At 31.3% G+C, this 113,334-nt stretch overlaps 8 protein-coding genes, 2 long non-coding RNA genes and 1 other non-coding gene across 14 annotated transcripts in view; 3 read left to right on the top strand and 8 right to left on the bottom strand.

Moving 5' to 3' along the window:
- Window positions 1-1,144: 1,144 nt before the first annotated feature.
- LOC105128354 (protein SENSITIVE TO PROTON RHIZOTOXICITY 1-like) lies at window positions 1,145-2,969 on the bottom strand. Its single transcript, XM_011029968.1, has 2 exons — window positions 1,670-2,969; window positions 1,145-1,379 (listed from the first exon to the last, which is right to left on the bottom strand). The coding sequence occupies exons 1-2, from the start codon at window positions 2,878-2,880 to the stop codon at window positions 1,373-1,375; spliced, it is 1,218 nt and encodes a 405-aa protein (XP_011028270.1). The 5' UTR covers window positions 2,881-2,969; the 3' UTR covers window positions 1,145-1,372.
- A 12,181-nt stretch (window positions 2,970-15,150) lies between these two features.
- Window positions 15,151-19,235, top strand: RPL9 (ribosomal protein L9). The gene is made up of 7 exons (XM_011029965.1): window positions 15,151-15,432; window positions 15,613-15,740; window positions 16,849-16,894; window positions 16,975-17,072; window positions 17,162-17,209; window positions 18,009-18,196; window positions 19,000-19,235. The coding sequence occupies exons 1-6, from the start codon at window positions 15,277-15,279 to the stop codon at window positions 18,127-18,129; spliced, it is 597 nt and encodes a 198-aa protein (XP_011028267.1). The 5' UTR covers window positions 15,151-15,276; the 3' UTR covers window positions 18,130-18,196; window positions 19,000-19,235.
- On the bottom strand, window positions 18,092-38,780 carry LOC105128351 (uncharacterized). The gene is made up of 3 exons (XR_842838.1): window positions 38,769-38,780; window positions 28,145-28,146; window positions 18,092-18,249 (listed from the first exon to the last, which is right to left on the bottom strand). It is a non-coding gene; the product is annotated as an uncharacterized LOC105128351 (long non-coding RNA).
- On the bottom strand, window positions 19,830-19,902 carry TRNAV-UAC (transfer RNA valine (anticodon UAC)). Its single transcript has one exon. It is a non-coding gene; the product is annotated as a tRNA-Val (tRNA).
- On the bottom strand, window positions 28,618-29,898 carry LOC105128350 (zinc finger protein ZAT5). Its single transcript, XM_011029966.1, has one exon. The coding sequence runs from the start codon at window positions 29,707-29,709 to the stop codon at window positions 28,774-28,776; it is 936 nt and encodes a 311-aa protein (XP_011028268.1). The 5' UTR covers window positions 29,710-29,898; the 3' UTR covers window positions 28,618-28,773.
- Window positions 38,781-39,833: 1,053 nt separating the features above from the next.
- Window positions 39,834-44,961, bottom strand: CSD2 (copper/zinc superoxide dismutase 2). Its single transcript, XM_011029967.1, has 8 exons — window positions 44,605-44,961; window positions 43,775-43,836; window positions 43,637-43,676; window positions 43,413-43,508; window positions 43,299-43,330; window positions 43,004-43,079; window positions 42,468-42,521; window positions 39,834-40,182 (listed from the first exon to the last, which is right to left on the bottom strand). The coding sequence occupies exons 1-8, from the start codon at window positions 44,864-44,866 to the stop codon at window positions 40,157-40,159; spliced, it is 648 nt and encodes a 215-aa protein (XP_011028269.1). The 5' UTR covers window positions 44,867-44,961; the 3' UTR covers window positions 39,834-40,156.
- On the top strand, window positions 41,265-42,448 carry LOC105128352 (uncharacterized). Its single transcript, XR_842839.1, has 2 exons — window positions 41,265-41,684; window positions 41,723-42,448. It is a non-coding gene; the product is annotated as an uncharacterized LOC105128352 (long non-coding RNA).
- Window positions 44,962-58,834: 13,873 nt separating the features above from the next.
- LOC105128348 (aquaporin TIP1-1-like) lies at window positions 58,835-60,153 on the top strand. The gene is made up of 2 exons (XM_011029964.1): window positions 58,835-59,396; window positions 59,524-60,153. Exons 1-2 carry the CDS (start codon window positions 59,001-59,003, stop codon window positions 59,896-59,898), a joined length of 771 nt encoding a protein of 256 aa, XP_011028266.1. The 5' UTR covers window positions 58,835-59,000; the 3' UTR covers window positions 59,899-60,153.
- Window positions 60,154-66,647: 6,494 nt separating this feature from the next.
- Window positions 66,648-70,665, bottom strand: LOC105128347 (protein UPSTREAM OF FLC-like). 4 transcript variants are annotated; one of them, XM_011029962.1, is made up of 7 exons: window positions 70,059-70,665; window positions 69,920-69,989; window positions 69,624-69,739; window positions 69,233-69,537; window positions 68,646-69,163; window positions 67,193-67,489; window positions 66,648-67,099 (listed from the first exon to the last, which is right to left on the bottom strand). In XM_011029962.1, exons 1-7 carry the CDS (start codon window positions 70,255-70,257, stop codon window positions 67,030-67,032), a joined length of 1,575 nt encoding a protein of 524 aa, XP_011028264.1. In that variant the 5' UTR covers window positions 70,258-70,665; the 3' UTR covers window positions 66,648-67,029. The 4 variants fall into 4 exon arrangements, with proteins under 4 accessions (XP_011028264.1, XP_011028262.1, XP_011028263.1 ...); XM_011029960.1 differs by having other exon boundaries at window positions 68,646-69,537; window positions 70,059-70,663; XM_011029961.1 differs by having other exon boundaries at window positions 68,646-69,528; window positions 70,059-70,662.
- Window positions 70,666-82,885: 12,220 nt separating this feature from the next.
- LOC105128346 (protein enabled homolog) lies at window positions 82,886-84,685 on the bottom strand. The gene is made up of 2 exons (XM_011029959.1): window positions 84,408-84,685; window positions 82,886-84,249 (listed from the first exon to the last, which is right to left on the bottom strand). The coding sequence occupies exons 1-2, from the start codon at window positions 84,459-84,461 to the stop codon at window positions 83,542-83,544; spliced, it is 762 nt and encodes a 253-aa protein (XP_011028261.1). The 5' UTR covers window positions 84,462-84,685; the 3' UTR covers window positions 82,886-83,541.
- Window positions 84,686-103,867: 19,182 nt separating this feature from the next.
- LOC105128344 (uncharacterized) overlaps window positions 103,868-113,334 on the bottom strand; it is a 9,989-nt gene continuing 522 nt past the window's right edge. The window contains exons 2-9 of the mRNA XM_011029958.1: window positions 113,071-113,117; window positions 112,750-112,858; window positions 112,631-112,654; window positions 112,465-112,533; window positions 104,982-105,020; window positions 104,784-104,880; window positions 104,621-104,681; window positions 103,868-104,251 (exon numbers count right to left, since the gene is read on the bottom strand). Of these exons, the coding sequence (XP_011028260.1) occupies window positions 104,065-104,251; window positions 104,621-104,681; window positions 104,784-104,880; window positions 104,982-105,020; window positions 112,465-112,533; window positions 112,631-112,654; window positions 112,750-112,858; window positions 113,071-113,117 (633 nt within the window). The 3' untranslated portion in view covers window positions 103,868-104,064. The remainder of the gene's footprint in view (window positions 104,252-104,620; window positions 104,682-104,783; window positions 104,881-104,981; window positions 105,021-112,464; window positions 112,534-112,630; window positions 112,655-112,749; window positions 112,859-113,070; window positions 113,118-113,334) is intronic.

Below are 113,334 nucleotides of genomic sequence, written 5' to 3'. Positions count from 1 at the left end.
TAGATCCACGCCTCTCCTAGCTTAGAACATTAATTGAAGTCAAAGAGGAAAAAAGATTCCTAAATTGATTTATGAATTTCATATATTATGATATTTCTAGGGGGTGAGAATATGGAAAATGGTGGGGATTTGTTAGTGGGTGTCAGAGGAATGAAGATGAGGACTTTCGCCAGCAAAGTAATTTAACATATGGGGATTTTACTAGGATTGATGGGTGAGAATGGGGTATTGAGTTTGAGAAATAATTATGAAGGGGAAGATGTGAAGGAGAATTATAACGGTAATGATCAAATAAGGGATGATGAAAAATGATGGTTTCATGTAAGAACCTAAATGTGTCTAATTTGAGAAAGAAGAGGAAGGCATCAATTGGATTCAAGAAAAAAGGTGTTTAGGTTTGTATCAAACCAGTTGAGACAATTAAGGGATATTGAGGCTCAGTTTGAGAGTTTTGCATGGAATAAAAGACTTTTTTTTTTATGGTTAAGATGAGGCCCATGCATGAGGGTGTGGAAGCAACAAACCCGTGCTAAGTTAGAGGGTCCTTTAAAATCCCCACATGCTTATTAGAGTTCGATGAAGTATCTTCTCGAGGCACTGCCATTTTTTATTTTATGGTGGAGGTGGTAGGAAAGTAAGGAAATAAACAAACTACAGAAGGCTCGATATAATTATCCTTTTTTTTTCCTCTCTTAGTTGGTTTTCTAGGGTTGGATAATGTTTTCCTAGTGTTGTCTATTGTTTGTTTGTTGTCCTCTAGGCTTTAATTTATATTGAGGGGCTGTTGAGGTGGAAAGAAAAATTAAATATTAAAAGATTCTTAAATTCTTTACTTCTTGAATGAGGATCTCAAAATTATGAAACTTTGTAATCAAAGATTAATTTAATTTCTTTCTCAAACTGTGTAGGATTTCTTCCTTTCCTTATCGACTTCAATGATATGTATCTAAATATCTTCATTAGATCTTTGCATGTAGTTCAAGTCAACTACATGCCAATATGCCACGCTATGGAGTGTATGTATATAAAGTCTTATCATGTCGAGCAAGCACATTGAGCTCACAATCGTTAATCTTTAGAGTTCATGTGTTTTCAAAGGGCATGCTGATATATGCTACATTTTTCATCACATCATGTAAACTCATTTACATGAACACGAACAAGCTAACATTGATTCTCCAACAAAAAAAAAAAATAATTCAAATCTAACACCGCACCGTCATATATGGATATACAATATGAGCTTGTCGACATCAATTGCAACTACTGATCTCCCACGCCGAGTCATGCATGTCCAAGAAATTACAAGGCCATTTTCTGAAAGACATGAATTCCCGCAAAGGAGCAGGGTTCCATGCATATAGTTGCTTCATCATCCCCTAAAATATAGCAAGTGTACATAAATAAAAGATGATTATCACCTTGGCAAGACAAAAACATGTGAAGTCTAGTAGTACTCTCCATAAATACATAGCACGAGAAATCTAATTAAAATATGAATACGAACACGTACAGCACTAAATACATGTTTTTTCTTGAATTAAATGTGCCTATATAGCTAGCCATGATACAAAAATGGTGTGTTTATTAATCTCTTTTTGTATATTACGTAGGTAATTAAGGTCATGTATAACCAGAAGAAATTAAGAAAAGCCTATATATTACTTACCTATCATGATCTAGATGCATTTGCATTGCCTGGTTCTCGAATTTTTTAGGCCTTGTCAAGCCACTTATAGCTGGAGTGTGCCCAAAGAACAAGGCAACATGACCCATAAGCTTATCTTTCCTTGAGAATGTTGTACCACATGAGCATAGCCACTTGAGATCCCCACAGTGCTTCTCATGAGTCCGTAGATCAGACAGCACCGAGAATTGCTTCCTATTGCAACGCTTGCAAACATACATCTTGGGGCAATGGCTCCTCTTGTAATGATTTTTTACACAAATCATGGATTTCAGTGGCTGGAACTTGGCGTGTTTCCTGTTCCACCGACACCCTTCATGTGGACACGAATATTTTCTAGGCAATTTCATTGAAGCTTCTTTATTTTCTGGCGTTGCAGTTGGATTGTTCTTCATCGGATTGCTCAAAGCTGCAGTAGTCTTGTATTCATCACCATGGGCTCTCATGTGCATCCTCAAATTAGCATCACGCTTGAACCCTTTGCCACAGACTTGGCAATAATGAGTATACTTGGCTAATAAATCGGCTGCATCCAATTCGATGATATCATAATTCTTTGGTGATTGCCCTTGTAAAATACCTTCACCCCCTTGAGACAATATTTCTCTCCTAATATCAACCCTATTATTGCTGCTAACATGAATTCCTCGAATATTCTCATTAGTATTACAGTTATCATTATAGTTATCACTGCACCAGTTAAAAGATTCGGGAGAGAAGAAGCTTTGCCCTCTTTCTTCTCCGATGTTACCAGCATGGTGGCCACCAAAATTTGGTTGTGATAACAAGGAACTTTCTTCAGCCTTGCAGCCACGCGGCTGGTGCAAGTCATCTGTGTTGATATTGTTGCCTGAAATATCGTTACCAATACCCATCTGTTGGCATGTGAACATCACTGAAGATGCAGCGACAATTATTTCTTGAATCATGGTGCTCATGTTGGCTAAAGCTACCGAAGTTGACTTATCTTCAGGTTGGCTATGATCAGGTGCGATAAGGATGCTGATCAACGACTCCACTTGATGGACCTTGTCTTTGAGAAGGGAGAGATTGCAGAGAAGAGAATTTGAATGAGTCTCTGAGCTGGAACTTGCTTCACGAGTTGAAGAAACAACATCTTCTGTCACAGCTTGATACATATGAAAGCCTTGTGAGGAGCCACCAGGGAAGCAAGAGGAGTCCCCTGAAATCATTTTCAAGAAAACTAATTGCTTTTCTTCACCAATCTACCTTTAGTATCTAACCTTTCTAGATTGGATCATGGATCCCTTTAGGATAATGTTTATTATTGAACAAGAGGGATTATATAAAGACAAAGGGCTAATTAAGCTTCAAGTCAATTCGAGCATTAGATTCATCCCCACGTAAGACCTCCCTCATATCTTACCAATCTCACATTGAGACAACATAAGAAAGAGGTTAAGAGAAGTTGGTTTGTAATTTGTATTAAAATATAGTAGTAATAAAGAAATCACTTACTTCGTATATGGACTTTCTATTATATATATCTCTTACATGTTGACATTGTATTTCCATTTTCTCTTACGAATTGTTTGCTGTAATAGTTATCATATTAGATTGCGTTTTCTCATCATCATTGTTTTTTTTTTTTTTTCCAAAGACTAAATTAGCTGATTAAAAAAGTCATTTTCTTGGCGTCAACCTCCACGCGTGAGTTGAAATGTTCAAATTAAAATTAATGGGTGCGCGCGCGCATGATTATCTTCACTAGGTAGGTAGGTAGATAGCTAGCTAGCTAGCTAGACCAACTCTCTTTCATAACATTGTGCCTTCTAACGTTATCCCATCCCACAGGCAAATGAAAATTTAGTAGTAATTAACAGCATATATTAGCCGGGCAAAACACCTCTTTAATTAGCTAGCAACGCAAGTGGCCGCATTCTGTCTCCCTTTAACCATGCACTCGAAAATAAGGTTTGCAATTTTTAATTTATTATTTAATGTTTAGGACAGAGTTTAATCAATATGTTCAAATATTTAATTTTTTTAATTTAAGAAACTCAAGGCTCAATTATAATATAATAAGTTTGAGTACTTGTAAAAATAATATTAAATAAAGAACTTAAAGAGCTTATGATAAACTATATTTATGAAAAATATATTAAATGACTTAAAAAAATAAATAACTTAAAAGAGTCTTAAATTCAAGAAACAATAATATTTGCTTTTGAGTTTTAAGTTAGTTAATGCTCTGAAATCTATATATTTTTATCTGAAGAGATTAAAATTTTTTGATTTTTTACTTGGATGATTCTGAAAGTATTTATACTCTCTAAACCTTCTCTTTTTTAGATAAAAGAAGGATTGAAAAACTCTTTACTTTCGATGATATTAATGGGAGGCAAATTTCTCTTACATATCATTAATGAGATAGTAAATATGACAAATCCCTTAAGAGACCTCATATAGACTTATGAGTATATACATGGTGGTTTAACATGTCTTTTATACTTTTATTGTAGAGGATTGTCTACAATTAGACCTTATAGTCTTAAGACTTAGACATTATCAAGTTTTTTGGGTCTGACATGTTCGTAAGACCGACATTATATAAGGCTTAACTAACTGCCTGTGTTACTTTGGGTATGGCTAACTACCAAGCTCAAGTTCTTTAGATTTCACATGTTTGTCTGGTCCATATTACTCTAGGCTTGACTAATTGCCAAGGCTAACTACTTTGAGTCTGACATATTTTGTAGACTGATTTTATTCAAGATGATTAAGAATTTTATAAAAATCTTAACCAAAAAGTTAACTTATCAATTTCCCCCAAACCTTTAATGTGTAATCTTACATTAGAGGCTTAAGAGGTTTTGAGGGAGACAATCAGGCAGTAGATGTCTTGTCATCCTTTGAGAAAAGACGATAAGGTATTATAGGTCTAAAAATATTTCTAGAGAAAAGAAAAGGAATAACACTTGACGGTGTGCAATAAATATTATAGACTTTTGACCTTTCTAGAGTTATAGATGAGGTGTTATATTCCTTGCATTCTGTATTCCTTTCTTTTTGTACTTTTATTAAACCTTGTTTCCAGTATTTTTTGAATTAAAAATTCTCAATATTTTATAAAAAGAGGGCAATTTGGCAGTAGAGAGGAATTCATTGTCTAGTTAAACTAGATTTTCTTTCCTTATGTTTCATAAAACCTTCTTTAATCTTTTCTTCCTTCTATTGTTATGACTTCTAAAAAAGAAAGAGGAAACATATCTCTTGAAGATGATTTCAGTTTTAGTCTTGAAACCAAAACCACTCGTCGCAAATCTTTAGCCATAAAAATTAGCCCTAGATCTGAGATGGATGGTGCCTAACCTTCTTTTGTTAGAAGAAAAGATGATGATATTCTACGAGGGGTTTCAAGCATAATGAGACAATTAAGATTGCCCAAGACTCTTGTGGATAAAATACAGAGTTTAATGACTTGAGACCATATATTTTTGGCTAATGCTAATCGGCCAGAAAATTATACAATAATTATCCATGAAGCTGGTGATTGTATCTCTCAGGTCACCAACAAATATGATGAGGGTGATATTATTATTACAACCCCATGTGTATATTTGAATACTCATTTTCTTTAAAAGGATTTGTAAGGGATTTTTTGAGGTATTACAACCTCAGTCCTGCTTAGATTCATCCCAATAGATGAACTATTTTATCTTTATTTAAAAAATTATTAAGGATTTTGAATGAGGAGCCTACGGTTAGGGAATTTAAGCATTATTATACCTTGATCAGTAGCACTAAATAAGGGCTTTTAATCCTTTAGTTTTTTTTAACTTCGTTAATAGATGAAATGGACCAATGAAAAGTACCATGAAAGGAAGGTCCTCTTTATTAAAAAAAAAATAGAGGGAGTAACATGTAATAGTGAGGTATACTATTGAAGGACAATAACCTGATCTCAAGATGGGTATAACCCAATTTGAGGTTGTACCCACTACTGGAGGACACCCTCAGCAGGTGTAAATGAAAAGCCTTTCTTGGTTTTAGAGGAGGAAAAGGTTTCTACCAGGTTGGATAACCTTTATACTGAATATGATATCAGTTGTATGGCTAAAAGCCTGTATGATGTTTCAAGTAATTTTGCTTTCATATGTTTTTTTTTAATTTCAACACTTTCCTTTTATTAACTATTTTTTTGTTGCAAGTTCTTTACATGAGACCATCATGATCCAAATTTAATGGGTCTGCCTCATTTATGCCTAGTTACGTGTCTCACCCTTTCCTAGTGGCGACTCGTTTTCTGAAAAAAAATCAACCATTAGAGCAAAGAGAAAGGATTAGTTTTGCTATTTAAATAAACATTGCGGAGATCTCCAAAGTCCAAGTTCAAGCTAAAGATGTTCTTGAAGACATTCCTGTAACTGACCTCCTTGCTAATGAGGAAGGATCCCAAGGAATCGATCTTTCTTTTAGTTGTTGAATCTCTCTTTGATTGATCAATGTGTGATATTCCAAATCCTTATTCCTAATAGAATCGAAATGATCTCTGGATTGATCAGAAGATCAAGAGGCAGATGAGGGGGTCTCACTCTCCCCTATCAGGAGGTTTTAGGATGCTATAAAGGCCATTTCCCATTGGAACAGAAGGAGAGTCTTTATCAGTTCAGATTTTGATGTGGAGATTATTCCTTTTCTATAAAGTGATTATACTCATACAAGTCTAGTTTACTTGTTTCTCAAGTCTTCCAGTTAAACTCCTCTAGCTTTTAAGGTGGAGGACATCTTCTCCAATGTTAAGTTGGACAATAACCCCATTTGTTTCTCCACTTTAAGTGAGAAAAAAAAAGGGATAATGAAGACTATTCTTTATGGGAGGTCCATACTAAGACTTGGTGGGTTGAACATGATGGAGAGATTAAAAAAACTCCCCACCTTTATTTTTAACATGAAATGATTGATAGACCCAAACTTCCAATATCATTCGGCTGTTACTAGACATATGGCTTTTTAAGTATGATAACTAATTATTATTATTATTATTATTATTATTTATGCTATTTTAAAAGATAATTTATATTATCTCTTTTGTTGTTTAGACCTTCATGATGTATGCCTTTTCCAAGATTAGGTGGAATGAGGAGAGAAAGGTTATGAAGGAGGCCATTATATATCTGAAGCACATAGATTTAGGTAAGAAATGGTTGCTCAAGATATTGAAATGAACTCCTTTAGGACTGAGTATTCCAGGCTACAAGGGCAGATGGGAGTTTAGACCTATTCCTTAGAGTTAATTAAACAATGATCGACAGAGGCTTACAGTCACATTGATCTTTTAGAGAGAGGGATGATTAAATTGAAGAAAGGTATCTGAGTTTAAAGAGACAATGAACACCTTAAAAAAAGTGCTAAAGATAGCAAAGATGAAGGTTTATAACTCTCGTGTGAGAATAGAAAACCTAAAGAACTCCTTCCAAGCTTTTTGGTTTGAATATGGGAAATTTGTGCCTCTAACGAAGATAATAAATGACGAGCTCTTCTTAACCATGTCAAACTTGTGTTTCTCCAACCTATCTAGAGGGATACAAGTTGATTTTAACGAGAGTTTCTCAGATGACCAAGTCCTGGACTTTGATGATGTTTTTCCAATTAGAATTGCCTTAGTCAGAAGTAGAGTTTATTTGGCCCAGGAAACTTGGCTTGAAGATGTAGGTTTCTTTAGGGTTATTTGTTTTTTTATTATAATATATTGAATATTATGACTTTTCAAGCCTTGAATTTAGTTATAAGGCTTATGTTTTATATTTTGGAATTTGAAATTTATGATACATCACTTGTATATGATATATTACTTACATCATTATTGCATTTAAGTATGATAACATGTTGTGTTAAATGTTTAAATAGGTCTAACACCTATTGTTAAAAAATAGATCTCTAATACTTAGAAAAATTCTTATGAAAATGTTACTAGCATGCTTACAAACTTACAAAAATATTAATTATTGAAATTCAGGTTAAAGTTTTTGATATTTTTATGTCTTTTCCTTTCTTTTTTTTGAACTTAATACCGACACACACATGCACTTCTCATTTTACACTATAAATATATATTATCCTTTTTTACATAAAAGAGCTTTATGTAGCTTAATTCTGTGCAACCTATTTAAATCAATACCATGAATTTGGTTAAGCTTTTAAGCTAGTGTGTGCGAAAGAACTATACAATGCTAAAGTATTTTTATTTAAGCAATAAATTACATTATAATGCCAAAAAAAAGGCAGAAAGGGCAATAAATTACATTACATAACTAAGGGTTTTTGTTTTATAAGCAAAACATTGCATTACAACATAAAACAGAAAGGTGAAAAAGAGCTACAAATTACGTTACATAGCTAATATCTTGTTTATTATCGTTGTCCCTTTTTGATTTCTAATATTATAAAGAATAAAAAATAAAGAATAATGGTCAAGATAGTAACACGTTAGAGACATAACAAAATGATAAAACTTAATATAGATATATAAAGTAGAGAATAAAAACAAGGACCAACAATTATAAAAGAAAACAAAAGGAAACAATATTGTATTATAGTTAGTTGGTAATTAAGCATTACCCACCATTTTCTAACTTAAACATAGGTAAGGTTCAAGATAACTCTGTTATAAATAACTCAATTGCAATTATTTAGATTTAATCTTCTTCATCAATTATTGAGAAAATTATAAATTATTACAATGTGTATAATATGATCTCTAAATAAAACCCATACAAGTATAAAACAGTCAATTTTTTTTAAGAAAAGCTACTAGCATGCTTATAAACTTAAAAAAAAATTAATTATATAAATTCTTAGTGCTTAAGCATATATGTAAAGGAATAAATATATTAAATATATTGTTTAGTGATACTTATTTGTTAAAGTACTTAGAATTTAATTCATATAAAATATTTGCCTTTAAAATTTTATTACTTGTTATTTGCTGCAAATAAAATGATTAGAATCAGCTTTTCAGGATTCTAATGCAACTACCTTATTTAATTGCACTCTTAAATAAGATTCACAAGCTAAAAAAAATATGACTCAAAATCTCTCAATAGAGATCAAGAACCTAAGCTCTATAATAAAGAAAATAAAGGACAAGAACTAAGCAAAACTAGAGGCAAAAGAAGATGAGAAAATAATAGAGAATAAGACAAATGAAACATTGCTAGGTGTGCAAAATATATAATTAATTTGAAGTTTGGAACCAAGCTGACATATAATTAATTTCCATCATTTTGCTTCAATTATTCATAATAAACAAAAAAAAATTGATAGTTTTTTATAAACCAAAATTTTTTACTTAACATGTTATGGAAGTGGAATGTTACTATTCATATTGTTTATTCATAGGTTGACTAAACAACATATGCTGACGAAAGATAATTATTTATGGCAAAAAAAAATATTTTACAACATATCTTAATCAAAGCCTGGAGCTCGAATGTATATGTAACTTAAGCTCAAAACCTACTTTTTATAGAACTTCTTCTCTTTAAGAACTTTGGTGTCTTACAAATCCAATTTTAACTTTTTAATTTTTCACTATTTAAGTTATAAGAAAAACTTGTATTGTTTTAATGTGAGATGGAAGGTTTTAAGTTTTTACGAAACATGCTAATTAAGGATTTTTTTAAGATTAGTTTCTCATTCACCTATAATTTCTATTAATCATGTTAATATTCCATATTAAAATACTTATGTTGAAAAATAATTATTAATAATTTTTTTATCTTAAAAGTGAGTAGACATTTAAGATAAATATATACATTAACCATATTCTTAAAACAAATTTGTAACAAACTCCTTTTCTCTCTCTTTATAAATCCAAGTTATAAAAATCTCACCTTTCTTTTCCTTTCCTTGTATTATTTTAAAAATCCCATCCAACTCTACCTTATTTTATGCTTCCTTCCATTCAAGCATAGTTTAAATCTTTAAACTCTTATTGTGTCGGGTGAGATATAAAAATATTGGAGAATGCTATAATTTTAATATCTACTAAAAAAATTATAAAAACTTTTGTAAGGAATTATATTTCAACTTACATTGATGTCTTTCTTTTTATGTATTAAAAAGATTTAATTTCTAGTTTTTCTCTTTATAACAAAAAAATTCACTAAACCTTCTAATAAAAGAAAAGAAAAACAATCATAGTTTTTTCCAATTCTGTACCCTTTTTTTTCTTTCTTTATTTGTTTTTATATGAACAACCAATTCAAGTTAGCTCCATTATTCTTAAATTTGACTTAACTGAGGAGGTCAACTTGATGAATCGTAGACTTGACTCTTATCATAGGCCGAGTTTCAAATTAAATCGAATGAGTGTTGATTCAATGTGCTCTAGTTTTACCCAAAAAGTCAACCAATTACGTAATAAAAATCAAGCTTGTCAATTTTTATTTAAATAATTTTTCAAAACAATGTCATTTTAACATTTTTTAGTAGTGGTCATTTACAATTTCATTAATCAAGGAAGCTTTAATATTTCTTACACCAATTTGCTATGAATTCAGGATGAGATAACTATAAGTGATTTTCTAAAATCAATTTAGTGCTACATGCGTGAAACTGAACCAAGGAAAGAAAAAGCTAAAAATGAAATAAGAACTTTGATAGATAAGATATGAAAAAAAATTGGTATATATCCATTTTGCCTCTTACTAGTGCAGAAAATACCTTTACATAAATCTTTTTACCGGCAAGTCTAAAATTAAAATTTTAAGCATAAAAAGAAATTAAGTCTTACAAACATAGACATATTAAATTTAAAAGTTAAGATTAATTAAAGCACAAATTCTTTAAGGAACAACATTTATTTCTTTTTCTTTAAGAGCATCATAGGCCATTTCATGGACATATTTATAGAGTGTGAAGAAAAATATCTTCATGTAATATGGCAAGATGGTCCATTACATTAATTCTCATATGAAATCCCATTTATTTTAAGATTTAACATTTACATTTATGTTGATCTTGTTAAAAAAGAATGCGAAATGTACAAAAAGTACTATTAACTATTGAACTCTAAACATCTACGAATAGCTTAAGTTCATTCAATGTACCATAAACATTATAAGCATAATTTATGGTTATTACTAACACCTCCTTTAGACTTTTTTATCACCACCTAACACAAACCATAAAAAGCAAAAATACTTTTAATATACTTAAATAGGCACTTGTAGAATTTTAAAAAGTTTAAACATAAAACCTCACTAATATATAAGTTATCAATAAAGATATTAAAAGAACGTGAACATTGAGAAATGGGTCTTGAAGTTGAAAATAAATTAAAGATCTTAGCTATATAGTAATATATTACCTCTGGCTTCTTGTCTTTAGGATTATGAACATCTTCTTTGTTAACCTAATCTTTAGGTTACCATTTAGTGAAGATGTTATATTGTTATCAAAACACATCAATATAGACCACTAAAACTTAAAAAAAAAAAAATCAAATGCATAGATAAAACAACAATAATTACTAACAAAAAAAATCCAGAAACAAAACACGGACCCAAAAATTAAATGAGGTGTGCAAATCTTATATCCCCATTCAACCTCAACCCTTTGAAAATAAGTTAAAGAACTTAGAGTTACAGATATGTAAAAAACAACTTAGAAGATAAAGCAACCACAAAACCAACTATCCCACAAAAACATGCATAACAAAGAACAAAGTAAGAAATGAGAAAAATATATGAGCCAACTATTTAGTAACAAAAACCATCTAAAAAATAAATGCTTATATGCCCTTTAGAAACCTATGATAATCTAATTCCAAAAGAAAAGAGAAAAGATTAAAAAAAAATAGTAAGCAAGAACCATAAACATTCGAATCAATATCATATAAAACTGACATGAGTAGGTTGGGAATGACAAACAAAAAAAGAAATTTGAAAGCTAACAAAACCAGAAAAGTAACAGCAACTTATCTGATAATAATCTTACCAAATCGAAAGAAAAAGAAGATATATGAGATAATAATCAACCTAGCCAATTGGTTATAAATCAATTGAGCACCCAAATCCAAAACAAATCTTTCACTCTCCTATTAAGTTGATTAGGGTAAAGGTCATGGCAAGTTGGTTGCGTGTTTAATGTACAATTATAACACACCCACTCACCAAACTAGAAAAAAACCAAAACTCAACCACAAACCATCATTCATGCTTAGCCACTTTGTAAATGCTTTTATACAACAATAATGAATCACTAATTCATGTCCATGGCTACCCAAGTTGTCAAAGCTAAGGCATAACACCATAAATTGATCAAAATCCAAAGAGTGCTAAACAAGTCATGAATGAAGCACTTATGATTATGAGAAGGCATGAAAAGAACTGCAAGAACTTGAAATAAATCACAAGAGTTACTACTTGAATGCACAGTGGAACGCCTCCCAAGCTGCAAGAATTTCATTATCTCTTTTAGTTTTTTTTTCTAGTTTTTTAGCTCATTTTACGCCACAAGTTGTCTTATTTTTTTTATGTCAAAAAGTTAAAAATTTAATTTCTATTGGTTGAAACACTTTTCAAATACTTAAATAGTGACATACTGCATGACATATTTTTTTTTTTAAGGTATTAAGACAATAACACAACATGGGTATGAGATAATAATAAAATCATGGAATCCACAACGAAAAAAAATAGGAAGCCTAATTACAATAAATCAAACATTGAAGGCACAAGGTGAATTTTTTTTTTTAAATGACTTGAGTAGACATATACTAGTGATCAGCACAACGCCTTAGGGTAGGACAAGTTTCTCAACCTTTTTTTTTTAAAAAAATTAAGGCAATGCTAGGATTTCCAAATAAGTAAAAGAAATTCGAGACCGGGGTCATTGAATTTTATATATATAAACCCCAATTTAATAATATAAAAAAAAACTAACTCGGCAAAATCTTCTAAATTATGGTTAATCTTTAAAAATTATAATCCGTGAAATCCCAAACTTAGGCTAAAGCAAGAAACACAATCCCTAATCAATTCAATTTTGAATGATAGAACTAAAAAACATAGCAATAAAGTTTTTGTTAATTAACTATCTAACCCTCACTCTCCAATGTGAGTTGTAAATTTGAATTAAAATTTAAAATATGAATTAAAAAGCCTATACAAGCATTTAATTAAGTAAATCGATAACCTTCTACGTGAATAAATGAAAAAAAGGTTAACAATAACAAAAAAAAATAAAAAAATTAATATAAATCAAGATATTCAATCATACAAAATAAAATATTTACTTGATTATATTTATTGAACTTATTTATTAAAATCAATAAAAGATAAACTCACACCTTAAAATACCTATGACCTTAAAGATAAACACATATAAAACTTACTAGATAAACTCACACCTTAAAAAAAAATCTTTCAAGGCCAAACACATCAAAAATATTATTTAAAAATGAGTATTTTTTATTTTAAAAAATAAAATTCATTTGTATAAAATAAAAAAATATAAATAAATTAGAATAATATCTTAAAATATCAAACACAAATAAAATAATTTTTTTAAAATCTTATATTAAAAAAAACATGCAAACCCTATGACCTAGATCATCAAACTAGGATAAACCTATATAAAAAAAAATTAAAGATAATCACAAAATCAATATTTAAAAAAACTAATGCAGAATATTAGGATTGTGTGAAGCCAAATCCCCAACAATTCAAATATCAAAAGATGAAATTAGAAAAAAAAATCAATTACCCAAAATGATCTAAAAAAATAAAGGTGAAAATAAATAAAAAATTAATTAGAGGGAAAATAAAAAATTTCAATTGGAGAGTTAAATGAAATTGAAAAATAGCTTTCATAAAAGGAAAAAAAATCAAAAGAATAAGGGTCAAATTAAAAAAATAAAACAATAAAAAATTTGATTGAATGATGAAATTAAAAGCTAAAAATACTTGAACAAAAAGATCAAGAAATAAAAAGAAATAAAAAAAATAAAAATTAAAATAAAAATTAAAACTTATGAGAAAGTATAATTGAATGACTAAATTGAAGAAAAACGTCTATAAAAGAAATAAAAACGAAATAACAAATTAAAAGAATAGAGTCTGCAACTTTACCTAGTAAAAGAAAGAAAAGAAAGAAAAAAGAAACGATCATTAACAATAATTTAACAACAACACATTACCACACGCCATACTATATAAAAAAAACAAGATAATATATAAATAAAGACGTAAAAAATAAAGTTTAGCTATTAAGTAACATCACATATACTGCTTGAATGACAAGCGTATCATTGCTTGTTTATATGATTTGTTTATTAAAAAAAAATTTAATATAAAAATATCAAAATATCCAATGACTTTGATAATTAAAAAAAAACTCATGTGAAATTATAAAAATATAAAATGCAAGGCTTATATGTACTTTAATTATATATGGATAATAGGAAGAGAAAAATCTAGTTCAACAACCTGATTCTCTTTAATAATCTTTTAATGATGAATAGACTAGTAGAAAAATCAAAACAAGCTTAAAGCTTTTTTTTTTTTTTTAATTCTCCAGTATAGAACAAAAGGATTATTTTACTACAGAAATCAACTGTTTCGATTGCCACGCCCTGGTAATAATAACTTTGACCAACTCATAAAAAAAAAAGTTTTCTTCTTGCATTTGACTGAATATCGTACGTGGGTGCTGCTGTCATGAAAGGTACTCTCGCATCATTTCTTATGTGAAAGTGGAACCTTGAATTTTAGCCTTATCATCGATCATGGGAAGAAGAAATCAGCGAACAAAAACCATTATTCTTTTGCTATCATGTTGCAGTGGCCTGTGAGACTGTGGCATCTCATTTAGAGGAGCATGCAGGTAGCCGCCACCAGCATCACCAGCATGCTGCCTTTTCTAATCTCAATAACTCTTGAGGCTTTGTATGAGCAGGTTCTATGTATTCGAATCTATCTAATTTTCTTCATGCAATAGGCTTAATTATTCCAGGATTTATAGGAACCATACAAGTTCTGCCTTGCCTTGACTCTTTCATTGCCTAATTAAAACATGTCATAATAATAATAATTATTATTATAATAAGAAGTCAACGAATAACTAGACTGCTCGTAGCAGTTGCTTTGCCGAAGTCATGCTTCACTACAATTAGAAGATTTTCTTTTATTCGACCACACGCAAAACTATATTATTAAAATATAATTTTAATTTATTTGGAATGTGTGTGTGCGCGTTTGAGAAGATTATTGATTCTTAAAATTAAAAAAATATATGTAGTTTACCCTTATAATGATTTGACTTCTCGCAAAATTATGAATAAGGACCAATTTGAATCAAAATTATGTATAGGGATCAATTTAACTAAATGTCAAGAGGAATGAACGGTACATAAACGAAACAAGGGCATCAACGCAATTCGGAGAAGGAATCTGTAGCATTGTAGTTTATATCCACACAAGAGGACTAAAACAGCGAAAAAAGGGCACAAACTTGGAGAGGAGGTTCTTTTTTGTCAAAACAGTACACGGGTTGAGCACAAGAGCCCAACGGATAAGACCAGGGAAACGAAGAGCACAGCAGGTTTTTTTGTGTGTCGGAAAATGGCATCACCATTTACAGGGGCAACAACTCTTTCATGCACTTCTTCTTCTTGGCTTCACGGTTTTGTCGGACCCGCAAATGAAATCTCCAAGTTCCCAGACAAAAGAATACCTATGTTGGTTTTAGCTCAGAAGAAAGCCAAAAAGACAAGAAAGGTAACAATCAAATTGCACAATCTGAATTGGGTTCTTGTAATGTGCTCTCACACTGTGTTTTCTTGAAAGAAAGATTCAATCTTGGTTTGTTTTTTATGGCTACCAAAGAGAGAGTCTCTTTGGTTTTAGTCTTTTTAATTAATGGGGTTTTGGGCATTGCTGTTATTGTTGTTGTGTTAGATAATATTGAAAGAGGATGTGACAGATTTGGGAAAGAAAGGGCAACTAGTTGATGTCAAGGCTGGCTTTTACAGGAATTTTCTGCTGCCTACAGGCAAGGCTCAGATTGTCACTCCTGGTTTACTCAAGTAAGGTTTAACTTGACCATTATACATTGATTTTCTTATGTCTTAATTTTTGTGGAGAAACTTATCATCCATTTTTTGGAGAAATTAACATCTTCTCAATTCGAATGAGATATTGGTGGCTTAAATATGCCGGTTAAAAGTATTCATCCCATGAACATGCTATGCAGTAGGTGGCCTGTGCAGATGTTTAAGCTGGAATATCCCTCTGAAAATGAGATGGTGCTACTCAAAATATGGAATTTATAATAATTCATTGTAACACTCCTCATTCATCTATACCTGACAGGGAGGCACTGTTTTTGGCTAACCTGACTCCCCATATCGATGATCTGATAGCTAAAAGCCTCCGGTGGCTTAACAAGCATCTCTTGAACTACTAAACATCCATTATCTTGCATGACAAACTTTGTCCAACTGATGCTTCTTCTCGTGACTACTGTGGATGGTAAAACACACACACAACTCAACTATGGAAACTATAACTTGAGTGAACTTTTGAGAAATCATTAGAATTTGTGATTTTCATAATTGAGTTGGTGGAGGAGGAAGACCAATGTAGCCGACTTCAATTGATGGAGATTGAAGTATAGTTAAGTTGAGCTTTGTGGTTCCTTTTATCTTCTTCCATGTTCATTTTGGGAGAGAAACAGGCAAAAAAAAAAAACCATGATCAGTCCCGCAATTGAACTGTACTTGGTTTCTTTTAACCCTTCTCATAGCACTTCTTAGAGGAATAGTGATTTATTTCCCTGTAAACATCAATGGGTATTCAGCAGGCATTGTGGATGAGCATCTTTGTCATGCTTGGATCTTTTTTCTTTTTTGATTGCATCCACTTGTAGATTACCTTGGAAGTTTAATTGGAGCCTTCTGGAAATGTTTGTAGTTGAGAGGTTCAAAAGTATTACCCATGGAGATGAATCTACAGATTGAGCCTATATGCAAGAGCTTTAGATTCAGGTTGCACATCATAAGAATTCAAGTTTTGTGTGAAGTTTATGTTTATTGAAATTTCCTGATGACAAGTATACATGTTAAATTTTGTTTGTTTTAAGACTATTTATTTCCTGATCCAATATTAATTTGACTGCACTCTCTTGATTTCCAGGGAAATGCGGATGGAAGAGGAAAGAATTGAGGCTGAGAAAAAACGGGTAATGAAATGCTGCACATATCTGTCACTATTAATTGTCTATCTTGTGTGCCTTTTCTTTTAATTGCTATCATTCTGCAGGTAAAAGAAGAGGCACAGCAGCTGGCACTCATATTTGAAACTGTTGGAGCATTCAAGGTCAAGCGCAAAGGGGGAAAGGGAAGACAGATATTTGGGACGTGAGTTGAATCCAGAGCAACCTTTTGTTTCTTATGTTACGCATGGTTCATTTTCTGCATATGGTATCTAAATGAATGTATTTTGGCAGTGTAACTGCTCAAGATCTTGTTGATATAATCAAGGCACAGATTCAGAGGTACTGTTTTCCACTCTATGCAGATTTACCACCATGCAGACACTTGCCACTATCATGAACATTGTAAATTGAGCCTGGAAACTTGTTAGTAACTCCGGAAACATATGCATTTCTTTTGTCAAATTCTTAAGATAGGTTCTGTAGTTATGCAAATTTTTCATGAACCTTAGAATAATGATTATAATTACATGTGCTATTTTGTAATTGAGGACACTACAGCCACTTCCCTTCTTTCAGCCAAAAAAAGCAACTTCTTACATGTTATTTCAGTGTTGAATTCTAAATTTTTGTCTTCCTTTTAGAAGATGCAAACATGTGAACAAGTCCACACTACGCTCAGTTTGATTCCATTATGAGAGAAGATATTATTAATAATTATGATGTCCTGAAACCAATGGTTAGAGTAAATAACACTTTGAAATGTAATCCAGAAAGACAGTCCTTGCATACCTTTATTAGTCACTTTCAATTTGCTGCCATTCAATTGGAACTTTCAAATATACACCATATGAGCTCAAAATAGTATTGAGGTGTAAGATATGGGATGTATTTTTTTCATGTTGTGCATGCAATCTGTATCTTTTTTAATCCTCTGGTAGTATTTTGCCAATATTTTAGCTATCAAGATACAAATAGAGTGTTCTTAACCCAATGACAGTTCAGCTCGCACCAGGCATGTGTGCACATGAAGGTGTCTTTATTGGTGGGATGGCATGCACAAACATACACGTATACACATACACATCTTTCCCTTCCATGCCCCTGTTTTTTGGTTATTGATTTCTTCATTGATCCATAGGGATGTGGACAAGCGGATTGTTTCTCTTCCTGATATCAGGGAAACAGGAGAATACATTGCTGAACTTAAGCTTCACCCAGAAGTTACTGCTCAGGTGAGGTTGAATGTCTATGCTAACTAAGGGCAAGCAACTTTTGGAGCCACTCTTTGAATGGGGACTGTACATGTGAACAACTAGCATCAGTAAGGTATGTGAGCACCATCTCCTTGTTAAAATCATTCGAAGAGAGGAAATAGCATCCTTGCTATGGATCCCTGCAATCTGAATACCTAACAACATTTGGTGTGTAAATTCCACAATTTCTTATTAAGTGTATAGTGAACTTGTTGATTCCTTTGCGATTCAATCTCCTGCCTCTTAGGACTCATCTCGAGCTCACATGTCAAATAGAAGATATTCAGGCTTTTAAATTTCTACCTTAGATGAGGAATTTGGTTGCTCTGTATTTCATTTTACTTTTTGTAGATGTAATTTTGAAAAACAAGTCATTAGATAAATAACAGTTCTATTGTTCAGCAGCCCAAGAAGAGAAAAGATAGGTATTACCAAAATGTAAGACAGAAGTAGTTGAAAAATAAAAAAATAGCAGCCTGGATCCTCACATATTGTAATGTGCCAGACTGTCTTTATATCACCTTTAGAGTTTTAAACTTATTTAGCCTGATCAAGACTACTCTACAATTCTAGGGGGGGGGGAAATTCTTTGCCATTCAGATTCAGTGACCAGGATGCAGAATTGCTTCGTAAAATACTCATAACAAATATTTGAGGATAACCTGACATATATCTTTCCCTAATTACTGACACGGAGCCTTATAAAATAGGATACCAAGATTCCACTCTCCTTAAGTTCAATTGGCTTATTCTATACTACTACAGGATGGTTAAAAAAGAAATCATTGGATATCATTTGTTGAGGCTTTCGACAATTTATATATATTTTCTGTCTGTCTATGAAATTAATGAATTTGCTAAACTTTTTTATCGCAGGAGCATTGGAAAGTGCAAATTAGTTATTTGTCTGGACAGTAGAGATGTATACTTCTCATTTTACGTTGCAGCCAGCTTTTGTTGTTTCATGTTCATTCTTTTTTCTTTTTCACATGTAGCTTTCTCTTGGGAAGTTCTCTAATGTTAAATCTTTTCACTTTAACAGTACATTCTGAGAATTGCAAGTTCATACTTTTGGAATGCTTTTCTTTTATTTCAAGGGATTAGTTTCTCCATCCATGTATGCCGATGCGTGGGGATCTTATGTATGCAGTTGTATGCAATGCGATTTGATACAAGTTTTGTTTCTGAGAAATGCACAATCATACATGTATGATAAGTGTGCATATATATATATATGGGCGGATGTTGCATAAGCCGTATGTGCTCCTTGCATGAAGGATTCTATTTGGACATGCATCTTAATCACTTGCTCTGTGTTGTTGATCAAGCCCTGCGTTTCCTAGGCTTGTATTCAGATGAGGTGCATGCAGATTTAATAGTGTTTGCTAATTTGGTTTTGGTATTTATGGCTTTGGTAAGCATAGCTTGCAATTTCTGTGTCGTTTTCTAGAATTATTCAAAGACAACGGAACAAAGACAACGGAATTGAATGGAAGGAACATAAGCAAAATGATGGAATTCTTTTTCTATGGGGGAAAAAAAAAGCTCTTTTTAATGAGATGAAATGGTATGTGCTTGGTGCTTACAATTAAAACCTGAAATATTGCAACTAAAGTTGCCCAATACCCTATGAATCCATGATCGAAAACAAGGGAGGGAGAAAAATTTAACTTAAAAAGGATTGATATACATAATTGTAGAATGACTGTTGCTGCCCAGGATCGAACTGGGGACCTTTAGTGTGTAAGACTAACGTGATAACCACTACACCACAGCAACCTGAACGATCGTGTTCGAGGTTTAATTAATGAAAAAGAAAGTCTAACTCATGAAAGCACTTCCTATGGTTGGTTAATGATTCATGATACAGAGACAAAGATAAAAACGATTGAAGTATATTTGGTTGGAAGAATAAGAACAAAGATATAAAATTTTTAAAATAATTTTAAAATAAATTTTTATTATTCTAAAATATAAAGAATAAGGGAATATGTTTTATTGTCGTATTTATCTTTGTTTTTATCCTTTGATTCAGTAATCAAACACTATCTCCATCACGTCAGCTTCAGTACCCCCTCCCCATCTTGTTTTATTGGAATTATATTGAATTCTATTGATGATAAATCTTATTCATAGGCCTCTTTAAGGAAGGTGTAAGATGTCATCCACATGAATGAGATAATGATTTATTAAATGGTTTAATAATTATTAATGCTAAAACGAGCCTTATTGGTGGTTAATAACTGCACACTTGATGAATATGTAATATAAAGAGTATTTATAAAACTTGTCCTCTCTTTAATTATGAGGTTCTAAGATTATTAGTATTACAATTTTTATTTGATTTTACAGGTTTATAGTTAGAGAATTGCTTGTACGTGGTATCAAAACATTATGTCTAGGAACTCATGGTTTTCTATTCAAAGATTATTGTTTATGAACCCTATATTTTAATGAGGGATTTTATTTTATTATTCTATTGCATATTATGATAGTTTTTGTTATGAATGATCGATAAAATATTATTAATATTATTATGTATATTTACATGGATTAAAAAAATAAATAAAGAAAAGAATTGGATTAAATCACCAAATACACGATTCAGATTATGAGAATAAGATAATTTCATAAAATACAAAATAAAAAATAATATTAAAAACTCAACCCCCAGTCAATTTAATGTTAAATAATAAAATTTAAAAAAAAAACCTTGACCTGTGTCATCCCATTAAACATATGACCCAAAATATATGACTGAGATAATTTTTTTAAAAATTTTATGAAATTTAATCCTCAACTACTGGATGTTGAGAAATGAAATTAAAAAAAAATTAATTTTAAAAAAAAGATATATAAAAAAAATCAAAATCAACAAGAGCTAACATTTTAAATTCATGACTGTGGTCATGAGATTATCATTACTAGATAGAAGTAAGATTATTAATTTTGTTTCATTCTGCTCAGAATAACTAATATATCTTGTATCATGTAAAAAAAAACAACCAGAAATAAATTTTATCTCATTTTGAATCTTGATTATTTCTAGATTTTTTATCCAAATTCTGGTTGAGATGCTCTAGTTTTATTTTACCTGTTCTGTTTTGTGAATATTTTTTTTAATTTTTTCCCCTAATTTTATCTTATTTTTTTGTTTTTTTTCAAGTTTTTTATTAATATTTTTTAACAATTTCATCCTCTAAAATTAAATTGATTACAATTAAGTTTTTAAATTGAAGTCTAGTTTATGATTCAATAGGTTGCAAGTTTTTAAAAGACTAAGGTTAGAAGATTCACATGAGTCATCTTATTTTTATTCTTTTTTTTAGATAATATTTTCTTTCCTTTTCCTTTTTTTAAGTTTTACTCTTTTATTTTTTTGTGGTTTTTTATTAGGTTATTTGATAATTTAGATAGACTTATATATGATTTTTATTTTATTTTTTAATTATTTAAATTTTCACTTGAACTAATAAATTAAAATTTTTATTTTTTTAACCTATTACCTTTTTTAAGTTCAAAAAATTTCGTAATTGAGAACCAAAATGGAAGTTTCTTTCTGTATCATTGTGAGAAGAAGTTATTTTTTCACGCATAGATTAAACGCAACCACATATCTAGCATCTTTGGTTATGCTGTGCTGGCAAAGACACGTGTATCCTGGCACCACTTGAGGAGTAGGGTGGGGCACGCAAAGCTACTTTTCTTTTCTTTTTGTTTCTTCTATTTCCGCCCTTTTCTTGCGCCGCTAGAATTTGCTTTCTGCCTCTTTCTCGTAGAAGCAGCAAGTAGCAAAATAGTTCAAGTAAACTGTTTTATTTTCAAGTAATTAGCCATACATTTCCTTGCACGTGTAACAAGAAGAGCCATGTATAATTTGTATAACAAGAGTAGCCATTTATATTTTGTGGTGTGCCGTGTGAAGACACGTGCTTGGCGTCGTCCAACCACCATGATCATTGCGTTATATTACACACACACACACACACACACACACACACACACAAAACCCACCATGATCATTCAAAATTTCTTTAAGGTGCATCTCGAGATTTTTTAACATTTTTTTATTTATTTTTATCAGAGTTTTTTTATTTTTTTTATTATAAAATGCTTAATTGAGGTATAATTTTGTATTTTAACAAATATTAAATATAATAAAAAATTAATATATAAAAACACCCATATCTTTTATATATTACATGTGACGACATAAGTTAGTAGTCAAACAATAACTTTTAGAAGGTTATTGGAAGCACCACAACACCTTTTTTTTAAGGGCATGGAGTGGTTTAGGTGATGATAAATTTGTTTTCCTTTCCCTTACTTGAAATTTACACTGATTATTTAAAATTTTAAAGTTATTTTTTTATTTAATATTATTTCAACTTTGATCATTGTTGTTTTAATTTTTAATTTTTATTCTTGATTCTTTTATTAAATTTTAATTTCATCATTTGATACACAATTGTAATTATAATTTTTTTAAATTTAATTTTTAATTTTTAATTTTTATTCTTTTGTGAATTTAATTTTTTCTTTTAATTTCCCCTTTAAATTCAAGTTTTAATTTTTCCTCCCATTTATTTCTTATTTTATATTTGGTTTTTATTTTTTTAATTGATATTTTTTTATCCTTTTATATAATTGACTTAAGTTATGAGTTTGAAAAGTTAATATGATTTTACATCAATTTTTTTTACTTATTTTTTTTATTTAATGTTGTTTATTTTGAAAAACAAACTTTATGATTTTATCTCATGACATGGACAACATGTTTGTTTGGTTAACTCAATTATTTTTAGGTTATTTTTCTATATATTTTCTTGATTTTGTCCTTCAAAGTTGAGTTAAGTTTTGTTATTTTTTCTATTTTGTTTTTTATTATGTTATCTCATTCACATGATTTGATTTATAAAGTTTGATGAACTTAATCAAGTTTACATGTTTATTTTTTATTTATTTTTCTTAATTTTTTATTTTTTTTAATTTCAATCTTCTATATTTGAATTGTTAGGGGTGAACCATCTTTTTTTTTTTTCACTTTGTTTCTTATATTGTTTGCTCAACTTTGAGAATTTGAATTGCGAGTTATGCTAACTCAAATTGATGTAAAATATTTTATTTTATCATTTAAATTTTATTTTTTAATTTTATATTATATTATAATTCAACTTCTTAATTTTTTATTATCCTTTTTTTTTAAATTTGGTTCATTTATTTTCGTTGCTTTATCTATTACATAAATGAATGAACATGGATTTGTTTCTTCTTTAAAACATGCTTGCAGCGCCCATCGGATTTTTACACTCTACCCAGTTAGTGGTAAATTGCGTACCACCTATCCAATTAAAGCTAACCCCAATCTCTTAACTATACTAATATTACATCTCCTATGTTTTTCACCAAGAAGGAAAGACCCCACCCACTATTGAAAAAGTACATATACGAGCAAGCTTAGTTAGCTACATCTGCTCAATAAATTATAGCAAGATCATGTGTGATCCAGCCTGATTTGCTTGCTCAATGAGTGGATTAAACGCCTATTTTATTACTCTTAAGCGCTAATCAATACTCCTACTATTGAAGGCGACTAACAAAACAATGCCAGTTTTAGTCATTGGAAATACCGACAGGACAAGTCAGAGGCAGCCTGCAGCTCCCACAAGGAATCTGCATTCTACTACAGGATTATTAGCAAAATGCTATGTGTTGTCAAGTGATATGAATATTAATAGATTAGTAGAGTTCTGCACTGGCAGTTAATTTAATTTAATTTAATTCCGTAATAAAATTTCGAAAGGCGTGAAGTTTAATGTCGTAGCCAGCGAATTTGATGTTTAATTTTAACTTTTTTTTTTCAACTTGATAAATAATATAATTGCATCACAATTCATGAAACTATATGTTAAATTAAGTCTTACTAATTTTTTTATAGGATTTGTTTTTCATTGTCTTGCGTCACTCTCAACTTCTTTGGACCAAATAGATTGTAAAATGTACATTATTTCTGAAAGAATTTTCTTATATTAAAAAAATTCAATGAAAAAGAATTTATAAACCAAATTATGATTTTATACATATTTTTTTGTTATGTCTAATGACCCAATTTACAACCATATAATAATTACAAAAATAATTATTATTTAAAAATTTATGTTTTATTAGTTATAGTCTTTCTCGTCAAGGTTAAAAATGTCTTGACTTCTACCATCAAAATACATGTATCTTGTTATATTATCTTTGATGAGTTTTTGTTTTCCTATACAAAGTTTATATCAAGAGTGTGTTTAGTATTATTGTAGCTTTTATAGTTGTGATTTGAAAAAAAATATTTTATAAAAAGTATTTTTAATTGAGATTGATTTTATATTTATATATGTTTTGTTAAAACTATGATTAAAATTAAAGTTAAATAAAAAGTAATTTAATATGTTTGGTGATATATATTAATATTAATAATTTTTAATTTAAATATTATAAATTTAACTACTGCTATTATATCATGAAATAAATAATACTTTATATAAAAAAAATTTATTATTTCATCAAACTATCATAATTTTATAATATATAAAATTCATCTAATAAAAACTATAATTTTCATTTTTTTTTAGCGTACAAAAAATCAGGTAAAATATTATTAGTAACAAAATTAGAATTACGATCAAATTCTGCAAAGACTATGTCATCATGTGATCTTTTTTAAATTTATATAGTGTCATTGAATAATATTAAGACTATGTCATCATGTGACTTTCTTTTAATTTATGTAGTGTCATTAAATAATATTAAATACTATTTTTTTAATAAAATATATTTTTAAAAAAATTAGATTTTTTATTATTCATGTGAAAAATATAAATAAATAAATTTATTATATTCATGTAAAACGTGTTAACAAATAAATTTACAGGGAGAATTAATTCACTTAACAAATAAAAGTGAACAATAATAGTAAAGCAGGTATAACTTGCTTTTCTCCTCAAGCTGTGTTTTTATACTATTTTTGGTGGGTCTCGTGAACTAAAAACATTGCTTTCCATTTTATCCAAACAGCATAAATTTATGGTTTCTTCAAAACGTAACCGCTGCCATCTATTCATTCTCCTCCATCTGACATTGTATCCCGGCCCTTCAACTTGCATCCTTCACCTACACATTCACTAACCTTATCTATAGGTAACGCCAACTATCAAAATCCTTCAACACCACTTATATGTGATCAGTTGCCACTTCACTCTATCATGGCACAACCCTTACATGATCATGCCAGTATTGTTGAGCAACATGCTACTCCTATTTAGTGACTAATGATCCCCTGACAGTCCCTCATCATTTGCCATAACATCCTTATCATGGCGCGCACGATCACTTGGGTATCAAATTAATAGCCTCAAACCTAAATTACCATATGTTGGGTGTGTTAATTATCCTCCTCTACAAGTTATTTTTGCTATCATTAACACTCCTTCTGATGAATCTAGCTACTTCACAGAAGCCTTCAAATCTCCACACAAGTGTGATGCCATGCACACTGAATTTAATGCCCTCATTTAGACTGGCACTTGGGCCTTAAGACCACCATCCTTAACTTACGACCTCATTGGCAGCAAATGGGTCTACAAAATTAAGAAACGTGCAGACAAGAGCATTGACAGATATAAGACACGTCTTATTGCCAAAGGTTTCCATCAACAATAAGGTGTAGACTATTCAAAGACCTTAAGTTCAGTGGTCAAACCAAGCACAACCTGTTTGGTTATTTCTCTTGTTGTGTCTAATAATTAGCCACTACATCAACTGGATATTCAAAATGTATTTCTTCATGGTTTCCTTGAAGATGATGTATATATGCACGAGCCATAAGGGTTTCTTCATACGGAATATCCATATCATGTCTGTAAACTGAAAAGGAGAATTATGACCTTTGGCAGGCCCTAAGGGCTCGGTTTTCCAGACTTACTTATCAGTTGCGTCAGCTTGGTTTTGAGAGCTTTAAAGTTGACACATATCTGTATACTCTTCTACAAGGCAATGTCCAAATCTTCATTCTCATTTATGTGGATGATATAATTGTTACTAACTCTGATAATAGTGTTATTGATAACTTGATCTACCAGTTATCTATGGTTTTTCCAGTCAAGGATTTAGGGTTTATCCTTTTTTCTTACTGTGGAAACTCTATGTGATGGTGATGAGTTATTTCTGACACAAAGAAAATATATTGCAGATTTGCTTCTTAAAGTCAATTTTGACAAAGTAAAACCATGTACAACTCTTATGTTCTCTACCTATCACCTTTCAAAATTTGAAGGTTCTGATTTCAGTAATCCTACACTCTATAGAAGCACTGTTAGAGCTCTATATTATCTTGGTTTCACTCATCCAGATATTATCTACAATGTTCATCATGCCAGCAAGTTCATGCATCAACCTAAGGAACCTTATTGATAGGCTGTCAAATGTATTCTTAGATATCTCAAGCATACTATATTTTGGTCTTTGTTTTACTAGACAAGCTAAGCCATCTCTTCGTGGATTTAGTGTACTGATTGGGCTAGAGATAGTGATGATCACTGAGTGTTCGTTCTAATGGCCATAATTTGATTTTTTCACATTTGTAAACAATAGTAAACAGCAACAGTAGTAGCACTGAATCTGAGTATAAATCTTTGTCAAATACAGCAACAGAAATTCAGTGACTTCAATTTGTTCTTCATTGTTTACACTTTACCTTATGTAGTTGTTTGAAGCTATGGTTTGATAATATTGGTGCCAGATACCTCTTTTTATCGTCCAAAGATCACTTGGTGGACGTACTCACTAAAGCTCTTAATGCTAATCATTTTACTCTACTGCGTTTTCAATCTTCAAGTGCATGAACCACCCTTTTGATTGCAGGGGGATATTGAAGCACCCACAACTAATGGATATGCGTTAGCTAACAATCTTGGAATAACCAAAACTCAAAATCATATTGTTAGCTGTCAAACTGGCCCAATAGATCATGATGAATTTGTTGCCATAGATCATGGGATTTGGTTTTTCAGTTTGTATTCAAATAAATATGAACAATGTACAACACACAAAAGACATCCATTGTATTGTATATAGGTGACGTTACACGTATATTAAATCAATAGAATACATCCTAGCTGTTTTATTCTTCATTCTTCTCTCCTCAGGTATTCTACAAAAAGTAATGGTGGTGGTGGTGTTATTGATGAGGATGGTGGAATGTGGAAATGTTTTGTGGCCATTATATTTTTATTTTTTTAACTCCTTCATATAACACATACGTATATAATTGCTAAACTTCTTATTAAATATTATTTTATAAAAAGAATGTTTTTTTTATTATATATATATATATATTAAATTAATTTATTTTATGAAATCTTCTATCAACTATTTATCCTTCTAAATTTTCACAAGTTTATAAAATCTTCTATACTAGCTTTTAAACGAATTTGCTTATAAGTTCAAGCCTTTAAGCCGACTCATGAACCCTAAGAAGCTTAATCGAGTCTGCTCATAAACTTTAATGAGCCAAGTATAGCTAAGCTCAAATTCGATTTATTTATAAAAGAGCTTTAAAAATAAGCTTGCATAAGCTCATCATTTGTTAACAAATAAGTTTGAATCAAGCTCTTAGCGAGTGAAGCTTCAAGCTACTTATGAGTGGCTCGGCTCCTTTGAGCCTTATCATTAGGCAACATGTTATGTAGTGTTGGTTGGATAGGGTAGTCTTTGTGTGGTGATGGCGGGATGGTTGGCACCGCGTAGCCGTTCTAGATTGCAATTATTCCATTATAGTCTCCTATAAGTTTAATTAATGACCTAGCTAGAGAATTAGAGTGTTTGTTGCTTTTGTGATTGATCACATGCATTAATTGTATTTTAACCTTATTCAGTTGGCTTGGGCTTTAAAATCTTCAATGAGTTGTGAGAGCTCTTTGAGGCTATAATATCATATTAAATTTGATAGTTGAGTCCTATGGTAAGTGATCCATTCAACATCTTTTATTTTAATCGATATTTTTGTATTTATTCAATATGAGATACATTCATTGACGTTGTAATTAAGGGCTTTTCATAATATATTTTGGCTTGTAAGAAAAGGGTTGGTGTTTTTTTTCTAACTCTTATAAAAATTTGAAGCATGAAACCAAACTACAACCAGCAATTCCTATTATTTCTTTTGCTTTATTGCATCATTTTTTTTATAAAAAAAAACGCTCGTATTCGGAGAACCTAATCCACGAGTTATGGTTGTGGTACAGGTGGGATGCCGAACCATAGCCATGCCCACCCATGTCTCTCTCTTTGGAGTGCTGCACATATATAGCTATCCCACTTAGAAACAACCCAAAAATTTTATTTTAAAGATTGTAAAAAAAAAAAAAGATGATAAAGATGCCTCCCATCACTCACTTTTCGTGAATGAAAGGCAACCATGAACACTAACCGCTTACTCACTCAAAGTATTCATTCTTCAAAATTAAACTTAGTTAATGCTAACACTTGAAGCTAAACAGGAAAGAATTGAAAGAATTTGGATAGTAATGAATTATAGTAAAGTATATAGGAATGGTAAAATTAAAATAATTGACATGATTAATCCCTGTGGATCTTTTTAGTATTTTTCTAGTAATGGCAATCCACCAAGGCTGTGGCGGAGAACACTAGTGCTTGCCGGGTTGACGTGAATTGGAAATTGGATTCACGAAGGTGATGATCATCCTCGGGAGCTGGTAGATTAAGATCCAAGGCCAAAATATTTTTTGGCTTGATCTGATGATGATCACCATGAATATTAGACTCAGCGGTAGCACTGGATGAATCAGTAGTGATCATGCCCGCCTGGTTGCCTGTGTTAGCCCTGTGCCTTCTCATGTGACCGCCAAGAGCTTGGCCAGACATGAACTCCGAGCCACAAATTGAGCACTCATGAGTCTTAGCCTTGTTACCCTGAAAACCCTTGTTGACGTTATTGTTGTTGTGGCCTATTTGGAGAGAAAGAGAAGGATCAAGGTTACTCCTTTTAATCAATTGACAAACGCCAAGATCCTCCATTGATGCCACCACAGGACCTTTTTTCTCTTCCGCTGTGGCTTTAGGCTTTTTGTGACTGGCTCTGTGCCCACCTAAGGCTTGGAATGATGGGAAACTCCGGTTACAAGTTTTGCATTCGTATACAAAGAAACCTGCCTTGTTAAGAGTTGGTGTGGACATGTCTGATGATTTCCGAGCTCTAAATTTCTCCACTTCACCGCTTTTGTGTTCATGAATTTGCTTTGGACGGTCACCTTGTGCTAGTAGAATCAAGCAATTAGCGATATCTTCTTCTTCTTCTGTCCTCTCAGAAACCTCACTAGAAGTTGTAGGGGAGGAAATTGAACCGTGCTCCTCTATAAGCACTCCTCTTTCTCCTCCGCCATCACCGCCACCACAACCACTTGATGAGCTAGAGGTCATCACCATATACGGGGACGATGACCTTTGGCGCTTGGTGCGTTTGCCTTTAATGATCTGAGTAAGATCATTAGACCCCACGAAATCATCTTGAGCTTCCATATCCATCCCCAAAGATCTTATGTGTGAAATACAGTTTGAGAGATGCGATATGCCCAAGTGACCTAACAAATTAAGAAGGGTTCGTAGAGAGTGAAAAAAGAAAAAACGAAAAAGAAAAGAGGACTGCAATAGAGAGTAATGAGGGAAGTTAAGGTGGGGTTTGTTATATATATACAATAGTGAAGGGGTAACAACAGAGAGAGAGAGAGAGAGAGAGAGAGAGAGAGAGACTGTAGTGAAAGAAAAGATGTTTACAAAGCTGTATAGAGTTGCCACAAAGTTTAGTCTACAGCAACCCACACACAAGGAACCAAGATCTTTTCTTGCGTTTCCAACCTTCGAAGTGTTACTAACAAGGAAAGTTTTCACTTTTCATGCGGTATAAATGTATTTCTTTAAATGCTTCAATTAAAATTATAAGCTCTTCGTTTTAATTCATCGAATAAAACTGCACAGATTTAGAAATTGATTGCACGATGCAAGTAAGGGGAAAAAAAAAAACAATGAAGCTTCCATAATCAAGAGGAAAAAAACAATGAAGCTTCCATAATCAAGTGTTTTTTCCTTATTAAAGTAATTTGTTGTTATCTTTTTGGAAACTAGTGAGATTTTAAGTTTTTTTTTTTAATTAGAAAGGCTTGAAATATGATTTTAATTAAACAAATTAACAATTATAGTTAAATTTTTATAAATTATTATCTCTGAGACAATAAAAATTAATTTATCAATTAATCAAAATATCATCAAAACTCCGAAACCAAACATAAATATTATTTAAAAAATTGAGGTCATACTACACACACATGCATCTTTAAGTAATTACAAGAACTGTTTTAAAAGGGAAAAGGGAATTTTAAGTAAGAGTTTGGTTAGATATTAGAGAGAAATTAGAAAGGGCAAAAACATGACAGAGTTAGCAGAGCTCAAGAAGGGCTGGATAGTGTTAACATTAAGAGGCCAGTCTTTCACAGTATGTGAACGAAGTCACGAATAAACTCGAACCCATCAAAAGCAAAGGGCAGTATTTCACGTCAAAAGCATGGGAGCTAGCTTATTAGACTCCATGTCTTGCTAAAGTAAGGTACCATCGCCACCACTGTTTGAGTATATTTGAGATATTCGGCGACCTTTTAAGCAAACCCATTACTCTCTCTCTTTTTTTTTTACCCTCCCTTCATCAACTTGAGTTATTCTGTCTCTCATGTGAAGCTTGTGGGAATAGGGCATGGAGTAAGGGGCACCAAGTGCCCAAGCCAGCAAGAAAAGAAAGATACATTATTACTAGTGACCATGTGTCTAGTTGGCTTTCTGGTATAGGAAGGGTATGTTTACCTTACAAGTATGTGACAGGTATATGTTTTGTTGGAGTCTTGATCAACTGCTCGACTTCATATCTGTCAGGGAATCAATGGTTTTTCTTTGTCTTATGAATATTTAATTTAAGTACTTAGTATGACAAATTCATTTGACGTAGTCCTGATGATGCTCGTTTAATCTACGGTAAAATCAAATGAAGAGGGATTGGTTTGGACAATTAAAAAAGGATTCGACAACCCAGTGGTTCATGTATCATTAACGTTGACCTCGTTAATTTGATCCTCCTCAAATCGATAGAACACAGTTTCGTGGTTAGATGCAGTGGATGCAACATGACGTCATATTTACTTACAGATGCAAGGAATTCTTGCTCGTGGGGTAGCATTTGTTAGAGATATTTGAATCTCTAACGTCATGGTTGTGAGGCAGCCATTGTAAGTATCTAGTAAAAGTACAATTATATATATCATTTTATTTATTTTCTATGATATTCATGATTTAATCTTTTCAGATTTGATTTGATAGTATTATTATATCCTTACATGAAAGCTTTGTATTTAGGTCTTTTGAGCAAGGATTTAATCTTGTTATTTGGAAATGATTGGCATCCATTTAAGTGTTGGATGGTTAAGATCTTCTAATTGAGTATGAAAATACTACGCCTTCCACAATGATCTGAGACACGTTCACATGCATGATTTAATTTGAAAGAAAAGTTTTTTTTTAGTTAATCTTATTAGAATTAATAATACTTCAGAAAACTATATTTCTCGTCCATTAAAAAACCAAATATTTGAAGTATATATTTTTCCCAATCTATTTTCTTATAACTACAAGTTTCAATCTGTTTTTATTTATTTATTTAAATAAGGTAAAGATAGTAACTTAATCTATATCAGTGAAATTACAGTATTTAAATTATATATATATATATATATATATAAAGAACAGCAATTATCAAACCATTAGCTGTAAAGTGAAGGTCAAATAAAAATCATACACCTTAACAATGATACGCTTTGGATTACACATAAAACTATATTGAGCTTGTTCACTCAATAATTAGAGGCGCCATTATAGGGAAGGGAAAATATGGAGAGGACCCAATTATCGGAGGTGGCCATGTACTCAAAACCATGCATGCAAGTCAACAAAATTATTGAACTTGCTCTTCATCATGTTGGCCCTGTGACTATGTGCTATAAGAATCTTTTCACTTATTAATTAAGGTGGCTGTTACATATTCCTGCTTGCAATAATGGATGACGGATTAAGTGGATCAACTAAGTGTTTGCTTACCCATGATCATAAAATCTGTCACGCATCAAATTAACCAAACTCTTAATTGCTTGATTATAAAACAACTGAAAGGGTCATATCGTTATAATATATAGTCGAGATACAATGTGAACCCGAGATTTAAAGTACAGCACATGAATTATTGATGAAGATATTACCTTAAAAACAACACCAAGAACAGTTTATACTAACTCAACAGAGTGTATGTATTATTTTAGGGGAGACAAGGGGGTACAGGAGAGAAGATGGGAGGGCAGCCATGAATGTTTAAATTCACAGGCAATTAGTTGTTATCAAATAATGTCAGATGGGTCAACATTAGAAGGGATAGGGAAGATTCTTAGCGTAGAAAATTGGTTTGGTTTAGTCAGTTGTGAGAGGCACGTAAGGAGATGGTGGGATGCCGCTATGCCCTTGCTGTTGTGCTGCTTTTGTTTCAAGCTAGGTACTAATTGATGGATTACAGAAGTAAAGTATTTACCTTCCTCGTTGATCTCGCTCCCTCGTGTCTTTCTATTGATCAATTGAAAATAATTGTTTCCAATAGTCTAATTAATAATTATTTCGTTTCAGATCTCTTGTGGCTCAAACAAAGAAGAGTCGGCATGTGGAACCGGCAGGGGAAAAAGGGGAGGGGGGGGGGTATACATTCGTTTAATCTATTCTAATCATAGTAATTAAATCCGAAAGTTGATCTGAGTTCAAGTTCAACTTACTGATCGAGTGAGTTGATTTAAATATTTTTTAATGATTAAAATAACATCATTTTGAAATTTAAATATTAAATTAAAATTAACTTAAAGGGATTTCTATTGATCAATTGAACATAATTGTTTCCATTAGTCTAGTTAATAATTATTATTCGTTTCATATCTCTCGTAGCTCAAATAAAGAAGAGTCGGCATGTGTAACCAAAGGGTAACAAGTGGGGGTAAAACAAAACACTTGCCATAAAAAATATATTATTTTAGTCCTATCTAATCATAGTTATGAAATTCAATATTGGAAGTTGATCCGAGTCAAGGAAACACCATTTTACCAAACATGGATGTAAATTTTGGAAAGCATGGGATCGCATGTATCCCAAGAGAAAGGGACGCAAAGCACTAGTGCTTTATAAAACCTTTAGGCTTTCGGTTATTTCTAGGTTTTTCTAACGAGGCTTAGTTAACCCATCAAATTCCATTACACATATGATTTTGGTGACCAACTTGAGATGGGAAGTTGGCTCGACAAGCAAGGAATCTAAGCCCTAGTCATCGCACTATAAGACGAGTAATATTGCTTGCTCTAACACTACACAACACTGAAGTAGTGAACTTAGTACTCACTCCACTTCTCACACAGTCGCTAAAAACAAAACGACTTCAGGGGCCACGAAAAGTCATGAGAGCATGTTAGTTGCAACAAAGCACCTCACGTAATAAAATAACGTCTAGCAAGCAAACCACTCGTTTTGTTTTTCTTATTTTTCTTGGTTGGAATTGATCTACCATAAACTAGCACTACTAGTCTCGTTTATTTTTCTTGGTTGTCAGTGAACTAGTTGTCTTTGAAAGCGAAATCTGAATATTATCCAATCTGTTCGTTTAGGAACCCCAGCTATGAAGGTTTGGTCACCACTCACTACCAAAAAAGAATTAAAAAAAATATGGAGTAAAATATATGAAATTTATCCCTGTAGATACTTTTTTCAACTATTCATTTTTACCGTTATATATACTTTTAATTTGATATGTTAACAGTTGTGTTCTTTGAATATCGTTTAATTGATCTTTCTATTTTTTTTTTAAGGGGATTGATCTTTGTGTTTTTAATGTATTTTCAATTAAAAAATTGTTTTTACAGAAAATCATGCACCGTAAGCATTACCAAACTAATTACACTTCAAGCTGGAAGTAACTTTTTTATTATTATTTTATGATTATTTAGCTTTTAATATGAATTAGTCACAACTAGCACATTTTATCTATTTTTAATATATTTTTTAAGATAATATATTTGGTGATATAGCTCCTATGTAAATGTCAAATATCCTCTCGTGAATGAATGAAAGGTATTTAATAATGTAGTATTTGCATGTATAGTTAACATTGAAACTCACTCGATTGAAATTAGTTATTGAATAATTTGAACAAAATTAGAGAACAAAGGTTAATTAAATAGATTGAAAACACACAAGATTTGATTGATCAAATTAAAAATATCAAGGTAGAAATAAATATTTTACACAAATAAAAGGATAAATTTGCAGGATTTGTCTGAAATGAAACTCTGGTAATATTAATTCGCTGTAGAATTAAAGGGAGGACATTTATAATTTTTTATCTACAACTATTTTCGTCCCTTTGTCTTCCACATATAATCTTCCATAACAAGCTATAATCTTCTTCTGTGAAAAATGAAAAAGAAAATTAAGATTAAAATCTTTTTCAGGTATGCAGTTCATGACACCTACAAGAGTTAATGAACTTTTGGTAGACAATGCCCCTTTCCTAGTGGAATTGTTATCAAAAGTCAGGCCTTTTTTTGCAAGGCTTCATGCTTTTTGACACTGTCCGTGACTATAAAATTGTGTCTGGTACAATCAGTATATACTTGCAAAAGAATCTTCACATTATATAAAGGGAAACTTTACTTTTTTCTGCTTTCGATGAAAAAACGAGTTGCATGTTATAGATACTTTCCTACACAAGTACATAAAAATGAATCCATCGTAGCAACTAGCAAGCAGGTAAAGACACGAAGAGCTTTCCATATTGTGTTTGATTGTGAACTACTAGTGCTGAAATATTTTGTGATTTTATCTATCAAATGATAATGGGTTAATATATTTTGTGCAGGAGAAATGATTGTTTGGGCCACGACAATTTTTATTTATGGATGAAATATCTACTAGACTTCATAGCTCCACAACATACCACATTGTGAAGTGTACAGGAAATTTTGTTCATCTAATGGAAGCAACTGTATTAATGGCTCTTCTTCAGCCTGCTCCTGAGACCTTTGACCTGGTTGATGATTTGGTGCTGTTATCAGAAGATTATATGTGGTGTATCAAGGCCCTCGAGCAGAACTGTTAGAGTTCTTTGAGTCATTAGGATTTCGATTGCCACCACTAAAAGGGGTTGCGGATTTCCTCCGAGAGGTATTATGCTGAAAATGCACAGTTTCTTGTTCACTTTGATTCTTGTCATATGCTACATTCTCACCTTTAAATTAGAAAATTAGCAAATAGTAATAAAAATATAACATATAATATTTCATTATTAATTTCAGATAGATTAAATTTCCAACAGAAATAACAATGAATTACATTTCGTTGGTTATTCTCAATGGAGGAAAAATTCAAAAAAAAAAAAAGTGTCGGTAATTCCATCATAAAGTTGACAAGTCATTATTTACCTGTAGAATTTCTGACATAATAATTTTGTCAGCAAATGTAAGTTATTACAGACAATTCCCTCCCCAATTCCTTTTCTTCTTTCTCCTTTCTCCTGCCAAAAAATAACAACAGGCCCCCTTCATTTTCTCACAAAACTGGTCACCCCAATCCGTTGGTGTCGATCTATGTCTATCTGTAGTGTTAGGAATCTTCATTGAGTTTTTTATGATGCTTCAATACATAAGGGAAGCAAAGACATTTATTTTTTTGTAACTCATTTATATTTAGATTAATTTATTGAGATATTTTGTAATATTTGTAGTTTATTTGTATATTTTTAAGTGTTTTATATTTATTTTTATAGAAAAATTTGTTATATTAATGTATGATTTGTTTTATGTTAAACTATATATATTATTTCCTGTCCAAGAAATTGTGAAAGCAAGAGTGGAAAGATACCTGTCGACTCCGAGCTTTCTGTTACATTTGACAAGTCCAAGAGTTCTTTCAGCTTAGTCAAAAACCAAATATGCCATATCAAGATGGGAGCTACCCAAAAGGAGAAGCTTTGCTGATTAGCAGGCATTGTTTTCTTTACTTTTTTAGGACATGGCAGGTATTGTTTATCTTGTGCTCACAATTATGGTATCTTTCAGCTTTTTTATTGTAGTTGGCAGATGATATATCACAATATGCTTAAAATATAACCCATCTAATTAAATACATGATAATTTTAAAAATTGATTAATAAGTTGAAGTAGTTATAATTATTTGAGATTTTAATATATGATGTTTTAAGAAAATAGAATTTTCAGATAAAAATAGCTTTATTGTGAATTATTAAGTGTATAAGATGGTTTCTAGTTAAAGCACGTATAAAAAATTAGTATTTTTTTATTATTTTAATTTGGTTAGTTTTTTAATTTTAATGAACTAATTGAAAAGCTATACAAAAGAGTGTTTGCGAATATTAAAAAAAGAATGCTATAATTTTATTTAAAAACAACATAAAAATTGAACGATATTTAATAAAATAATATCCAACATATTTTTTTAATTCATTCATTTTAATAAAATCCAACCAAGATTGAAGAAACAAATATATATACATATAAAAAAATGAAGGCAAAAAGGAGGTCAGACACTTGGGCTTAGGTGGGTTAGCATGCTTGACCTAGGAAAAGAAGGCTAGCTAGAAGGGTATATAAGGCTAGACCTATATGTCTGACCATCTTTTTTGTTATTAAAATGGGCAGAGGAGGCGTAGTCACTGATACGATCAAAAGATTTGTCAAAGCATTTTGTGCAGTGACACGACTAAAAGGTTGATGCGTCAAAGCATTTTGTGCAGCGATCACAGTTTGGTGCAAAGAATCAGATCAAAAGGACTCATTGTTCAATTACCATGTATACTGGCAAAACCATTCTATTTGTTTTGCATGCGAAACAAATGGTGTAAAAAAAAATTTATTACATATATATCCTTTTTATTTGTTGTTGAAAATACTTAGACTAACAATAATTTTCTTTTACAGGTTATGATTCTTAGACGCGAATCAAGATTGAGGGAGATTTTTGTAGAAACTCGTATGCGAAATGATGATCGTTAAAAAAGAGATGCAATAACCTGTGGATAGTCAAGTTCAGAAGTTTCTAGTAAGTTAGGTTTCAACAATTTTTTTCTCAAGTTATTTTTTTAAATTAACTAGCTGGTTTTTTTAGAGACAGATACCACCTAATTGTAGGAGAGATACGGGGATAATCATTCTAGTCATCTAGAATTTGATCAAGATTTGTGGTTGGAAACTGGATTGTTAGATGGACTCGATAGAAATCAGGTTTATGATATCTTAAACACTACAACTGGGAATATACAGACATGTCATAGTGTATTAACCGATGGTTCCTCGCATTCATATTTGAGCTCCCAATCTCTAGTTGTCCAGATGATTTTATATGAGAAAAGGTTAAAGCTCAGACGACTCAGCTTACTGTTGAGATAGATCGGCTTAATGCTAAGATGGCTAAAATTGAGCGAGTATACATGGAGTTATTGTCAAATCTTAGTGGTACATGTGGTCCATGTTGCTCACCCAGTCTCAGAGAAGGTCTGTCTTTGTTTCTACCTCATCCTCCTCCTTCTTCAACTTTTTTTTTCTAAATAATTTATATTTTAATTCATAATTTTTAAATTAATAACAAGTATTTAGTTTTTTATTTTAGTTATATTTTTTAATTATTTTCTATTTTGTTTATTTTATATTTTAAAAACAACAATATTAAAAAAATACTGATAAAATTACCAACAGACTAGACCCATCAAAATATTTTAGAGTTATAGAATAAAATTACATGATTTTGTTACTAACAATTATAAATAAAGTTATTGATGAATTAAGTCTTTCAAAAAAATTCAAAAAATTCAAAAAAAATGCAAGAAATGCATCTAACAATATGTCAATTATCAACAAATTAATTCATTTATAATATAAATTAAATTACTGATGAAATTATAAATTGTATTATATATCGATGATATATCATATTCATCAATAGAATCGCCAATATAATAATACAAGTGCATATTTATGTTATGCGTGTGTTTTTTTTTAATCATTAATGTATTTTGGAAAAGCCTACAAGATATTATGTAGAATGAAAAACTCAAAATGAGCAAGAGGGACAAAATTGTAGGGAAGTTAAAACTAAAATCTTCTTGCTAAATTGTCAACCAAAAATGGATAAAACTATTAGGTCAAGTGGTCGCCCTTTCCTGCAGGGTTGTATACTATTAGTGTTGGAGAGCCACTTTGGAAGTTGCAACTAACGACAGGGTAGAAAATTGAGGTGGCCATCCAACCCCACCTTCCCATGTTGACAGCGACTTTATGCCAAGTCCAGCCCTAACAATACCAGCCTTTGCACTCTCTCACGCTTGGCTTGTGAATGAACTGTTTACCCAACATGTAAAGAAAACTCCAATGGTAAATACTATTTTAATAACCCTTTTGTATTGTTGAAGAGGGAAAGCAAGAGACAAGAGATGAAAAAACCGATGGCCAACAACCATATCTATCTCCTCCATGCTTTTGGCTTTTTTCTAGAGATATGTAGAGAAGGCATTTCAATGAGAGAAAAGGGTGGCTTTTTTCACGTCGATGCCCTTATTGTTCATTCTACTTCTTTACTATTTTGATCCCTTTCGTTTTGCACACCTGGCGATGAGCAAGACGAAGACTTGTTGCTTTTCTTTAATGTAGTGAGGGGCATAAGTAACAGATCGTTCACCTGATTAGATTGCTCGCAGAAGCAACAGGTTGATTAGGCACCAATACTTACAAATTTGATTTGCACTTGGCATAAGCAGAGTACCTTGTTGCTTAGAATGATGGCATGAGCTTCCCTGATGTCCTGTGCTTAGGACCATGTCAATTTGATCGGGCACCAGATTTAGAAAAACATCGCTTTTCTTTAGCGAGGGCCAACATTTCGTTACTTTGGCAAGTCAATTTCGAGGCACATGGAGACTGAGTGGCCGACGAATGAATTTTCATTTTTAGATCTTAACAATAAATATGCCCTTGGATCCACCCTTATATATCGATATATAGAGGCTAAATCCTTTTCTGATGGCCTGTTAGTCATCCACATCTAGCCAATTTGTTGTTTTATCTTGGGGTTAACCTGATTAGGTTGCCAAACCTACTAGAAATACTTTCATGGTAATTCTTAATCTATTGACCATCCTTAGATTGCAGGCTTACCATTGTGTGGTTAATGAAGAGGCCAAGCATTGCCAAGCGTGACCAGTGAGGTTTTTATATATACAAGAACAAGGCACTGTAATACCTTTCCATGCAAATAAAATTTTTTGGAGTTTGTATAATTACATGATATCATACATAGAACCTAAATTTGTCAACCAAATTCTTTGCAGCAACATCGATGGATAAAAGAGTGATTAAACCCTCCAGAGTAACTAACAAAATACGACCTCAAATACCAGAGAAGCTCAAATGCAAACTCCACTAGACTAGAACTATGATGCAGATGATGACATGACATCTAGGTATCTAGGTTTAAACATGGAGTTCATAAAATACCTTGCATGCACTTCTTTACAACCATATGAATATCAATTCAAAAAGTTTTCCAGGAAAAGTCTACACACATCACAGAAATATCTTGTAGTTCTTGAGGAATATAAAGAAATTACCAATCCAAATTTGGTGAAATCAACAGCTGACATATCAAATTCTGGCATTGACAAGGCATGCATTGCACCAAGGTTTATTCAGTAGGAAACCTGTCTAAGATCATGACTTGATGCTTGCTGTCACAATTTTACGTTACACATGGCAAAATTAACATTAACATTAGGCTCTATATGAGAAAGTGGTGAAAGCAAGCAGCAAATGGTAACACCAGACTGAATTTGAACAGCAGCTGCCATTATATTGGAGTCAAACCAACAACTCCTGCACATATATGGCACAAAGGGAGGCACATAAGAATTCAAGTATTTAATGAAAATTTTACAGAGATGAACTGCATGCTTTAATATCAATAATTACATAAGAACTTGGAAGATAAAGCCCCAAATAATATGGAAGAAAAATTGAAAATGTTCAGTACCCTAAACGGAAGTGTGTTCTGCTCATTGCACAGAATTATCAGTCAAATAATTGGTGCTTGCTGCATATGAGACTCCCTAATGTATATCACTAGGAGTGTGTTCACAGGACTTCAGTGGCATAACAATACTCATAAAGCCAGGAATGCATGGTCTAATGATTTCTGCAAATTCATAGAGTGAACAACTGGTGCTATCCAAGCAAATTCATAAAAGTTATAATTGGTCCAATGACAAGACTTAGAGCTAAGAGATTCAAAAAGGCTTTCAGTGGACTTTTTCAAGACACATGGGCTAAGATGGACTTCAAAAACATATTAAATAATGATGTACAAGCCTTGATTAATTTAATTTATGCAATATGCCTTGATTAGTTTAATTCATGCTCAAGAAAGACGTGTAAGCGAACATTCATCCATTACAAAAAGATTGGAATAAGAAGATTTAAATATGCCTTGATTAATTTAATTCATGCTCAAGAAAGACGTGCAAGTGAACATTCATACATTACAAAAAGATTGGAATAAGAAGATTTAAATATGTCAATTTTGACCTTCTATTATTGTTTCGGTAATAATTGGAGCTATTAAAGAAATTTTAATGTGATTCCAATTACATTGAAAAGTAGACATCTATAGCTTTCTAATGATATATAGCATGTCTTCTAATTCATTAAGAGGTGAGAGAACTGTGTGTTTGAAATTAGGCTTCAATTATGTCAACAAATTATGAAAACAACTTTAGTCTCATTTAAATTAGTTGGGCTATTGTTTTATTTATTTTTTAGTTGTTATTAGGTATTTTAAAGATATTAGGATATTTATTTAAACATGGGCTCATAGGATTATTATTTTTTTAGATTTATTCATATTCATTTAGGATATTTTATTAGATTTAGGATTATTTCTGGTATAAATATTTTTTTGTAGAGACTTTTTGAGGGAAAACTATATTTAATTAAAATAAAAAAAAACCCAGCATTCTTGCTACCTTTTGTGTAGTTGAGTGATTATTGTATCAAGTTACTGATTGAACTTGCAAACTTTTTAAAGGATTGATTAACTTTGTTATGTTTTTATATACTCATTCGCGTCTCATATAGGCATAAGGCAAGGGTGATTATTGCGAATAATTTTGGTTCTCCAAGACAGGTTCTTGTTGGGTCAAGTTGCAAACCATTGAAATCTAATTTTAGTGTATTTTGGGAGGTGTATGCAGCAAAAACACTCATCCTAACACGAGTCCATGAAAATGTATTATAAAGCTGATGTTAAAAATTTTTGCCATTCATGCAACCATGAAAGGAAAATGCAAGAAATCAGGAACGTATTCCTCCCTGTGTCTTAGGTGATATCTTCCCTAGTTGTGGCATGAATATGTCTTAGGTGATATGCCTTCCCTAGTTGTGACATGAATATGCACGGCATAGTAATTGTGAGCTTGCAAGGAATCATGTTGGTGACATGAATATTCCCTCAATACAGGAATTCCATCAAGAAATTTAGTCAAAAATGAATTTTCTTCTATAGAGTCCATCAGAAGGAATCTAGCTCCTGCATGCAGTAAAATCCTGGTACCGAAATTAATATTAAATTGAACCCTCACAAAGACTGCAAAACTTAAAAGTTGTTGGATGGTGGGATAGATGCCTTGCTTAATGCTTTCAAGCTAGTTGTTTTTACATCTGGCACTCCAACATAATCACAAACACATAATGCTGTACTACTACTGTACCATGTGATTTCTACAGTCAAATCATTGCCAGAAGTACCGAGGTATCAAATGAACATTATCAATAATAACCTTATCACACAATCATATACAGCATGGGCAAACCTTATCACACAATCATATACAACACAAGCAAACAATAAGGAGGTTACACACTACACACGTGTGTGCAAGCATATACACAGCTTTGAAGATATGCACATCCATAGAGTTAAGAATTCCATTGGAAGTTTTTAGGTCTTCTTCAATAGAAATCAATAGCCATAATTTTCAAAATTTTAACTAGCAATTTATCAAAATTACTTTCAAATTTGATCAAGGAATGGATAAGCCAAGTCATGACCATCTAGTTACTAGATAAATGCAACAGCTGGAGAGAAGAAAAATCTTCATACATACCACATGCCAATCTACCGCCTGCATTCCCAGTGGTTGAGCTTAGTTCATGCCCACCTACAGATGCAAAAAACAACCAGGATGGAGAGGAAATGTAAAGAACATCAAAAAAGCAAAGTTCATCAAAGCAAGCGATTCACACTAAGTTGCAACCATAATTTCCTACTAAATGAGACTGGAACACCATTTTGTGCTTTCATTCCTAAAGAAGTTCCTACTTTATATTCATAGCCTCATAACACTAACAAAATAGCAAAACACAAGTTTCAAGCATTATAAAGTTAGTTTCATCCCCTGTCTCCTGTGTCCCTCCCTCCTCACACAAGAGACAGATTGTTTCTCATGGTTGCATTGAACATAAAGGTATTAAAAAAAAAAATTAAACAAGCACAAGTAATAATTTACAATTGGAAGATAAGTTTGACAGGTAACAAAGTTGATGTTGCAAGGGTTTGTAACCAGGATGCCTCCACAGTGCAATGAGTATCAACCACAGGTGTACCACAATGGATAGTAAAATAATCTGAATAAGAACCTACCCTTTCCAAGGTCATCCTCTAGCTCATGAACCACAAGTGCTCTTCCAATCACTGCATTAGGACCACTCAGTGGTATCTGCACAATTTATTTATATTATTATTATAATTATTACTATTATTATTTTGATCAAAACTCCAAAACTGAGTAAATGCAAATAAATAAAGGAGAACAGCCTGAGATAAGAACATAAAACACGTATCAACCCACAATTCCAGCCAAGCAAAGAAACAAATTACACTTTATGGCTATTGAAAAATAAAAAATAAAACATTACGTTTCAGTTAGAAACATTACCTGGCTATCCACTATTGTTGCCTCTGCCACTCCTGTAATATCAAAATTAGAGGAATAAGTTAATTGGTTCAGAGAAGCCCATAAAAACCAAATGAAAATCCAGAAAGACATTACCATCGGCATTAGCAACTATGTTTCCCAGGTCACCCGCCAGACGGATTTCATCCTCAGGAGCACCATGTGTCAAATTTTTAGGATTAAAATGCGCTCCTGTTATTTGAATTTGAAAAAAGAAATTATAAATACACCAGTCAAGCATCAAAATCATCTCTGCAATAATTGAAAAAAATATAAGAACCAAAGCTAAAACAGTTTGCTGACAAGCTTTCATGCCCTACCTGTTGACATGCATCCATTTGTTGTGTCACCAAATTCATGCTACAAAAAACCATGATTTGAAAAGGAAAAGAATTACAATTTCGAAAGTAAACTATATTAAGTCCAAAGATGATAAAAACTAAGCCAAGAATACTCACCAAGTGGAACCCATGAGGCCCTGGAGTAAGCCCAGTAATACGAACATTCACTGTTGTAGGACCTATCGAAAGCAAAATGAAAATAATATGTATATGACCATCAAAGCTCCAATGTTTAAGACTCTTAACATTAACCTCCACTGAACTGAAACCATTATGGTCATATGACTTGGGATGGTTGAATATTCAAGCTTCTCAGTGATGGAAGAACAAAAACCATATCAGCTAATTCAAGTCTCGGGAATGCTTGCATCTCCTAATTCCGGATTTGAGATTCAAAAATTTCCACAAGACAGTATTCCTTTTGGAAACTACCTTTCGAAAAAAACCAAAGAATCAAAAACTAAACCTCGATACACGTAAACAAAATCAAACCATCAATCAGAAAGTTTGTGAAAAACAAAAAGAAAAGTACTTGAAATCATTCCCATACAAATATCCTGATTTTTTTTTAATTTTATATTTTAAACACGAGAAATCAAATATCAACCTGTCTGAAACAAGTACAAGAACACTGATTATCTAGTTCCAACCTCATTTTCTCTACTTGCTAACTAATTTCAAAATCAAAAACTTCAGTTACAGTCTGAATTTTCCAAAAGACAGGCAAAATTAATATAAACTCAACAAGGATAAAAGCACCATGCGGTTAGCACACCCATCAAGAAACAACTTCAATTGATCCAAACAAGATTCTTTCTCACTCAAAAAGTAAACCCATCTCCCAAAAAAAAAAACAACATTACTCTTTTCTCTAATTCTTCATCATCCAACAAAGACCAACAAAAACATTCACAACAAAACCTTAAAGAGAGAGAAGAGTGACAGACCATCGTCTTCCTGGGACAAAGTGACGACGCCTTCAACACCGGAAGTTCCTTTAAGGACAGCAACGGCTTTCTTGGTAGCAGCAACAACAAAAGGAGTTTGCTGCTTCTTGGCAGTCAGAGAGAAGGAAAAAGATTGACGAGGGAGCTTTAGGGATACGCCATGGAATGAGGAATGATTTGGGGGGAGTGGGGAGAGAAGAGGGTGACGAGTTGGTGGAGCGGCTGTGAGGATCGCGTGGGCTGCCATTGCAGCTGCTTGCATTTCTCTTCTTTTTAGATAAAATGATAATGTTCGACGAGCTTCTTCTGGTGGGTGGAGTCTGAACCCTGTAGAACCATATAAGGCCAGCGTCGGTATTTTGTTGCTATATGGAGATGGGCTTTCGGCTTTTTCTTTTTCTTTTTTTTTAACTTGAGCAGACTGCCTCCTATAATTTATTTATTTAAAAAAAAAAACACTCAACTCTTGATAACATGAGAAACAAAATCACTTGACAGCTAGATGAAGATTTTTTTTTTTATGTGGGGTGTTCGGGCCAGCTTACGCGCATCACGACTAATCCCCACGGCCCACTCAACACCCTGCAAACCCAGCAGGCAGGTAAGGCAGCGCGGGGCTGACAGGCATGCAACTCCAAGGCTCGAACCCGTGACAGCAGAAGACACAAGATGCCATTCCACTGCTGGGTCGTTGCCTTGGGTGCAAATTAAAGAATTTTGATATTACGTGGACATTGTTGTGAAGATGGTAGAGTTTATTCTAATTCTTTTTTTTTTTCTAGGTTTGAAAATTAAAAATTTATGCCTCATCATAGCAAATATAGAATGAGAAATCATTGTTAAATTCCTCATGTTCACTTAAATTGAAACAGTAATTTGTTTATTTTTATTTTTAATTTTATTCTTTCATATTTGTTAACAACAACTAATTAATAAGGAAATGTTGATTTTTTTTAATTTCTAGTTTTATCCATTATTATTTAGTTTTCTTGGTATTTAATATCGTAATTTATTTTAATTTTTTTATTAAGTTATCAGTATCGTAATTTATTTTAATTTTTTATTAAGTTATCATAATATCATAAATCGAGTCACGAGTTTAGTTAATTAATCCAATTAACTCAAGTTTTTTTAATTTTATTATTTTATATTAAATTAATTAAAAATTATGATTTATAATTTGATTCAATTTATTTTCTACAAGATTATATTGGTTTTATAATTCGAATCATAAATTTAACAAGTTACATCAAGTTGACTTAAATCAATTTAATATATTGTTATCTCAAATTTTTTTAAATTTATTGCTTTAAATTTATTTTTTTATAAAACTATATTTTTATCAGTTATCCATATTATTTTTAAATTTACAAAAAAAGCCAGGTCACATCAACCTTACAAAAAATTAATGTGTTAAAAAAAAATTAATTTTACACTCTATATAGCTATATAAAGGTCAATAATCCAGTCATTAATAAATATTCTGATAAAATTATATTATTTTACTTTAGTTTTACACTATTATATTTTGTTAGTTGTTGGAATATTTTTTTTGTAAAATTTAGCAATGGTGACCGCATCAAATGAGCATGTAATATTTGATACTGATAAGGTTTTTAATTTAACATACATGTACTTTTAATGCTTAAGAAATTAAAAAGGTATAAAACTCGAAGGAAAAGAACAAAAACCAAAAATAATTATAAACATTTTTTATTTTTGCTTGGTTATAGAATTTAATTATAGAATGCCTTGATTAAAAACTAATAAGGGTGTTGATAACACCTAATTCAATCTAAAACTAATAAGGGTGTTGATAATACCTAATTCAATCTTTATATCATCATAAATTTTAAAAGAATTTAATATGAAGACCTTGATGTAAGTTGGTCTGGTGTTAGAGATATATACTTGCCTCTTTTTTCTTTTTCTTTTATCTAATAATATTCTCTTGCATTGCTAGCTAGCAAATTGACTTTTAATGTCTTTGTATAATTAGTACTAAAAATGTATTTAGTTTATATTAAATAGCACTTACTTTATAGTGAGAGCATATGACATTTTAAAAATAACATATCTTTATGTTTCAAAAACACTACTTTGACTTGAAAAAAATAAATAAAGAACAGAAGGATACGATATTTATTAAAAAAACGTATATGAATTAAATGCACGAAGGTTTGATCAAACACATTTTCAACTGGGGTTTATAAAACCCCAATTGAAAATAACTTGGGTTAAGGTGCGTAATTAAATTCCTTACATTCAAGGATCCAACTGCATTTATTTAATATTCAGGATTTTTTTAACTAATTAAGTTATTAAAACAATTACATGGTGTAAGGTATTTTATTTTTATTACAAATATCCTTAAATAAAAACTTTTATTAAAAAGCAAGGGAGTTCTTTCTGCAAAACGTGGGAGTATTGATGAAACAAAAGTTGGTAAAAGGAAACCTCGTCAACGAAACACTGGCTCAACTCAAGTTGAACGAGCTTCAAGAGTTATGGCTCCTCTAGACATTGCAGCATCTTTGATGGAAAATAGCAGAGGACTTAAAAGAGAAGTTTCGACTATGTGGTGCGAGAAAGCACTTCCAACTGCCAAGGATATGAGTATTTGAGGGGTTTGCCTGTTTGTTATCCCACTGCACAGCACGAGGCCAATTTAGAAAAAGCAATGCGTGTTTTCCTGTCAATGGTCAGGGGACCTGCAGTTCTGCAGTTTGCTAAAAGGTTGGAGGATGAATGCTCATCCATCTGGAAATCTGGGAGGCAACTATGTGATGCTGTTAGTTTGACAGGGAAACAATGCATGCACCAGCGACACAGTGTTGATAATGGCGTGGCACTTACAGGAGCTCCAGTCAAGCCTCATTCAAGTTGATATTTTTTCCTTCATGCCTGTGCCTGTGGTCTTTCACGTCAACTACTATGTAAATTTTGAATCAGCAAATACTTCCAATTGCTTCACAGATTGCGACAAACTCCTTCTTCTATCCAATTACCAGAGGGAAGCAATATAGGACCGATTCAGTCATCTTCATGGAGTTTGATTCGTGTCGCGGGTGCAAGGTACTATGAATCTTCTAAGGGCCTGTTGCAAAGTGGGTTCTCTTCTACACATTAATTTCTTTCAAAATGCACGATATTTCTTGAGAAACCAACAAACCTAAATTACGGCATACAATCCTCCTTTTTTCTGACAGCAGCTATATAAAATGCAGTCCCATTCCCTAAGCTCTTACCCTCTATATGGAACGAGGCACTCCTATTTTGAGAGAAGATGTTAGAAGCCCTGCAGCTTCATTGGGCCTTGACTCCTTTGTATTGGCCCAGATTGAAAGTCCAGTTTATGATCAAAATGTTCATTCTCACATGGACAGTGGATCTCGAAGCCCATCTGATGTTTTCCCTATTTTATCTGGATCAAACAACGATTTGGCCCTTCAATCAACATAGAATCCTCAAGCCTTAGTAATTCTGGAACCACAGCGCATGAATCATCGTGTTATTTTAGGCTCTGAAGCAAACACAAAAGACAGTGCAGTTGCTCTATCTGCAAAAAAAAGAACGAAGTTGTGACGTACAAAGATGATTACAGCTGATGGCAATTTAAATGAAACAGTTAACAAGAGTGAGATGGATACTGAGGACTCAACAATTCAGAGGTGTAACAGGAGGAACTTGCTAGCACATGGCGAAAACAATAAACCTTCTGAGGGTGATGAGGTTTGTTTAATGCTGGAAATAGGAGAGGCTTTGCAAATTGATAAACCTCACAATTTAGATGACTTCACATTCTATATAAATCAGCAGAGGCGTAAAGAGAAGGTTGATTGGGAAGCATCCCAGTGAGCAGTTATTCCTCTTTGTTCTGTAAGGATTTTAAATCTCTTTTCTTATGCAGATTCTTTCATGGAATTCTTGTGGTTTGGGGTTAGCTAGAAAGAAGAGGACAGTTTCAAAGTTAATCAGGGATTTTGATATAGAGGTTTGTTTTGTGTTTGAAACTAAGTTACAAAGTTACTCAGATAGATTGGGTTTTCAGTTATGGAACGTTAACAATGTTTCTTGGTTTGGTAATGAGGCTGAAGGTACTAAAGGGGGCATTCTAGCTATGTGGGATAACTCTAAGTTTGCGGTATCATCAGTGAAGTATGGTCATGGTTGGATCGAGTTATTTTGGCAGAATTTCTTTACTGGCTTCTCAGGGCGGTGGTGGGTGTTTGTCAGTGATCTTAATGTTTTCTGAGATTATTAAATTGTTATCCTTCAGCTACACCAGTGGGACTTTTGGTCTCAGATAACCAATACATATATAGTCAGAAAAGATTTTTTGTTACGAAAAATGTTTTAATTTTCTATAGCATTTTCGTTTCATTCTGTTGCAATAAAAGGAAAAATTTACTGCCGTTTGATTGAGAACATGATTTGGATGCCTCCTAGTTGTATAATTCAGTTTTTTCTATAGAGTGTTTGACCACACAAAACAAAGTGAATGCTGGCACATCTCAAGTGTGCTTGTTATTCGATGGGAAAGTGAAGTGGTAGTAAACAATCAATAACCTCAAAATTAGGCCACCCGTTTTCAGAGGACTGCTCTGTTGAAGGACAGAAATATATCATATCCACCAACATTTTTTTTTTTTGCAACAGTGAAAGATATAATATTGTCTTCACTTGTAAAAAACCTAATGTTTAGAATCTGCTTGCAGGTAACACCTCTATCTCCAGTTGTGTTGGCCACATGCCCAGTTATACAATTTGCGGTATACCAGCCTTTCTCTTTAGGGTATATACATCAACATGGTATTTATACATCTAATGAAGTGCATTCAGCATGCGCTGGGAGTTCTTTACCTTCATGAACTGGACTTCCCCAGTGTGGTCTTGGAATACTATCGTGGTTTTCATTGTTTTTTAGCTTGACAACTCCTTTTCTTTTATTGCAAATATTAAGTATTTATTGTTAGTACTGTTCATTTTGTCATGGGATGATGTTGGTGAGCTTGTATATAGGCATCGTGCCTCCCACCATTAGTTGCAGACCGTGAGCAAAAGTCGCAATGCAGCCTTGGATGTCAAGTGGTTCTACGGCCACCAGAGAGTTTCCTTACTCTTAGACTTCCATTTGTGTGTGGTGTGCAACTAGAGGATGGAAATCCAGTTCCTCTTAATGCTTTTGAAAGTCAACCAGAAATGACAGCCTGGATCATGAAGGGCACAACCTGCAAGTTGTTTCCAAGGCAAGTAAACTCGGTGAGGAACACCAACATAGTCAGAATTTCTGAACCTTGTAATTTGGACAGCACATTGACCTATGGCTTTAGTGAGTTAATGGAAGCAGATTGATCGATCTGCTTTACCTATACCAAGGTGCGCTTTTAGCAATTTAAATAATTCTCTGAATTTTTGTGTTTATGTTTTAATTTTTGCTAAATACATTCAGGAGTTGGTTGTTATCTGTTGTTTATTTATTTGGAATTTCTTTTCTTTTCTTTTCTGAAACTTCTTATATTAAATTTCTGGTCTTAGCCCCTAGTTAACAGGGAAAAATGCCCCGAGGGATTTACTAGGAAAATATATGAATTCATGCAGAGAGTTTGGAGTCACAGCTGATATGACCATTATTGGAGCTGAGAGACAGAAGAAGTTCTTGTAGCTGCACCCGTATGGCTAGGATTATGACTTTCCTCAATGAAGTTGAAGCTACTAGAAGCTTGACTTGGAGATGCATTTGCAGTGCAAGGATTTGAATAACTTTTGAAGCTGTATGGGGTGATTGGTGAGCTCCAACCTGAAAACCGAGGAGTTGGCAGCATTTAATCATTGCATTATATTTTGCTTTAGCCTCGCTCTAAAACATTCTCTCATTTTTTATTTTATCTTTGTTATTCACCGGGGTACTTTTTATTTATGCAGAATTCAGAACTGAAGCTGGCTGGTGCTGCCAAGAAGTCATTCTTGTAGCTATGGTATGCCTCTTTGCGCACGGGCGCGTGCCAGTGTTTCTTATACCAAATGTATGCCTCTTTGAGCACGGCGCGTGCCAGTGTTTCTTATACCAAATTTTCAAACGCAACTATATAAACAGCTTAGAATGATGTTCTTTAGTGAGACTTCGACTGGTTGGTTTAATTTTTCTGCATTTTCTTCCTTGTTTCATGACCCTCGTTACTCTCTACTGATAAGCACTTGAGAAATTAACAAATCCTGATAATTCAAGTTATTGTCAGTGCAATCAATAATTTTCTGTATGTGTCTCATAAAAGCCTCCCCCATGGGCCGAATTGGGTTCTCAACTGTCCTTGGAAAATATTTAGGATGCTTAAACCAGTCGAATAGAAAGCTGCCTTCTCTTTCAAGTTTATTTATTTAATAAATTTTATCTTTTTTCCTTGGCCTTTTCAGTTGTGTACTCTGTTAAGTATTATTGCATCACGGAGGCAAGGTTCCTGCTCATGTGGACACCCAAATATAGATCTGTGGTATGACCTCTAGCGGACTCTAGCACAAAAATGATTCCGTCTGTGGGAGTTGGATTTCATTTTGACATGCTAAGGCTAAGTTGGCAAAACTAAGAGGAGAAACAATTATGTGAAAGACATTGCAGACAGCAGCTGGTGGTTTGTTCTTCCAAAAATGGAAATACGAGGATGACTAGCCGAAAAATTGCTCCAGCTATCAGAGTAAAAGCAGTTATCCTGATCTTGTTTTTATTCTGCTGTTTCATGTCAGTGTACTCGTGCAGAAGGGAATGCAAATGGAAATACTGGAGTTTATATATATATATACAAGACGTCCTGTAACACTTATCTCTCTTTGCATCACCCATCTCTGTCTTTAGCTCTACTTGTAGTAACCTTTCTCTATCTCTCTCTACCAGTGGCAGGGTACTCAGATCAAAACAGATATCACCGGTAATCATCACCACTCACATTTCATTTTCTATTTCTAGAGGTATATTTAACACTTCTTTTCAATTAATTCAATGTAAATTATGTTTAATTAATGTCAATTTGATTTTATTGAATTAAAGGTTTTGAATTTGAAATTAAGTTAATTATATGTAATTTAATTTGTTAATTAGATATAATTATGTTATTCCGTTAAATAATTAATTATTTTAGGTGGTTGTGTACTGTGAATTAATAAATAATGGATGTTAGTGTTGAGTTAGTTGAGCTTGTTAACTAATACATTACAACTCCTGCTCCTCAATTTGAGATTATTAGCGTAGATGACTAATATCAATGCAATGATTGGGTTGATCGTGTAGGTATGCAAGCTTATAAATTGATGAGTTAGAGGTTGATAAAAGATTCAGAGATAAATTTAAATATATTAATGCAGTAAAGCGGTAACATATAAAGAATTTTTTTAATATAATATTCATCATTCGACAAAGTTTTATATTCACTTGCAATGTGATTAAAAACTAGTTTGTAAATGATTTTTGCTTGGAGATATCATCAAAGATCTAATTCATGAGAAATTATAAAATTGAAAGGGGTATACATATGTCAGAATTTTTTATTTTGCAGTGCCATTGTCAAACTTGGATCTAATTGTTAAGGTAATGTTGACAATTATATTAAAAACATGACTTGGATCTAATTGTTGAGGTAATGTTGACAATTATATTAAAAACAAAAGTTAAGTACAAGTGTTTTCATGATTCAGGGTCCCAAAGGGTGTAATATGATGACAAAGAGTTTAAGATCTGCACAACAAATCTCGAGTTCAAGTTAGGGTGTGTATCTCTTATAAGAGCCTGGAACATCTAGAATTTTACTCATTCATCTAAACCCATAAAATACACTTTCTAAGAGGTAGAGTTTCCTCAAATCTAAAAATAAAAAGTTGTCATGATTCAGGGTATTGTGTAAAGAGATTATGGGCATAAAGTCTTTTTTTGGAAAGTGTGGATGACAAAGAAAAAATATTGAAGAAATTATTTGGTACATACAAAAAGTCATTTCAAAACCTACCTAAAACTCTACTAACTATTAGATATTTATATCTAAAAATAATTGTCATTTAGTATTATAAAATGATTAGTGGGAATAAGGTAATATTTGAAAGAATATTTTGGGAATTTGATACTTCAATTGATGAGTTTTAATATTGTAATTCTCTAATTAATATTGATGATACTCATTTTTATGATAAGTATAAAGCTAAATTATTGGTTACAATTATTTATAATATAAATAATAAAATTTATTTGGTGTGTTTTATTATTTATTATTGTAGAACAACAAATGAACCTTAATTGAAGTTGATTTTTAAATATGTTTTGTTGATATGTAATTGGAGGACCAACTAAGTTAGATATTATATCAAATAGATATGTGCAATAAAAAGTTCTATAATATGTATTTTTCTTGAGTCTATTGAATATTATTAATATTTTTTATGATATTTTCTAAATAATTTCAACACCATTTAAAAGAGTTGCCTTGAAAACTATATTGTATAAGATGTATATAAATTTTTCTAATAAAGAGTTTGATATCTTAAAAATAAAATATTTTTAAAAAAACCAAGCTAAATGTTTTTGATTAAAAAATATTTTTATTGAATAAAAAATATTTTTTGTTGAACAATTTTTTTAATAGTAAATAAACATAAAAAAATTTAAAAAATAATCTTTTAAAAATTACTTTCTGAAAAATATAGATGAAGAGTTGATGAATATAGATGATGCGATCACAGCCTGCTGTTTAGCACAGGACAATGTACCAGTTTTAAACTAATTACTGTTGCATGGATTTCTTTTTAAAATGAGTGAAATCTCACATTTTTAACCTTTTTTATCTTTTAGGTGCAGTGGAAAAGAAAAGAAAGACTATGCTTCTACAGGAGAGGATCGCCCATTCCTGGAAGAGGTTGGTCCCAGAGCGTAAACTCCGATGTAGCCTGTAAACGCATTAGCTTCTCTGTAAGTACGATGGATTCGAACCTGTCCCATGCCCACCAGGAGACCTTGTCTTATCGCCAACAGCTCAGGAAGTAAGCTAGACTCTTTCCACATAGAATGTCTGGTGATGCACAGGACCGGTAGTTGAAAAGTAGGGATTCGAAACCAACTAGCCGACTAGATCAAGAGATTTGAACCTGACGCTAAAGATATGGGTTTGAATCCACCCTTCAACAATGATATTATTTAATTTAACCCATACTTCGTTTTTTTCTATTGTACTCTTTGTGCAGTCTGTGTTTTGTTTCATCTATATATTTTAAATTATTTCGCAATTTTGTATGAATTCATTAAAAAATATCTTGAAATCTTGGCTAAAAATATTACAATTTATAGTTTTTTTTAAAATAAATTATATTTATAAAAACTACATAATACTGAATATACATTCAGTGAAATTATGGTGAAATTAGGGTTTCATTTTCTTCATGAATTTTTTGGCCTGTAACCCGAACAAATTGAGCCCCATGACCGCAGCGCCGGCATAAGTTTGTCCCAATATATTTCTTATCATTAATGTAAAAGGCAAAGCAAGCAACTTTACAGCTATAATTAACCCGACCAGAGAGGCTCTCAATTATCTAGTTAAGTCTTTCAAAAAATAATAATGGGTTCACAACTAATTAATCAAGCAAATTAAAATTCTTAAAATGCTACACAGTATATATTAATCAGTACATGATCCGGGGGGCGGGCTAGGAGTATTTTCACTACTAATAAATTAACAAAGAACAATAGAAATACCAATAAAAAATATTTCATCATAATTTCTGATATAAATAATAACATGAAATTTATGTCAATAATTTCTGATAAAAATTATAACATATTTTTTTCCATCAATAAATTCTAATGGAATAAAAAAAATAAAAATTATGTTAGAAATTTCATTGGAAAGATGACACCAATATTTGTTTGAGAGAGTTTCTTACAGATATTTCATCAAAAAAAAAATAAATGAAATAAAACTCAATAGTTTTCTCTTCCCCCAACTTTGTTCTTCTTCTCCATGTTTAAAAACAAGCAACCCCCTCCTCTTTTTTTTCTCACAAATCCGATCACCATTCATAAATCCAGTCACCCCAAACTATCGGTGTCGACATAAATCTATCAATAGTTCAACATCTCTCTCTTGGTTCAATTTCTTATGAAACTTTGCTAACCAAGTAAGCAAACCTATCATTTTTGTTTTGTAACCCATTTGTTTTTTAAGCTAATTTATTGATTTTTTTATACTATTTGTTGTGTGTTTGTATATTTAAGTATTTTATAGCTTTTTCCTAGAAAATCTTCTTGTATTAATGTATAATTTATATGATAAGGTTTGTTTAGGACCTTACGGGAGTTGCTTTCATTTGTCATTTGATAAAATTGAATTTAATTTTGCAATTTAGGTGTGTTATAATTGAAGAAATAATTAATGGGTTATTCAATGGTTACCAAGTACATTTTATCAATTTTATTGTCAAGTTGAAAATTTAAAAAAATTATGAAAATTGATTTTTTATGGAATTGATAATAATTAAAAGGCATTAATTTAGTTGAATATGACTGAATTGAACTTTACAAACAATGAATAATTAGTAGGATACAATTATTTGTTGTTAATTTTATTGTTTAGTTCACATTTTGACATAAAATTATTTTTTTGTAGAAATAATAATTAGTTATTAGATTATGAATAAAAATTTGAATTTTTAATTGATAGTTATATTAATAATAAATGTTGTCATTAATATTATATATATATATATATATATATTTTAAGTAATAAATGATCGTTTTTGGATATATGCAAAATTCATGATGAAACCTCTTGGCTTAGGATACCAAAAAATTGATGTGTTCAAATTTTTTCTTGTTATACCACGATGAATATGAAAATTTTATCAGGTGCAAAACTTGTCAGCATGCTCGATATAAACCCAGTAGTGGTGGAGGAATGATACTTATCACATATAAAAATTAGTTATGATACTTCCCAATCACTTTTAGACTACAAAGATTATTTATATTTCTAAAGATTTTTGAACACGTGACATGATATCATTCATATAATGAGGTGGATGAAGCCATGTTGCATCATCCCATTAGTGATGCTTGGAAATAGTTTAGTAGTGTGTAATTCTCAATTTTCATTGAAATCATATAACATGTCTTGACTTGTGTTCAAATGAATTTAACCCATTTGAATCCTTTACTGCACCTTATTATTATTGGCCGGTCATGTTAATTGCTTACAACTTACCCTTATGGATGTGTATGAAGTTAGAATTCATGTTCTTATCTATAACTATACCTTATCTTTAAAATTTAGGTAAGAATATATATGTTTGTTGTCTATTCCATTGGTATAGTAATTGCCAACACAAGTTTTTCTTTAACGATGACAAAATATTCTGTTGGCTTTTTTCTATTTCCTAGTGGTAACCTTCGGATTCAATATTAAATAAAAATAATTTAACTTAAAAAATTAAATTATTAGATAAATTTTTAATAATAATCTTATATTATTCTTTAATGTTAAAACATTCTTGCAACGAGCATTGTGCAACAAGTTCCCTCTCTCTTTGTTAAAACATTCTTGCAACTAGCATTGTGCAACAAGTTCCCTCTCTCTTTCGTTGTAGTGCATGCCAATTTAAAGGGTGATTACTTACATTTTGAAAGTAATTCATATAATAATAGGTTTCTTACTTGCGCTATGTAGCAATTTGAATATTTTTTTCAACTTTAAAATAATATAAAGACATTAGGAAGTGAAAAATTCAATGCATAATGGTCGAAACACTAAAAATATTTAAATGATGATATGGTGGATGTTATTTTTTAAAAAAATTATTGAGATGATAACATAATAGATTGATCCAAGCCAACTATGATTTGCCTGCAAAACCCGCAATTTTGAGATATGAGATCGTGATAAAACCATGGAACCCATACCAAGAAAAATTAGAAAACTCAATTATAATGAACTAAATATTGAATGTTGAAAGCGAAAAAAAATATAAAATTAAAAAATAAAAAAAAAATGACTTGAATAAACCTATATTAACTGTGGGTGCAACGCCGCAAGCTGGGGAAAATTTCTCTAGAATAAGAAGAAAAATGCTAAGTCGATGCTAGGATTTTTAAGGAAGAAAAAGATAAATTATATTAATTTACTAATATAATATAAAATAAGAAACCATAATTTAACAACATGAAAAACAAAACAAACTCGGGTGAATATTATAAACCCTAGTTAGTAATTCAAAATCATAACTCTTAAAATATTAGACCCAAGCTTAATCTTAAAGCCAATTCACAATCAATTTAATATTGAAAGATAAAATAAAATTTAGAAAACTTGTCAATTTAGAAAAATAGCAACAAAAAAAATTAGGATCATACATGATAGAAAAAAATAAAGAAGGTTGAAATCGTAAAAGGACATCAATTTTATAAACACCTCAAATAAAAAAAAATAACAATCAAAATAATAGAGACTCAATATGAGAGATAAAAAGATTAAAGAATGATGAAATTGGAATTGATTTTCAAAATAAAATAATTTTTTCAAATAAAACAATTATAATTAAAAAAAATAAGAAATAAATTTGAAAGGGAAAGAAATTGAAGGGCCGGTGTGATTTTTCAAGGGGTAGCATGCAAATCAATGGGAAAGAAGAGAAAAGAATAAAAAAAATTGAACCAGCATGAAACCGGATGGAATCACCATGCTTGCACGGCCTAAGTATGAAAAGGATGCCGAGAAAAATCAAATGATATAGTCAAAACATGACCATCAGAGTTATCCACATGCGTGGCCTAAAAGCGATGGAAAGGTTAACACGTTACACTCGTCAACAACTTTGTTCTTTTTTTACAAAAATAAAAATACGCATAGGACTAAATAATAATTACAAAAAGATATTATGAAATTACAAGGAAAATGGAGTAATTACACCGTTTATCGTAAAATAAAATTCCTAACCTTGTGGCAAGACTTTTCTATTTAGCATAAAATAAAATTCCTATAAAACCTCTAGATCTAAGGTCAATTTTTTTAACTTGTAAAGGCAATACAATAATTTAATTGCTACAAAAAATTCTAAAAGAAAATGTTGCCCTCGAACAAATAAAATAACAAATTAACCTTGTGGCAAGACTTTTCTATTTAGATCAAATGATTTTTTTTATTAAGGGCAAAATTATAATTTTATTCTTATAATCCATAATAATTGATGGGCTCTATGTAGAGTGATTTTCCCATGTCTTTAGGCTTATGTAATCATTCATTATTAGGACTTCAACATGCAAAAAATAATGCATGCATAGCATAGCATAACATGGTATGCCCATAACATTATTTAATTAAATTAAGATAAATTGATGTAGGTGAAAACTAAAAATAACAACAAATAAATAAAATATACATGAATTTTAATGAGCAAAAGAGACTGTTAATATGAACTCCATGTTTGTAGGTTTTATTTTCTTTAAAATAACAATTCTTAAGTCAATTCTCTTTAGAAGGTTTACAAAGCCTTAAATAAGTCATAAATTTTACTTTAATTACAAAACAAAATAAAAATCTAAAATCACAAAGGAATAATGCATGAAATCCAAAAACAATAAAAAAAAAGTCATAAAAACCACCAAAACCAAGATCCTAAGATGAAATTTTTAAAATTTAAAAGTTCAATTATTTGAGTAACGATTCCATGACTAGTTAAAGGATAACAACTTCTAACCCAAAAACAATAAAAAAAAAAGTCATAAAAACCATCAAAACCAAGGTCCTGAGATGAAATTTTTAAAATCTAAAAATTCAATTATTTGAGTAACGATTTCATGACTAGTTAAAGGATAACAACTTCTAGAAACTCTTAAAAAACTTTTAAGCACGATCTAATAGTTTAATAAAAAAATTATAATCTTTTTAATTATTATTCTGATTAGTGTGACTAAATTTCTTCTTACACCATAACCTTTCTCAATAATTCAGAAATATATTTACTAAACCTTCCGTATAATCTAACATAAATTCTATCTAGTTACAAAAATCTATGTAACTATTCAAAATCATTTGTTACCATATACCCCACTACATCATATAACCACTTCAGTCCAATCACAAGACGTAGCTCTTATCTTGCATTCCTTGAAGATGAATGCTTCGCTGTGCATGCTTAGTGAGGTGGTCCCAGCATTGTTTATAGAGGTCATCGGATACCGGGTATAGCAGGGTTCCAATCGCTTTGAGAATTCAATATAAGGGGCTCACAAGCACCCTAATGGAACATAGATTTCACATCTAGCAAAATTAGGTACATCCTGGGAGTGTCACTTCTTCCTAGTGATACTACCAGCTCACAATAACATTTCTAATTTTCTCCATCCATTTTGATCCTTAGAATTGAGCACCATGCGTAATTTTATTATCATCGAACGGATAACGATCGGAAGGGTACAGGATGACTTTCATTCTAATGCATTCAAGGCTGCATTGGCTGAGTTCATCAGTACCTTAATTTTTGTGTTTGCTGGACAAGGGTCAACTATGGCCTATAACAAACTCACATCTAATGCACCAACATCCCCAGCTGGGCTGATTGCCGTGGCTTTGGCACACGCGTTTGGCCTATTTGTGGGAGTTGCTGTCAGTGCCAACATCTCGGGAGGCCATGTCAATCCGGCCGTCACCTTTGGTGCCTTCATTGGCGGCAACATCTCTCTCCTCCGTGGCATTCTGTACTGGATTGCTCAACTCCTTGGCTCCACCGTCGCTTGCTTGCTTCTTAAATATACCACTCATCACATGGTAAGTAGCTACTAGCTAGATATAAAACTAAGAAAAGTAACCTTACGATCCAAAAATGTCATAAATATAAACTAATTTAACAGCATATTTTTCTAATTAACAATATTGGAAACAAAATCTTGTGCAGACAGTCTCTGTATTCACTTTGTCCCCTGGGGTGACTGTATGGAACGCATTTGTCTTCGAGATTGTAATGACTTTTGCCCTAGTTTACACCGTATATGCAACAGCCATTGATCCAAAGAAAGGTGACGTGGGAGTCATTGCACCTCTAGCCATTGGCTTTGTACTTGGAGCTAACATTTTGGCTGGTGGAGCATTTGATGGAGCAGCTTTGAACCCCGCCGTGCCTTTTGGACCGGCTTTGGTGAGCTGGAACTGGTACCACCACTGGGTTTACTGGGCTGGACCTTTGATCGGAGGCGGGCTTGCCGGGATTGTTTACGAGCTTATCTTCATGAGCCACGGTACTCATGAGCCCCTGCCTGGTGGAGAGTTTTAGAGGGAAATTACAAATAAATCGTTGCATCTACTATTAATTTATAATCTATATTTAATTTCTTCTTCTTAATTTTTATTTCTGTTTTGTTTGGACTACGTTGGATTCGTTGTTACGAGCACTTCAATTTGCCTTTGTAAGTTGGTTTGCTGGTCAAGCGTATGAGGTAATGTTGTGTTGATTATCTCCTTAATCACTATTATTGTATGATTTATTTTATGGACATGAGTTCTTATGGTCCTATGCCAAAGATTTAACCACCTTGCTTTTATCGTTTTCTTAGCCTTTTGGTAGATAAAATATCCAAGTCAAACAAGGGTAGAAAGGTAGTTGATAGCAGATTGTGATGAGTAATGTGTCGTTGAATTGCAGGAAGCTAGCAATACTTGCAGACTAGCTAGGGCCATGCACCGGCCCCTAAACTACCCAGCTATTTCTTCCATTGTTTTTCCTTGTTCATGATCATGTTTCTCTGCTTCATGATGTCCCAAAACTTCAGCTACTAGCTATACGTAATTGCTAACAAATAAGCAATGCCATGGGAAACTCTTATTGACAAGGTTACTTCTGGCACTATATATATTAAACTCTGAGCAGCATTTGAGTTCTTGGCGTTAAATATATCAGCTTGTTTGAGCACACTCCATTATAATCACTAGTTCAGATATCAATGTGGTATTTTTTTTAATCAGCAAGAGGGTGGCTGGAAAGAAAAAAATCTCCGTTCTTAGCAAAAGAAAAAAAGGATATGGAAGATTAAAGCCAGGATAAGAATTCAGGATGCCTTCACAAACTGTCTTTCGCTGGCTGATCTGCAACTGAGTTTGTTTCTCCAGGAATATGAAGGACCCTAACCGATTGAAGAGCCTTAACAGAAGCTGAAGTGGAATTGAGAGGACTTGATACGATTTTCGTGTGTGTGTGTGTGTGTGTGGAGGCCTATTCTTAAAGTATAGAATGAATTCTACATTTTCATTATCAAATAGGTATCAATACCACACTGGATTTTTAATTTGGTGCTATGTCCTAAAATCTAGGATATATAAATGGGAGGATATTTAGTGTTTGAGATGTTAATCAATATATTCATAATTGAATTTGTTTTCTTTAGATCAAGAAACTTCAAACTAATAATAGAAGTTTGAATACTTGCAAAAATAATCTCAATCAAGAAGACTTAAAAACCCTTTAATGATAAAGTCAATATTTTTACAAGAAAAACAATAAATAACTTAAAAGAATCTTAAATTCAAAAAACAAAGATATTCTTGAGTTTTAAGATGGTTAATGCTTTGAAATCTATATAAGTTTTATTTTAAAAGATAAAAAGTTCTATACTTTTACCTGGATGGTTTATAGGATATTTATACCCCCTAAACCTTGTTGTTTTCAGAAAAGAAAAGGATTGAAAAATTCCTTACTTTTGATGATATTAATAAAGGACAAATATCTCTTACATATCATTAATAAAATAATAAGTATGGTAGGTCTTTTAAAAAATCTTTTGTGCACCTATGAAAATAGAGAAATCATTACATCGAATATGAATGACTTATAAAGAGACATAATGATTTATTATACCTAGAATACTTTTAATTTAGGGGATTTTCTAGAATCAAGTATATAACTTGACAGATTCATGTTACCTTAAGTTTAACTAATTGTCAAACTCAAGTACTTTAAATTTGATTTATTTACCAGATTTATATCACCTTAGGCTTGGCTAATTATCAAACTCAAGTACTTGAAGCCTAATTTATTTGTCAAACTCACGTTACCTTTGAACTTGACTAATTATCAAACCCAAGTATTTGGGTAGGCTTGACTAATTGTAAAACTCAAGTCAGACCCAAGTATTTGAGGGGTGACATGTTTGCTAGACTTAAATTATCATAGGCTTGACTAATTGTAAAACTCAAGTCCTTTGGGTCTGGTATATTTATCATATTTACATTACTTTAAACTTAGCTGACTGTTAAACTCAAGTCTTTTAATTCTGACATATTTTCTAAACATACACTAACTTGGGGTTGGCTAATTTCCAAACCTAAGTCTTTTGATTTTAATACATTTTTCAAATCCATTTTATTTTTAAGATCTTTTTTATTTATAAAAATCTATAACAAAAAAATATGAACTTCACTTATAGAAGTTGAGAAATTAAGGTTTTATATTTGAATTCCATCTTTGTTTAATCCATTGTGTTAAAAATGAGAAACTTTATTGATAGATATGTTTTATTACAATCAAGAAATTAAAAGGTATATATAAAAATACAACCAAACAATTATGAAAATAAATTAGAATATTCATTTATTCAAATTCTTTAATTTCATCATTTGATGTAATACTTGCTTTCCTCTGTACCTAATGATTGTATTGATTGAATTTGAATCCAAAATATAATGTCTTGATTTGTTTCCTCAACATGCCCCTTTAAATTTATAGAGATTTTAAACAATTTTATGAGTTTGATATCTATATTCAAAAATAACATTGAAATCTTGATGATGAACACCATAAAAGTCCATTAGAATTCTCTAATGAAATTGATTTCCAATAAAATAAAAATAGTTAATATGTTAATGATATTAAAATTCCATGATATATAATTATCCTTATTATTCCTATGTAATAATATGTGTGCATTTGCCAATCAAAAGGTATTAAACACATTTTATTTTCAATTAGACAATCTTGCATAGATTGTGGGAATCCAAAACTATTTCTATAAAAGATTTCAGAACGTGTTACTAATTACTTCAAAACTTTATGGTGATACTAATTATATTCATTCCTGTCATTTCAAGACTTCATATAAATACTAATTTTATTCAAATTTAAAAAATGTAACGAAAACATTTTTTACATTGACAAAAATATTATAAAAACTCCTTTATACCCATAATATCCTTAATTACTAAACAAAAAAGATAGTTAAACTATGAACTTTAAAAAAATAGAGAGGATATAAGAAAATAGGACATCGTTTTAAATAATATTAATATTCTTAATTAGTTTCTCTTTTGATGTTCTTTCTCTATTTTTTTTTTAATTTCTTAATTTGGCTAATGTCTTTTTTAAAGTATTTATTAGGGCATTTTGGATACAATAGGGAGGTTATCTTAAATCTTTAAACTCTTAATTAGTTCTTGTAATTTCATCATACTTTAGGGGGTCATTATAACTCACCCCTTTATAAATAAGGATATTGATCCAAACAAAATTACTTACATTCAGCAAAGCAATTGTCTTATCAGAGTTTTCTCCTTCTCTTGTGAAAATGGATTTGCCAATGGATGCGAAAATATTTAAGTCCAAGGTAAATACATGTTCTACTGTTCATCTTTCGTTCAGAAAATCCATGTTTTCTCATTCATATTTGTTTTTTTATTATAGGTGAATCTACTAGTGCTAGCTGAGTCTGCAAATTGGTCAGGAATTGAAGAAACATTGAGTAGCAGAGGTTTTATTTATTCAAAAAAAAAACAATTTCATCTTCCTATTCTTATCATTTACATTTATCCTTCTTTTTTATCGTATAAAAGAGAAATTAATGGCATGATTTATATTTATTTGTTTTGCTAGATTTGACCGTCAAATCTATTAATCGAGAAACAGGTTTTATATCAATTGAAGGTAGAATTGACCCAAACAAAGTGGTTGCAATGCTTCAAAAAGTAGAGAAACATGTTTATTTTATTAATATGGAGGTCGAAGATAATTCAGACAAAACGGACGTTGTCACGATGGAAAATAAAATAAAGGAAATTTGTGGGATCTCTGATGAAACATTGGGCTCTCCAACAAAAAAATATACAACTGTGGAGAAATTCAAGGTGAATTAGCTTTTCTTGGGATGGTTAGATGTTATTTCTAAATATGTAATTATGAGCTAGTTATTTTGTCAATAATCCTCTCGTTGGCATGGATTATATTTAATTTCGACCATTCAATGAATTCAATAATTTTTTAGATTGATCTAAGATTGTATAGCTAAAATAAAATCAACACCTTGCCTGTAAAATAGGCAATCTATTTTAGTGATATTAAACTTGATATAATCTAACATATTATTTCAATTTAGTTTTTAATATAGGCTAGATTTAACAAATAAAAAAAAACATAAACTTGATCTAGTCAGCTTTTAATGTAGGCTAGATTTAATAAATAAAACAAATTATAAACTTAATCCAATCTAACAAGTTAATTTAATGATTTATCAACTTGGCTTTTAATATAGGCTAGATTTAATAAATAAAAAAGATCAAACTAAAGTTGACCTGCTCGATCATGGACCCGGTTAATCATACCAAAATCTGGTTTGTTTTTATAAAGAAATAATGAGCAGGCTCGAATCCTTGGATTCGGCACAGGAAAACCCTCCGAGTTAAACAGGCTCGTGCTAGAGAAAAAGAAGTAGGGTTATGTTTGATTAGGGAGGAGACAGAGACATAAACAAGAATAATTTCAGAATGAATTTACTTTTTATTTCATTTCCAAAATAAAAAGACAAGTAACTAAGAATGCACCTATAGCTAAAATTCTATCAAAAGGCCCAATTGGACATTGAAAAGGCAAACAGCACACAGGATTTCATTGCAGAGCGAGTCCTTGAAAAAACGATGGAGAAACTTCGTATGTCTCAAGTTTTTTTCATTTGTCTGTGGCGCTGGTTGGAACTGGTTTTCTGCTACTTGGAATGATAAGCTTCATTTCAATGCAATTGTTCAATAATGAATTGCATTTTATGGCTGGAAACTAGGCTATAACCAGGCGGATCATCTGTCATTTACCACACTCCAAGAAACATAACTTCTTATTTTTTCAGAAAATAAAGGTTCAAAAAGAAAAAAAAAATAACAGGCCCACACACATTTGGCTACCCTGGCTCTTGCATTTAAGCTCTTTATTTTTTTTTAATTTTAGGTTTTTATTTAGTGTTTTATTTCAAAAAATTATTATTCCATATTTGATTGATTATGAATTGAATTTTATTTTTTACATATAATATTTTATAATAAAAAAATTAATTGACGCCGATATTGCTAACGTTGACGATGAACACTTCATCTTTAACAACATTTCTCCTGATTGGGAACAGATCTGGTATTTAGTTCTACATCGGGAAGCTGATAATGCTAAGGTTGCTGATGAACACTTCATCTATACTGGTAATGATTTAACACGAAACCTTAAATGTATTCAGAATGTCTCCTAACAGGCTTCAAGCTAGAAGTTTTTTTTTTTGTAACTTCGGGCCCGTTTATTTTTGCGTTTTAAAAGTATTTTTAAAAAATTGAAGTTTTTTAAATTTTTTTATTAAATTTAAATTAATATATTTTTAGCATTTTTAAATTATTTTAATATGCTGATATTAAAAATAATTTTTAAAAAATAAAAAAATATTATTAACATATATTTTAACACAAAAAACCATTTAACAAATAATAACAATCATACTTTTCAATTGTGTCTTGAGACTGTTTGATTGCCGATAGATAATAGATTTCAGTAAGCTTTTGGAAAGCAGTTGGCCGTGTTTCCAAAACTTTGATTTTTTTTATTTAGAATTATTGTTTTCATGTTTTTCTAATGATTTGATTGGCTGATATAAAAAAAATAAAAATATAAAATATATATTATTTATATATATTTTTAAATAAAAAAATATTTTAAAAAATAGTCGTTACCACCTAACATATCTCATTAATATTTTCATCAACAGAAAAGGGTCAATATGTACTGTAGATCCTTTGATTATCCAGTCAGTCCTGCATATTTTGACTTTATATTTTTGTTTCTTATAAATAAAAAGTAATGTTAAGCTTGCTTGATTACATATAATAAAAGCTTCTCTTAAGTACACTTGTTTTGAAAACAAACTGCAAATTACACTTGGAAAAAGCAGTTGATCAAATTAACGAATTTTCTAATTTGCATCATTAGCAACGAAATTACACCTAGTTAATCAATTAACAACAGTTGATAAAATATCTAATAAAAAGAAAATGAAAATGAAAAATACAAGTGACTCATGGAACTCGAAACTCTGGACCTCTCTCCTCTCGCAATGTATTGTTTTATCCACCAGCCTACACGAAAGTGGCTGGGGGGCGGTGGACTGTCTGGTCTCTGCTTGGTGGATACAAATTGATCAACTGCACAGAAGCTAATAAAAAATGACAAGGCCTCGTTAGTTTTTCTCTTCCAGCCAAGCCTGCAGTGCATAGTGCATAGTGCAGAGCACATAACCCTAGAGTATATAGCAGAGACGCCTCAAATTCGCTGTATACGTAGTAAGAATGGGACAAAGCAGTGAGCAGTTCACACATCCAACTGTTTAGTGAACCTGTATCATAATTTAAAAATTATCAAAATGTCAAACACAGTAATAAAACAATGGCTTTTCTTCTCTTCCTCTCTCGTGGAGTTACCTTCGCGGTCGATGTCTCCAAGGAATGGGAAAAAATAGAGAAGACAGTCCAAGTGGGTTGCTTTGGTTGTTTGTCGACTGAAAAATGCCTTTATTATCGATTCAAGCAACTCAGCTAGAGAAAGGTAAACCTCAATCACCATTCTAGGGAAAAAAGCTCTTCACATGTGAATATTGCAAGCTTTTCTCATCAACCCACATCAACCCATGACGATGAATGCCATTCCAGTAGCATGGCTTTAATTTGTCGCAAAGGAAAAGGGGCCCTAGCACAATAAACGGGTGTTTACAGTTGACAAGGATAGCGCAGGCCAAAAAAGGTTAATGAAAAATAGTATATGGTCGCGGTTGCTGTGACAGTTCACTGTAGCAAAAGCATTACTGCTCAAGGACAGTTTTGCAACTACAGTTTACACGAAAAGGTACGATTCAATTATTTAAAAAAAAAAGAAGAAGCTGACACCCGGCGGATGATGCCTGAACTTGCACCCTTGCAAATGGGTCATTTCCCTTTTTCCTCTCTAAACTTTTTTGATCTCTTTTTATTTACAGAATCATGGACCATGGACCCGCCAATTAATTTTTATCATTAGTTGACATTTAAACCAAATTTGAAAACTAGTAGTTTTATACAATCAACAAGCCTCTTCAAATGCAACCGACTGTTAGTTAACATTGATCAGCCTCCAAATTTCGCCCTACGAGCGGCAAACAGCAGGGTTACATGGGGCTTTGGAGTGGATTATAACCCGAGCTCCTGAAGCAAGCCTGTTGAGAGGAGATCAGAATAATGTCAAAATGCGACAACAAAAAGATAAAATTTAGCAGCAACTTTTAAAGCAGATTGGAGTCAACACTTAACTTTCTTCGATCTTGATCACCCTCTCCTCTCTGAAAGAATCGAGCTTCTTTGATTGTTTCTTACCTGGAACAGGCTCTGTAATTCTTCGACTGCCACCATTTGATAAGCTATAATGTACTACTTGAGAGCCATCAGCCCCGTCAGAGGAGTTTCTAGGTTTATCAGAAACAGGTGATCGCAAAGATATGCCATGAGGCTGCTTGCTTAGGGAGGCTTTTATTGATTGTGAGATGCATTTTGAGTGTCCAGAGGGTGACTCGCCATTGTCTTCAACTGAATCTGGTTGTTTACGCATCCTGAAATTTAATTTATGTTTGTAATTAAGGTGGATTGATAAATAACAAGGAAGGTATGTAGAGCTACTTCCTCTTTGAATAATACCTTTGCCCATAACAAAACAGAAGAATTTTTTACGTATTTTTATAAATTTTACTCCAATACTATCACATTTCAAAATAAATATAATTTTTTTCATGTTATTTTATTCCTATAGTATCAATCAGGCAGACAGGGACAGAAAATTGTATCTTGTCTACCAAACCAAACACAAATTAGTCTTGTTCCTGGTGTCTCGTCTCATGCTATCTGCTTTTTTGTTCCTCCCGTCCTGTGCATCATTCCAAACCCGACCATGATGACTCAATTTGTGGCATGACCTTTTTGTTGTGCAGACCAATTATAGCCTATAAAATTTTCTATGTGCTTTGCTCAGTAAAAGCGTTGAGCTTTTGAATACCAGCACTCTAGGATGACTTAAATACAATGGGACATCGCATGTGACCTCATTATTAACAACTAAAGTGCAGGGAAAGCAGTAAGGTTAAAGAGGGTGGGGTTACAAGTCTCACATAAGGGAAAATATTTTAGCTCCAACAAGTAAATACCATCATGTTATGTCCTTACCAACATTATGGGATCCCTCCATTAAACTGAAACAATAGTAAGGAAATCCACTGGTTGACGTTGTGGATTCTCTTTACCAAGCCAAATGACCAAAATGAAAACTCAAGGTTGATTCTTGGATGATGCCTCAAGAATACCCGGTTCAGAGCCTAAACCAGTCAAGTTAATTAACCTAATAAAACATTCAAATTACCAGTCATCTGAGTTGTCAATTTAGCCTGTCTCCAGTGGTGGCAAAAGGTCTCAAGTGTAACAATTCTTCAGAACACCTATCTGGTAAATTGCCAACTATCCGAAACTGGTTAACAAGCCTATTTGCTAAGTTAAATAACCCAATTCAAGTCATCATTCAACAAGCCAAACCTTAGATTGTGCATGCTCTTATTGTAAAATATGTAGAAACGTCATGTATTAGCTTATTAGGTTTTAGTACTGCAACAACCAGCTTGCATCCATAGATCCATAAGGGAGGTGAAAGAAGCTAGCACATTTAAATGATATGCAAAGGATTTAACACGAAAGAGAAGCAAAGGTTGAAGCAATGTTAACCTGTCTGCATTGTACGAAGAAGAACGCTTCAGACAAGCAAGCCCATCTCCTCCCTCTAGCATTTTCATCTCGATCAGGCTCCCACTGAAATACTCCTTTTCTTCCAATCTGAGACCCGTCACCCTTGGATTCTCTGACAAGCAATCAAGCTCTCCTAACATTATTGAAGTAGAGTACAACGGTGAGGGAAATTTTGAATGAGAAAATCTCGGCCTGTAGGTTGGAACTAGTCCAAAACTGTGATCTTTCACTGAAATTGACCCACAGGAGATCAATTGCATCAACATATTAGTGGCCTTGAGTCTTGCATTGTTTGGCATTCGAATGTCTTCCTCTTCAATAATTCTAAAACTGTTGATTTTATTAACATCAGCTCTAATAAGAGACTCCAAAGTTTCAGTCTTCCCGCCTGATGATGATGGGCTAGAGGAAGACGGGGGAGGGGAAACTGAATTCTCACAGATCTCAGAATTTTCCTTCACGCATGGAAGCCGATTTTGACAATCCTCATTGCATTCCTGTTCCAGAGAAGCATCATCAGTCGAGACACCCCTTGTACAAGTTTCTCGGGATTTAGGTCTGCTTACATTTTCCTCGGTCTGAGTCGAAGCATTTGCGAATCCATCACTCTTGTAAACCTTGTATTCAGTCAAGCTAAGAGAGCTATTCCACGTAGAATTGTTTCCACCAGTAGACTCTGGAGACACGCCAGAGGAGCCAGGATGTTGCAATCTAGGGGAGATTTCATCTTCCTGAGAATGCTTTGTTTCCTTTCCATTCAAACTTGAAGCTGACGAGGAGTCATCTTGACTTCTAGAAGAAGCTGGTTGTGGCAATAGTTTCAGATTTTGTATTTTTATGGTTCCACCAGGAGCGATATGATCTGCAGAGATTAAAACGCTGACAGGACTTAAACCTACCCATGTCACAAAACAACAAGTAAACCATGAATCAAACTGAATTTCATCCATAGCCCACCTGAATCAGATTCTTCAAAGAGTTCAGAACCTTTGAGAACATATTCATTTCCATGAGCAGGAAGAATTAAATCATCCTCACAGAGATCATGCCATACAAATCCATTCTTATAGCTTCTGCGATAAATAACACAAACAAAAAAGAACAAATAAGCACAAGCAGAATAAACTAAAAATAACCCACAGTTTTTCAGCAAAAGAGAAAGAATCTTTACCAAAGATTTTTCAATTCTTTCAGGATTTTCAAATCAAAACAGTCCAAGAAACTAAAAACAGGAGAAAGAAAGTAACTTTGACCTCTTAGAAGACCAAGAATACAAGGAAGCCATCCCTCTCCCTCTCAAAACATCAAGCCTCCCAATCACATCTGCAGCAACACATCAAATTACATTCATTCTCGAAACCAAAACCCAAAAAAGAAATCACCAAAAAATACCTCTAAGGTAGAGACCATCAGGTGAAGAAAGAGGGACTTCAATGAAATGAGGGTGTTCCAGCTGGCGATTTCTACAGAGGTAATAAACAACAGCAACTTTACGGTTCTGTTGTTGATACTTTGGTGACCTCTCTGTCCACACTTTTGCTCTATCTGGACTCAGTTGCCTGTTGTACTTCTTCATTCTTGTCGTCTCCATTATCACATCAAAACCCTAACCAAGAAGATACTGAGACTTGAGGGCGAACCAGTCAAGGAGATCCAAAATCCTTATGGTATTGCTTTTGCTGTATGGAGAAGAACAAACGACAAGAAAGGAAATGTTGTTTTGGATTCTTATTATCTGCTCATACTTTTTTTTTCTCTTCTATTTTTTTGGCTGGTTCGATGGAGGCCGAGAAAGGAAGGCGTGGGAGAGGCGAAGTTAGTGGGTGAGCCCTGCCCGACCAAAGACATGCTTTTGTTTTATAAACTGAGTTAAATAGTTTATTTAGTTCTAAAAGTTAATTAATTAATCCAAAACCGTTAAATATTTAAAAGACTTGTCAAATTTACAGAGGGAAAAGGGGAGAAGAGATAAGGAGAGGGAAGAGCAAACAAGAAGATAAGAAGGGAGAAAACGCCAAGAGGAGGAGGCAGAGAGGTGATGATCGGTTTGTTGGCTGAGCAGGGAGAAGTGAAGGTTAGGAGAAGGAAAGAAGAGCTAAAGGCTTTTTTTATGATTTAATATTTTCTACGAAATTGAAAGTTTGGAATTAAAAATATAGATATTTTAAAGATAAAAAAAAAATACAGAATTTGTGATATTTTATGTGCTTTTAATACTGTGATAGCTTTTATAAATGTAATTAATTGATAGTAAGAGTGATTTTCAAAGTAATATTACAATATTAATAAATTTAAATATGTAAAGAATATTTATATAAGTTTTCAAATTAAAAATACTAAACAATTTCTTTCTTGAAACGTAGGGACTAACTTGTAATATACCTTTTTATGCTCCAACCCGTCTTTTCCGCCCCTTTAAGAAGCAGCGTCAAAACAAAGTACAATGATTTAACGTAACTTGGTAAATGTTTTTTTAATATATTAAAATAATTGACGTAACTTGGTAAATGTTTTTTTAAAATATTAAAATAATATTTTTTAAAATTTTTAATTTTTATATCACAATATTAAAATTATTAAATATATATATAAACAATTTAATATTATTTTAAAAATAATAATTTGAAAAGCTAAGTGAATCATATAAGCAAATACTTCATAAACTATTTTACCAAGAAAAACTTTATTTTTTTATTTTTTTTAATTTTATCCTTAAATTTTATTTTTTTAACAATTATTCAAGTTATTTTTTAACTAATAAAATTAATTAAATTATATTAAGATAATTTCTATATAATTTAATTTTAAAAGTTTTTTATGTGAATTTTATTTTTTTTCAATGTTATTTTCAAAAAAAAAATTAATGTTGGTTGGAAGGTTTTTTTCTTATAAATTTTATTTCTTTTCTAATTTTAATTTTAAATCTTTTTTAATTAATAAGCCATTTTATTTTTAAATCGATTATATTAAAACAACCGTTATAAAATTTAATTTTTAAATAGAAATAAATAAACAATCAAGTCAAAAATTTTGAAATTAAAATATTGAATTGAATTTAATAATAATATTAAATAATTCTCTAAAACCAAGTGTTTTCTGTTATATTCTTTTAAATAAAATTAATCTGTTCATCGGTATTAATTGTGACCAGCAGGGTTTCATAACATCACTCCACAATCTTTACAAGCTGTTACTGCTAGATTGAAGGCAGATGATGAGAAATATAAAAAACGGTTCTTTTACAATAAATACAGTTTAATACATTTTTTTATTATTATTGAAACACCTTTTCTTCAACCAGCGTATAAAATTTGCTAGCACACTTCTGATTTAGAACACCTTTTCTCCTTTCCATATAAATCAACTTTTTTTCCTTCCTCTTTTTCCTTTTTTTAAAAAAAAATAATATATCCATGAATCATAACACGTGTACTTGATCATAAATTCTTGCTATGTCAGTTGATGTTGTCATTTTTGTGACAACTGGTGTAAATAATTTATTAATGATGGACACATTTTCCTCCACTTGGGGGCATAAACTCCTTAGTCATCGTCTCAGACACTGATTTCTTAAGATTTTTGAATTTTTTTAGTTTTAAATTAATTGTTTTTGTAATTGCTTTAATATGATAATATTAAAAATAAAATGAAAAAGACTTTCAGGGTCGCAATCTCAACGTTAAGGAAAAGGCACGGCAAGGCACAGGAGCAACCTTATAGATCATAATGAACGGCAGGGCCATGCATCCTCTTTTTGGTCCCTTGTTTGCTTGATCTCTCTTGCTTAAAAAATATAGCTAGAGGGGGCATCGTGTTACTGTCATGCACATGCCATGACCAGTTGTCGATGTTCTTAGCAAAATCAGATTCAAATCTTTTCTTTCCACCTTTCTCTCTTTTTGTAGGGATCGAATCCACATTGATCGCTCCGGTGATCAATCCCATCTCTACGCTGGAAAGTTAAAAAGAAAAAAGAAGAAAGGTGACAAGTATCAGCTAAAATCACCTCGTTGCTTGAAACTTGCATCAATCCTGTATGTATAGATATGGACGCATATACTATATGATCATCGAATTTGCATGTAAGACAGACAGAGAGGGCACCCTTCCTCATAGGTGAAGTGAGAAGTGCTTTCAATTTGATAGCCATATATAGTTCTTCCCCCATCCGCCGTTGATGACTATAGACCATGTCATATCAGTCCCCAGCACATGCAATGCAACTGGATAGACAGGGACCCTGATCATTTGGTGTTACGTAGGGCTGAATAACTCTCTCTTTTCTCTTTGATTTTATGTTATAGAAAAGTTAGCTCGCCGGACGGTAAAACGCAAGTCTCCTATTGTTAAAAAAAAAAAAAAACAAGGGTCATGTTCTTGTCCCGGTAGCATGACTCTTGTGTCCTGGTAACTACCAAATCTAACTATATGACAACCTAACTATTAATAGTGGGCTGTAAAGTCCCATGTAACATCCACTCCTTGGATCGGCTCTCTGCAATACCTTTCAAGCAAAGATTGCAGCGAGCATCCATGATTTCGGTTAATAATACAACCACAGTCATATACTGGACTCAATAATGATAATAATAATAATCGAATAAAACAAATATTCATCACATCCCGATCCCATTGTCATCCTATATTTTCAAGTCCAGCATTTGTAAAGAATACGGTGTTTCCAAGTTTAAAGGCTAGAGAGATCATTATATATGGGATTTAAATTTAAATTCTGCGGCTTAAAATATCACCTGTGTTCTGAGAAACATAATTATGAGTTTTTGGTCAAAATTAATCATTGACTTTTCCATGCTGGGTCAAAATTAATCATTACTTACTTTATCTTGTTTTATTTTCAATGGAGGAAAAAAAAAAAACAGACCATAAAATTTCTCGTATTGAAATTGAATGATGGTGTTCCTTCTGAAAACCTACTCTATTGTACATGCACATATTTATCTTGTGGTATAAAATAAGTCAATTAGCTCTTTTTTTCCTGAAAAGAGAAGCCATATTATTTAACATTGTGAAAATAAAGATATGGTTTAGTTAATTAACAAATCAATAAACAAGTTAACTGATATAATTGTCACATCAAGATAAGACGAGTTGAGTACATAAAATTCCGGTTAAAAAATGTTTTTGAAATTTTTTAATTTTTAATTTTTTATATATATTTTGAATTGTTTTGATGTATTTATTTTAATTATTATTATTATTATTATAATCCTAAAATATTACTGTATTGTGCAGCTATAATCCATGCGTTTTGATAACATCTGGTTGGACGGGATAAAGGAGTTGAAGGGATGTTTGGAATTGTGATCCAGAGATTATATAAAATGTTTTTTATTTTAAAATATATTAAAATAATTTTTTTTATTTTTAAAAAATTATTTTTAATATTAATACATTAAAATAATTCAAAAATATAAAATAATTATTTAAAAAATTTAAAATTTTTAAAAACATGATTTTCCCAAACACTCTTGAAGTTTTGTTAAAGAATATTTATCATATATCTTAAAAAAAAATGTTTTTTTATAAACATAATTAAATGAAACTATTATAAAGGATAGGATTACTGTCTTGAATATTGAAGTAGGAATAGCCAGAGTAGAGTTTTAGTATTTGATGTAATTTATTTTTAAAGGTTTTGGAATTTCATAATAGTAATGAATAGTAAAATATTTTAAAAAAACTCATTTTTATCCTCCAGATTTTTAAGATTTTTTTTAACTTTAAACTTAATTTTTTTTTTAATTTTATTCTTCAACATTAACAAAAGCTAACTGATAAACAAAATTTGTTGATCCTTTTCCTATGAATTATTGTTCATTAAAAGTATTTATCTATTTTTTTGTTTTTTTTAATTTCAATTTAATTCTTTTAACACGGTTTACAATGGATTAGGTTTTATAATTTATTTTAAATTTTTTTTATCAAGTTATCTCAGTATTATGACAAAAATTGCAAATTTGTTGATTTAACCTAGTTAAATTGGTTTTTTTTCTCTTTTACTTATTTGATACTTTTTCATGTTTCATCATTTAACGTTTGGTTAATTTAGTTAATTGATAATTACATCTTTTGATTTATTTTGATTTGTATTCTATATAATTATTTTGATTACGTGACTTGGATCTTAAATTTAGAGAATTATCTTGGTTGTCTTAGATCATGTTTTGGGCTGTTTTTCTATTTTTTTTATATATTTTATTATTCAATATTAGATTGATTAAAAATTAAATTTTATAATTTATTTTAATTTATTTTTTATAAAATTATTTTGGTCTAATGATTTAAGACACAGGTTTGGCTAATTAACTTGAGTTAACTCAAGTTATTTTTTAAATTTTTTTAAATTTTTTATAATGCAATATTTTATCAATTTAGAATTGAGGTTCACGATCTGGATCGTAAATTTGATAAAGCAATTTAGATTAACTTAAATCAATTTAGAATGTTATTGTGTTAATTTTTAAAATAATATATAATCTTATTTTAAAAAATTATTTTTTATTCATCATTTAAGTTATTTTTTAATATACAAAATCAATTTAATTACATTAAATTAACTTTTATATGGTTTAAATTCTTTTTTTTTACAGAAACCTTATTAGCAATGCCTAGCTATTATTTTCACGTTAAAAAAATTAGTTATGTAAACACAATATTAAACCTGTAACATACGTAAATAATATAACACACATCAATAATATAATATTAACTAAACAATATATATGCAGGAACCAATCTGCAAATACATGATACGTTCGATATGTTTATATCAAGGTACACCCTAAAATGATTTAAATATGGTTTCTAGATTTCAAATTAAATAAAATAAATTTAAAAGGATAGAAGTTTGAATTTGTTTCAGCTCAAATTTTGGAATTTTTAAAAGGTAGTTAAAAATAAATGCTTTGGCATTGGGAATTGGAGATTATTATATGTTGTTCTTTTTCTTAATAATCAAATACCTTATTTCTTAAAATACGCAACAATTATTATAGCTAGTGTCCACGTAAGCATCATCTTTCGAGTGCTGGTCGCCTTACCTGCCTCGCTGGCTGCCTCTGCTCCCTGTGAAATGGGTGGCTGTTATTGCGACTGTTTGTAAAGATGAAGTGTTTCAAAATATAATATAATTGTAATTATTTTTGAAATATTTTTTATTTAAAATATATTAAGATAATAGTTTTTTAATTTTTAAAAAAATTATTTTTGAAATTAATGTTTTAAAATGGCCTACAAAACTAAAAAATATTAATTTAAAATTAAAAAATTTAAATTTTTTAAAAAACTTTATTGGATTTTTCTTTAAAATTAACGTAATTCAACCAATAATATGGTAAATTAACACATGTAAAAAAAAAATTAAAAATTAAAAATAACTATTTTAACAAAAAAAAAATTCAGACTGTAAGCCAACTTTAATGTCAAAAAACCAAACTTTAGAATTACAAGCTAACGGCAAATATAAACTCTAAACAATCCTCTAATTCTAAACCATAATCATGAATTTCAAAAACAAAACCTAAACAATAACATTAATTATTAACTCTAAAAACAAACAATGATTAATAACTCTAAAGACCAACTCTAACTCTAAATAAATATAATAAAATCTTTTGATTTTTTTTTTATCATGTATTTATTTTAGGTTCCTTTCCTCACGTTGCCTGCGTTTTGCTTATGGACCTGTCTGTGGGCTAGAAGTGTCTGCTTTCTTTCATTGCTGGTTTGTCTCTGTAATTTCCTTCCTGGCGGAAGATTTTGCCTATCCACGCCCATACGTACCTTCGAGTAAAGAGCTGCAGCAGATCACACAGAAAATAGATTTTAAACTTATTAAACTATATTTTGCAGGGCTTTACCCCTAGGGGAGCCCTTCCAGAAATTCTCGAAGGCACTGGGCCAAACCCAGGCCTAAGAGGGGGTTTGGAAATAGTTTTCAACCAGCAATTGACGCGCCTCGGTTAGAACCTCATTAGCTGCGTCATTGCCCCAAGCGCAAAGATGAGGAACCAAAGGAACACGGTTTCATTTTTATATTGCACCATTTATTTCTCTACGTTTTGTGTTGTCGATGTGGGATATGACCACTGAGAGTTCAGGCTTGTAATCCAGCTTCCTTGATTGATGATTTGGCGACATAAGACTTGAGCTGGTCTTTTGATGGAAAGATTACACCGAAGCTTCAGCATTGGGCAACTAAATTGCTTCCTTTTGCAGGAAGTTGCAATTGATTTCGGGATACACGGTATTCCAAAACATAAAAAAAAACTAATTTTAAACAAAAAAAATTCAAAATTTACCTATAGCCGTTTAGAACGGAATACCAAATGGTGCGATTCATCTTTTAGCTGGTGTTCAAAATTACAGGTGCTCTATTCTTCTTCTATCAGCAGTTCAAAATCACACGATGGTTTCACTAATTTGTGAAAGAAGAAATATTTGTGTAGTTCATTTCTGACGAACTTTTTTTGAACTTCCTTACACTCCTATCCACAATTATAGCCTCCATAAACGAAGAGGACTTAACCTTCAGCTGCTCACATGGATAGACAAAGACTACAGCGTCATTCAAGTCGGGATTGAAAAATCTGCAAGCGGCAATGTTTGAGAACAAGATTCAGCGGGAAGGTTTTAAACCAATTTCTTGAAGAAGGGTTAAGCAAGATCCTCTTCTCATGCAACGCACTACCCTGATGCACACAAACCAACATCTCAGTGATTGCAGCAAATAGAAATTACCAGTAGAAGCAACCGTCTCCTTCTTTTGCTAACTCAATTTCCTCACCCATCTTAAACTCCCCTCCTCTTTCACTCTGTTAATTATCAAAACAAAACCAAAACACAGTAAATTAACACTCACTTTAAAACCAATCACAACATGAGCAAATAAAATAACTTATCTAACTAATAGAGTGATATTGACACCACGGATGTCGATTTTGAAAGCAGGAAACGAACAATGACTTTGAATTTAAACGTACATGCCCTGTAGCTGATCAGTGGCATTGTCTTATCCTGAGTAGTTTAGCCTGTGCGTTGGACTGAGGCTTGGAGCCATGGGGTTAAAATTTTGAAATAGCAAACAAAGAATATATGTATGAAGGGATTTGCTATGCACGGTAGTATGAAGGGTTTGCTCCCGATTTTCTGAAATGGAATGTTATTTAAGCATGCTAGAGACAAGTTATCACATTTAGTTCCACAAAAACGTACTTTTAAGATTCCAAATCTTGAAATATGCATGGAATAACACGGAAGCATTATTTGATGGAGCAAAGCTGATATACTGGGGGGGATCCATTGACAAACTGGCATCCCCTTGTTTACTACAAGTTTGGAGGCCATGTAAGGCAGTCTCCTTCATGTGGTCTGTGTGGTGAGATGTTACGGCACCTTTTTTCTAGTTTTTCCTGTTATTTAGGATGTGTGGATCAGGTTGTTTGTTTTTAGTGTTGCACAGTGGATCTTCCTTCTGAGCTTGGAGCATTGGTTATTGACAATTTTAATGGAGTTCGGGATCGCAAATCATTGAAGATTCTTCTTAACTCGACCGTCTACTTTACCATTCAGAGTCTTTGTAATTAAAAAGAAAAAAAAGAGAACAAGACAACTTTTAAGAACCAAAATCTTCAGGCACCTATGATGCAATAAAGGTTTTGGTTTTCTCAGGTGAGTTTATTTTGCAGCAATTTGTCAGCGCTTGTTTTTTAAGATGTTATGCCTTTTCAGGAGGATGCTTATTCTTCTCTTCTGTATATTTGTTTCCATCTTAATAAAATATATTCCAAATTCCATTCCGTGTGTTTTTTATGTTGTACTCGTTGACATTTAAGTTTAGTGTATAATGTCAAATTGTCAATCCTCTTAAATTGCCGGTATTGCCTCTGAATGTTTTCTGTGTCGATGCAGTACTTGGAACTCCTCCCTTGCCCCCCCCTCCCCCCTTGAATAACGAGTTTTAGCTGTCAAGTAGCGCGGATCCCTACTGATGTTCGGGAAAAGAAATTTTTAAAATAAGTTCCTTCTAATACTTTTCCTCCTCTATCTTCGTTACAGTGGTGAATGTTATGTTGGGGAAATGTGGGCTTACGAAATTTATGGTACTTTAGTATATCAGGTGGATGTTTAACATTTGCTATATCTGTTTTGATCTGTAATGTCATTCACAGAGACTGGAATTCAATGCGGATGACATGATCGTGAAAATGGCAAGCCAATACCAAACAAAAATACTGCACGCCAAGCAGAAGCTGGCCACCATAATAGACCGCACTCCAAACCACGCAGTATACCCTTTTGAATGCTCTCTTTTCTTCCATGTCTGCTTCTCTAGAGATTTCATTTTTTGTGCAAACTAGTCTTGAGTCTAGCGGCACACTTCCTTAAAAAGCAAGGGCAGGTGTAGCACTGTAGGTCTCTGGTTTGAGTCTTACCTTGTTCTGCTTGGATTTTAGAAAAACGAAGGAACAATGAAATTGTCACTGTTTAGTTTCCTATTTGATTTGATTTCATTCGTACAGATGACACAGGAGGCAATTATGGATTTAAATGAAGAAGGGGCATCGACCAAGGATGCGATATCACGGTTCATCATGAGAAGGTATGATGTTTTTCAGGTTGATGTGGCTAAATTAATTGAGCAATTAGAGTAACTCGTGGAGAAAGAAGAGCTAGTTTTTACTTCTGAGAACCGTTGCATTCTTCCAGCTGAGGATACAGGTTCCCCTGCTGATTTAAAGCAGGGAAATCAGCAGTCCGTGCAGTGTGAACAAAATCTTGTGTGCTAACATTAGCAGGGTATTGGATTTGGGCTGCTAATGCATGCCTAAATAGCCAGTAGCTTCAATGCTAAACCAAAATTAAATATATGAATTGCCAAAAAGATAAACATATTAATAACAGAAAGATTGTGTATAGTATGATCAATATAATAAAACAATATCAAATTTTCGGCAAACATTATTACATTGTTCTTAGAAAATACCACACGAGACATTGACTAGTTGTACAGTAAGAGCGCAAAGCGACATTCAAGTCAGAACTACAGAGGATGGGAGACAAGAGCATGTTTATCGAGATTAAAGGATGGAGTTAACGAGTTATAATAAATCCATGTTAAAATTAAGATTTTTGGCAAATGGAGGATCTAAGGGAAACTTGTATAGTTGTTGGAGAATCTTAATGTAAATGGCCCTTTTGAAAAATGCACTAAAAGTTTCATTAGATCCTAGACTAAACAACAGGTGCATCTTTTTCTTTCTTCATTGCTCCCATTTCACTTGCAAGTGAAATTCTATTCATGTGACTAAAACAAAATTTCTTAGACCGTAACAGGTTAATATGCGTGTAAGAGCTTCTGTTGATGCCTTTCAATGCTTAATCAAGATGACAGTGAAGATGAATACGGAACAGAATTCCGATGTCTTGTCGTTTCCAGGCAAGTTTCCTTGTAAAGATCAGCAATGTCAGGGCAAATCAAAACCATTCCGTTCAATATCCCAATGACTACTAGTTGTGTTTGAGCTTCCATACTCAGAGCATGACCTCCCAATGATAGCTAGCTACCAGATGGCGTTGAAGATCAAGTTCTTTAGCAGTTCACCGCGATTTTCTTGTTTTGCTTGAAACACAGGCCCCTCTCGGTTCCAAATAGGACATCTGATTTCTAATATTAAGGGAGTCTAAAATGTCTCTGGTTTGAGCATCGTTACAATACTAAATATCATGCAGCAACCCCTTTTGTCAGCAAAGCATGGTCACCTTCTTTAGGGGAAAACCCCCCTCTGAAAACAACTGAACTGCAACACCAAGATGTCACAATTTCTAGTTGTTAAATGACAGAGTTTAACCACAATCATTATATCATTAATTCAAAAAACATTTTTTATTTGAACAATTAAGCAAAAGCACTCCCATTGCCAAAACAGAGGAGGGTGGAGGGGGGGACAGATAATCAAATTAGGCTCTAAAATAGATATATGTACCACAATTAATCTTAAAATTCTAAAATTAATAACTCCATAAGTCTTCAGTTGCGCTACACCTCCTGTATTTTGATCATCTATGTTATGGTCTTAAGCCGTAAGGGGGGTTTCCTGCTTCCTTTCCTACTGGCTGGGTAATGGGTTTCAGCCCTTTTCTGTGATTAATGTAAGTCTAACCTTCATTATGTTTAAGGTGGGAGTAAAACCTTCTTCACCTTCATGATATTGTGCACTAAACAACATGCATCAATTTTGCTAAATGGTTTACACCTCCTGTATTTTGATCATCTATGTTATGGTCTTAAGCCGTAAGGGGGGTTTCCTGCTTCCTTTCCTACTGGCTGGGTAATGGGTTTCAGCCCTTTTCTGTGATTAATGTAAGTCTAACCTTCATTATGTTTAAGGTGGGAGTAAAACCTTCTTCACCTTCATGATATTGTGCACTAAACAACATGCATCAATTTTGACAAATATGTACGACAAAATATAATAATCTTAAAACAATGATCTTTTATCATTAATTAAGAAAAGGATTAATTATATTCTTAGTGTAATTCCCACTTCCTCTTTTTTTATTTGGGTTATAAAAACAAGTCGTAGCTATATTATTACCATAAAGGATTTATATTTATTATTAATTGGAGGGTAAATATAAAATATATATTTTAGCTTTCTCAATGTTCTATTTATAAATGTAAATAATTTAGAGAAATGATATTTTTAATTAATTGTGTTTTGAAATAAACTCTTTCAATGTATAATTTGTTTTTTGTCAAGTATTTATTTTGATTTTGAGCATGCATATTTTATGGTAAATATAAAATATATATTTTAGCTTTCTCAATGTTCTATTTATAAATGTAAATAATTTAGAGAAATGATATTTTTAATTAATTGTGCTTTGAAATAAACTCTTTGAATGTATAATTTGTTTTTTGTCAAGTATTTATCTTGATTTTGAGAATGCATATTTTATTAAATAGATATTGGATTATTTTTAAAAGATAATACTAATGGTTTAGAAGAAAGAAGAATAACTTCGTCAACTTTCAAATTCAAGAAGTTAGTGGAATTGGCGTATATTATTTTTGTGTTACAATATGTTTTTTAAATTATTTCTCAGTAAAGTCACATACGAAAACAAATTCATGGAAGTGAATTTCTTTCTAAAGGGTCCGTGTAACTGTAGTTATTGTCATTATCATGACACCTATGGGCAAATGCAGTTTTTCCTATACTTATCTGCTGGTTTAATTTAATTTAATTGTTTAATTCCGATCATTGCATTGCCTGATATTATCTTCTTCGCAAGAAGTTCTGAGACGAAAGGGTGTTGAAAGAGTTGTCAGCCTGATCAGTCTAGTGCAAGAAATAATTATGATGGCGACCTCTCCCTTCCAAAGTGCAAGAAAGTTCGAGCGAGGAGGTCCTGTCTAATCTTTTGAACAAATACAGATCGATCTCCCAGTCAAGTTCCCCCCCACCATTTCTAAGCATTTGCCGTGTAGACCAGACAATCCATGCTGGCCCTTGCTCTAGCAGCCCAAAATTTTTAACCTTGTCCAAGGGGTTTTATCAATTCCTAGTTAGACGCGTTCTCTTTCTTCAGCCTTCTTTGGCTGCGTAAGAAGCTGGACATTGCAGAGAGTCTGCTCCAACTATTTCTCTGTTGATACTTGGCTTCAGACTTCACTTCCGAGTAAAATTTATCTTAATTTATTTTTTAAATTATATTTACCTGCTTGCTTGCCTAACTAGAATGGGAACAGATCAACCCCATGTTCAAATCAGTCATAACAATGATAAACATGGAAGAAACAAATATCTTATATTAAAAGAAATGACCATAGAGTTAATTATCAATGTTCTTGGCTTAGGTTTTCGTGGAGAAACAAATATCTTATAAAGGAAATGACCATAGAGTTATTTATCAATGTTCTTGGCTTAGGTTTTCGTTGTCTGGGCTTCATGCAGTACTGGAGGCAATCAGTGCCCCTGTCTTCGTTTATATATTATCGCAAGAAGAGAGAGCAAACAAATTGGATTTGCCTGGTAGATTAAAGAAGAGAGGAGGTGAAAATAATCGAGTAATTGCATTTCGTACTTTGTGATTTTAAAATATCAATTTTTAAAAATTATAATTCCTCTTAATAAAACTGGATATGTTGATTAACTAATCTAGGAGCAGAAGACAAGGCCACACTAGGAGGAGCCTTTAAAAACACAAGAAAACTAGACTCGTATAATCAATACTTTTTCCTTCAATAATGAAAAAAGAAAAAAGAAAAAAAGGAGTAATATAATCATATATCACACCAGCAATAGATCCTGATTCTGATTTGTGGGATCCACTCAACCCGACAAGCAGGTCTCTCAAACCCTATGGCTGTTGGCCTTACTCATCATCCAATCCTAACAACTTCACAACCATCAACCAATGTTTTTGATTGCGGTTCTGTGTTCATCTCCCTTTCAAGTTCACACTCTTTTTCTCAAACCTGCACACCACGACTACTGTATCCGAGTTACAAGTTACATGCAACAGCAGTGAAAATCATCAAGCCCCCTTTCACATCATGGAACAAAAACTAAAATGTGAATAAGAGAAGGAAAAAAGAAGAAAGAGACCAAAATCTCCACCCAAAAACATTGGCCAAGAACAAGACCATCGACTACTCTTCTGTCATCCCATCACTTTGGTCAACTTGGAATAGCTTCTCTAAAACAAACTTCTGTACAAAAATGCTAGATCAGTCTCGCGCCCATCCTGCAATTCCTTTTCCTCACTAATTTTTTTAATTAGTGGTATATTTAAATGATATAAATATATATAAAAGTTGTAAATCATAACTTAGTGGGTTGTGTGGTTGTCAGTGGAGGGCTATCCTTTGGTACTTGGTCTCTGTAGGAGAATCAAAGCCATCAGATAGAACCCTTTTTCTATAGCAACCATGAGTGTTGGTTAATGAGTCTTGGTGGGTGAGCTGAGGTCCTGCGGGTGGTGGGGGTGGTGGTATGGTGACAGGTGGGATCTCAAAGGAATCGAGTGGTGGTGGTGGGTGTCTCCATTGAGGAAGTGGCCCAGCTAGGAGGAGAGTCTGTAAGAGTGGACCAGCTTTCATCACTGCTTGTAAAAGCTTTCCCTTTTCGGGTAATGGCTTTTCAGGAACCAGTTCAATTGCTGCTTGAGGGATAGTTTGTGGTGCTGCTGTTTGGGGCAATTGGGATGGTTGTGGAGTTGGGTCGATAACAGGAGATGAAACAATGCTCTCCTCACAATCTGATGATGAAAAGCCATTGCTGGAGTCAATTCCTCTTCTGGGTTCATCCTCAATGCTGGAAATCCCAGAGAGAGGAGCATTTTGGTGAAGTTGCTGCTGCTGGAGTAGGACCTTCTCAATGGCTAGCCTTTTCCATTTCTCTTGTGCCTCGTCTCTTTCTCTGATGGCTTTGCCCAATAGATCCTTGAGATGAAACAATTGGTCATCTTTCTTTCTTAGCTCTTCTTGGACTGCCAGCTTTGTTTGCTCAAGCTCTAGAGTTGTGTACAAAAGGGAATTCCTAAGGTCATCCATAGTCTGCATTAGTCAAAACACAGAGGTCCCGTCACAAATTAGCTCCTTAATATCCAAGATCAGGAACAAAACCCCATTACACTCCTAACATCAGAGAGTATGGAAAACAGAAAGAAAAATTAATTCCAAGAGAGCCAATAGATTCAAGAAATGTATATTACCTTTCCTTGGCAGTAGTAACCCCAGCTTAGAACAGAACTTTTTTGGTTGTCCATGCTTTTCTTCACTTAACTTGTGGACTGAAGCAGAGCTATATATTTTTTCTTTCTTTTTCCAAGGGAATGAGAGAGGGAGAGGTGGGGGGGTTTTTGAGTGGTTTAGGTAGGCAATTGCTCTTTTATAAGAAGAAGCTGCTAATGCTATCAAGTTCTAGTCTCCACTGTTTTCTACGGTATGCTGTCTGTAGCTTTTCTCACAGGGTGAGGGTTGGACAAAAGCACAAAAAGCCAAAGGCTCCTGATGCCAATTTTCTAATATCCTACCTCTGCTTTATCTGTCTCTTTCTCCATAGGAGATAGGGTAAAGTCAGTATTTTACACCGAGGGAAGGTTCAGTTCGGCTGTGCCATTCACCATCATGGTCCATAACATGACAATAATCAAACTAGAGCCGTGAATTATTATGAGATGGAGCGGTGAAAGTGGGAAAAGACTAGTCTCCAGTGTACAGTGGGGGGAGCAGGAGGGTGATCAGTGAACTTTTCTAGCTTCTTGCATTTATTGCATGTAAAAGAAAGAAAATGTCGAAATATTTGTTGTTACCTTAAAACTCTCGGGGAAGTTCCATGTGACCAGGCAAAAGGGACACAGTTTAATTTGGTTTATTTTCCTCGTTTTTGGAACTTAAAAATTGTCATTTTTCTTTTCTTTCTCCTCGAAACATGGCCATTCTAAAATCTAGAGTGACTTTTGAGCACACATGGTATGATGACATTGGATGGTGTAGATTTTCTCCCTCGAACACTTGTTTAAATCCTGTAGCAAGATGTCTCCATTTGGAGTTCTAGTTTATTTCTAGTTGGTACTCATTCCATGCTTAGGTTTTTTCCACTCGTCCTCGATCCGTTGCGAGCCGTACTATAAGTTATTTTTAATGTAAAAAGATAAATATTTTGAATTATAAAAAAAAATTCTAACACCCGAAAAATAACTATGACTCTTTTTTAACTTTTTATTTTTAAATTTTGAGTAGATAATATTTTGGATTTAAATAAAACTCATGATTTAAATTATAAATTTATTTAGATTTAATGTTTTTTTAGAATTTATTTTATATTTAATTATATGATACTAAAAATAAGCATTCACATGGGAAAGAGATAAAATAAAATCAAAGATAAAATCAAAAAAATATATAATTTTATAGAATTTAAATTTAAAAAAATATATATAATTTTATAGAATTTAAATTTAAATCTAAGAGGAAAAAAATTAAGGGTAAAAAAGATTAAGTTTGCATACCTAGCCTTTTTATTTTTATTCTTTTCTTGATATAAAAAAATCAAATGACACGTTGTCTTAGAGCCCAAATTTTCAACCATTTCAAAGGTAGTTGAAAAATAAAAGCCAGGGATCTTTGGATTAAAAAATAAGTTTTTGATATATTTTTACCTAAATATCTAATAAACAATTTTATAAGATCTAAAAACTAGTCTCTTAACTCAAAATAGTTCTAGATTGGTCCAAAAACATATAATAAAATCGAGGAAAAATGTCTCTTGACTTCGATATAAAAAGTTACAATAAGAACGATATAAAAAGTTACAGTAAGAAAACAGTAAAAAAATACCAAAACAAAAACCTTATTAAATGAAACTCTTCGATACCAAGAACAACTTTATTTCATGGCCGGAAGTTAGCCAACCTTCAATTTTCTCTCTTCGATATTGTTTTTCAAAGATTTTCTCTTTCATTCCTCAAATTTAAAAACCAAAATAAAAAAAAAACAAAATGAATTTGTACACCAAAATAAAAATTGCAAAAAAATAAAGTGATGAAAATGAAAAAGAATAAAACTTTGAAAGCAAAAAAAAAAAAAACATTTTCTAGTATCTTAGACCGAAAGGTTTCATCATAGATTTAGAAGTATAAAAGTTCTCTTTCAGCACATTCCTTCAGGTAACATGATTTTCTCTTATTCAACAATTCTTTTATAGTTGTCCTTACTCAACTCATGATCCGACTTCATGGTAGACACATGTGCAGCAACTGATAATTTACTATGATTTGTGCACCCGTTTCATGATGGTTCGTTATAATTTTTCAAAAGATAAAAAAATATAGTTGTGTCTGGATTAGATTTTTTATCTATTATTAAACATTACTAATATAACCTTGATTTATTCACTTCACATCAATAATTATATTTTTATAAGAATTACTATTGTCATCTATAACTTTATGTACGTTGTTAGAATTAGAATTTGACCCCACCATCATTTCTATTATGGTCTCGTGAGGAACATATGGTTCTCTAACACATTTATTTTTTAATGAACTCTTTTTGAAGGAGATGCATCTTTATAACATATAGATCAAGAAACTCTTTATTTTTACACTTCTTACATGAACATATAATTTACCTCTACTAATATATCTCGGATTAGATAGTATGTAATTAATAAAATCTTGAACCACAATATAATAATTCATCATACGCAATTCTTTAGGTGAATCTCGCTACATTCATGAATGATCATTTATTACTTATGTCAAACCTATATAGAATATTGATGACAATATGTATTAATTAATTATATAAACTAAATAAATTCAAATTTCTATATATTTACTAAAAATTTCAACACAACAATAAAATGACAAAATATAAAATAGACTCATTAACTAAGTTATTATTTATTTCATCACAGAATATCTAAGTCATAAATTGAAATTAAATTTCATCAATTTACAAACAATATAATTTTATAAAATCTCAAACAAATCCTAAAATATATAAATAATACATTTATACAATAAAGTTTTACGAAAAAAGCTATAAAATAAGTAAATAATCAAACAAAATACATACATTACAAAAATATATAATAAAAAATAATATTTTAAAGTTATGTTCAATAGATCTCAATCGTTAGAAGAAAAAAACATGTAATTGCAATTTTAAAATTTGATATTTTTATGTAATAGTTTGATCAATTTACTATTCAACACCAAATGGCTGAGAACAAAACATATATTTTTAAACAATCATTTCTTTAGAAACTATTATCAAGAAAAAAAAATTAATTCGTGATATAGGCAATACAAAAAAAAAATACATATAAGATAAAGATATTAAATGATTTTAACATTCAAATTGAAATTAATATAAATTAAGTATCGATGCAAAAGAATTAATTTTGTAAAATAATTATATTTAATTAATATTCATATGCCTTTGATTTTTCTTATGTTATTGACCAAGCTTGAGTTAAATAAAAAAAGAATTAATTGAATATCATGGTATTTAAATCATTGAACTTAACTGCAGTGCACTCACAAGTGTACGTATGTTACTTGTCTTGCTATCTAAGTACCTTTTATTTTATTTTAAAAAAATATTTTAAAACCTTTTAGAACATGAAAACATTTTTTATTTATACTTTTTAAAAATTATATGTTACGTCACATTATTTATGTAGTTGATTTCTAAGTCAAAATTCTTCAAACTCAATCAGTAAAAAACCCTAAAATATTATAAGTTTATTATTGTGTTTATTTTAATGCTCAAAGAGCTCTCAAGATTTTTGTTTCTTCCTCCTCCAAATATTGTTTTCCCATATCAAAACCTATATATTTTTGCTCCTTTTTTTTTACCTTTAATTTCTTTTTTATTTTCAAGTTCAAGATAAAAAACTAAAATAAATTAAATTGAACGTAGAATTCAATTTTCTTTTTGACTAACAACACAATACACAAATCCAAAAATAAAAATAAAAACAAGAAATTTCAAAACAAATCCAGTCACAATCCACCATCTTCCATCCTTTTCATTACCATCCCAGCCACCTACAACTCCTACAAGTTGTAATCAACACAAAAATCAAAATTTGGGTTTCAACCTTGTCTTATTAATAATAAAAAAAAATACTCAAGCTATGAAAAGTAGGAAATTGAAAACAAATCGACAAAAATACTCAAGTACTCAAAAGTAGGAAATTGAAAACAAATCGACAAATATCTGAAAATTTGCTTTGCACAAAGTCCTCTCGTTGTCTGCGGCAACCAACTCGTTTCCTTTCTTTGTTAGCTGCTAACAAGTGGCATTATGTTTCACTTCTAGAGAGATTGGGGACATTGTTGGTAACGAAGGAGAAAATCAAAGAAAGAAATCTTGACGACGAGAGTCAATGTTACAGTGAATAAGAGAGACTCAAAATAAGTATGCTCTTAATTTCAAGTTTAATTAAGAACTCAAAGAAAATCTTTTAAAGATTGAATGTTTGAGCTTCAATCTTTCTGAAATCTCACTGCATAATTGAAAATTTGAAATTCAATCTTTCCACAAAAAAAAAGAAGAAGAAGAAAGAAATAAAAGAAAACCTATTTTACTTTCACCAATATTAATACAAGATCGAACAAACCCAAATTTAAAATCTGCTAAATCCTAAATCAAACTCTCCATCAACCACTACGCCTCAAGCAAAAGAAGTCTATATGGCATGTAAATTATTTTTGCTCAGCAAAAAAAAATCATACATGAAATAATTTATTTGGGATTTTTCATTCTTAGATATCAAATTTTAGGGATTTTTTTGTTTATAAATTTGATTATTTATTTTTGTAATTTAGTATAAAATTTTTAGTATATTAGATGTTGATGGAGAAAAATATTTTTTATTGTGGTTAGATAGTTAGGTTGTTTGTGATGGTGAGAGCATCTCTAAAGAGAAAAGCTATTTTGAAAAGATAAATTGGTAAAATAATATTTTAAATAGTATAAATATAATTTTTTTAATCATCTATATTCCAATAAAAAAGCTATTTAAAAAGTTAATTGTATTGAAATAGAAGAAATAAGTGCTTTGACCCTTTTTTAAGATATATGTAGGAATAATATTTTTGATAAAAAAAGATATTTTAAGATTTTATTTATTACTATACTTTGAAGAATGAAAAACCAAAAATAATATATTTTTTCTATTTTTAGCTTTTCATTTGACACATCCTCTTATAGTTCTCCAAGAGTTACATGAAAAAAAATAAAAAGCGGGTTTAAAAAGAAAAATAAAATACTAAGAGAGAGAGAGAATAAATCTTGATTGAAAAGATAGAAGAATGATTGTGTTCCTAGGATTGAGTTAGTAATATAAAAGACATTTTTATTTTCTCATCAAAATCTTAAATTGATATTAACTTGATATATAAAATATAATTTTCAAAGGACGGGAGAAAATAAGATCTTAGAAGAGGTATAATTAAGAAAATAACTTACAATTAATATTTGAGATTGACTTATTTGTCAGCTGGGATCCGGCTCAAATTCACTTGCACGAGAAAAAATAGATACGGAAGTGTTTTTTAATATTCTTTATCGAATGATTATTTTCATCGAACAGAACGGCAGAAATTTCTCCGGCGAGGGCTGCCTCGTCCATACGACACTCCATAGTCCACAACGTGTCTTCTCTTTGATTTTTCTCTTCTTCTTTTTTTGGTAATGGAATTTGATTTCTTTTCCTCTCGTAATATAAATCGTGGAGGACAATGATGACTTTACCAAAAGGATGGAAGACCAAGCACGCATTAACAAAATATTAAAAAAAAATTAAAGGAATGAAATATATGCTTAACCCTAATCTTTAACTTCATATGGATCAAGAATTAAGAGGGATGTCTGAACAGTCTTGGACTCAGAATCCTGAAGGCGGCTGCTTTCTGGAGGAAGCCGTTGAATAGGAATATTTTAGTGCGATGGTTAAACAATTAACTAATTTAGAAGTTACTTTTAGTGAGGATTCTTTCACGGTTTCACTTGGAAACTCGAAAGAATTTTGTTTTTTTTCAATGGGTTTAAGGAATTAAATAATCTAATTGCAGGTAATAATTACTTGTCTTCTGGTGTTTCATATCTCTCAGTTGTCCTCAGAGTAATTCCTCGATCAATCCATCCTCTTATGGTCCTTAGAGTAATTCTTTTCTGTTCCATTTTAGAGCAATATTAAAGACAAGTAACCTCTCTCTCTCTCTCTATATATATATATATATATATAGATGTATGTATGTATGTATGTATATTAGAATTCATGAAAAAAATATAAAAATCAAAATGAATTAGTATTCCTAAGCCTTCCTTAGAATGTAAACACAAGAAAGTGTTAATAACTACTAGGACTAGGATGTCTGCGTATCATTATGATCGAGTATTTTAAGTCAAGCAATGGTTGAACTATTTTCTTGTAGTGTTAGCGTATTTTCTTGCCTTGGAGCGTATATAATTAATTATGTACTAATAATGAGTTATTGCATGTTGGGAGGAACTCTAATTGAAGTTATCTTTGGAAGCTCTGTCTTCCATGGTTTCTAGAATAATTTCAATATTGTATATAGAAGTCGTCTAAAGGAATTCACATGATAATTCTTCGAAGTCTTGGAATTTTTGCTGGATTTAGGAAGCAAATAACCGGCATGTCTTTTTTGACAAACACATACATACGATGACAAATAAATTATTCATTATACGTCTCATGCCTCTCATTTTTTGACTCGAGAGCTTCCTTGCATGTGCCACTCATACTCGCCACGCACTACATTCAAAGCACAATGCGATAGATGTTCACAATTTGCACAAAAATCTAATCATCCCCCTTCCTCTTTCATCTTCATGGGACCAAGGGAGTCAATCCAATATATATATAGTTTAGTTGGTCAGAAAAAGGAGCTGGTAACCAAATTTTCCCACCAATATATGTCCAAAGAAAGAGATTGGACCCCTTATGAACAAGAAAGTCCTCCTTGTAGGGAAGGAGGCTTGTTTGACTAATTTAAGACTCACCCTATTACAAGATAATCCCTTATTAAATTAAACATGCCATGCTCGTTTTTCCAAGTTCTCACAAAGCTAGAGCATTTAGTTTATGTCTCGAGATAAGATAACGACACTAGGAACGGATAAAAAACATGATTTTTTTATGTTTAAATCAAACTAAAATAAGATAAGACGAAGATGATCTCTTACTAAGTTAAACATGCCATGATTTTGGTATGAAATTTGATGTGTATTCTAAGTTATGATCATGGGTGTTTCCAATTTCCATGTGATGTATCTTTTATTTATAATTACAGATTACTTTCCACTTACCACATCAGTTTGAAAAGTCTTCAATTTTGAACCCAACTGGTATTGATACTTCAATTTTGTCAAAGGAAGCACTCTTACAAATAAAATGTGACGAAATTGTTAAAGATACATGCTTCTGCTTTTGAGATAATTTGATAGGAAGGAAAAAAAAAAAAACGTGCATCTTTTGCCAAAATAGTAATTATAATAATTGAAGCTAGTTACAATTTTAGAGCCTTCAAATAATGCGTGTCTAGAAAATTGTTTTTATTTAATAATAAACGGTATTTTTTAGTCACTTTTTACATCTATCAATATTAAATCTTTCTTTCAATAATTTTAAAGATATATTTTTTATTTATTCTTCAATATCGAGTTTTTATATTTGTTTTATAATTTTTTATTAAAAATTGATCTTTATAATTTTTTATATTTGTTTTATATGGATCTATCCTTATCTCTTGACCCAAGTTTAACAGTTATTCCATGTTGAATTGAGTTATTTTTTATTTTTATTTTTTTTAATTTAATTATTCAACGTTGGATTAATTGAGAATTAGATTTTATATTTAATTTAATTATTCAACATTGGATTAATTGAGAATTAGATTTTATATAATTTTTTATATATTTGCTTTTTATGAGATTATCATGATCTTATAACCTAGGTCGCGAGTTAGGCTGGTTGACTCGAGTTTTTTTTTCCATTTTTTTAATTGAAATCTTTTCAATTTTATCCTTCAATATTTGATAGATTAAGAATTATATTATATTTTTTTTTTAGTTTGAATTCTACGAGGTTATTTTAGTTTTATGATTTGGATCATAGGTTTGGTGGGTCAACTCAAGTGATTTTTTAATTTTGTCCTTTAAAATTGAGTTAATTAGGAATTGAGCTTCATAATTTATTTCAATTTGTTTTATATAGAATATCTTAGTTTCATAACCCAAGTTAAGAGTTTAATTAATATCTTGGTTTCATAACCCAAGTTAAGAGTTTAATTTGTAGTTTAGTCGTGTTAACTCGAGTTATTTTTTTGTTATTTTTAATTGATTTTTTTCTCAACATCTTCCTTCAATACTGGATTGATTGAGAATTGAGTTTCATATTTTTTTTTATTAGTTTTCATTATGATTATCATGATTTCATAACCTAAGTTTCAAATCTTACAAGTTAGTCAAGTTAACTTAAGGTTTTTTTGTTCTTTTTTAATTGAATATTTTTTTTTAATTTCATTATTTAATATTAAGTTAATTGGAAATTGAACTTTATAATTTTTTTTTTATTTTCTTTGTATGGAGCTATCTTGATTTGCTGACTAGGTTAATCCATATTGACTTGAGTTACTTTTTAAATTTTTTAATTTTTTCTCAATTTAATCCTTCAACGTTAGGATGATTAAGAATTGAGTTTTATATAATTATTTTATATTTTTTTTTATGGGGTTATCATGATTTCATGACTTAAGTCGCGAGTTAAACTAGTTGACTTTAGTTTTTTTGTCAATTTTTTTTGTTGAAACTTTTTTAATTTTATCATTTAATATTAAATTGATTGAAAATTATACTTCATATTTTTTTCAGCTTGAATTCTATGATATTATCTCAGTGTCATGACCTAGATCACAGGTATGGTGGGTTGCCTTAACTTATTTTTTTGTCTTTTCTATTTTTTTAATTTTGTTCTTTAAAATTGAGTTTATTGAGAATTGAGCTTTTTAATTTATTTCAATTTGTTTTATACAGGGTTATTTCGGTCTCATTATCTAGGTTTGACAAGTTAACTCAAGTTGACTCTACGCAGTTTCTAGGTTGGATTTTATTTTTAATTTTATCCTTTAATACTCAGTTTCCAGGTTGGATTTTATTTTTAATTTTATCTTTTAATATTATATTAATTGATAATTGAGTTTAATTAAAAAAAATGATTGTGTTATATTGGGTTATTAGGGTCTGACTTAAATAGTGGATTTGACAGGTTAACTTGAGTTGATATGAATCGATCTAATATGTTCTTATTTTAATATTTTTTTAAATATCATTTTAATTTACTTTAGTCAAACTATATTTTTATCAACCATATTATTTGTCTTTGAACCTTTTATGTTGACCACATCACATCAAGTCAATCTTTATACAATTTAAATTTTTTATGCTAAAAACCACGTTAGTATCTAGATATTTTTTTATATAAAAAATTTTGATTCGACCTGTATCATAGCGCAAACAAATTATAATTGTTATCATGACGACAAACCTAATTATAGGTAAAAAAATAAATTTTGATAATATTTTTTTAAAAGGAAGAAATTGGTAAGAATTTTAGGAAAAAAAACATTTTTGGCTGTAAAATTGATCATAAAATAAATAAAAATATTTTTAAAAATATATGTTTAATTAAAATAAATAATTTTTTTTTATGACAGATAGATTGCAAAGTAAAAATTCAAATTGTTAATAAATTCTTAAAAATGAAAAACAAATGTGGTTTTGTAAAGAAAAACTTTGAATTTGTTTTCTAAATAATTGAGAAAGGCGTTTGCATCAAATTATGTTTGTTATCCATGGATCAAAAATTTGAAAAATAAGAGGAAATCTAAAAATCATGAAAAATTGAAAATCAAAATTGAAAAATAGATAAAAGTTCAAGTCATTCATAAAAAAAATTATAAAAGTTTAAGTTGAAATGTTAAAGAGAAAATAAAAAAAATTGGCAGACATTTGCGATCGATTTGCTACTCTCAAAATTGAAAAAACATAAGATTAAATTTATAAAAAGTAATTGTGAAATTAGAGGTAGAATTTGAAATTTTATTATGAGAATTCGTACTCAACAAATTCACAATGAACATTGTTGTTTGAAAGTAGAATTTAATCAACATAATAGTTTTTTTAATATATACTATAAGTAATTTGTGACCCATAACGTGGGTTGTAAACTGATACTAATTTCATAAATAATTAAAATATACACATAGCAATGAAAAGTTGAGTTAAAAGGTGCGCGAGGTTCTAACCCAGTGGTGAGAGGGGCTTGTTCCCTTTCTCCGTACCTGGATTCGAGCCTTATCGCGCATGCTTGTCATCCGCGTGGTGCCTTACCTGCTCACTAGGTTTGCAGATCGCGCACGCTTGTCATCCCCGCGGTGTCTTATCTGCTCACTAGGTTTGTAAGATATTTAGTGGGCCATGGGGATTAGTCGCGTGGTGCGCGTAAGCTAGCCCGGACACCCCACATAAATAAAAAAAAAAAGGTGGGGAAGTGATTTGTGCTTATAGTATTTAAATTATTTAAATTATCTCCTAATTGAATCAATGTCTTTTCATATTCGAACATATTTATTAAATTTATATTATTTATATTGGATCATATTTGTCAAATTTAAACTCTTAAATTGAAAATTAAATTAACTGATCCTAATACATATTAAAATGGTAGCAATACAATTGCTTGGTATTATTTTAATTGCGTCTATAAATCCAAGAAAGATGGTGAGGTTTAGATGTTTATCTCTAAATACCCAAAGCCTTCTTGATCAATAAAAGTCAAAAAGTTAAACCTAAGAGAATATGTGGCACCATGGCAGGGCGGTGCCTCAACTCTCAAACATGTTATAAGATGATAATGATAATATTAATATTAATATTAATACTAATAATCATGATCATGATGATGGTCATAATGATAGTAAACATGTCATGATGCTTGTTAATTATTATAATCATTACTTTAATAAATGAATATTATATATAACATGCCTAGCTCTACTTAACCACGATCCTCTCTTATAGTTTGCTCCAAGTCCCTGAATTAGAGTGCAGAAGTCTTTAAGAAAGTAACCTCGAAATACAAAAAGAGGAGACAAGATACATCATTGTAGGATCATCTTTATCTAGCATATCCATCCAGTATACTAATGAATATATTTAAGTGCGATTACTTCTTTAGTGAAAAAAAACTTGAGAGTGATTATGGAGTTTCACTGTTGTACAATCAGTGGAGTTTTTCTTTTGTAATTCAGCCTTTCATTTTATTTTTAATTTCACTGTTCTGTTTAATTTATCTCTAAAAACTTTGAAAGTCGTTAGGTTTTTTTTAAGATAAGTGAGGTGAACTAAATTATACTATGGTAATTTTATACGGTTTAATTTTAAAATAAATCTAAATAATAAATTGGGTTGAGAGGTTTTTTTGATATCAATTTCATTCTTATATTTTTTTTATTAGCCGGATAGGTTATTTTTTAATTAATTAAATTAACCGTATTACATCAAAGTGACTCTCATATAATTTTAATTTTAAACTTGGAATAGATAATAAGTTGCTTTTATTTCAATCTCATCATCTAATCTTTTTACCAATCGATCAAGATGTTTCTAAACCGGTTAAGTTATGTAGACCATATTAAAACAATTTTTATATAGTTTAATTTTAAAATTAAATTAAGTAAAAAGTAAAAAAAAAATTCAAAGTTAACTTATTTAACCAAATTTACTAAAAATACCATATGGCAGGGCGGTGTCTCAACTCTCAAACATGTTATAAGATGATAATGATAATATTAATATTAATATTAATACTAATAATCAGGATCATGATGATGGTCATAATGATAGTAAACATGTCATGATGCTTGTTAATTATTATAATCATTACTTTAATAAATGAATATTATATATAACATGCCTAGCTCTACTTAACCACGATCCTCTCTTATAGTTTGCTCCAAGTCCCTGAATTAGAGTGCAGAAGTCTTTAAGAAAGTAACCTCGAAATACAAAAAGAGGAGACAAGATACATCATTGTAGGATCATCTTTATCTAGCATATCCATCCAGTATACTAATGAATATATCTAAGTGCGATTACTTCTTTAGTGAAAAAAAACTTGAGAGTGATCATGGAGTTTCACTGTTGTACAATCAGTGGAGTTTTTCTTTTGTAATTCAGCCTTTCATTTTATTTTTAATTTCACTGTTCTGTTTAATTTCATCTCTAAAAACTTTGAAAGTCGTTAGGTTTTTTTAAGATGAGTGAGGCGAACCAAATTATAATTTTATATGGTTTAATTTTAAAATAAATCTAAGTAATAAATCGAGTCTAGAGATTTTCTGATATCAAATTTATTTTTATACTTTTTTTTATTGATTGGTTAGGTTATTTTTGAATTAGTTAAGGTTACATCAAAGCAACTCTCACATAATTTTAATTTTAAATTTGAAATAAATAAAAAATTGAGTTAAGAGAAGTTGTTTTTATTTCAACCTCATCATTTAATTTTTTTTACCAATTGACCGGGATGTCTTTAAACCGATTAAATTATCTAGGTCATATTAAGACAATTTTTACATGGTTTAATTTTAAAATTGAGTTAAGTAAAAAGTCAAAAAACAATTTCAAAGTTAACTCATTTAACCAAATTTACTAAAAATACCATATAGTTTTCTATTAACTTAGATGTTTTTTTTGTTACATTTTAATCTTTTTTTTTATCCATAGCGTCAAGATTTCAACCAGTTAATTTGTACTGATATATTGCGGGACATACTATCTCTTTGTTACCGATATATAGTATAATGTAGGCCAGCATTGAACGTTCAGCAAGTCATATCCAAGAGAGTAGAGACCATGATCTGGTTGGCAAGATGGACAACAAAATTCTATCTTGAGCTATACTGCTAATTATAAGTTGAACCCAACATAAGCCTCCGAGGCACCACTACATGTAGGCAACTGTATGAACAAAAATGATGCAAATGAATATGGTTCTCCATTGAGGTTGGAAATTTAGAGTGCTCTTGAAATATCTGGTCGGCCAAAACTAGGTTTAACAGGATTTTTCCCGGCGTGGATAAGATCTGCATTATTTGGAAAAAAGAAAAAAAAACCTTATCAAGACATACGTGGTCGCTTCCATAATTATATAACTAAGCATATTGGGTCACTCAATAGTTTGTTTTATCAAATGTTTAACGATTCTAGCTGCTTTATGCTTAAAAAAAATAATAATTCAAAGATGGCCCTTGCAATATCTTAGTTAAAGGTTTTATGTCTAGAATCTTGGATAGAACACACTCATGGTGTTACAGGCATTTGCATCTCAGGGGAGTCTTAAAGCTATAACGAACTCCGTAAAGAAACAATGGAGTTTCCTGAAAAGAAATAACGAATTTCTTTTGGGACAGTTGAGAGAATTGATTCTTTCAAAAGCTATATAGAATTGGTAGATGTCTTAATTAATTAGGATCTTGCTTTGTATAAACCTACTCTTTTAAGTTCAAGATCATGGCAAGCTAGTAAGAATGCTTGATTGATATAGCTAGAAACACATAGAAACCGTTTTCTTTTAAAACTAAATTTTTTTTGTATTTTTTTAATATGTTAATATCAAAAATAATTTTTTTTAATATTTTTTTAATATGTTAATGTCAAAAATATATTTTAATACATGTTTAAACAACAAATATTTTATTTCAAATATTTTTAATACATGTTTGAACAACAAATATTTTATTTCAAATATTTTCTAGCAATGTTGATGCCATAAAAGAGAGCTCATTACTTGATATTAAATTCTAGGGTTGGCGAGGTTGGTTAGAAGTAAATAAATTTAACTTGCACAGTGAACATATATATATATATATAAAAGTAAAAACCAAGGTCATTTCACACACTCGGCCACCGATTAATAATGCTGTGTGAATGTGATGGAACAGATTTTGCAAATCTGATACCAGATCAAGATTTAACATGCTAACCATATATAAAACTAATTGCAAATCAAATCAATCTGATTGCTCATAACATACAAGCAATTCGGAATGAACACGATCGACTTATCATTGTAGGTCACATCAAGGCTAGAACGTCCCTGGATTGTTTGATAGGTAGATGGTAATTTAATATCTACTAATTATTTTTCATAAAAATACAGAAACCAAATAAAAATATATTCTCTTAGATGCATACATGGAGGAGCTAGCTTGGAGGAGTGGTTTAGTCTACGGGTCGATTGAGGTGGGGTCTTAACGGCTAATAACTGTCGGGAGGGACCTAGAAGAGAATCATGGATGCCAACTTTGATTAACCGTGTGGGGGCCAAGAAAACAAATAAATGGAGAAAAGAGAATCAAATGTAGGGGCTCTCTCCTTTTAAGTCTTTAGGTGAGTCGTCAATTCCATCCTTAATCATATCATGTTCTTGGAGATCTTTGGAATCCCAAGCACCAATCGGTCGCTCCACTAAAGTTAAAGCTTTCTCCAACCCAAGTTTATATTTTAATCACACTACTACTATCTTTATCATTATAACATTTCCTACACATATATTATATATTTATTCCCTCTAATCTTTAGGTGTTCTTTTAAGCACTTAATTCGGGGTACAAGAGTAGGTCGTAAATGTCTTTTTGTAGCTATACGAGTAGTGCTGGTGTTTGATATTGTGGCGACTTCTGTTTTTTACCTAACTTTTAAGAAAAAAATTGCTTAGTTAGCTAAATAGATCTTGTTTTTTTGCACTGGATTCCATCTATAATTGCATTCTATATGTCGGTTATGTAAAAGTTAATATAATTATTTTTCATATATAAAACCTATTTTTTATTTATTTTACATGTAAAGATTTATTTCTTTGTAGTTTTAACCAAACATATATTATTTTAAAGTTATAATTAAAAATATTTTTTTTTAAAAAATTATAACTATAAAAGATATTACCATATTAAACACATACTAGGTTGTTTACTATAAAAGATACTACCATATTAAACACATACTAGGTTGTTTGAACATAAATTGCAAATAACATAGAAAGGAAAAAAAAAATGAAATTACATTTAGAGTTTCTATAGGATTATTGATGACAAAACTCTTCGAGAAGAAATTGCTTATAATTTGGAAAAGAAAAAGGGAAATTAGATTTAGAGTTTCTTAAGATAGATGTTACGTGGAGTCAACATTTAGTTATTAATAACCAAAAACGTTTATAATGGTTTTTTATGACAAAAGGTGAGATGAAATAGACAACAAATAAATTAATTTGAAATAGACATATATAAACGAACTTGTTTTTAAATGCCTCAATTCAAAAGTATGGATAATTTATTTAAAATTTAATTAAAAAAAAGTATTAAATATCGATTTGTAAAAAGTATCCATGAAGGAAAAACCACCCTGGTTCTATCATTATTTGTTATTAAAAAATCACCTTAGAACATTTGATATGATTAAAATATTTTGAAAAAATATAAAAGATATTATTTTGATATATTTTTAAATAATTTTTTTTAAAAAAACAACTACTACCATATTTCTTAATATTCCCCTAATTATATATTTTTAAAGCACATCTATCATCATCCTATGTGCTTGAAAAATATATATGTTTTTTAAATACTCGTTTATTTGAACTCGATAAATAAAAAATCATGACTAGTTGGTATTGTAATTCAGGCTTGCACATGATCAGGATAAGAAGCTCAATCCTCGAACAATATAGTGGACTTCCTCCCTTGGATTTAAAATCTTAAATTTAAAAGAAACTAAAAAGTCTTAGCTACTAACCCGTGATTATGACTTGACGCGGTTTTGGGGTCTCGAAGTCTGATAAAACGACGCACTACTTTGTCCGTTTCATCTTTTATTCCTTCGAAGCATGTGAGGATGGTTGATTACTTGGGTTCTACTACTTAATTATATATTATTTAGGCTCTGCCACGTCCCCCCTCTTATTCCTCTGTACAGCAACTTGGACCCATGTTCACGGTTTGAAATTTCCAGACCCATCTTTCAAAAGTTGTCAAATCGTCGAATTAAATTAAATAATTATTCATTCATTCATTTTTAGATTAGAAATTTACTTAATTGTTGATAGATTGTTCCCCCTTCATGTAAGCAATTCACATTAAACGTTTTACTAAATTTATATTGATACATATATAATATTAAGGCAGTGATTTTAGTATTTTCATGGATAAAACACAAATAGAGGAAATTACATTGCTGAAAAAATAATAAGAGCCCCTTTATTTTTGTGTTTTATATTTTTTTTTAAATTAATTTTTTATTTTAAATTAATATTTTTTTGGTGTTTTTGAATTATTTTGATAGATTTATATTAAAAATAAATTTTAAAATATAAAAATAACACCCACAAGTAATTTTAAATTTTGTTACTTGTAACCAATGAAAAAAAAAGAAGAGATCCCTCTTTAGATTTTCTTCCCCATTTTTATGGGGATGTGGAGGCAGCATTCGGTGAAAGATAGAGAGAGTGACACATAGCAAAACCCACCTTTACATGTAGAAGTCGATTGGGAACGCTGTTTGTAAAAAATTTAAATTTTCTTTTTAAAATTTAAATTTTTTATATGTTTTGATAATTTTTAAAATAATTTTTAAAAAATAAAAAATTTTATTTTAACATATTTTAACATAAAAAACACTTCAAAAAATAAACACAATTATACTCCCTAACATGCAATTAGCGCGTCACATTTTGATGCATTAACGGAAAGTTAATAGAAGTTATTTTAAATTGCAAGAAACGAATATTTGGCTAATAGAAGTTAAGTAGTCAATATCTATATTCAATAGCTCCAGCTCTAGCATCCTTCTTTTTCTAACTTATGCATAGTTACTAGATTTTTCTAACTCGATTATTCTGAGTTGACAAACTAAGACTAGATTCAAAAATAAATAAAATAAATATTTAACATAAAATCCATTATTTTAAAACCTACCATGACTAGGAGATTTTAAGATTTAATTGATTAGAATTTAAGCTGATTTAAATAAAAAAACCTTAAAAAAAATTAATTAGCCTAATAAAAAATACAATTTTACTAAGAGACTTGTAAACAATCTATTCATTAACTTTTTAACTCTTCCTTTTTTTTTTTAAAAAATATCATTTTGTTTTTTTCAAAACAAACTAGAACAACTTGACCATTAATAACCTTTTTAATTTATGATTCGGGTTTTATCTTGCGTTAAATTTTAAAAACTTGTTTAAGGTTGTAGTTAAACTGTTTTTTTTATTGAATTTTAATTTTTTAATTAATTTTTAATAATTTAATATTAAAAATAAAAAATATATTATTTTAATATATTTTCAAATAAAAAAATTTCAAAAAACAACATAAACTACTCTTCGAAACCCGACAATAACTAATATAAAATACAGTGAAAAAAGGTTGAAAATACAGGGGAAGGAAAGTAGGAAGAAGAGGGGACCCACACGGTTTAATTTACTATGAAGAATTTGGTAAGAGCTGGTCCAATCTAATACAGTTAGTTACTAGAAGAATTTCGGTGGTTAAAGTGAAGAATGTCGAGACCATTTATGGCATGAGGTCATTGCTATCATGGTTTAAAGCTCACAACTATATCCCTTCCTGTCATGGATTCCATTTTCAATAAAATTATACATTAATCTTAATAAATCAGCATAAAAACTAAAAAAATCACTTCTTGTTTAGTAATTGTGATGCTGCTGCTATATTTTTATAAGAAAAAAAATAAAAATTTAATTTTTTAAAAACATACTTATTAAAAGAAATAATAACGAATTTTAAACGAAACTAATCTCATCTTTTAAAAAAGATATAAAGATACCTGATAAAAACAAAAAAAAACATATGTATTAAATCATTTATAATACTTTTAACTGTCAAATAAAAAAAAATTCCAGATTACTCTTATGATAAAAAAAAATTAAAAATTTTCTAATCTCAATACATAGTTTTTTTAAGTATATCAACTTAATATTTTCTCTCAATCAAATACATGAAATATAATCTTTTTTTCTATTTTAGTATACTAACTTCTCGATTGTTCCAATCGTGCACATCTATAAAAACCCTCTGTTATTTTTTCCATCACATGCTTTCCCATTTCTTCTATTAAAATAATAATAAAAATAAATTATGTTAATAATTTATTTATCAATCTTGATTAATCATATTATATTTCACAATCTCGCTGCAATACCTAGGCAGCATACATTAGGTAAAAGCCTTTTTTCTTAGTAAAAAAAACTTATTTTAATTTAAGATATCTTTGTTTATTACTGGTTCGGAGGGCACTTTTACTGAAAAATAAAACCATATTAGAAGATGAAAGATTAAAGAAAATACTTAATTGATATAATTGAAAAGGTTAGCATACCAAAACGAGAAATGTTAAAGCTCTGCATCTGCACTCAAATAAGATAATCTAAGATTTAGTGTACCAAGACCATATCATACCGTTACGGATAAAAAATTGGGTCAAGATATTTACTTTTTTTGTAATTTTAAATTTGAGTTTTATAGTTATTAATATAATAATTATTAAAGATTTATATTTTTATTAACTTTAAAATTTATGAGATTAATCAAGATATGTATAAATTAACTTGAACAACCCATGTTAATAAAAAAAAATATAGCAATTGACAAAGAATAGACAAAAACACTTTTTGGGAAGTTTTTAAAAAGTTAATTCTTAAACCCATAAATAAAATAAAATTGAAGTCTATGTATTTCATTGAAAAAAGCTGTAAAATTGGATTACCACTGGTGTAATTATCCCTGATATTAAATATAACAGTCCATATTTGTTTCAGGTATAGAAAAGGTTAATATTAGTATACCTCTAAGTTTATGAACATCAACAGATAATGCAATCATGCGTGAAGAAGAGTTGGGTCACTCTACCTTTTCCCAAAAAATCCAGTGTGGTGTCTAATTTCATTGGATGGGCTTGTTGTCCTCTTATCTGGTCTTCATTGACACAACTTGGGGACTTCCTGAAACTCAAGTGAGGGCCCTGACCATCATAGATTCATCCATGGTGTGTTTGAACTGCGTATCCATGATTTTTAAAGAATTTTGCTTCATAATATATATATATATATTAATTAATTAAAATTTTAAATTATTAAGTTGAGATGATTTTTTAATATAGTATCGAGCTTTAATAACCAAACAATCATGAATTTGAATTTTTATTATTTTTATTTATTTAATAAAAAAATTAATCATAAAGTAATATGAATTTGTATAAATTTTAAATTTTAAATTTATTAAAAAAATATATAAATTATATCTTAAAATTTTATATAAAATTAAGTTAAGATAGTTTTTAAAAAAATATATACACTACATGATATTCAGTAAAATCTTAGTTGAAAGTACTTGTTCTAAACCGTGCAAAAACTAATACAATGCCACTCGGACAAGATAGAACACTTGTGTTAGTTGAGATGTGCTCATGGACGGTTGGTTATCTCTGAAACCCTCTTGCAGTAAAATAAAATCACGAACAACTTACAACACCTATGATGATAAATACATAGGACAACAACACAAACCACAATCGTCCATAGATTACACAATTTTGTATTTAGAAAACATGTAATATAAAAATAACTCTTCGCATACTCAAAGTTGTTGTCCATTCGTGAATTCTGTCCTGCGCATTTTTACGTTAACCGGAACTTCTTTGGAGGATTGCACCTTATCGGCTGCTCTTCGCAATGGCCTTCCGATAGAAGATCTAAGCGACCTGTGCTTCATTTCCTGCTCCACAAGTTTCTTCCTTCGTGATAGATGAAGTTAGACCATTTTCTTTCTTTGACTTGTCTCTTGAAACTGGAAACTTGGCAACCTCAATCTCGAATAACTTCTCGGCAGGTTCCCGCTCTTGGGATTTAAACCTAGCAGATTGCCTTCGCACACAACGCCTGCAGCACAGGGGAAATGCAGGGCTTCAAGGTTAATGTACTTTCGAAAATGTACAATTACACGATCGTGACGTGATACAGAACGGTGAAACACCAAAAAATGCTCGAGAACTTGGCATGGTGCTCATTTTCTTGTTAACTTGCTTCTAATGTTCTCAATGCTCTTAATCTCTAATATAGGTAGCAAGCCTTTTATTACTAGAATACAGGGAGCGAGCCTTTTATTAGTATAATATCACCCTAGCAAAATGGTTTCTACATAAACTTGCAAGGTTTTAGCCCCATGGAGAATGGAATGCCGCGATCAAGACCCATTTCCATTTAGTATTTAAGACCAGATTGTTGAGAAACTGGTGGAAGTGAACAAACCTTTTGGTTTCAGTCTTCTCTTTTTCTGCATTTTTTCGATTTGTTGTCGAAGGGCCCATGGCTGCACAGCAAGTCATTTGAGAGTTGAGTACCTTGCGCAAGCAATTGAGAAACAAAAGAAACTGCTTGGCATTCAGAAGCCATTTTAGGTCAAAATGCTTACATCGACTTCTTCCTGTGCGCCTTCCGCTGCGACCACAGGGTTTGATATCATTGCTAGCTTCTGGCAAGCATTCCGCCTCTTCTATCTTTTCCACTTCCTTGAACCAACAATGTACAATGTGGTCAAGTGATAAAAAAGTAAGAAGCTATGAATGGTTTTAACAATTTTGTTGACACACATAAAGTTGAAGAGACTCACCTGGGAGACAGCATTTTGACAGTTCACGTCTGCTTTTGCCTGCATAACAACAAGATTCATTGTCAATGACATTAGGGGACACTTTCGTCCAATTAAAACCTGTTCAGGCCTGGCACTAAAATATGTTCCCTTGATCCCTTTCCTATATATGTTTCGAAATGTCACTGAATTGGAGTCAAACTTGCTCCAAATGCACATGTCCATGTTGATTTAAAACCGTTCAACGCGACTATGATTGGAGGAAGAGATTAATTTTTCTATAAAGCCAAAGTTTATCATACCGGAAGTAGAAGCGTGTGGCTTAAAAAGATTAAAATCCCTCATGAAATTGCATAGAAGAAGTTGAATTTAAGAGTGGGAGTGAGACAATAAGAAGAGAAGAGAATTGTATTCAACGGTGTGATTTGTTTACAAAAGAGTAGTCTGGCCTGAGGGGAAGGTTTCTCGTTCTAACTGATATGGGACAAACTCAAGGTGGTAAAATGGAGACCAACTTGAGTTTTAAACTAAATTCTGAAGACATTCAGGAGTACGCACCTTAGTGAAGAGATCAGTAGTTTAACCAGCAAAAGAAACTGATAATAGTCCAATGGTGCTATAAGTTAGATGGTGATGCACAAAGTGACAATCTATCTCAATGTGTTTTGTGCGTTAATAAAATATATCATTGCGAACAATCTAGATAGCACTCTGATAATCACAGCTGATGATAATTAAAACAAAATGAGTGACACCCATCTCTTAAAGTGACAATCGAAGCAAAAGAAGTTCCCAATAGAATTCTCGAATTCTATGCTGGATCTGGTGACAACTAGTTGCTTCTTGCTGCTCAACAAATAAAAATATTGCCAAGGGAGAAGTCATAGCCAGTTGTGAATCTACAATCAGTGGGGTCAACTGCCTGAGTAGGCAAGAAGCTCAAGTAAAGAGTGGGCAAAGAGATGTCACGGAGACAGAGTAGGGAGTGCAAAGAGGAGAGAAGAATTGACTAGTAATATAAGAGATGTAGGACAAGTAACTATAAGATAACAATACTTGTCACTGTATATGATATGTTTCCCCACATCGATTAGAAGGAGAAACCTTCCCTTTAGGCTCAGGGTAGACTAGATGCACGTGTTGTAAACAAATCACATTATTCAATATAATTCTTTTTTTTATATATGTTGTCTTGTATTGAAAAATTTTAAAAATTAAATACATATAAATTTATATGATTTAACAACTTATTGCATATAATTATTGATTTGTATTAATCAATCAAATAAACAATATAAATAAGAAGAAGGGGAAAACTTTTCTCTACTCAACTCATTTTCATTCAAATTCTTACTATCTTCTTCTGTTTATACTCGTTACCCACGCAGCTCTTCACTAAATACATATATATACACTAAGCTGGGAGTAAAGTCCATAAATCATGCCATAATTTATGCCTTAAATTAAGTCTCCATCATGTGCTAAGTGGAAGATTAGTTATTTCCACTTGCATATGGTAGAGGTGAGACATTGTTTGTCTCTAGACATTGTTTGTCTCTACTTTACTAACAATCTCCCATTTAGAGACAAATAATGAAATTATATTTTTTCCTTGAAGACTAACCAGAGTTTTACATAACTTTACTTTATTAAGTTTAACTCCTTTGGTTAGCATGTCAACTAGATTCTTGCTTCTACATGCATTTTCTAACATTAGTTGCTCATTATATAGCAATTATCAGATGAAGTAATATTTGATTTGAATATGCTTAGTCTTGGAGTGAAATGCTGGATTTTTAGCAAAGAATATTGCACTATAACTGTCATTATATAAAGTATTTTTTTCATTCATTTTGCTCAATTCTTTCAAGAAACTTTGTAACCATACTATCTCTTTTGCAGATTTTAAAACTGTAACATATTCAATTTTTGCTGTTGAAAGAGTGACAATCTTCTACAAGGTTGAACTCCAGGAAACAACAATGCCTCCTACAGTATATACATATCCTGTAGTGCTATTTTTTTTATCAACATCTTCTATTAAATTAGCGTTTACAAAACTTTCAAGTTTTAAAGCACTAGTTGTGAAGGTAAAATAAGTCTCAAAGAACTTTTTAAGTATCTCATGATCTATTTTACCGCATTTCAATGCTACTTTTTAAAATTGCTCATATATTGGCTTATAACTCCCACCGCATAGGCAATGTCTGGTCTGGTACAGACCATAACATACACCAAAGAGCTGATAGCTAGGGCATATAAAATCTTATCCATGTATCCATATTCTAGCTCAATTTTTAGCAACTGATCTTTGCTTAACTTGAAATGATTATCTAAAGGTGTACTTACTGGTTTAGCATTATTCATATTAAACCTGGTGAGAACCTTCTTGACATACTCTATTTGTGAAAGCTTTAATGTGCTTTTGTTGTACTTACTGGTTTAGCATTATCCATATTAAACCTGATAAGAACCTTCTTGACATACTCTATTTATGAAAGCTTTAATGTGCCTTTGTCTTTATCTCCAATGATTCTCATACCAAGTATTTGTTTAACAACTCATAGGTCCTTCATTTCAAACTATTTTGATAACTGCTATTTCAACTTGTCAATCTTTTCAATGCTAGATCCTGCACTCAACATATCATCTATATATAATAGTAAAATGATGTAGGACTTGTCAAAATGTTTGACATAGTGACAACGATCAGTTTGGCATCTTGTGTGCCCCAAACTGTATAAAAAGTTGTCAAACTTCTTGTACCACTATCTTGGAGCTTGTTTCAAACTTATAGGCTTTTCTTTAACTTGCAGACAGACTTGGTTATCCTTTCTTTGTATTGTAAACCCCTTTGGTTGTTACATATAAATGTCTTCCTCCAAATCACTAAGAAGAAATGTTGTTTTTATATCTAGTTGTTCAAGATGTAAATTTTCTACAGCTACTATCCTTAGAATAACTCTGATTGTTGTGGTTTCATAATTGGAGAAAATATTTTAGAGTAATCAATCCCTTTCTTATGTTAAAATCTTTTTACAACAAATCTTACCTTGAACTTTTTGTTTCCATCATGCTCAGTCTTTAGTTTGTAAACCCACTTATTTTGTAAATCTTTCTTTCTTTTAGGTAGTGTGCTTAGCTCCCAGGTCTTATTTTTCAACAAAGAATCTATCTTGTTCTTCATGGCTAATTTCTACTTACTTGAGTTTTCATCTTGTAATGATTCTTCATAAGCTTATGGTTCACCTTTATCTGTCAACAAAAATACAATTAAGTAGAAGTGTGAATCGTTATAGGGGTTTTACTGTCCTTGAAGATAGGCTAACATAAATAATAGTTTCACTTAACTTTATATCTTCCTGTGTAGTAGTTGATACAAATGTGCTTAAATCTTCTTGTAAAGACTCTTGATTTTTATTTTGCTTGGTAACATCAAGAAGCCATTCTAATCTTATAAATTCATATTTTTGTTGACTTGTATCTAAATCAGTCATATCTGTTTCTACACTTGATCTATTTTTATACAAAACTTTTTCATTGACGATCACGTTCGTGCTTCTGATAATCTTTTTGTTTTAATCATCCCAGAACTGAAATTCAAATTCTTCATCTCCAGAGCCAATGAAGAAATATTTCTTGGATTTGGCATCTAACTTGTTGCAAGAACCTCCAAGAGATGCTACTGGACAAAGTCCCTATAAATTTATGTGTACCAGTTCTAACTCTCTTTGTTTTAAGGTCTTGCCAACCTTTAAGAAAATAAGCTTATTCTATTTTCTAACAATACAACTTTCATAAATATCTAGTTCAACATTTTTAACTCTAGCAGCTTTTCTTTTGACTGAAGTATCTTCATCTCCCTTTGACTTATATGGCTGATTTTATAATGCCATAGCTGTACCTAATTTTCTACTTCAATAGAGGCAATAATGCCTATAAATTTTATGGTTATATATATGATACTAGTTTTTTTTTTTCACGAGCCAAAACCATTGCTCTCTTCGATACTTTCCACATACCTCCATAAAAAAAGATTAAATGACCATTGTTGTTAAGTTATCCAACAACAATCAGTTTCCTCTTTAATCTAGGAACATGTCTTATATTTTGTAAGTTCCATATAAGATCCATTTATTATCTTGATTTGCACATCTCTTATGCCCGTAATATCCATTGGTTATCCATTGACCAGATAGACTACATCGTGATCTCTAGCGACATAGTTTTGTATAGTTTCGTAGTGTGGTATACAGTGAAATGAAGTATCAGAATCAAGAATTCAATCATTAATTAGACTTTGTACCAATAAACAAAGTATCTTATACCTTATCTGTGGTAGCATTTGCAAAGTCGACTTCATGTTTCTTTATTTTGTGCAACTTCTCATGTAATACCCAGGTTTGCCACAATTCTAACATTTAACTTGCTTTCTGGAAATATCTGTTTAGTATTGTGGTTACTTTTATAGATGTGGTTTAAAAAAAACAATTAAATAAAAAATACTTTTTATGATATTTGTTTTTAATTTTGATGTGTTTGGTTAAAACTGTAGTTGGAATTATAGTTTAAGAAAAAGTAATTTGTTATATTTGGTTAATATGTTTTTTGTATGAGGTTTGATTGTAATTACTTAAAAAACAAAGAAGATGTTAATAAGATAAATAAAACCACCTTCCCTAAACACAGTATCAGGATGGAAGTTCCTAGTGGTTGCTTTTAATTCATTAAAGGAAAAACTCTTTAAATTTAAGGACTGCAAAATCTCACCCCATATCCGAGGAGTTGAAGGCACTATGGAACAAGAGACCATGCTGCTTAACCCACTCTTGTCATTCCCACATTTACCAGTATATCTTAATTCCCTATTTACTTTTCCTTTCTCTTACCAATCAAAATGCAAATAAAGGTCTATGTCCTAAGAAGGAAAACATCAAGAATCTAAAATAATGCTACTTTCTAAAAGGAAAAGGCTAGAGCAAAAAACTAAATATTACTTAAAAAAAAAAAGATCAAAAAAGGAATGAACAAAAATTACTACCTTTGGCAAATAGTGAGAACAAATATCCATCAAGAACAAGATGTGTGTGAATTTGTGAACATATCATTTCAAGGAGGACTCTTAGCTTTAATTCGTGTTCTGAAGCATGACCTCACTGACATAAAGATATTGAAAACCCTTCACTTTGGTCACACATTGATTTGTGATGATATTGAAATTGTCATATGTTTTCATAACTTCCCAACTGCTTGGAAGTGAAGCTTGCAAAATAAGTGCACGAATCTCATCATCAAACTCAATCTCAATAAATGACAATTGATTTGTGATGATATTGAAATTGTTGAGATGTTGTGTAACATAGATGCCTTCTGTTATCTTCAAGTTGAACGACTTCATCAAATGCACTTTTTTATTTTCTAAGGGCTTTTTTTATACATCTCAGTCAAGGCTTCCATTAATCTTGTAGTGAATATATATATATATATAACATTATGAACAAACTCTTCTTGATAAAGATAACTTGATAATGCCCAAAACTTGTCTATCAGGAATTAGTCAATCTTCTTCTTGTATTTTTTTTTGTTTGCTTCCCAACAAAGAAAGATGAAGTTTCTTCCTATATAGATAGTCTTCGATTTGTATTTGTTAATATTTAAAATTTATCCCATTAAAATTTTCAATTCTAGTATCTTTTATTTCATTTGCCATTTTAACTAACTTTAGATCTAGAATTTGCTTAATTGAACTTCACGATTATGTCCAGAATGGCCACAAACATTGGAAATGCCTCTAAAATCACCTAAATCAGACTTTGAATGACTCATATCTGATTAATCAAATGTTAAACCAATGGAAGATGCAGATGAAGCCACGTGTTAGCTGAAATAGTGTTTATGGCACACCGGATTAAAACTCAAGATGATGACATGACGTGTGTTGACATGTTAAACATATAAGCAATACAAGCCTATAACCGATGACGTGGTAGATCCACATGGAATTTTGGCTGATGATGTGGTAAGTGACATGGCCAATGACTTTGTAAAATTGTTGTTGTGTCTGCTGACTGGTTGATGACATGGTGGGAGGGTCAATCTAGTTTAGTTACAGATATTCAGACGAAGAAGAAGCGTGTGGTGTGTCTATGTGTGTGGACAGTCTTGATGCAGACACGTGTTGACACGTATGGGATGTAGGATATCGGTTCTTCACCGGAGTTTCACCAGTGGATTTGTCTCATAACCCCCTATACGATGGTATGTTCAAAAACACGTTTTAAGAATTGTGATTTATTGGTTTGGATCAAACACCTTTTTTTTAAGAACAAACTCTAATACCAGTTGTTGGAATATTTCAGAAATCAAACACACATAAATTTACATGGTTCGACAACTTGCCTACTCCAGGAGCTACTGGTTTGTATTAATCTATTAAAGAAATGGTACAAACAAGGAGGAGGGGAAAACTTTTCTCTACTCAACTCACTTTCACTCAAGCTGTCTCAATCTTCTTCTCTTTATACTCTTTACCCACGCAGCTCTTTAGTGAGTACATATATACGCACTAAGCTAGGAGTAAATGTCATAAATCATGCCATGATTTATGGCTTAAATTAAGCCTCCATCATGTGCTAAGTGAGAATTAGTTGTTCCCACTTGCACATGATGTTGGGATATTCTAAAAATCAAACACATATAAATTTACATGGTTTAGCAACTTGTCTATTCTACGAAGCTACTGGTTTGTATTAATCTATCAAAGAAACAATAAAACAAAGAAAAAGAGAAAACTCTTCTCTACTCAACTCACTTTCACTCAAGCTTTTTCTATCTTCTTCTCTTTATACTCTCTACCCATATAGCTTTTTACTGAGTACATATATACACAAACTAAGCTAGAAGTAAAGGCCATAAATCATACTATAGTTTATATTTGAAATTAAGTCTCCATTATATACGGAGTGAGAGATTAGTTCACTTTGCTAACAGCTCACTCCCTCCCTCTTTTAAATTCAACTTAGTATCAAAGCCACTTTATTAGTGTTCCTTAAATATATACATTACCAGAATTGTAGCATGATTGTATTGAATGGTATGATTCGTTTAAAAGAGAGGTATTATATTTATAGTCTAGCCTTTCTCATTCTAACCGATGTGGAACAAATATACACATTATATACATTAACAAAAGACATTCCAACAAACCAGGGAAGGTATGACTCTTGCCAAGCATCGAGGCATTTCTAAACCACAACTTGTGATGGAAAGTATCCAGTCCACTTTTGGGTTACAAGCATTTACAGAATTTATCAATGAGATTGGTTTTATCCTGAGTTAATTAAAGTCCTAAAACAGTACTATACTCGTTTTCACTTTCTATATCACTCGATAATGCAATGCCATGAAACAAAATATGCAGAGTTGTGTGTGTTCTGCTGAATCTCAAACTCAACCATTTTAATGGATTCTGAAGATGAATAGTAGAATAAAAAGTGAAACTAACCTGAGCTTCTAGATTTCTAGCTTTATGTAAGGCATCCTTGCATACAACTTCATGCTGCAGTGCCTTCAGCTGAAATGACAATACTAGTTCCTGAATCAGGCTCTTACCAAAGGAAAAAAAAAGACTAGAATTCAAGGCAAGCAGTTGGTGTTTCAAACGAACTCACCTTTTCTCTTCCTAAATTAAGCTCCTGTTAAATAAGAAAGAATACAATCAAATATCACTTAAAATTATACTACTGCAAATGAGATTAGCTTTAAATATTGATGCAGGGAAGAAACATACTGCTAACATCTGGCTGTTCGATTGAGCAAGATTCCAGTTCTGCAACTGCAAATTCTGATAATTCATTCGCAGATCCCGCAATTTATTTCCACTCAATTCTATAATTTTACTGTTTAATCATAGTTAAGAAAATCCAAATCCATCAAAATTTGGTTGTTTGTGTTGGACGTGAAATCTTTTCTTAAATCCCAAATAGTGAAATGAGTAAGGTTTCTTACCTGTCCAATTTCCCATATTTACTTTCTCTACAATCAAACAAACAAAGAAACACACAAAGGCAATTAAACAAACGAAAGAATAAATAAAGCAATCAAAGGATACTTTCTCTCTTCTACCAGTTTCAGCAGCTTTTCCTTTTCCTGTTTCACCTAAAAAAAATAAAGACACGAAAGCCAAATCAATGCAACGTTCATTCCACACAAAGGATTACCGCACCACTAAAAGAAATCAACCCATTTCATTTCTTTCATTTTCTCGTCGACAAGGGAAATTCTAGTACTAGGTTGTGAATCAACCAGACTAATTCTTCCCATACAATCTTAAGGAGATATCCCATATATGCATGTGCATTCATAGTAAATGACC

Source organism: Populus euphratica, unplaced genomic scaffold (assembly GCF_000495115.2).
Source record: "Populus euphratica unplaced genomic scaffold, PopEup_1.0 scaffold14.1, whole genome shotgun sequence".
In the NCBI taxonomy this organism is placed as follows: domain Eukaryota; kingdom Viridiplantae; phylum Streptophyta; class Magnoliopsida; order Malpighiales; family Salicaceae; genus Populus; species Populus euphratica.
Note: the sequence above shows the minus strand (reverse complement) of the source record. Positions and strands in the feature narration are given on the sequence as shown.

What these genes read in the sequence shown, in the direction of transcription:
- LOC105128346 (XM_011029959.1), bottom strand. Translation starts at nt 84,461, where the DNA reads ATGGACAACCAAAAAAGTTCTGTTCTAAGCTGGGGTTACTACTGCCAA. An exon ending in GTTACTACTGCCAAGGAAAG is followed by an intron (nt 84,250 to 84,407) that starts GTAATATACATT and finishes TGACTAATGCAG; the next exon opens with ACTATGGATGACCTTAGGAA.
- CSD2 (XM_011029967.1), bottom strand. Translation starts at nt 44,866, where the DNA reads ATGCAAGCAGCTGCAATGGCAGCCCACGCGATCCTCACAGCCGCTCCA. An exon ending in AAATGGATGCATGTCAACAG is followed by an intron (nt 43,509 to 43,636) that starts GTAGGGCATGAA and finishes TTCAAATAACAG; the next exon opens with GAGCGCATTTTAATCCTAAA. An exon ending in CAACAATAGTGGATAGCCAG is followed by an intron (nt 43,080 to 43,298) that starts GTAATGTTTCTA and finishes TAAATTGTGCAG; the next exon opens with ATACCACTGAGTGGTCCTAA.
- LOC105128348 (XM_011029964.1), top strand. Translation starts at nt 59,001, where the DNA reads ATGCGTAATTTTATTATCATCGAACGGATAACGATCGGAAGGGTACAG. An exon ending in AATATACCACTCATCACATG is followed by an intron (nt 59,397 to 59,523) that starts GTAAGTAGCTAC and finishes AATCTTGTGCAG; the next exon opens with ACAGTCTCTGTATTCACTTT.
- LOC105128350 (XM_011029966.1), bottom strand. Translation starts at nt 29,709, where the DNA reads ATGGATATGGAAGCTCAAGATGATTTCGTGGGGTCTAATGATCTTACT.
- LOC105128347 (XM_011029960.1), bottom strand. Translation starts at nt 70,257, where the DNA reads ATGGAGACGACAAGAATGAAGAAGTACAACAGGCAACTGAGTCCAGAT. An exon ending in CTTTGAAGAATCTGATTCAG is followed by an intron (nt 69,538 to 69,623) that starts GTGGGCTATGGA and finishes TCAGCGTTTTAA; the next exon opens with TCTCTGCAGATCATATCGCT. An exon ending in GTGATCAAGATCGAAGAAAG is followed by an intron (nt 67,100 to 67,192) that starts TTAAGTGTTGAC and finishes TCCTCTCAACAG; the next exon opens with GCTTGCTTCAGGAGCTCGGG.
- RPL9 (XM_011029965.1), top strand. Translation starts at nt 15,277, where the DNA reads ATGGCATCACCATTTACAGGGGCAACAACTCTTTCATGCACTTCTTCT. An exon ending in TTGAGGCTGAGAAAAAACGG is followed by an intron (nt 16,895 to 16,974) that starts GTAATGAAATGC and finishes ATCATTCTGCAG; the next exon opens with GTAAAAGAAGAGGCACAGCA. An exon ending in ATCAAGGCACAGATTCAGAG is followed by an intron (nt 17,210 to 18,008) that starts GTACTGTTTTCC and finishes ATTGATCCATAG; the next exon opens with GGATGTGGACAAGCGGATTG.
- LOC105128354 (XM_011029968.1), bottom strand. Translation starts at nt 2,880, where the DNA reads ATGATTTCAGGGGACTCCTCTTGCTTCCCTGGTGGCTCCTCACAAGGC.